This window comes from Corvus hawaiiensis, chromosome 18, assembly GCF_020740725.1.
Source record: "Corvus hawaiiensis isolate bCorHaw1 chromosome 18, bCorHaw1.pri.cur, whole genome shotgun sequence".
NCBI classification, from domain to species: domain Eukaryota; kingdom Metazoa; phylum Chordata; class Aves; order Passeriformes; family Corvidae; genus Corvus; species Corvus hawaiiensis.
In genome coordinates, this window is record NC_063230.1 from 2,331,490 (window position 1) to 2,469,375 (window position 137,886).

Sequence of the window (137,886 nt, forward strand, 5' to 3'; positions counted from 1 at the left end):
TGGTTTAGAACCAAGCAGGACCCACCCTGCACACCAGGGGAGTCCCTGAGTGGTTCCTGGCATGCAGCAGCACCCCAGGGGGAGCAGGAGATGGGTCCCCCTCCTTGCTGTGGAAGCAGAGGGGCTGCAGGGCTCTAACAGAGCTCCTCTGTTGTGGAGGTTACAGAGCCCAGCCCCTCTGAGCCCCTCCCCGTGCTCCCCGTGCTGGGAGAAGCCTGTCACCAGTTTCTCCGGTCCCCCAGCTCGGTGCTGTCCTTGATCCCAGCATTCCCATGGCAGTCAGCCCTGGCACGCAGCAGCACCCCTGGGATGAAGAGCCCCAAGCCTGGGTGATGCCTTTCGCCATCTCCTTGCTGCCTCCCCAGCCTTGTGGCCTTGAAGCCCCTGGAGCTGCTGGAGCTGGACCGTTCCCCAGGGCAGGCTGTGGGTGTTGGCACACCCCGGGCCCGGCTCTGCAGGGCTGGGTGTCGGTGCTGATCGAGCCCCGCGTGTTCCCACTCGGCAGAGCCAGGAAGCAGCGGGCTTTTGCCTAGGAGATGGAGGTTGTGACTTGCTGCTCATGGAATCACAGAATCATTAAATTTGGAAAAGCCCTCTGAGATCCTCAAGTCCAACTATTCCCCAGCACTGCCAAGGCCACCACTGACCCCTGTCCCCAAGTGCCACATCCACAGGGCTGTTAAATCCCTCCAGGGATGGGGACTCCACCACTGCCCTGGGCAGCCCTTTCCTATGCCTGACCACCCTTTCCATGAGGAAACGTTCCCAATGTCCAACCAGACCCTCCCCAGCCCAGCCTGAGGCCGTTCCCTCTCCTCCTGTCCCTGTTCCCTGCGAGCAGAGCCCGACCCCCCCGGCTGCCCCCTCCTGTCAGGGACTTGTGCAGAGCCACAAGGTCCCCCCTGAGCCTCCTTTGCTCCAGGCTGAGCCCCTTTCCCAGCTCCCTCAGCCGCTCCTGGGGCTCCAGCCCCTTCCCAGCTCCGTTCCCTTCCCTGGACATGCTCCAGCCCCTCCAGGTCCCTTGTCAGGAGGGTCCCAGAACTGGACACAGGATTTGAGGCTTGGCCTCAACAGATAGATTAGGACCAAACTCACACACTTTGGTCTCAGTGGCCTAACAGCCCCAAGGACATTTTCCTGTGCCACAGCTGCCCACAGCTCTGTGTCCCTCTACACTCCAGCTCCTGCCACCCAGCTCCAGCCTGGTGCTCTCAGAGCCAGCCCAGCACCTCCAGCCCTCCTGTTTTCCTTATTGGGTCCTTTAGCTCAGAGCTTACACCAACCCCGCTACACTCATCCCTTCAGCAAACTCTGTACTGCAGGGACTCCCTGGTTTCTCTATGCCCTGCTTGGGCCTTTCTGACAGGCTCTGGGGGACAGGGCAGTGCAAACTCCTTCCCACCTGTTCAGGATATGGATGCAGTCATCCCACTGACAGCATGACATGGGAATGAGGGAACAGCAGCCAAAGCTGCAGGCAGGATGTGGTCAGGGATCAGTTGGCCCTGTGGATTCCTCCAGGGCTTGGTGTGGTGCCAGCTCCATGTTCCCAGCAGAGCACAATGCAAGGCTGCAGCCAAAGGATGGTGGCAGGAGGGGACTGTCCCTGCAGTGACAGGTTGGGGTGCTGTTGCCTGCAGCAAGGCTTCATTGTGTGCTTCTGCTCTTTCACCATCATTTTGCAATCACTTTAAATCATCCCCCTCCTTGATGTCCCTTCCCAGGTCCCACGCAGGGGTGGGTGGTAGCAGGAACAGGGAGATTATTTGGGCAAACCAAGCTGGGGTGGATCATGGTTTTCCAAGAGGATTGGCCAGCCAGCTCCCACGCTCTGAGCTGTGCTTCCCTTTGCTGCAGAGGAGTGGGATTCAGCACCTGGAGAGGAATTTGGATGGTGGGTGAAGCCAGCTGGGGCCAGGGAAGTCTCTGGTGTTCAGGTATCTGTCACAAAGCCCTGCTGTTGGAACGCAGCTGGATTCAAACTGTGGGGGACGGTGTGCCCAGGCTCTACCAGGGGCTCCCGGCTCTCCCTTCCCCGCTCAGATCTGCCCCACATACTTTGGATTCTTGGGCACCTCTGGCTCAGGCAGTGATGCAGTCTGGTGGGTTTGGGTGCAGGGAATTGTTTGAGGATGGATCTGAGGTTTTTCTACATCCTGGATGAGGTGGGATTGACGCAGGTTCGGTGATGTTTCACCCAGCTCCCAAACTGACCTGGTTTTCTTCCTGGCTGAAGAGCTGCTGCTGGCCTGGAGCAGTGTGTGGAGCTGCAGGACAAGTCGGGGCTGCTCTGAACGTGTGTCATCACCCCATCTCCTCCTGCAAGATGGGAATGCCTGTAATTACCCAGATCCAGGAGGGAGCAGCAGTGATCCACAGTCTTTCCTACTTTAGAGGAGGTTTGGATGCGACCCATGGCTCCACCCTTTTCCTCCTCTCTCCCTGGATGTCCTAAGGACTTGCTGTCCCTTTGAGCAGGCTGTGCACACTGGGACACAGGGGACTCTGGTGACAGTCGCTGGCCAGTGGATCCCATCTCCATCGTGGCTGTCAGGAATTCCAAGTCTGCATTTCTTGGAGAGCAGTGGCACATTTCAGACAAAGCAATCAGGACACTCCTCAACTTTGGAAATAAAAAGACATTCTTTTCATGATGGATTTCATTGCCAAAATATCTGCAGGGCATGTGGCAGCCTTTCAGGGGGGTCAGGGATCCCTTCTGATGTCCTTGTCAGGAAAGGCAGCAGTTCTCCATGTCTCAAGGGCTGTTCTCTGTGCTATGATGAGCTCTGTGAGGGACATATCCAATGGACAGCACATCCCTTTGTAACCTCAAATCACAGCTCTGCTGTGCTTAAATCCCATGACTCTCAATCAGAGTGCAGCCAGGAAATCACGAATCTTCTGGATTTAGATCCGGTGTGATCCCAGTTGCCAAATTAGAGCCTGAGAAGTTGTTCCTGGGCAGGTCAGTGCTTTCCCTGGAGGCTACGGGACAGCCTGGCCCAGACTTGCAGTTTCAGCTGCTCCTTCGTCCCACAGTGGGCTGGACATGTCCCACCTTGGGGTGGACCCAAACCCAGATTCGCCATCACACTCAATCCCGGTATTGATTCCAATCAGTCCTTTGGCTGAGCCACTCAGGGCAGGAGGGAACCCACATGCAGGTCATGCTCCAGCTAATAAGCCTGGAGGAAAATGACCTGGGGGTGCTGGAGATGGTACCAGATATGCCCAGGTGGGCAGGAAGGCCAAGTGTCCCCTCATTCATCCTCACCAGTGCCAGGCCAGAAAGCCCTGCCCTGGTGGTCCCACTACATCTCCCACCACCAGCCCCTCATTTGCTTTGTGTAGGGAAGCAGCTGGGAATGTGTGAGCAGTGGGCACTGCAGATTAATTCATGGACTTGGACACTCCCTGCACAGAAGTAAAGGTGCTGCTCGGGCCAGGAAAGGCTGGGACCCAGGACAAGGCTGACCGTGAGGGCACGGCCACCCCACCACTGCTCTGTGCCAGCTCCTGCCAGGGACAGAGCTGGCATCACTGTGAGCACGGGCTGGCATTCAGCATTTTGCCATGTTTCCTGCTGTAAACCAAATCCTCCTCTCCCGAGGGCATCCATGTCACTGCCTGGGCAGAGGGCGAGGGCATGGCTACACTGCAGCGTTCAGGGGGCCATCATGTACTTCGCAGACGTCATTAACTCACAGGTAACCAATTAACTCAGCCTGTACAACATCACATCTTCATCAGCTGAGCTTCATTATCACTTTTATGGCCCTGTAAAACCAGTCACGTTAACAGTGCGGCTTAGGGGAACTCTCTTGCGTTCTGATGTTTCAGAACAGCTCCTTCGGGGCTCCTGGACACCCACTGGGCTGACCAGCGACTGGCAGACATGACCTTGGGGGGGTAAAGTTTATTCCTCGGGTTATTTGTCCTGCTCTCAGGAATACAGGGCAGGGGAGCCCTGAGCGAACGAGACGCCTCTTCTCTCTCACCCCCACCCCTCACAGCCCCCCCGGCCGCCATGACAGCCCCTCCCGTAGCAGTCGCCGCCGCGGGACTCCTCATTGGACAGCGGCGCTGCCAATCAAGCGATGGGGCGGGGCCACCGTCACTCGCCAAAAACTGCCGGGAAAGGCCCCGCCCCCTCTGGTCGCCTGGCAACGGGAGGCGCTGACGGCGGGACCGGGATCGGGACCGGAATCGGGACCGGGATCGGGACCGGGATCGGGACCGGGACCGGGACCGGGACCGGGACCGGGATCGGGACCGGGATCGGGATCGGGATCGGGATCGGGGCCGGAATCGGAACTGAGTGCGCTGCAGAGGGTGGAGGTCACCCGGAGCCGGCATCTCCCAGTAGCCGACTCCTGAGACACCCCGTCCCACCCCCGGGATGTCCCAGGGCCGCTGGTCCCATAGGCTCCCCGGATCCTCCCGCACCGGCCCCCGAGCTGCCCGCCCCTCACACGGGGGTCCTCCCCACCGCGAATCACCCCTCAGACGGGGGCCCTGGGTCCTCCCGCTGTCCCAAACCCACACCGAGGGGACCCTTCACTTCCTTTAAACTCCCTGTCGGGCCCCCCGCTACAGCTGTCCCCATCCCCTCCCTCTCTCCTCCTCTTCCCCTGTCCCTGCCAGTCTTGCCAGATCCCCTCTCCCACCTCATCCCTCTGGCCTGGACAGGCCTGGAAGGGTAGAGGTTTCCCATAGAGGTTTCCCACTGGGAGCCCTCCCCTTCCCTCCCAGGTGGCCCCAGGGCTGTCCAAGCCCCTCTCCAGACCCCTCTGGGGACTGCAGAGCTGCAGCTTGTGCTGCTCCACCTCAGCTGCTACTCAGAAGCTGTTGGGAGCTTCCTCCCCACCACCCTTTAAAGCCAGGAATCCATCACCCCCTTCCCATGGGTGTTTGACAGCTACTTTGGGACGGAGACCAACTCTAATCCACAACCCGATGTCCTGACCCCCTGCCCAGACGCAGAGAGAACTCCAGCATAATCTCGAACTCTCATGTTTTCCCAATTTACATTGTTTCTCTGATGCTGTCCCCGTGTTTTCCTTTTAGAGAGAAGGGAGATTACGTGACAGCAGCAGCACAGGGACCTTGATTTTCTTCCAGTCTCGCCTTGTGTAAGAGCTGCTGTGTCTTTTCTAAACCTCAAACCACCCAGCCCACTGGTGTTTAACTGAATCCATGGCAACAGGGATCCAGCTGCATTCCAAGCATCCTCGTGAAGCAAAGAACCTTGGTGAAGGTCATGGCAACTCCAAGGAAGGCAGGGATCCCATTAAGTGTCATGAAGGTGTTAGATCCACGCCAGTTAAAGCCTGATAGCACAGAGACAGAAAGAATCCTAACTGTTTTTGACGAGGCCGTTGTCAAGCTGGAGATCACCAGGTTGATCCCACGGATTATTGGCTCCCTGGAGAGGTTTGCTAGGATGCTGGGACCTGAGATCACAAGCAGCCTTTTGGAGCTTCAGAAGCTTTCAGTGGAAATACAGGACCTGCTCACCAGCCCTGGAGATGAGGAGAGAAGGAGAGCTGTGGAGCAACGCCTGAAATGTTCCCTGAGAAACACCCTGAGGCTCTTCCTGGCCAACCCCTTGCTTTACCATGGACTGAAATACGAAGTTTGGGTGAGACAGTCACCAGCTGATGTGTTTATCAAAGCCTTTAAGGAGTTCCGGGATTTCACACTTGAGAGGCTCCTGACCAGTCCTGATGAAGAGAAGGAAAAGATTCAATTCATGGAAGACACTTCCCTCCGGATTGAGAAAAACACGGAAACTATCTCAGCTCTACAGGCAGAGCTGGAAGCAGCCATCCAGACTCGAGATGAGGAGGTATGATCTTGTGGGAATGTGTTTTCCAACAGTGTTACTGGAGCAAAACTTTGGTAACTAAAAACTGATCCCTTTATTGCAGTTCCCAAAGAGCAAGTTTCAGAAATCCTTTCTAAACCAGATCTTAAACTCAAAATTAATATTTTTCTTGCAAAATATAATGAAAAGGGCTTATTGCATGCTTGATTTTTTAAAAAACTCGAATTTGGCATGTTTTGAACCTGTTGTCACCAGCCACCTTAAACAACATAAGTCCCTGAGTTCCAGAGGAGTGTCAGGACAGGCACAAACTGCTGTGGTGGTATCCTGGCAGGGTGAGAGTGCTAGCTGCTTCATTCCCTGCTGCTGAAAGAATGAAAAGTCATTACAGGGAGGGATTGCTCTGATTAAAATCCATTTTTAATATCTGCTCTGTCTTCACTCTTGCTTAAAATCAACATTTCTGTGACTCCCAACTCTAACAGCTGCCTTGGAGCATTTGTGATTAATCAGTGATTACATGAATTACATGAATCTTTAATTTTATCTGCAGCTGAGGTGCAGATAATTGACTGGGTACTTCCCAGGCACTTTCCCAGCCTGTGGGCTGTGCCAAGCCCAGAGCTCCTGACAACAATCCTTTGTTTTCTGCCTGTGCTTCTCTTTCTCTTCCCTGCAAGAGAAGGTTGGCTGAGAAGGTTTTGTCCTGCACTCACTGCTGGCAGAGCCAAGGGCCTGCTTTCCCCTTTCCCTCTGCTCCTTGGAGTTCTAGGAATCGAGACACTTGAGATTTTTATGTGCAATTTGGCAGCTTGTCCAGGACATGGTGAATAAATCTGTTTCACTGATCCCAGCTGGGGATCTCCCTCCCTGAGCTGTGTCCCCCAGACAGTCACTTGGAGCCCAGCCCTCGAGGGAGCTACAGGGCTGCTCCAGGGAATCTGTTTTGGCTGCGCCTCAGGTGGCAGTGCCAGTGGGGCTCGGCGTGGTTTGTTCACTCTGTGCCTTTACTAACAGGTTTCCAGAGGAGCCAGGGGAACGTTTCCAAAGCTCCTGTGTAAATCTAACTCTTCCCTCAGCTGGCAGTGGCAGGTCCTTGGTGCTACCCGAGCAGGCTCCTGAGGGTTCCTTCTTGGATCTCCTCTGCCTTTACAAGGTTCTTTCTTCTCCTGCCCACCTTATGCCTCAGGAGCAGTTCCCAAAGGTATTCCTCTTGTCTTCTGGTCTAGATTAACAGCAAGGACAAAAAGATTGAAAACCTCAAAAGCAGCATGGAAAATCTGACCAAGGAGTGCAAGGCTGACATCCAGCAGATCACAAAGGAAGGGGAAAAGCAGCAAAAAGAGGATGAGAAAGCCTCCCAGGACATGTGTGCCAGGCTGGAGCAGGATGTTCTGCGCCTGAGAGCACAGTTCAAAGCACTGGTGCTGGAGCATCGAGCCTCAGAGCTGGTTCTCAGGAAGGTAAAGGGGAGGAAAGCTCTGGGACAGGAGGTTTAAGCCTGTTTGCAGAGCTGTCAGCTCTGGCTCCTGGCTGCTGCAAGGAGTTCCTTGGTCCCTGCTCGTTCCTGGCAGGGTGCACATGGTGTTTGTCAGAGCACACCCGCCCTGTCCTCATGCTCTGCTGATTCCAGTGGAAAGCAGCCCTGCAGCGACAGCAGGGACAGAGCCTGTCACAGGTCCTGCTCCTGCTGGCTGCCTTGGCTCTGGGAACACCTTCACGCTGTGCTGTGACACTGGGCAGAGCTCAGGGCAGCAAGGCTGGAGCAGGACAGGTGTGGGATAGTGAGAAACCAGGGATCTGCTGTAGGGGGAGCAGAGCAAACACAATATGGGCCTGGTAGAAAGGCATCTTTTAGAGCTGATTCAGTGTTCAAGGTAGAAAGGGGCTGATGCTGAGGGCTCAGCAGGTCCTGCTCTGCCCAGCTTGGCAGAATAGACAAGCCAAGGAGTCAGGTTGGGCTAAAAGAGGGGGAAATGTGATTTCATAGAATCATCCCAGAATAGTTTGGGTGGGAAGGGACCTTAAAGCCCATCCCATTCCACCCTCCTTCCATGGGCAGGGACACCTTCCACTCTCCCAGGGTGCTCCAAGCCCTGTCAAACCTGACCTGGAACCCTTCCAGGGATCCAGGGGCAGCCACAGCTGCTCTGGGCACCCTGTGCCAGGGCCTCTCCATCCTCCTCCCTCCTCCTATTGGGAACAATTCCTTCCCAATCTCCCATCCATCCCTGCCCTCTGGCAGTGGGAAGCCATTCCCTGTGTCCTGTCCCTCCATCCCTTGTCCCAAGTCCCTCTCCAGCTCTGCTGGAGCCCCTTTAGGCCCTGCAAGGGGCTCTGAGCTCTCCCTGGAGCCTTCTCCTCTCCAGGTGAGCAGCCCCAGCTCTCCCAGCCTGGCTCCAGAGCAGAGGGGCTCCAGCCCTGGGAGCAGCTCCTTGGCCTCTTCTGGACTCCTCCAGCAGCTCCAGGGGCTTCCTGTGCTAGGCCCCAGGGCTGGGGCAGCTCTGCAGGTGGGGCAGAATCCCCCCTCCCCTGCTTCCCAGGGCTTAGGAGATTTCAGGGTTGAGGCATGGCCAGCCCTCAGCCACCAGCACTCCAAAGTCCTTGTCCCCAGGGCTGAGCAGATACAAGAGGAGGAACGGGAGCAGCAGGCCCTGAGCAGAACATGCTGGTGACACAGAGAACTGAGAACTGGAAAAAGGGCACTTTTCTTCTAATTTTGCTCATCCTGGGTACTATCTCCAAACCAGCACAACCTCCCATGGGCAGGAAGCCCATGTGGTGATGGGGCATCCGTCACTCTTGCATTGGGGGGTACAGCATGGAGGGCTGGGCACTGACAAAGCATCAAACCCAAGGCAGAGCTGCGGTACAACCCCCAGAATCTTTGGCAGAGTGGGTGTGTGAGGCAGCTCCTGCTGCAGTTCCTGCCACAGCAGGGCTGCCTGTGGAGAGCTCAGCTCATTCCAGCACTCGGGCAGATGCATTTGCTGACCACAGAGGCCTCCTTTCCTCAGCAAGTACAAGTTGTACTTGTGGTCTAAATAGGTCAGGTGGGACCTCATGATGGCCTGGGAGCCCTTGGGACATCCTGGGGCAGTGCCGCACAGGAAATGGAGCAGGAATGATTCCACAGAGCACACATCCAGAGCTGGAGGTAAACTGCCCCAGGTTATACAGCAGTACAGCCACTGCTAAACTGTTTTACAGCCAGAAATATCTCTTTATTTTAAAAGACACCATCTTCTGAGTACTTTCTGTCCCACATTCATGTTTTGCAGTTCTCTCTTGCTTCAGTTTCAGGCTGGTTGCCTCAATTTGTTGATGACTTGCCACATTCCATCAGACACGTTCATTTCCTCCTGCAGAAAGCAACTTCCCAGTGCTGTTCAGCCCCCCAGTTCCATGCTGTAAACCAAATAAAGCCCTTTGAGAATGTCCCAGGAGAATCCTCAAACCAGGGCAAACCACAAATGTGTCAGCTGAGGGAAGCTTGTCACGGGAGGAGGTGTAATACTCAGATATAAATGATGCTGGGGGTCAAAGCTTCCCTGTTTTCTCACTCAGGATACTTCTTACCAGACCTCAGATGTCTGCAAGGATCTGATCTTGTTTTGTGTTTCAGAAAAAGTGCAAAACAGAGAGGGAAACTGAGAAATGGGTCCAGAAATATGACACAGACATGGCAGAAAAACAGGTATTGGCTTTAAGTGCTTTGCTCTGCCATGAGGCGATTTGCTCAGGTAGATTTCTGTCCAAAGGGACACCTGGCTCTTACCCAGGAGGCCATGGAAATGAGAGGCAGTTCTGCATCCACATGAACTACAGGAAAGGGATCTTCGTCCTGCCTGCATGTCCAGGAGTCCTCTGCTGCTTTGGCTTTAGGAAAAGTTACATCCACTGCTAAATCCCACATTATCTGAGGGCAAATGGGTCACCATGTTCTGCCAGTGATGTCCACCTGATGCCAGGAAACGGGTTTTTCAGTTTTGCTCCAATCCTCAATCCCTGTGGCCCTACCTGGTGTCCAAATCCTGCTCTTGTTCCTGCTGGATCTTTGGGGGATGTGCTGGGTGTTAAGGAACCCAACAGCCTGCACCCAGCTGAGCCGTAACAGGCTGAGGGTCACATCAGCACCCCCAAAACTTGTCTCTGGGAAGGCCCCTGTGGCTTTCCTGTTCTTCTAGTATTTATGGGGTTGGATGAAAGCTGCTGGATTCCTAACAGAGCAAAATGCAGGGAAGGGCCTGAAAGCTGCTGCTAATTGTAAGGAATGATCCCCCTGTCAAATGTTTAAAAATGGGATTATTTTTGTTTCCTTCTCTGTGGAGAAGCAGAAGCCCCATGTTTGGGGCAGAATTTGTCAAGGCAGACCCACCTCCACACTCCTGGTTCCCCAAATCTTCCATTGTGGGAGCATTTTTCAGGGGAGCATCAAGGGACCCAGCACCTCATGAAACTCCCTGGGTACTGGGCATATGCCTTCCTTTTGAATCCCTTTGGAAAGGCTCCAACCAGTTGAGGTTCCATGGCTTTGGGATGGGTTTCAGGACCCTCAGCTGGGAATGTGGGGAGGAGCTGCTACCTGCTGTCCCTGATCCCTGCTGTCCTGCCAGGCCACGTATGAGGAGGTGGAGGCTGTCTACAACGAGGAGAAGGCCCAGCTGGCCCTGCTGATGGAGAAACACGCTCTGCTGCTCCAGGAGTATACTGAGATTGAGGAGGAGCGCAGGATGCTTAAGGAGAAGGCAGAGGAAGCTGCACGGGAAGCTGCCAGGAGGAACGATGCTGCCACCTACATCCAGGCCTTCTGGAAAGGCTACTTGGTGCGGTCCATCTACAAGTCAAAACTGAAGAAGGGCAAGGGCAAGGGCAGGGGCAAGAAATAAAGCCATAAATCTTTTCTCTCCCTGGCAAAACTGCTGTGTCTGAGCTCTTCCAGATAAAAGCATTGAATTTTTAAGGTTGGAAAAGACTTTTAAGATCATCGAGTCAAGCCAGTACCACCATGTTCACCACTAACCCAATTCCTCAAGTGCCACATCCACATGTTTTATGAACGCTTCCAGGGATGGTGACTCTACCACTCCCCCTGGCAGTCTGTCCCAGGGCTTTAGGACCCTTTCCATGAAAAAAGCTTTGTTAATATTTAATATAAACCTCTCTTGGTACAACTTGAGGCCATTTCCCCATATCCTGTCAAGTCCTGCTTATGTGGATTTGACAGCCCACTCCTGACTTTAAGGCCCTTCCTTGCAGCCTCCCTTCCCAGGAGAGAGCAGAGGCCCCTCTCCCCTCAGATATGCCCAAGGAAGGTGTGTTCCCTTCTTGGCAGCCACAAGAAATGCCAGGATCTGTGAGACGTTGAGAAGTTGGTACCCATGTGGATAGTTTGGGGTGTAGTTACATCAAGAAGGACATTTCCTGTCCAGGTAGACTTCAGTTTCCAAACACCAACAGCCTCCAGGGAGATCTTAAAGCCCCTTACAGTGCCTAAAGGGGCTCCAGGAGAGTGGGAGAGGGACTTGGGACAAGGGCCTGGAAAGACAGGACACAGGGGGAATGGCTTCCCACTGCCAGAGGGCAGGGATGGATGGGATAGTGGGAAGAAATTGTTCCCCCTGTGAGGGTGGAGAGGCCCTGGCACAGGGTGCCCAGAGAAGCTGTGGCTGCCCCTGGATCCCTGGAAGGGTTCCAGGCCATGTTGGATGGGGCTTGGAGCACCCTGGGATAGTGGAAGATGTCCCTGCCCATGGCAGCAGGTAGAACTGGGATGGGCTCTCTGAAAAACAGTCTTTGGAGTCCAAAGCACTCTCAGGCTGTTGCAGACCCCATGCAGGACTGGCCCCATAGGCTGCCTCAGTGTCCCTAGTGCTCCTGGCTGAAGGACTCTCCAGGGAGGAATGGCTCACCCAGCTCCAGAGGGGCAGGAGCTCAGCCCAGAGCAGCGCATGGGGTATCCTTCACTCTCGGAGCTGCCTAGCCCGGATCCTGAGGCTTGGAGTGCAGTGCCCTCTCTGGAGAATTCCCAGGGCTGGGGGAGCCCCCTGAGCCCCTGGCTGGGACAGTGTGTGAAGGTGATGGATAAGGATAATGGGATCAGGGGAATCAGAGCGGATCAGGCAGATGAGTGAGACATGATCTATGATGGGGGGGGGGGGTGGGAATGAAGGGGAGAGGATAAAGGGGGAAGAAGGAAGGGCAGAGGGAAAAGGGAAGAGGGAATGGGGAAGGGAAAAAATGCCTGTGAAGAGAAAGGGGAACAAGGAAAGGGAAGAACCCTCAGCAGATACGGGGACATCTGGCCGGGCAGCACCTGCCACAGGCCCACAGGCCTCCACAGTGCCCTGTGGACAGGGTCCACATCAGGCACAAATCCAGGCCCGTGTGCAGGTGGAGGGAGCAGGTGAGCAGGACAGTAGGATGGGGCTTTACTTCCAAGCAGGGCAGGCAGCACCCACGAGGATTTTTTACGGGAAGATTTATATGGAATAATTTTCAATCCTCCCCCTCCCCCCCACCTCCTCAGCCCCCCTGCACGAAATGGCGGCGGGGGGTCAAAATGGCGGGGGAGGGGTGAGGGGAGGCGGAGGGCGGGGGCGGCGCGCGCCCCCCGGCGGCGGGGCGGGAACAGCGCGCGCCGCCCCCGCCCTCACCCCCCCTCCTCTCGCCGTGGCGGTCACGTGGCGGCGGCGCCGCCCCCGGTCGGTGCGGACGGGCCGGGGCCGCCCCGGGAGCGGCGGAGCCTCGGCCGGGCCCCGCGGGGTCTATGGGGAAGGCGGCCGCGCTCTGCGGCGGCGGCACCCGCGGGCTGGTCTCGCTCCTCAGCGCCGTCCCCTGCCTGGCCTGCCACGAGCTGCCGGCCATGAGCGGCGAGCCGGGCGGCCGCGGCGGCGGGGGCCCGGCGGGGGGGCCGCCCGCCGCTCCCCCGGGCTCCGACACCTACAAGGGGTGGCTCTTCAAGTGGACCAACTACCTGAAGGGCTACCAGCGCCGCTGGTTCGTGCTCAGCAATGGGCTGCTCAGCTACTACAGGTACCGGGGCCGGCGGGCCGGGCAGGGGCCGCCGGGAGGGGGGCCGGACTGCGGGGGCAGCGCTGCTGCACATCGAAAATCGCCTCGTATTGCTTAGTTTGGGCTTTTTTTCCGCTTTTAAAGCCAGACTCGGGTTTTGATCCTGCAGAGCCGCGGCGGGGTCCGGTGCGGGGCAGCGGGGCCCCGGGATCGAGCGCCCTGGATCTCCCATCCCTGTGTCTCTCCATCCCTCCCCTCCTGCTGCAGCAGCTGCGGCTGCTACAACTGCCCAAATCGCAACCCTCAGCCAAACAAGCCGAACCCTCCTCCCTTAGCTGTGTAACCTGCTCCTGCTGTTTCCCTGCCAGAGCCTGGGAATCCTTCCCCCAGCAGTGCCAGTGGCTGCGAGCGCTGCGGTGGCGGTGGAAGGATGGCCTGGGATGTGCTGGGAATGTTGGGCTTGGGAAGTCAGCCCAGGCTGGGGGCTGCGTTTCTGGGGGACGAAGGAAGCTCCAGCAGTGATTCCGAGCTGTGCCTGGCTCCCTGCGCTGTCTGACGCGGTGGGTTTGTGCAGACGGGCTGTGGGCTCAGCGAGGAGCGTGTCAGACACCCCGAGGCTGCGAGGCTGAATCCAAAGCAGTGTCAGCTTTGTAGGTTCTCTTGTGCTGCTTGTCTCACTTGAGTGGTGAAAATACAAACGTGGATGTTGGTGTTTTAATGCTCTAGAAGGGTGTCCCTGTGCATGGCAGGGAGGTGGAATGAAAGGAGCTTTAAGGTCCCTTCCCACCCAAACCATTCAGGGATTCTGTGATTTGGATCATGTTTATTCTTGTCACTCGGAACACAAATGCTCTGTCACCCTCCGTGTTGTGGAGCAGATGCTGTCTGCTCCTTGTACTTGTTCCTTGTACTTCAGGACAAGGAAACAATCTTGGATATTAGAGATGGTTGAGCTCCATAAAATAATAAGTCTTTAAAGGGCCAAACCCCCTGAGACAGGAATTCTCTGTAAAGGTTATGCCAAAGCTGTTTTCCTCCCGACATAAAGTTCATCAGCTGATTTCCTCTCAGCTCCAGCTGCTGACACGTAGCCTGAAGCAGATCCCAGAGCTCCAGCTCCATGTCAGGTGTGAATATAAGCTCTTCCAGCTCTAAGAGAGACCAGGAACCTGGGTTCTGGGGTTGAACCACAGCAGGTAACAGTGCAGAAGGTAAATGATGTGTTTATCTACTTGAAGTTGTTGAAAACCCTCAAAGAACTTAAGCCAGATAACCTCCCCTCCCCCCAAAAATGTAGTTGCCTCTCAGTAATTCAGCTAATTTACTGTAATCCTTTCTGGAATGCTTTAACTCTGCTCAAAAAGGCTGTTGGAGTTTAACACCCCACTTGTAACCATGTCAGAATATTACTTTTATGTGTTGATGCCAAGTCTGTCACGAGCAAACAAATGGTTTTCTTCAACAATTATTTTAGATGGGAACAACCAGGTTTATTTTAAGACCATTTGATCTGTTTTAGGCTGAAACAACAAACATAAACACCCAAGGAAATTATTCTGAGCAGCACGTGAAGGAGTTGAAACTTTGTGGAGCTTTCAGGCAGGGCAGACGTTCAGCAACTGCTTGGGAAAAGGGATGCTGGAGGGTTTTGTGCTTCTTTTCATCGCTGGGCTTGATGACAACTGAGTTAATTTGGTTGTGAGTCAGGAGTACAAAAATACAGTGCAGAACACGTGGTGAAGTCTTTCTTAAGTGGAGAAAAACCTCCATGATACTCTTCAAAACCAGCGCTCTGAAATAATGGCTGTGTCAGCTTGAATTGCTCATCTGGGAGACAGTCTGGGGTAAAAACTGGGATTTCTGTTCTGATATCAATTCTAGCTCCATGACAGGAGCCAGGCAGGTGTTGGGCTGCTGCCTGTTCACTGATAAAGAGCATATATCTATATTTGTCTATCTGTCTATATTCTATAGAGGTCTCTGGCATTCTGAGAGTCACGGGTCTTGCTTTCTGCTGGCTCTTTGTGCTCTTCCCAGCTCAGAAGGTCTGTGCCAGAAGTCTCCTTTCCTGCCCTTGCAGGGAAACTGCTGTGTTCTCCTTGTGTTGTCACCTTTGTAACTCTACAGCTCACCTGATTTAGCTGTGGCTGCTCGGGAGTAGCTTTGTAGAAACTTCATTTTGCTTGTCTGCTAAAATCATCTAAACTGGGAAAGCTGCCCCGTGATGCCCAAGCCGCCTCCTTGCGTGGATTGATTTCGTTCCAGGTTGAAGCTTTTTGTTCCATTTGGATTTCCTGCCGCTCACTCTTTAGCTTTAAACCCCAGCCTGTCACGTTGCCTGGGAGGATTTTGGTTTGCAGAGTTGAGCTCCTGAAATCCCGGGTGTCCCCTTGGTGTCCCCGGTTGTGCTGGTGTGTGGGTGGGTGCTGTGCCATCCTTTGGAGCTGTTCTGAGGGGTTTGCTCCAGCAGCCAAGTGCAACGCCTGTTTGCTGCCCAGTTGGTTTCACGGGGACAGTTTGCTGAATTAAAGCTTCTAATTAGAGCGGTTCTCCCAAATGGAGCATTTAAAGCCTCCTGGAGCTTTGCTGCATCGATGAAGACATCAGGTCTTGCTGCCAGGGAAACTTCATGTGCCTTTGCTTTGTATTCCCTGCTCTGAACCTGTGAAAAATAACAACTGCTGAGGAATTCTTGAGGAGTTCCTGTGCACTACCCTCCTGTGGAGTGAGGTGTGTGGGTTTAGGAAGCTCCTAAATCCACAGCAATACGGTTGAACTGTTTTACTTGCCCTTGATTGTTCCTCTTAGGTTGTTTTTGACCAAGTTTTTTGGCTGATTCAGTGATGCTGGCATGGGAAGGCAGTTTGGGGATGCAGGACTAGTCTGCTTGACTTGCTAATGGTCCAAACTCTCTCTCTGAACTCCTCTGGCAGGCTGCCACTCAGATGTATCATTATCTATAATTAGCGGCTCTGTACGGGAGAATTTAATCACCTTGAACAGATAAGTGTTTTCAAGGAGATTAGAGAGGATCTTCAGGTGAGTATTAATTCATCGAAGATCGGTGTTGGCTCATGTGACCATGGATGCTTTGAGAGTGTTTTGTTCTCCCAGCAGCTCCTTGACCTTTCCAGGAGCTCTGGGATGTGTTGGCTCCTCTGTGGGATGGGCTGAAGCTGGGTACAGGTGAATTGGGGGCCTGGAGAGCCTTCAGCAGCGCTTTGTGTGGGCACGGGGTGTAATAATGAAAGCAGTGACAAATGGAGAGGGGAAAACCGTGTCGTGCTGTGTGTGGTGTGGTCATTGTTGGGAAGGGAAACGATTCTCTATCAAGCAGCATTAACTTCCCTCCTAGAGCAGTGACGGATGCCTGGGGCACTTTAGCTGTCTTGTCTGGGTCATCCTGCAGCTCATTTCCCTGGAGAAGCCGTGTTTCCCAGAGCAGCTCTTCACCAGCTCTGTTTATCCAGCAGTTAACTCTTGGTTGGCATCGTAAGGGCTTGAGCACAACCCAGAGAGGTTTTTCTTGTTTCTTGTGCTGAGACTCCACTGAAAGCTGAGGTGGGGAGTTCAGGAAGGAGCTTGAAAACCACTGCTGATGACTGAGATGTGGGGGGATTGAGGGAGCCCAGGGGAGACCTCTGGGAGCCTCTGATCCAAGTGTTCCCCCAGCACTGCCAAGGCCACCACTAATTCATGTCCCCAGTGCCACATCCATGTGGCTTTTAAATGCCTTCAGGGATGGCAACTCCACCATTGCCCTGGGCAGCTGTGCCAGTGCCTGACCACCCTTTTCCATGAAGAAATTTTCCCAGTAGCCAACCTGAACCTTCCCTGACACAACTTGAGGCCGTTCCCTCTCCTTCTATCCCCTGTTCCCTGGGAGCAGAGCTTGACCCTCTCTGGTTACACCCTCCTGTCAGAGAGCTGTGCAGAGCCAGAAGGTCCCTGTTGAGCCCCTCCAGCTCCCTCAGCTGCTCCTCATCATACTTGTGCTCCAGCCCCTGAAATCTCCAAGGTGTGAGATTGCAGAGCCTCTCCAGGCCCCTCTTCCAGTGTTGGATTACCCTTGGAGGGGAAAACTTTTCCTTATGTTTAGCTTGTACGTAATAGAATGAGGCAATACGCTCTCCTGGAATGATTTTTGTGACACCTTGTCCCTCTGCAGACGAGTCCTGAAGTGTTTGTTTGTCACTCTTTGGGTGCTGGAGCGCGCAGGTTTCCAGGGCAGCTCTGCAGCTCCTGGTGACTTTGAGCTACTTGTTTTTAAACAGTGATGAGTAATTGGTGTTCCCAGTCAGCTTGTTTTCCCACGGCACTCTCTGGATCCATATGGTGCTTTGCTGTTGCTCCTTGTTATTTGCCCATTCTGGAGGCAGCTCCTTGCTGTGCTTTGTCCCTGGGGACACGATGCTGGCACAGCTCTGTGGGGACACTGCACGTCCACGTGACACTCGAGGGGTGCCGTGGGGCTGAGTGAGTGATGCTCTTTGGGCTGCTGGTTCCAGGCTGGATTGCTCTGCTCCCAGTTTAGTGCTGTGGAGGAGATCAGGCTCTCTTGACTCCAAACAGCAACTGCTGCTGACTCTGCAGGAGGGTGTGAGACAGGGATCTTGTCCTTAAGGATGTCTGCATCGTGGCTTGGTTATTGGTGCTGGGTCAGGGGTTTTACAGCTGTTGCCTGGTTCTGTTTGCTGATTGCAAAGTGCAACAAGAGCCACAAACCATCTTTCTGCTTTATTTCTATCCCTGTCATCTTCATTTGGCTATATGTGGTTGATGTAATCCTTCACCCCATCCCTGCAAGTGTTCCAGGCCAGGTTGGACGGGGCTTGGAGCAGCCTGGTCTAGTGGAAGGTCTCCCTGTCCATGGCAGAAGGTGGAACCTTTAAGATCCCTTCCCACCCAAACCATTCCATGATTCTATACTGGCCAAATACTTCATCTGATGGAATTGTAGAAGGAATGACTGGTTTGTCTTGTGCAGAACTAAACTTTGATGGGGCAAAGCACTCTGGATCCATGTGGAAGCACAGCAGCCTGTGCTGCTGTCTCGAGGTTGGTCTCGTGGGGATCCCTCAGGTAGCTTGGCTTACACTGCAGTTTTCACTCTTGGAGCAGTTTGCAGAGTGTTTCTGGGCCCATCTGCCTGGGTCCTTACCTGAGTGAGGTGCCTGTCACCCCTTTCTGGTGACCCCTGGTGCAGCTTCTGTTGCTGGGGCATACACTGGTGTTCTGCTTTGCTGTCCTGGGCAAGGGCAGGGAGTCGTGTCCGGTCCTGTGTCTCTCCCACACGGTGCTGGAGCTGCCTCAGCTCTGCCTTTTTCAGCAGAGGTTGGTGTGGACTGGCTCCTGCTCCAGGACATCGACGGCTGTGCTCACTCCTGGAAGACCCTCACCAACCCTTGGTCCGTCTGCTGTCGTGTTCCAGGAGCAGGATGGCTGTCCTTTGCCTCCTGAGGTGACTGGCAGCTCCCCTGCCTGTCTTTTTCCGGGGAAATACGTATTCAGCTCCGACTTGGCTTGCTCCAATTACAGGTTTAAGTTGGTGCTTGTGTATCCTGTCATCCTCTGTACCCACAGTGAGTCACCAGGGAAGAAGCTGATCCCTCTTGTCAGGAGTATTGTGAGGAACCTGCTGTGCTTTTCCATGCAGTATGTCTTGTATCCTGCCTCATTTTCCCCTGAAAAGGAGTTTGCAATCAGTGCAGTGTGCTCTGAACTCAGCTCTGAAGGATGATGACATTCATTATCTGTAGGTTGAGTTATGGTGCAGCAGGTCAGACTATTGAGCTTCTCTGTATTTCGTGCTAGTGTATCAATTGTTGTAGCTGGGTAACTCAGCCCGGTAACTTCAGGTACCTGAAATGTTATCAGTGATATCAGAGCCCTCTGCTCCCTGTAGGTCTGTTCAGCTGATGGCCAACAGCTCAGGTTGTCACCCTGCAATGTGAGTTGTCCTAGCCTGCTGTCAGGAGGGCAGGCAGCATCCTGGAGATTTATCCCTAAATAAGATAGTGCTTCCAAACCTGAACTAATTGGAGGTGTTAAATATCCCTTCAGGTCCTCATTATACCGTTCAATTATTGTAGCAGTTCCTACAGCACTGTGGCAGGGATCTTTCTACACTTTACATCAGCCTTTGTTTGGTTTCGATCAAAAAGCTTGTTTAATAATTAATGACATAATATTCCCCTGTCTGCCGGCTGCGGGCTGGGCAGGCAGAGCTGAAGCTGGAGGAAAACAGAGCTGGATGTGTGTGTGGTGCTGGGGCAGTGGCTGCTGACTCACAGCCGTGTGTGCAGGGCCAGTGCTGAGCCTTGGGCTGCGAACGGATCAACGCTGGAATTAAACATGCAGATGGGAAGCGTGGGACTGCGTGCCAGTGGAGCTCTGTGATGAAAGCAGAACAAATGGGAACAGATCTCCTCTTTGGTCCTCTTCCAGGCACTTGGGATTTGCTTCCCCCTCTGCAAGCCAGGGCTCCTGGCAGGGCTGTTTTGTACCTGGCCTGTGCTGTCTGCAGGTGATGCTGCCCCTCGCTGTGAGACATCGCTGTGGGGTTGGAGCTGCTCACAGGTCACATCGTGACACGGGCGCTGATGGAGCTGTTGCTGTGTCAGCACTGTTGACTGTAGCCAAACCCTTTGTCACCTGTGTTTTCCCTGCCCTTCTTTTCACACCAAACTGTGTTAGTATGCACTTTCCTGGCTTTTTTTTATTTTTATCTAACTCTTCAAGGCTATTTCTGCTTTGAATCACGACCGGATACATGTATGTCCCTGCAGTGACTCAGGGGGAGGTGCTTCACTCCCTAAAAATAGTCTTAATTCTCCAAATCTTTCTGGATGAGAGCACTGTCTGGGCACGCGTGGCTGTTTAAAGCAGCTTCTGCAATGCATGTGGGGGTAAATATGGTGAAGTGGGAGTCAGTGCCTTTCTCTTTTCGTTCTTTAACACAAAGCAGTGATTCTTAATCTGTTATTAATAGCTAAAGCAGGTTTTTTCGAGGAACTTTATAAGAAACAGAGCAGGAATATGTTGTCCTTGGAGCCTGCTGGTTGTGTATTGCTGGTGTGAGCAAGATCCTCTCACTTCAGGCTGGCTGATTGGCACAGACACCCGAGCTCTGTGGCTGGGTGGGCTCTCAGAGGACAGTGACCTCTCCTTCCCGTGGTACAGCCTCAGATGTGACAGCAGAGGCTGGTACTGGTAGCCTGGAAGGGAGCAAAGCTCCTTTGGGGAGTCACTTGGCCTCCTGGTGCTGGTGATGCGTTCAGGTCCATGGCTTTGTTCCCCCAGGGATGCTCCCAGAGACATGGGGCTGTGCGTGCTGTGTTCCAGCCGCGCCGTGTTGCTCTTCCCAGCTGACTTGGTGCTTTGTGCCTGTCACTCAGCCCAGCACAGAATTAGAGTATTTGTCACAGCAGCAAATATCCATGGCAACTAATTCCCCAGCTCTGGAAATCTTCACGATTTTTGAAGTTTCTCTTTTCCTGTGAAATGCACAGGGGTGGTTCCACAAACTTTTTTTTTCAGGTCTTCTGCAACTGTCAGGAGCGGTGGCTCTTCTTGGAAGCGTGTGAAAAATACACCGGTCCTGGTTCGGAAGATGGGGTGAGTTTGGGTGGATTTGGCTGGAGCATGGACATGGGTGACTGGGATGTGCTCATGGCAGTGGGACACAGACATGCCCCTCCTTTCCAGGGCTGTGCAGGAGTGGAGACCACAAGATTAAAGAAGCAGATTTTTGTCTTCAAGATGGGGAGATGCTGTGCAGCAGGTGGGGACAGCAGCTGTACCCACAGCTCGTGAGGAGTCAATGAAGTTGTGTCAGGGGAGGTTTAGGTTGGATCTCAGGAAAAGGTTCTTCCCCCAGAGGGTGCTGGGCACTGCCCAGGCTCCCCAGGGAATGGGCACGGCCCCGAGGCTGCCAGAGCTCCAGGAGCGTTTGGGCAGCGCTGCCAGGGATGCCCAGGCTGGGGTTGTTGGGGTGTCTGGGCAGGGCCAGGAGCTGGGCTGGATGGTCCCTGTGGGTCTCTTCCTGCTCAGGAGATTCTGTGATTCTGTGTTGTTTCAGCCTTTGGTTTGAAGCCCTTTTTGGAGGGCTCTATCTGGGAGTGCTTGGGTGATGCTTGGTGTCAGGGATGTGTTCTCCAGCAGCCCCATCCTTTGTTCTTGGAAGACTGAGACCTTCCATCCTTGCTGTTTCCAAGCACGCACGTTCCTGTGACTGATGCTGGATGCTGTTTATCTGCTGTTTGTTATTCCCAAATTGCCACTGTGATGTTTCCCAGCAGGGCTTGTGGAGCAAAAGGCACTGCAGGTTTATAGTGTGTGGTCAGGTGGAACTATTCCATGGCTTTATTTTATCCCAGCAGAGTTTTCCGTTCCTTGTCAGCTGCGTCTCTGTGGTCTGTGCTGGGGAGAGGCTGCTATGGGCTCCCTGGCTTTGCATCTCTGCTGGGATGGAGTTTTTATAAGCAGGAGGAAGAGAGTGCTCAAACTAAAAGCCGTTTTGTGATGGTACAAAGGTGACAATCATCTTAAAACTGCATAATTTACATTTGGCACACATGGTGCACTATCAGCTCCCACTTGGAATTGTACACAACATGCAGGACCCCCTTTGGAAGCTGGGGTGGTGCTCCAGTTAGCTATATCCTCTCAGGAATTGGTTAGGAGTACATATAATTTGATTGGTTTTTGGTAGCTGTGATAAGATCACAGTTCATTAGTCACAGTATTTGCTGTGTAATGTGGTTATTAACGGGTGAGCACCCTCACAGCCGGGCTGTGGGTGATACCAAGTGGAGCAGAGAGGTCACAGGTCTGGATTTCAGAGGGACCATGACGGGCTGGAGCAACACAGTGATGGGCAGCCCGTGATGTTCAGCAGGGGCAAACACCAGCCCTACCCTGGGGTTGCTGCTGGAAGCAGCTTTGCAGAAGAGCCCTTGGGGACAAGAAGGTGACCAGGAGTCACCAGAGGTCAGTGGTGGCTTTGGCTGCATTAGCAGAAGTGTTAAGAGAAGGGACTGTCCCCTGTGCTCAGCGTTGGGGTGCCCTGTCTGGGCTGTGGGTCTGGTTTGGGGCCCCCCAGGATGAGGCTGGAACAGAGGAGGAGACAGGATAACCCAGGTCCTTAATATCATAGAGCACATGGGAAATCCTGCACAGACACATGGAAATGTGCTGGCTTGGGAGTGAGGACTGAATGCTGGGATAGGGCTCTGGAGAGGTGCAGGGATCTCATGACTATTCCAGCTGTGGACAGGCAGGGTCCTGAGCAACCTGATCTGGATGCAGATGCTCAGAGCAGGAGGCTGGACCTGAGGCCTCCTGAGGTGCCTTCCAGACACATTTCATGGACCATTCTTTGTTTATTTGGTTTTTGACACTTTTAGTAAGTTTGCCTTCAGCTCTCTGGATGCTGATGGGGGTGAGGAAAAGCCATGTCCTGGCAATGGCTTGTCCTGTCAGTGCCAGGGGAGCCCTGGTGATTCCTGTGTCTGAACCCTTCAGGCTGTTTCACAGACCATCCTCCATTTCCATTGCACTCTGAATTGAGGGAGGAACTGCCTGACACTGGGACGGCCTGAGGACTGGCAAGCCAAATTCATGGGATTAAGCTGTGCTTTACTCCTCTATCAGGCTTTTATCTGTTAAAGCTTATTGTAAGTACAGTGTTTTGCTGGAATACTTGGGGAGGCAAAGACCCAGTGGTATTTCTGATCCTTTTAGCAGTGGGATTGGCTTAGGAGCTGATGGACAGGAATTTTCGTATTCTTTTGCCTGTGCAGGCTCTGGGATGTCCCAGCTGGGTGCTGCCCTGGAACTGTTTTCGCAGGAACCTGCATTTCTTTTGTGGGTCAACAGAGAGTATGCGCTGGGTGAGGCATCTGCCTCTCCCTCTCTGTCCCCTTCCTTTTCACCACAAGGAAAGCAGTAAAGGCTTCTGCTTCAAAGTGGAAAAACCTATGGATGCAAGCTCCATGGAAACTTAAATTTGAAAGTTGACTTGTAGAGGTCTAGAAATTTGTGCTTTGTTGCTCTGTAACAAGCCCATTTTTCCCTCCTTACAGCTGCACACATCCAGCCTGGAATTATCACTTTTAAGTACCCTCAGAGGCTGCAGCTCTGTATCCCAGCACGAATAAGGTCTATAATTACTGGATTGGATTGAGTTCTGCTGCACAACTGCAGCCCTAAGGTGCCTTTGCAGTGCAGGAATGAAACCTCTGTCTGCCCATAGCTGATATTCCCTGTTTTTGGAATGTTGCAGGTTAATTTAAGCACAAAGCACATGCCATGAGAATGGGATTGATCCCATCAGGATTTGTACAATTGATTTCCAAGTGCACAACACCTGAACAGGCTTAATGGTTGTGAGAGTCATGTTCTGCCAGCAGTGGAGATGGAGAGATTTAGGGAGGAATCCCTGTGGATGCTGCGGGGAGGCAGTGATGCATTTGTAGGAAGCAGTGGGATCGTGGTGAGGAGCTTCCCTCTGTCACAAGGCTGCTGTGCTGGGCCTGGGGGTGTCACACGGTCAGGCTGGGGGGGAACATAATCATAGAATCATGGAATGGCCTGGGTGGGAAGGGACCTTAAAGCCCATCCAGTGCCACCCCTGCCATGGGCAGGGACATCTTCCACTGTCCCAGGCTGCTCCAAGCCCCAATGTTCAGCCTGGCCTTGGACAATTCCAGGGATCCAGGGGCAGCCACAGCTGCTCTGGGCACCCTGTGCCAGGGCCTGCCCACCCTCCCAGGGAACAATTCCTTCCCAGTATCCCATCTAGCTCTGCCCTCTGGCACTGGGAAGCCATTCCCTGTGTCCTGTCCCTCCATGCCTTGTCCCCAGTCCCTCTCCAGCTCTCCTGGAGCCCCTTTAGGCACTGGGACAGGGGTCTGGAGATCCATGGGGCTCTGAGGTCTTCCAGGAGCCTTCTCCTCTCCAAGCTGAACAATCCTAATTCTTTCAGCCTTAATGTAGTGAGGTTTTAATGTTGGCAACTTGGTCCAAAATGTTTCCATGAAGATTTACAATTTCTGTAGTTTAAGGAAGGAATAATTTGTAAAGTAGCTAAAACACCAATATTAAGTCTGGCATTGCCCTGAAGTGAGGCACAGAGGGAATTAGAGTTTTGTTTGACATTCCAGACATCATCCTTCAAATATTTATGCTGTTTTCCACTGGCTTTGTAAAGGAAATAAGTTAAATATAGTGAGCTCTTTGTCCCATGGAGCATGTACATAAACACCACTGGCAGCATAAGGTGCAGTTTTAATTTCCAAATTCAGAATATACCATTGCCATTATACCATATAATAGACCATTATACCATTAGGTTTAGTCTTGTCTTAATTTACAGATCGGTTTATTTATGGAACTGCTGGTTTGATGTAAACCCAGCAGAGGTGCTTAAAATCCCTGTGTGGGATCAGTGCAGTCCTGTGGTGGCAGTTTGTGGGGGCACATCCTGCTGCTGCACCTTTATCCCTTAAACACAACCTCATGAGAAGCGTTTGTGCCGTGCCAGGTCTCTATAAAAAGAATCTGCTCCCGTGTGCAAGTGTTGGAGTCGGAACAGCTTAGCTTAAGTGAGCCTGGATGCGATATGATCCCGCTCCCTCGCTTGGGAAAAGGGCATCGTGCTGCTTTTCCCTGCTCTGTGCTCCTTCATATCGTGGAATCCTGGAATGTCCTGAGTTGGGAGGGACCCACAAGGATCATCTAAGTCCAGCTCCTGGAGTATGTTCATATGGGAGGATTCCCTACAGCCTGGCTTCTGTCTCCTCTTACAGCATTTTTAAAAATCTCTGATAACATAAAAATAGATACAAAAATGAAAGTTTAAACATGCTTTTCTTCCTGCAGAAGACTAAAGAAATAAAAATAGGTAGAGAAGGTAAGAAAAATGAGTTTTCAAGCAGTTTGGTGGATCTTGGGAAGAAAGGAGGAGGATGGTCACAGCTTTATTTGTCCCCTTCATGAAATCGTGCTCTAGAAACCAGCTGAGCTCTTCCTTCTCTCTTGGGACACTTCCCGTGTCCTCCCTTGCATGCTTTGGGCTCCTTTGGTGGAATCCTTCCAGCTGCTGAACCTGCCAGGGTGAGACCCCCAGGGCTGAGGGTCCTTCTGCTGGAGAGAGGGGCCATGAGTCACTTCTTGGAGTCATTCAAGGAGCACATGAATGCAGAGAGTGGCTTCTAGGCCAAACTTGGCCTTGTATCTGTTTAAATATTTGTATAAACAGGTGCTCTTCACCACATGAGAGTTTAAAACTGGAGAGCAGCATTCATCTCCCTGCTGTTGGCTGGAGAAGATGAAAAGCTTTGGAAAAGCTCTGGAGAGCTGGGTTCCTTGTGGTGCTGGCTGCACTTCTGGTGTTTGTTTGTTGTCTCACACCTCACTGGGAGCGTGGATCACTGCACGGATCCTGCTGGGATGTGTGGTAAATCTCTCTGCTTCTCCTGGTTTCCCTGTTTTCCTGCACTGGCAAAGCACCCAGCCTGTGTGTGGTACCTCTCTGCTTCCTTCCTCGGGTGGGATTTATCCTGATGAGCAGCCAGAACCCTCCATTCTGTCCCAACAGTCTGGTTTTGCAGTTGTTGGAGAGGCAGGGGAAGAGGTGTTCTGTGGAAGGGAGTGTTGGATGCGGCTCCTACGGAAATGAAAGCTGCTGAGGGCTAAAATTAAACCATTCCCAGCACTGTCCCTGTGACGGGAACTGGGAGCTACTGGACACGAGCTCTGGGGGTCGGAGGGTTTTAATGTCCTCTATGAAGGTATTTTGGGACCTCCTGGCACAATGCTGCTGCTTCCCAGGAGCCTGAGCAGCTGAGGGGGTTGTGGAGTTGTCTGGCCAAGCAACGTGTAAAATTGGGGATTTTCTCATGAAAAAACAACAGCTAAAGGGTCTCCAGGAGAGCTGGAGAGGGAGTGCAAGGGCCTGGAGTGACAGGACATGAGGGAATGGCTTAAAGCTGGAAGAGAGTTGATTTAGATTGGATATTAAAAGGAAATGGTTCCCTGTGAGGGTGGGCAGGCCCTGGCACAGGGTGCCCAGAGCAGCTGTGGCTGCCCCTGGATCCCTGGCAGTGCCCAAGGCCAGATTGGACATTGGGGCTTGGAGCAGCCTGGGACAGTGGGAGGTGACCCTGCCCATGGCAGGGGTGGCACTGGATGGGCTTTTAAGATCCCTTCCCACCCAAACCATTCCATGATTCTGTCAATTGCTTATTTGCCTTTGTGCATCCAGCAGGCTGCTTTGGAAGCCCTTTGACTTCCCAGAGTGGCTGCTGGAATGGGAAGGAGTGACTTTGGATAAAGTGCTGATGCTGCTTTTGTGGATGTGAACCTTTCCTGCGTGGAGGAAAGGGGTGGGATGGCAGCTGCGTGTTCCTGGGAGCTGTGAAGGTGTCCTGTGCAGGGGGATTATGGCCAGGCTTGGCTGCAGCCAGGGGAGCACGAAGGGGGTGGGAGTGAAGGGCAGGACTCAGATTGTGCTGAAACAACTCAAATATTTCTGCATTAAAACCTCTGAGCATTTATTGCACCATGCAAGTTGTCTTGCAACACAGTGCACTGAAATAACACTGAGAGTCTGGTCTGAGCATTGGGAAATTGGCTGAAAGCTGCAACTCATCCTTGTCTATGCGTGAGAGCCGTCCCTTGTGAAGGTCAATGACTTTCCCTTCTCTCTTGGCTGTTCCTGGTAACCCACAGTCAATATCCGTAGGGTTTTTGCAGAAAATGTGCAGCCCTGAACCCTGATCCCAGAGCATGTCTTGGATTACAGATTTATGGAATGGTTTTGATTGGAAGGGAATTGAAATAGCATCTTGTCCAACCCTGCCATGGCAGGGACACCTCCCACTGTCCCAGGCTGCTCCAAGCCCCAATGTCCAGCCTGGCCTTGGACACTGCCAGGGATCCAGGGGCAGCCCCAGCTGCTCTGGGCACCCTGTGCCAGGGCCTCCCTCCCAGGGAACAATTCCTTCCCAATATCCCATCCAGCCCTGCCCTCTGGCACTGGGAAGCCGTTCCCCCTTGTGCTGGCACTGAGGCTCAATGCAGAAGGACACTGAGTCTCACAGTGAAGCAGCTGGGATGTGCCAGGCCTGTCCCCACAATGTTGGCCAAGATCACTTGGGCACCTGCAGGATTTGATCCAAGAGCTCCCTCAGTCCCAGTCGTGGCCCAGTAAGTGGTTAACTCTTGAATTCTGTTTTAAATAAAGCTCTTGGCATCTCCAGCAGCTGGAATGCCAGCTGCCAACATTTTTTATTTTATGGGTGGTGGTGTAAGGGATGGGAAAGGTCTTGCACTGTGCCACACTGCCCCTTGGACCTGCTGCTGACAGAACTTGCTGTGCTGCTTGCATTTCCCTCCATTTCCTCAATTCTTATGGAAAACTTGCTCTTCCCAGGATTGCTGACCTCCACACTCCTCAGGAGCGTGTCCTGCAAGGACCATCTGATCGTTTCCTGGGTGGTGGAGGTCAGGGAGGCACCCTGTATGCAGTACTCAAGTTCATGCTCCCTCCTTCTGCTCTCCAGTAGCGATTTCCTGCCCACTGGAATCTGTTCTGGAAGCAGGCAGCTGCCTCCACTGACCACTGCCCCGGGGGGGGGTGACTGCTCCCAGAAGTAGGATTTGCTGATTGTAGAGCTGAGCATGGATTTGTCACGGAATAACGTTCTGGATGGTCTCAGGAGGCTGCAGAAGCTGCTGCTCTTGGCTGGCATTGGCTGTTTGCCTTGTGCAGAGGCAGCTGCGTGTCCTGTTCAGGGAAAAGATGGAACTGGAGGAACCTCTGTCCACATCTGCACTGGACACACACCTGGAACCTGCCTCCACGCAAACCTGTAGGAAAGTGGTTGTTGAACTGAGGATTTCACAGTCAAGGGCTGAGAAGCAAGAGTTCAGATTTTAAATATGAAGTTTTATCTTTCTTCTCGTGCCTTAAAATAGAGGGAAAAAATATATTTATGCAACCATGTGGGCTTTGCATCCGGATATCTATCCTTAGGGAATACTTCATCCAGAAAGAGTTCCTGCATCTAGATATCTATCCCTGAGAAATGCCTCATCCACACAGAGATCCTGGGCTATAATTGAGCATTGTTTGAAAGCTGGCAAGAAGTCAGGAGTGCGATGACTTTAGAGTGATGTTTGAGGTCACGGACTGTAATTCATGTGCTATCTCTGAGGGAAATTTATTGGGTACTGAAAACATTAACATTGACAGTAACTTGCAGAAGAGAGAGATGCTTGCAGCATGGAAAAATTCTTGGAAGTGAGCTGTTCTACCCACCCTCAATCTCGGAAAGATGGGATAAGTCTTGTGCTTGAAGCAAATGCATCCCTAAAGTCTGCAGTCTGGAAAACCAGGATTTTTTAACCAGTCTGAATATTGTAAATGAGATGGGAATCGGTGGTTTAGGAATAAGAATTGAGTTTTAATGTTGACTCTCTGTGCCCTGTGTGCTATTATGTCCTTATGTGGTGGTGAGAAAAGATAAACATGAGTTGACTGTGGCTGATCTTTATGCTGATCATTTAACACAATTCCCAAGGGCTGAAGGACCAGTAAAAACTTGAAAGCAGACGCTGTAATGAGAAAAATGACTGCTTGAGGCTCTCATCTGCTGCAGTGCATTTATTTCTTGTGCAGTAAACAGCATTTGTCAAATGAACCTTGTGTGTGGTCATGCCTTGTTCGTTCTTGCTTAAAAATGAGCCACCGAGCACGTGAGTTAGGCCTGGCCCAGGTCCTGGGTTATCCTGATGGCTGTGGAGGTGATGGGATCTGGACCAGACCTTCCATGACTGGTGTGATATCACTGGTGTGATAAACTCAGCAGCAGCTGAAAGTCTTGGTGAGTTTTTGCCCCAAAACCTTGGTGGGATTTTCCATGTCTGGATCTCTGGCATTTTAGTTTGGAAAGTAAAGAAAACAACAAACTAGGGTGACTGGGGGGCTTCCTCTGGCATTTTTGGAAACTCTATGTGCAGAGCCCGGCTCCCCACAGCTATTCCCAGCTCCATGCGCAGAGCCCGGCTCCCCACAGCCATTCCCAGCTCCATGCCCAGGATCCAGCTCCCACAGCCATTCCCAGCTCCGTGCCCAGCACCCATCTCCCACAGCCGTTCCCAGCTCCGTGCCCAGCACCCATCTCCCACAGCCGTTCCCAGCTCCGTGCCCAGGATCCATCTCCCACAGCCATTCCCAGCTCCGTGCCCAGCACCCATCTCCCACAGCCATTCCCAGCTCCGTGCCCAGGATCCAGCTCCCACAGCCATTCCCAGCTCTGTGCCCAGGATCCATCTCCCACAGCCATTCCCAGCTCCGTGCCCAGGATCCATCTCCCACAGCCATTCCCAGCTCTGTGCCCAGGATCCATCTCCCACAGCCGTTCCCAACTCCGTGCCCAGGATCCATCTCCCACAGCCGTTCCCAGCTCCGTGCCCAGGATCCATCTCCCACAGCCATTCCCAGCTCCGTGCCCAGCACCCATCTCCCACAGCCATTCCCAGCTCCGTGCCCAGGATCCAGCTCCCACAGCCATTCCCAGCTCTGTGCCCAGGATCCATCTCCCACAGCCATTCCCAGCTCCGTGCCCAGGATCCATCTCCCACAGCCATTCCCAGCTCTGTGCCCAGGATCCATCTCCCACAGCCGTTCCCAGCTCCGTGCCCAGGATCCATCTCCCACAGCCGTTCCCAGCTCCGTGCCCAGGATCCATCTCCCACAGCCATTCCCAGCTCTGTGCCCAGGATCCATCTCCCACAGCCATTCCCAGCTCCGTGCCCAGGATCCATCTCCCACAGCCATTCCCAGCTCCATGCCCAGGATCCATCTCCCACAGCCATTCCCAGCTCCGTGCCCAGGATCCATCTCCCACAGCCATTCCCAGCTCTGTGCCCAGGATCCATCTCCCACAGCCATTCCCAGCTCTGTGCCCAGCACCCATCTCCCACAGCCATTCCCAGCTCCGTGCCCAGGATCCAGCTCTCCACAGCCGTTCCCAGCTCCGTGCCCAGCACCCATCTCCCACAGCCATTCCCAGCTCCGTGCCCAGGATCCATCTCCCACAGCCATTCCCAGCTCCGTGCCCAGGATCCAGCTCCCACTGCCGTTCCCAGCTCCGTGCCCAGGATCCATCTCCCACAGCCGTTCCCAGCTCCGTGCCCAGCACCCATCTCCCACAGCCGTTCCCAGCTCTGTGCCCAGGATCCATCTCCCACAGCCATTCCCAGCTCCGTGCCCAGGATCCATCTCCCACAGCCATTCCCAGCTCTGTGCCCAGGATCCATCTCCCACAGCCATTCCCAGCTCTGTGCCCAGCACCCATCTCCCACAGCCATTCCCAGCTCCGTGCCCAGGATCCAGCTCTCCACAGCCGTTCCCAGCTCCGTGCCCAGCACCCATCTCCCACAGCCATTCCCAGCTCCGTGCCCAGGATCCATCTCCCACAGCCATTCCCAGCTCCGTGCCCAGCACCCATCTCCCACAGCCATTCCCAGCTCTGTGCCCAGGATCCATCTCCCACAGCCATTCCCAGCTCTGTGCCCAGCACCCATCTCCCACAGCCGTTCCCAGCTCCGTGCCCAGGATCCATCTCCCACAGCCATTCCCAGCTCCGTGCCCAGGATCCAGCTCCCACAGCCATTCCCAGCTCCGTGCCCAGCACCCATCTCCCACAGCCGTTCCCAGCTCCGTGCCCAGGATCCATCTCCCACAGCCATTCCCAGCTCCGTGCCCAGGATCCAGCTCCCACAGCCATTCCCAGCTCCGTGCCCAGGATCCAGCTCCCACAGCCGTTCCCAGCTCCATGCCCAGGATCCATCTCCCACAGCCGTTCCCAGCTCCGTGCCCAGGATCCATCTCCCACAGCCATTCCCAGCTCCGTGCCCAGGATCCAGCTCCCACAGCCATTCCCAGCTCTGTGCCCAGCACCCATCTCCCACAGCCGTTCCCAGCTCCGTGCCCAGCACCCATCTCCCACAGCCGTTCCCAGCTCCGTGCCCAGGATCCATCTCCCACAGCCATTCCCAGCTCCGTGCCCAGGATCCATCTCCCACAGCCATTCCCAGCTCTGTGCCCAGGATCCATCTCCCACAGCCATTCCCAGCTCCGTGCCCAGCACCCATCTCCCACAGCCGTTCCCAGCTCTGTGCCCAGGATCCATCTCCCACAGCCGTTCCCAGCTCCATGCCCAGGATCCATCTCCCACAGCCATTCCCAGCTCCATGCCCAGGATCCATCTCCCACAGCCATTCCCGGCTCTGTGCCCAGGATCCATCTCCCACAGCCGTTCCCAGCTCCGTGCCCAGGATCCATCTCCCACAGCCATTCCCAGCTCCATGCCCAGGATCCATCTCCCACAGCCATTCCCAGCTCTGTGCCCAGGATCCATCTCCCACAGCCATTCCCAGCTCCGTGCCCAGGATCCATCTCCCACAGCCATTTCCAGCTCTGTGCCCAGAACCCAGCGCAGCAGTGGCTCTGCTGAAGCTGCTGAGCTGGTGGTTTGGTTTCTGGGCTGTGAGGGACACCAGTGTCCCTGTGCTGGCTCAGCTGCCACCAAGGACACGCTCTTAGAGCATTTCCTTCTGGTCACGTACTGAGATACTTTCCCCACGCCGAGTTCCTTTAATTCTGCTCTTGCAGGAAGGGGAGGAGTGAAAGCCCTTTTTGGGGAGCTGCAGGGTGGGAGTGAGGCCGGGGTCGTTCCGTGTCACACCAGCTCAGGGAGCTGCCTGTGCCCTGCAGAGCTGAGGGATGGTGGAGCAGGTGAAGCCCCAAAGCAGTGCCTCCTGGAGCTGCTTGGATGCCCATGTTTGCAGGGCCGATATCCTTATCAGCCAGGGCCACCCCGGCCTCTCCAGAGGTGCAGAGGAGATAGCACGATGTGGTGGGAGGAGTGGGAGTGCTTGCTGGTAATTTTTTTAACATTAGTGTCATGGTTTAGCATAGTTTGGGTTTTTAGTTAAAGAGGGCTCCATCAGCCACGGAAGTGATTCTTTGCAAAGAGGTGCTTACAGCTTCCTCTAGACCCGACAGAACCTATCAACTGGCTAGTTTGAATATTGGCAACTTTTTAAAGCCACTTAAGAAGCTTGACACGCCTCTGTGGTTCACATTTAAGAACGACCAGAGGCCGGGAAAGCTCTTTTGTCTTTCGGCTTTTGGACAGCTAACTGGGGGCCCGCGGTGCGGCCCAGCAGGGCCGGGCTGGGCTCTGCTTGGTGCAGCCTGGCCGGGTCGGCTGTGGTGCGGCTTGGCTGAGATCTCAGCTGCTTCTGCTCGCTGGACACCGGCACAGCCCCTCAGTGCAGGCCGGGCCGGCCGGGAGACAGCCACCCTGGAGCCCCCGCAGCCCTGCTCCGTGCAGGCAGCCCCTGCAGCCCTGCTCCGTGCAGGCAGCCCCCGCAGCCCTGCTCCCTGCAGGCAGCCCCTGCAGCCCTGCTCCCTGCAGGCAGCCCCTGCAGCCCTGCTCCCTGCAGGCAGCCCCCGCAGCCCTGCTCCATGCAGGCAGCCCCCCCAGCCCTGCTCCGTGCAGGCACCCCCTGCAGCCCTGCTCCCTGCAGGCAGCCCCCGCAGCCCTGCTCCCTGCAGGCAGCCCCCGCAGCCCTGCTCCCTGCAGGCACCCCCCGCAGCCCTGCTCCCTGCAGGCAGCCCCCACAGCCCTGCTCCGTGCAGGCAGCCCCCGCAGCCCTGCTCCCTGCAGGCAGCCCCCACAGCCCTGCTCCCTGCAGGCACCCCCCGCAGCCCTGCTCCCTGCAGGCAGCCCCCACAGCCCTGCTCCGTGCAGGCAGCCCCCGCAGCCCTGCTCCCTGCAGGCAGCCCCCACAGCCCTGCTCCCTGCAGGCGGCCCCCACAGCCCTGCTCCCTGCAGGCGGCCCCCGCAGCCCTGCTCCCTGCAGGCACCCCCCGCAGCCCTGCTCCCTGCAGGCACCCCCCGCAGCCCTGCTCCGTGCAGGCAGCCCCCGCAGCCCTGCTCCCTGCAGGCAGCCCCCGCAGCCCTGCTCCGTGCAGGCAGCCCCCACAGCCCTGCTCCCTGCAGGCAGCCCCCACGTCCCTGCTCCCTGCAGGCAGCCCCCACGTCCCTGCTCCATGCAGGCAGCTCCCACGTCCCTGCTCCCTGCAGGCGGCCCCCACAGCCCTGCTCCGTGCAGGCAGCCCCCGCAGCCCTGCTCCCTGCAGGCGGCCCCCACAGCCCTGCTCCCTGCAGGCGGCCCCCACAGCCCTGCTCCATGCAGGCAGCCCCTGCAGCCCTGCTCCCTGCGGGCCAGCCCCCACAGCCCTGCTCCCTGCAGGCAGCCCCCACAGCCCTGCTCCCTGCAGGCAGCCCCTGCAGCCCTGCTCCCTGCAGGCAGCCCCCGCAGCCCTGCTCCCTGCAGGCAGCCCCCGCAGCCCTGCTCCATGCAGGCAGCCCCCACAGCCCTGCTCCATGCAGGCAGCCCCCGCAGCCCTGCTCCATGCAGGCAGCCCCCACAGCCCTGCTCCGTGCAGGCAGCCCCCGCAGCCCTGCTCCCTGCAGGCAGCCCCCACAGCCCTGCTCCGTGCAGGCAGCCCCCGCAGCCCTGCTCCCTGCAGGCAGCCCCCACAGCCCTGCTCCATGCAGGCAGCCCCTGCAGCCCTGCTCCGTGCAGGCACCCCCTGCAGCCCTGCTCCGTGCAGGCAGCCCCCACAGCCCTGCTCCCTGCAGGCAGCCCCGCGGCTCGGCCAGGCCCTCCCAGTGCGGCTGCTGAAATAAAATGCTACACCGAAATAAGCTCCGGCCGCCACCCGGCAGAAATTAGGTGACCAACAGCAAAAGGCAAGTTCCAGCTGTAAGGCCTGGGTGAGATGAACTCTCTTAGTGCTGTAAGATTCTCCAAGACAGATGAAGCCTGCAGACATCAATCCTCTCCTGAGTCAGAGGAGAAGGGAAGGTGAAGAACGTGAAGAAAACACCATGAAGACACCAGAGTCAGTGAAGAAGGAAGAGCTGAAACCCCGAGAGAGGAGAAAGAGGAGATGCTTCAAGCTTAAAAGCTGAAATTCTGTTGTAAAGCTCCGGTGGTGATGGACTGTGATACACCAGAGTACCCGTTGTAATTTCATGAAAGCATGGAGGGTGGAGCGTTCAAACTGCAATTGTGAGCAAAAGTATCTGTGCTGAAACAAGCAAATGTTGAAGTAGCTGTGATTTGATGATAAGCTTGAACAGAGAGAGATAAAAGTGATGAGGACCCTTTTTGCTCCCAGGGGAGAAGGGCCTCTGTTCCTGGAGATGAAGATGCTCCCAGAGATGGGTGAAGAGAACCTTTGCTTCTGAACAGCTCATCCTTACAATGGTACCCCATTAGCTCAAGACTGGACCCTCGAAAGCAGCTGTGGGAAAGCCGTAAGTCGGGGGAAGGGACTCTCACGTGCGAGCGGAGAACCAGCCCGGGCAGCCGTCTTGCTGTGACATTGAAGCCACGAGAGAACTTCTTGTGGAGATGTCTCCATAGCATGAGCAAGAGACTCCTCTCCCTAAGTGAACTGAACAAGGTTATTATAGAGGTGGTAAACTGACTGAAAATCTCAGGGGTTGTCTTTTTACGTTGTCAGTGGGAGAAGGGAGAAAGGGGGGGGAGGAGAAGTGTTCTGAAGGTTTGGTCTGACTTTTTTTCCTTTCTTTTAGGTCTGTTAATAAACTTCTTTCTATTCTTTTAAGTCTTGTGCCTGCTTTGCTTTTTCCTAATTCTTATCTCACAGAAGGAAAATAAGTAAGTAATGGGTATTTTGAACCAAACCACTACACTTAATTGGTGTTTCTGCCCGGTTTACGAACTGAACCTGCTACAATTAGTTGGTTTTTTTTTCTCTCCATAAAAACCCCAACACAAAGTCTCTTTGCCAACCGTATCTGCTGATATCTGCACTATGGCTTAGTTTATCTCTTGGCCACTGCTGAGGTTTCCTGGCAGAAGACCTGCACCATGCACACGAGAGAGGCAGAAATGTGGTATAAAAGCCAATCCTGGAGGTGTGCAGCGGGATGGGCTGATTTTAGGGTATCCTTGTGTTTGGGGTGAGAGTCTTGTCAGTGGGAGCACTGCAGAAACAACATTGAGGAATGAGGGGAAGGGAACTGTGCCTTTTGCTGTGATTCTGATTTTGGCAGGGAAAGCTTTTTGAGGTCTGTGTGCATTTGTGCAGGTTTTACGCAGATTTTTTAGGGAATGAGCCCCTGTACTTGACACCCAGCTCAGATATGTTGTAATTGGGAGGCGCTTGCTCTGCTCCTCAGCCACCCAGCAGCTCTACCTCAATTTTATTTAGGAAAAGAGGTGAGGGGTAGCCTGGGTGTTGTTTTCAGAGCCCCTTCAGCTTGGCAGTGTTGGTTTTCCTGCCCACCCGTGCACTTCACCAGCAGGAAGCGTTCTGATGGAACTCTCTCCCATCGGAGATGCTTCTGACCAGGAGGTGCTGGTGTTGGCAAAACGTGCTCCTGGGATGTTGCATGGAACCTTCCTGGCCGGCAGTGCCAGGCCCTACACTGTGGCTTTGAGGGAGTTTGTCTGACAAATTTGCTGCCCTGAGCTCCTCTGGAAGCTTTTTCCCTCTCTGAAGCACAGAGACAAGGGCTGTTTGTAAATGATCTGGAGCAGAAGGCATCTTCCAGGTTTTCCCTTGTCCCTTCACTGGGGTGAGTATTGCAGCCAAATCAGAGTGGAAAAGCACTGGAGAAAGGAGTGGGAATTCCAGATCGCTGTGCTTACTGCTTGCTTACGGAAGAGCTCTATGGCCAAGTCTTCCTTAAATCCATGCTTGGGTGGTGTTGCTGAGGCTCTTTGGTGTTGGGTCGTAGCGTGGGCAGGGGTTTGTCCCAGAAGTCAGCTTGGGAAGCTGCTGGATAAGTGGTGGGGGAATATTCCCGTGATCTGTGGAGGTGGTGAGTACCCAAGCTGCAGAGATCCGTCAGGCTGGTGAGGATTGCAGCCAGGATTGCATCCCTCTGGCTGGTGAGGATTGCAGCCAGGATTGCAGCCAGGATTGCATCCCTCTGGCTGGTGAGGATTGCAGCCAGGATTGCAGGCTTTTCCTTAACCCTAATCATTCCCAATCTGTGCCCATCCTGACTGCAGCCAGTTGCAGATTAGTTGGCCTTTAAATGGAACTAAATCGTATGTTTTTACAGCAATCTCAGCCCAACACTTGCCATGTGCTTGTTTGGGGTTGGTTTGTGCTTCCTTGGGTTTTGGGGAAGGCAAAAAGAGGAAGGAAAGGGATTATCTGAGCTGTTTGTCACATGGAGCTTGTGGTTTGTGAGAGCCCTGCTGAACCAGCTGTGATGTGCTGAACTCACTGGGAAAACACCTCTGGAGCCATGTGCCTGCTTCCCCTTGGATATTTGAGTTCTGGGATTGAGTTGTCATAAACCCGCTTTTTCCTTGAACCTGGGGAGAGTAATAGCCCCAAGAGGGTTGGTTTCAGTGTTCTGTGCCCTGACTTCAGGCCTGTGAGCTCAAATTCAAGTGCTTTTTGGGATTTCTCACGCCTTAAAGGGATGTAGAGATTTCACTGGCTTTAAACCCCCAATAACTGAACAAAGGACATGGGAAATCTCAGTTTATTGGGAAATGTGCCTTGCAGCACTTGTGCAGGTGGGCTCGTTGTATCTAATAGTTCAAGGATTGAGTGTGGGGTGGGGGTGACAGGGAATTCAAGCACCAGATGTGGGCATGGATGCTCTGGAAGCAGGAGCTGAGCCATGAGGGAGCTGTTGTGCTGCGCGGGTGACGCCGGGAGGGGGTGGTGGCACAACAGCCTTTTGTTGCCAATGAGCAATGGGGAATGCAGATCCTGTCCCTGAGCCCTGTGGGAATGCTGTGAAGCATGGGAGAGCTCAACCCAACCCAGATAGCCTTGGCGAGGGCCATTCCCCCTTGTCCCTCTGGGTCCTGGTCCAAAGCCCCTCTCTGTGTGCTTTATGAAGCTGTTGGGTTTGTGCTGTGGGGAAGTGTGTTGGCTCCTGGCTATGCTTGATTGGGTTTTGGGTGTGATCTGCAGCAGTGCAGGAGCTTGGATTTGTGATTCTGTTGAGATCTGACAGCCAAAGAGTATTTCTGAGCTCCAAATACAGTGTGGTGGAGGAGCTCACTGGGGAAGTCCCTCGATGTGTCCATTTGCCAGCACCAGGGATGAACCTGGGATTGGTGTCCAGCTTCATCCCACATGTGTAGTGACAGTGCTGCTGTGAGGTCTCTGTACCTCACAACCAGACACTCAAAGCCCACCCCAAACAATTTCACTCTCTTCCCTGACAGTTTGTGACTTCCCCTTCTCAAACTCGTCAGATGTTTCTTATTTTCTCCTTGAATCCTTCCTGAGGGAGGAGGAGCTGGGAGCATCCCTGTTGGCTCTGCCCCGTGCTGTGTTGGCCATCCAGCTGAAGTGTGGGACCCACAGGAACCTGTCTGATTGTACAGGGGAGGCTGTTGCTGGATCTACACTCAACCCCCAAACTTGGACAGCAAAACTTCCTTGGAAAACAACTTAAATAACTATGTAAGGGAAGGAAAAAACCCCGAGATTGTGCAGCAACAGCAGGAGATTTTTCTGGAAATGCTGTTTAAATTGGGAAATATTCTCTGGGTAAACAGTGCCCAGGGAGCTGAGTGGTGCCCTGCAAATGGTCTGGTGTGGCTGCTGGTGCCTCCTGCCTGTTCCAGAGCTCCCAGCAGGTCCCTGTTGGAGCACTCGGTGCTGCTTTCCCAAGGGAAGGCTGGGTCAGAGGCTGCTCATGAGCCATTCTGGATCCTTCTGAGCCGTGCTGGCTCCTGGATAACGCTGGGGTGAAGTCCCTGGAGTGTGTGGTTGGACACTGGGGGGTTCAGATGCAGCCTCTGAACCCCTCAGTGCCCAGATTTCACTGGTTGTGATGTAACAGCAGAGTGAAAGCCCAGGTTGAAGGAGACACTGTGATAAGGAGGACAAAACCTCCTGAGTCTTTAGGAGTCTCTCCTGCTCACCTTGTGCTTCTCTGAGCCTGTCCTGGGGAGCTGGCTGAGTGTGAGCTCTGCAGTGACCTACATTTACGCCAGGAGCCAGTGACAGGAGGGGAATTCAGCATGTGGACAGGCTGGGAGAGCTGAGGGTGTTCACCTGGAGAGGAGAAGGCTCCAAGGAGAGCTCAGAGCCCCTTGCAGGGCCTAAAGGGGCTCCAGGAAAGCTGGAGAGGGACTGGGGACAAGGGCATGGAAGGACAGGACCCAGGGAATGGCTTCCCAGTGCCAGAGGGCAGGGCTGGATGGGATATCGGGAAGATACTGTGAGGGTGGGCAGGCCCAGAGCAGCTGTGGCTGCCCCTGGATCCCTGGCAGTGTCCCAGGCCAGGTTGGACACTGGGGCTTGGAGCAGCCTGGGACAGTGGGAGGTGTCCCTGCCCATGGCAGGGGTGGCACTGGATGGGCTTTAAGGTCCCTTCCCAACCCAACCCATTCCATAATTCTGTGATGTAGAATCAGGTGTGCTGGTTTCTGAGGCTGATAGCAGAGCAATGGTTTTGAGATAATCAGGGAAATCTGTAGGACGAGAGCGTGAGTGTATTTCGGGATATAACTCAAACTGTATTTGGATTTCCCTGTGGAGGTGCCTTAGAACAGGGGTGATACTGGAAACTGGCCTTGCCAGCTTCGAAGGGAAGCCTCAGCTCGGTGCTTGTGTAGCTCCCTGCCGGGGTTTAGGTGGATAATCCAGTTTGGAGACCTGTCCCTCACCACCCCAAGTGTTGCTGGCACCCTTGGGAAGCCGGGACAGAAGGCTACAAGGTCCCTCCAGGTGTCACACCCGCCCTGCTGAACGGGGGCAGCTGTTGAGCTGCCAGGATTGCAGGAATGCTCCGGTCCCAGGGCTGCTGGGAGCTGCCTGACCTCCTGTGGCTGCTGAGGCTGGAATTCTGCTGTGCCTGGGACGCAGGTTCAGCCTCGGTTCCCTGCTGGGTTCCTCTGCCTGATCCTGTTGGAGCTGTCAGACAAGAAGTTGGGTTTTAGGAGGGACAAGACTACCCAGAATGGTGTGGAGCCTTGCTGGTGGAAAGGAAACTTGAAGAGAAATTCCGTGGTCATCCCTTGTGCTTGTTAAGTGTTGGGAGCAGAGTGTGAGCTGGGGTTGTTCATTTCTTGCTGCGTCCAGTATTAACTTCCAGCAGAGCCACACGGTTATAATTACAAATTCTGTATAAGCAGCATCTTCCCAGCATCCAGAGCTCAATCTCTGGCTGGTGGGATATCACCAAAACCACAGCTGTGGAGCTGGCAGACAAAAACCATTTTATTATCTCCTTTTTTCACCTTCTTCTCTTTGCTCTGTAGATAAACCTGTCCTGTGACCCCTTACAGGGAGATTTGTTGTTTATATCCAGGGAGATTTGGTACAGTTGTTAAAAATCGGGAGCATCTTTCTCCTGCACAGCCCTGGCATGCTGAGCAGCCTCCTGGAGCTCAAGTGTCCCTTCAGAACTGGGAAGCAGGTCTTTAACTTATAATTTGCTGCTCTTTTATGGCACTGCAGCATGTAGCTGCTCTGTCAGGCTGCAGAATCCAAGTCACTGAAATTCAGACTCCAGGAGTTTTAGACTGAAGCCCTTTTAAGGAACTGATACTGTAAATTGTCTTGTCAAGCTCTCTGTGTTTAGATTTGTGGTGTTAAGGAGCTGAAGCAGCTTTTTCAGTTTTAAAAAAAAGGGAGAAATGCTATAAATAATACTTTAAAAAGAAAATCTTTGAAGATTTTTGCAAAATCTGTCATTGTGAGGGGCTGGGATACAAGAGCTGTGCTGGGCTGGTGGGTAGGGTGGGTGATGGTGATGCCAGAATTTTCACCAGTCTGAAATTTCTATGACTGTGTTGAAATAAAAAAGGAGAATGTATATTCAGAGCAGTAACATCTGCTGGCTTGGACAAAATCCATGTGGGAATTGGGACCTGTGCATCCAGAAGAGGTTCAACAGCTGAAATAGGGTCTTGCTGGCATCGTGGTAAAGGATATCCATGGTTTTAGAGTAAGGAATCTCCTCTCTGATGATCTTAGCACATCCATAACAGCCTTGGTCTTGCCACAAGCCTGATTTTGGGGAGAATCCATGACATCTGTCCATGATTCCTGGCCTGCTCTGTCTGGCGCCAGGTGCCCGGGCTGGACAGTGTTGCCTTGGGCTGATCACTCCAGGCTTCCATGGAGCATGTCCTGTTGCTTTGGGGATCTTGCTGCTGGGAGAAGGGATATATTGATGTTGATATGATGATGTTTGCTGTCCCCTGGCTGGGTGGGTGGGTGCTTTAGTCCTCCCTGTGGTATTTTGGGATATTTTTTCTCTTTGGTGTGTCCTGGCCAGGACTCTCTCCAAGGCTGTCATTCCCCCCCAGCCTCCCATGCACAGCTCTAATTCTGGCTTTCCGAGGGCGAATCCCGGCAGTTTTTGCTCCCTCGCAGAGTTAAAAAATCCCGGAGGCTCAGCTGCCTCCACCTCTGTGTGCTCCATGTCCACGTTTAACCTCTCTCAGCCAGGTGCTGTCCATTACTGCGGGAAGGGGAGAACCGGGAAAACTGTTGGGATCACCTTATGCAAGAGCCGAGTGCGAGCGGTGAATAAGCAGATGCAGCTGGCCGGGAGGGCTCTGAAGGGCACCTCTGCTTCTTTGCCTGTGTTTGGACACGGGAGATTGCAGTTGGCTCCAGGCTGGGTCAGGTGCCTGCCTCGTATGTGGGTGCTGATTGATAGGAATTGATTTCCCATGCAGATTGGCATGGGAAGGGAGCTCGGAGAGCAGCATCCCAGTCGCCTTGGGTGGGAGAACGAGGCTGTTGGAACGTCTGCAGTTGATTTAGTGCAGTCACCTTGGAGACCTTTGCTGTGTGGAGAAGAGACGATGATTTTAGCAGCTCTGTCGAGATGGGAAGGGATCCGTCCTGGGAACACAGCATGTGCTGCAGCGTGAAAGGATGACTTGGGAATGAAAATTGGGACTTGATTCCTTTGAGGCCAACTCACCCCCCCCGCAAAAAGTGTAACCACGCTGTGCACTGGGTCTGAACCACCACCCTGTGGTGCTGAGAGACACGAACTGTAAGTCTTTAGGAGGCACCAGGAGGATTTCATGTCCACATGTTGAGCTTGGATGTGGCTCTGGGATAAATCTGTCCCACAAAGCAGTGTCAGGGTTGAGCAGGTGAGAGATGTCCTTGAGATGTTTGGGGGCTTTGGGGATTTGAGTTCATGGTCAGGCAGAGTGGCTTCCTTCTGTGTAACAAGCAACCTCAGGAAACAGGTTGGCAGTGGGTATCCCTGGATTGCTGCCCATTCTTCCCGGGGAGGGACCATATCTCCATCCCATAATGAACTTGATCACCAACACTGAGAGAGCTCTAGGCTGTGCCTGTAAAACCTCTCTCAACACACCAACAGACTCCTGTGCTGTGATGTTCTTAAGGAATTTGAGTCATGGAGGTTGGAAAAGCCCTCTGAGATCACTGAGGTCAACCATTAACCCAGCACTGCTAAGGCCACCACTGACCCCTGTCCCCAAGTGCCACATCAACACATTTTTTTGAACACTTCCAGGATGGGAACTCCAGCACTGCCCTGGGCAGTCTGTTCCAATGCTTGACCACCCTTTCCATGAAGAAATGTCCCCAACATCCACCCTGCCCCTCCCCAGCCCAGCCTGAGGCTGTTCCCTCTCCTCCTGTCCCTGTTCCCTGCGAGCAGAGCCCGACCCCCCCGGCTGCCCCCTCCTGTCAGGGACTTGTGCAGAGCCACAAGGTCCCCCCTGAGCCTCCTTTGCTCCAGGCTGAGCCCCTTTCCCAGCTCCCTCAGCCGCTCCTGGGGCTCCAGCCCCTTCCCAGCTCCGTTCCCTTCCCTGGACACGCTCCAGCCCCTCCAGGTCTCTCTTGTCAGGAGGGTCCCAGAGCTGCCCCAGCACTGGAGGTGCCCCAGCAGTGCCAGCACAGGGGACGGGCCCTGCCCTGCCCCTGCTGCCACCCCAGGGCTGGGACATGGGAGGTCTAAGCACACTTAGACAAAAAACAATGATGGAAGGGAGAGGGTATAAAGAGCCACAAAATGCTGGATTCTGGAGGTGGGGCAGCTGGGAGAAGGGAGAAAAGCAGCATTGGAAATGAGATGAGAGAAGAGAGCCAGTGGTGTGTAGTTGGTAACTTTGCTTTTAGAGCAGCCAGAAGCAGTGGACGCAGTGGGATGTGAATGTGTAAGGAATGATGGGGTGTTGCTCCTCCAAGGGAACAAGCTCCATCTAAACACCTCAGCCTGGCCTTGTTTCTCCGTTTGAGGACCTTGTTCAGCTTTAGTGACTTGGGCGTGAGTACTGCCAGCTCAGGATGTCTCCACAGGTCTGTGCTGTGCAGGAGGGTGCCTGGGAGGTGTTTTGGGGTCAGGTACAGGGGCACTGACACTTGCTTGTCCCTCTGTTCCCGTGCAGGACACAGGCGGAGATGGCCCACACGTGCCGGGGCACCATCAACCTGTCCACGGCCCACATCGACACCGAGGACTCGTGCAACATCGTGCTGTCCAACGGGGGCAGGACCTACCACCTGAAGGCCAACTCGGAGGTGGAGAGGCAGCGCTGGGTCACGGCCCTGGAGCTGGCCAAGGCCAAGGCCATCCGCATGCGGAACAACCAGTCAGGTACGGGGCACCTGATGTGCAGCCAGAGCCTCCCAGTTCCTCCTGGTCAGCCACTCCTCTGTGCCTGTTAAATGGTGCAGAACCCACCCAGATATGGTTTCATGCAGAGCTGGAAGTTGCTGATGGTCTCCCAGGAACACAAAGGGTTGGACTCAGCCCTGCTGCACCCATTGTCATCTCAGCTGCCTGGGCAGCTCTGAGCAGGTCTTTAAAGCCGTGGGAATGGCTGTAAATTGTGGAGAGCCAGTAACAATGGGCTGATGGTGCTGCTTCTGGAGGGCAGGATGATGTGTCTTTCTCCTGAAGACTTCGTGCTGGGAATGCTGCAAACGCCGTGCTCAGAGGCCTGGGAACACCACATGGGTGGTGTTCCATAGCTTGGGGAGGTTTGGTGGATGAATGACACAGATATTTAGTTGAGCTGTTTCTCTCTGTGTGCGTTGCTCCTTCTGCCCCTTTGTTGTGGTGTTTGTTGGAGTAGTTTTGGGACAGCTACACTTTGTAAAGCTGTCAGAGCCCTGTGCCTGCTCCACAGCTCCTCCCCAGAGTGACATTGTTTCTGCTCTGTAATGGGTCAGTGAGAGGCTTGACAAACAGAATGTTTTAGAAATATTTCAGTAATTCTGTGATTCTGTATTTCAATGTTTATAACTCTTCTGGGATTAACATTGGGTTTTCTTCCACAAGCAAGCACAGCTTCAAGCTGCAGTAAACAAACCTCAGAAATGGAAAAGAGAAGGCTCCAGGGAGACCTTAAAGCCCCTTCCAGTGCCTGAAGGAGCTTCAAGAGAGCTGGAGAGGGACTTGGGACAAGGGCCTGGAGGGACAGGACACAGGGAGTGACTTCCTACTGCCAGAGGGCAGGGCTGGATGGGATATTGGGAAGGAATTGTTCCCTGGGAGGGTGGAGAGGCCCTGGCACAGGGTGCCCAGAGCAGCTGTGGCTGCCCCTGGATCCCTGGCAGTGTCCAAGGCCAGGTTGAGTGGGGCTTGGAGGGGATAGAGAGGTTGAACTGGATGATACTTCAAAGTCCCATCCAACCCAAACCACTCTGTGATTCTAAGTGCTGTGAACTCTCTGTTCCTTAAAATTCCATCTCTGGAATATGCACATACTGACAGGGAGCCCAGCTGAAGGCTGACCTCCCTGTCAGTATGTGCATCTGACCTCCAGCTGACCCAGGAGAAGGTGGAAGTTTCTGGGCATGCTTGTTTAGCCAGGCAGGGTGGGACACTGTGCTGGTCCCGGCTGCAGTGAGCTGGCTATGGGGGCTGTCACGTCCTTCAGCTGGGTGGGTGTGTGGGAAAGGATCTCCTGGAAAGGTGGATGTGAGGAGAAGGATCTCCTGGAGAGGGGGGTGTGTGGGAAAGGATCTCCTGGAGAGGAGGGTGTGTGGAGAAGGATCTCCTGGAGAGGAGGGTGTGTGGAGAAGGATCTCCTGGAGAGGGGGTGTGTGGAGAAGGATCTCCTGGAAAGGGGATGTGTGGAGAAGGATCTCCTGGAGAGGGGATGTGTGGAGAAGGATCTCCTGGAGAGAGGGTGTGTGGAGAAGGATCTCCTGGAAAGGGGATGTGTGGAGAAGGATCTCCTGGAGAGGGAGGTGTGTGGAGAAGGATCTCCTGGAAAGGGGATGTGTGGAGAAGGATCTCCTGGAGAGAGGGTGTGTGGAGAAGGATCTCCTGGAAAGGGGATGTGTGGAGAAGGATCTCCTGGAGAGGGGATGTGTGGAGAAGGATCTCCTGGAGAGAGGGTGTGTGGAGAAGGATCTCCTGGAGAGGGAGGTGTGTGGAGAAGGATCTCCTAGAGAGGGGGTGTGTGGAGAAGGATCTCCTGGAAAGGGGATGTGTGGAGAAGGATCTCCTGGAGAGGGGATGTGTGGCTTTACCTTCCCTTTGGGGCCGTGGGGCTGTGGCAGCGCTGGGTCAGTGTGGAGCGGCTGTGGGGGGCTGTCAGCTACGCTGCCTCCCGAGTCAGGCACAGCTCTTTGGGTTTGTGTCTTCCCATAGAAACAGCAAATGCAGAGCCTGGCTGTCCTGAGGCTGCGGCTGTGCCCAGCTCCCGGCCCTGGCTCCGGCAGGCTCCGGGGTGAGGGCAGTGCTGCCGCCGTGGCTGTGCTGACTCAGCTCTGATCCAGGCCATGGAGCTGATGGGAGAGAAGATCCATGCCACACTCCTGCTTTTCCAGGCTTTCCTGATCTGATCAGAGAGGATAAGACCCTGTAATTGGGTGCTGAATCCTTGTGCTGTGGAGGTATAGCTGAGCACATCAGTGAATTATTTTATGCCTTGATGTTCACCTGGCTGATGGTTTGTCCCAATTAGAGATCTTTAAATTATAGTAAAGGGTGGCTGTGTGTAAGGTTTGGCTGTTTGGCTTGAATCAAAATAGAATTCCTCCAGTTGTGCCCCTGTGAGCACTGGGGTGGATGTTTACAAGTAAAGGGGAGAGGTTCTGGATTTGCTGTAGAAGTCCCCAGCCTTTCGAGTATGCTCATGTGTGGAATTGTTTGAGTTGCCTCCTCGTATCCTGAGTGATCCCCAAAACCTGTGTGTTCCCCAGGCTGCTCTGCGGAGCCCAGGTGGGCTCCAGTGGGTGCAAAGGGTGGTGAGCAGCTGGATGGATTTGTGCCCTCAAGGAGCAGCATCCGTGCCTCTGGGAGGCTGGAAGGTGGGAAGAGGGTTACAGGGGGCAGGTGAGGTGGGCAGAGGAGCAGGTTTATGTCTGATGCTGCCTGTCCTTCTGGGAAAGGACACAAGGAGCATTCTTACGGCCATCTCTGCTCATGGACACTGCCTGCTGCCCTGCCTGCTGCAGTGGCCAGGGCCTCCCCACCCTCACTGGCAGGAGTTTCTTCCCAATCTCCCATCCATCCCTGCCCTCTGGCAGTGGGAAGCCATTCCCTGTGTCCTGTCCCTCCATCCCTTGTCCCAAGTCCCTCTCCAGCTCTTCTGGAGCCCCTTTAGGCCCTGCAAGGGGCTCTGAGCTCTCCCTGGAGCCTTCTCCTCTCCAGGTGAGCACCCCCAGCTCTCCCAGCCTGGCTCCAGAGCAGAGGGGCTCCAGCCCTGGGAGCAGCTCCGTGGTCTCCTCTGGACTCCTCCAGCAGCTCCAGGTGCTTCCTGTGCTGGGCCCCAGGGCTGGGGCAGCTCTGCAGGTGGGGAATCACCTGGGCAGGGCAAAGGGGCAGAATCCCCCCTCCCCTGCTGCCCACGCTGAAGGATCAGCCCAGGGCTTAGGGGCTTTCAGAGCTGGGGCATGGCCACCCCTCAGCCATCAGCCTCAAAGTCCTTGTCCCCAGGGCTGCTCTCAAGGAGTTCTGCTCCCAGTCTGCGCTCATGGCTGGGATTGCCCTGATCTGCATGCAGGACCTGGCATTTGGACTTGTTGAACCTTGTGGGGTTCTCCTGGGCCCTCTCCAGCTTTCCACACCCGTGGATGTTCCCATCCTTCTGTTGTGTCAACTGCACTGCTCAGCCTCGAGTCACCCAGAAACCTGCTGGAGCCTGAGCTGGGATTCTCCATTTGCTGTTTTTGCAGGAATCAGTGATCCCTCCGTGCTGTCAGGGTGTTTGAGATTCGATGGGAAATTTGATGGGTAAAAGGACTGGTAAATGGGGATAACACTGCACATATCTTCACTGCTGGGTCACCATTTTGGGGTGGATGAAAAGGGTCTTTCCCCCAGGAGTTCTCCTGAATTAAACAGCTGTGGAAGTGTTTTTAACTCGGCTGCTGGCTGGAGCTGTGCACCCCCAGGGACCATTTCACAGGACTGCTTTTCAAGTCTGTTTTTAACAGCAAAACCTGTCCCCAAACCAGGTATGGGATGGGAGACTTTGCTGGTCTGTGTGTGAGGGAGCTCTGGTTTCCCCTCTGCCCACTGTGCAGGCAGGAATATTTTGGTAACAAGCTGTGACCTGGGATGTTGGTACTGAGAGATGTGACCTGAGCTCCCTGTCCTCATCCTGCTTCCGAGGGAGAAACCTGCCCGGGGATTCCGGGCGGATTAGTGGCAGAAAGTGAGAGCGGAGCCGAGCTGCTGGTTTAGCTCTCTCCTCAGTTACCACGTGTGCTTAATTCCTCTAAAACACTGCAGAGTGTGGCAGGAGCACAGGACAGTCCCAGATCAGACTCAGCTCAGCCAAACCTGGCATTCCTGTTTTTAGGTGGGATTGCAAAGTGTTGGTAAAGTTGTAGTAAACTCGATTTCTCCTCATCCAGTTCCATCACCTGCTTTTATCAGTGCTGGGTGTGGCCCTGTGCTGTTACCTGGCCTGAAAATCAGATTTCTGTATTCACCCTCTGTATGTGGTGACTGTGGTTGGTGGATTTTCTTTGAACAAATATAAAAATAGATATAAAACTATCCTTTCTTTTTAGAGCAGTATCATGACATCCAGGAATTGTATGAGTGCTGAATAGATGAGGATTGTTTTCTTGGCTCTGTGATAAGGGGATCTTTGGAAAAGTGTGCAAAGGAAGGGTGGAAATCTGTCCCCGGTGTTTTAAGCCCCAGGAAAACTCCCCAAAATGGACTTGGGCTGCTTGCAAAGGGAGTTAGTGACTCCTTTTGGCTCCCTGCTCAGGGATTCCTGGGAGGAGAGGGGGTGAGAGCTGTGTTGTGATTCCAGTGCTCGCCTGGTCAGGGCAGATTGCAGGCTGACAGAAGGTGATTTTGGTGTTCATGGTGCTGAAATCCAGGAGTTCACTGGAGAGGTCAGTGCTGGTGTCTGTGCCAAGAACAACTCACCTGCCAACCACTCTCAGAGGTGTCTGGTTCCTTTGGCTGAGGCTGGAGTCAGTGCAACAGAAAAACTGGGAATTGATAATCAGAGTAGAAAAGAGGGAATGCAGGTTTGCTCCCAGTGCTGCTGTGATCTTTTCCATGGAGATGCCCTGAAAACCCAAACAACTAAACAGGCACAAGATTAACCAGTGAAACAAAACCTTCTCCAACAAGGGAAGGAGCATGATGGAAAGGAAATACTTCATGGGAGAAGGACAGCTGACAGTGCCACATGGTGATGGTCAGTGGTGCAGAAAATGTGCTGCAGCCCCAGGAGCGGCTGAGGGAGCTGGGAAAGGGGCTCAGCCTGGAGCAAAGGAGGCTCAGGGGGGACCTTGTGGCTCTGCACAAGTCCCTGACAGGAGGGGGCAGCCGGGGGGGTCGGGCTCTGCTCGCAGGGAACAGGGACAGGAGGAGAGGGAACGGCCTCAGGCTGGGCTGGGGAGGGCAGGTCGGATGTTGGGAACATTTCTTCATGGGCACGGCTGTCCAGCCCTGGCACAGCTGCCCAGGGCAGTGCTGGAGTCCCCATCCCTGCAGGGATTTAACAGCCACGTGGATGTGGCACTTGGGGACAGGGGTCAGTGGTAGATTGCCAGCCCTGGCAGTGCTGGATTGATGGTTGGACTTGATCTTAAAGGTCTTTTCCAACCTCAGCAATTCTGTGACTGAGTCTAGGAAAAGTTGGGGACAAGTGCTTATAGCAAGAAGAAGGAGGGGATTAACAGGTCATAGGTTTAAATGGAGCAGGAATAATTAATATTTTGTAGAACACCCAATTAAATGGTGGCACTTGCTGCCAGGAGCCAGAAAATCCAGGGAGACTCAACAGATTTGGGCACAGTGTCATCCCTTGGGGTACAAGCTGTAACTGTGTATGCAGTGTGACCTGGGGGCTCCTCAGGCAGCACAGCTCCGAAAGTGAAGGATCAGTGCCCAGAGGAACCACTGCCTGTGCCCTGTCCCAGTATCCTGTTTCCAAAACACCAGCTGCAGTTTGCTTGCTGGGGAAGAGATGGAATTTCCTGGGTGTTTGGGCTGACCTTGTGCTACCATCCCGGGGAGGATTGACTCTGAAATCAACACCCTGTGGTGTGGGTCAGGGATCTGGGATAATGGGGCTTGACTGCTTGGGTTACCTGGTTATTCTTCCTGACTTAATCCGTTATTTTCTTCTTGGAAAACAGAGCAATTGCTTTTGGGGGCTTTCTGTGGACTGCAGGAGGGTGGGAGCTCCAAGCAGGGGAAGGAGGAGGGTTGGTTGTTCTGATCCCTCTGCTGTGGTCCTGGGGTGAGTTCCTGTTGCAGCAGAGTGGAAAGGGAGAATCCAGCTCTGGAGAGGGACACTGGAGCTGTAGGGATCCCACTGTAGGGGTGGGGTGGGCAAGGGGCAGCTCAACCCAGCAGGAGTTCCCCTTCAGCATCCCAGGTCCAGCACTTATGGCAGCATTAAAAAATAGCCATAATTAATTATTCCTCAGCTTTCCCTTTAATCACTCCACTGATAATGTCACTTTTGTTGCTCTGCTCATTTTAGCTGGTTTTTGTCCTTTTTCCAAGGCAGGGGTTTGTTTGCAAAAGCCGTTTTGACTTGGGCCTGTGACACTGCAAAGCATCTGGCACCTTCCCTGTCCCACCCCATGAATTATCCCCTTGTGCTCCGCCCTGGCCTCACAGAAGCTCCTGGCCAGGTGGCCTTGGCTTGTGGCTGTGCTGGGGTTGTGGCAGGACGGGACAATCCGTGTCATTGTTGTCCCAGCTCATGGCTGGCTGTACCAGTCCTGCTATTCCCAGCTCTTTGACAGCAGCATTCCCTTCTCCCCTCCTCCCTGTGAGTCTCCCCGGCACTGTGAGCTGTTTTCCCTGTGCTCGAGGGCTCGTGCCTGGAGGCACCGGCTGCCAGCGCTGTCACCTTGCTCTTCTAATTGTCTTTTTATCCTTGGACTCTGGATTTTCCCAGGCTGTTGTTAACTATGCCAGGAGCTGCTGCCGTGGGAAATAGAATTGACAGTGCTGCTGATGGAGTTGTTTGCTTGGATTTCCCACTCCTGATGATTCCTGTCTCCTCTCAGTGCCTTCTTCACTCTCTTCTGTTCCCTCCTGCAGCTGGCTCCCCAGTTTCCCATTGGATTGGGGTGGGTTGGTCCACCTGCAGCCACCACTTCAGCTCCTCCTGCCACAACCAAGGGGATGCTGGAGGGCAGGAAGGGTTTGCAGAGGGATCTGGACAGGCTGGATCCATGGGAACCTGTGCCAGGGAGAGGGACTGTGAACAAAGGGCCTGGAGTGACGGGTTAGATGGGATACTGGGAAGAAATTCCTTCCTGTAAGTGTGCTGAGGCCCTGGCACAGGGTGCCCAGAGCAGCTGTGGCTGCCCCATGCCTGGAAGTGTCCAGGGCCAGGTTGGACGGGTCTTGGAGCAGCCTGGGACAGTGGGAGGTGTCCCTGCCCATGGCAGGGGGTGGGACTGGATGAGCTTTAAGGTCCCTTTCCACCCCAAACCAGTGTAGGGTTCTCTTATCTACACAGCCTCCAACTGCTCCCTTCTCCTGGCTGCTGCCTGGCGGTGCAAACACGAGGAGGAGGAGGAGAGGAATCTTTAGATTTTTTAATTTCACAAGCCAGGAACCACTTCCCTCCCCTCTCTCCCCCGCCTTGTTTTTTTCTAACCTGTTTTTAATTCCCTTGCTGCTGTTTTCCACTGCACTTGCACGTGGGGATGGAGTAACCCCAGAGCTGTGCTTCCCTCCTCTCTGTGGTGCCTCTCTTCCCGTGATTCCCAGGTACCACACCATGTTCCCTCTTGTTGTTTTGCAGATGTAATCCGTGATAATCATTCCCAGCGAAGGAACCCAGAAAACAGTACTTACATAACAGCACGAATTAAACATTCCAGCAGGAGCTCAGAGCAGCCAGCAGTATTTAGGCCATTCCTGCTGCTCCTGCCTCATCCTCTGGAGTGAGTGAAGGAGCCGTGGCTGGTGTCCATGGTCCAGTGGAAGCTGCCCCTGCCCAGGGCAGGGGTTGGCACAAGATGAGCTTTAAGGTCCCTTCCAACCCAAACCAGTCCATGTTTCTGTGACAGGATGAGGAAGAATGGCTTCCCAGTGCCAGAGGGCAGGGATAAATGGGATGTTGGGAAGGAATTGTTCCCTGGGAGGGTGGGGAGGCCCTGGCACAGGGTGCCCAGAGCAGCTGTAGCTGCCCCTGGATCCCTGGCAGTGTCCAAGGCCAGGTTGGACACTGGGGCTTGGAGCAGCCTGGGACAGTGGGAGGTGTCCCTGCCCATGGCAGGGGTGGGATGGGATGAGCTTTAAAGTCCCTTCCTGCCCATACCATTCTGGGATTCTGTGATTCAGAAGTGGGATGGGAATTGATGTCACAGCTCCTGCTGCTCTCCTGTGCTGCTCTTACCCCTGCCCAAGAGCACAGGCACATCCCCCTGCCTCCCCTGCCCTGTGCCACTGCCCAGGGAATCCTGGTGCTCCTCTCTCCGAGCAGTCCCCCTGTCCTTCCACCCTCTTGGCAGTCTCTTGGAATGCTTTAGGGCTGCTGAAATCCCTCAGCAGGGTTGGTATTTGGCTGTGTGTGGCGAGCCAGGTCCTGTGGTGGTTTCTCCATGGAGCTTCTTGGGCTCCTGTGTTTTCAGCATTCCAGGTGAGGCTGCAGCAATAACGCCCTGGAAATAAATATGGGAACGTGACAGAGCAGAGGAGTGGTGGGGGCGAGGCTCTGGGAAGGGCTGGAGCAGCAGGAGCCGAGCAGGGGTGGGCAGGAGGCTCTGTGCCCACGCCGGAGCTCGGGGAAAACGCTCCTGCAGCAGGAGGGGGGTGGGATGTGCAGCACGAGGATTCTGGGGGAGGTTTAGATTGGATATTGAGGAAAATTCCTTCATGGAAAGGGTGGTCAGGCATTGGAATGTGCTGCCCAGATGGTGGAGTCCCCATCCCTGGGGGGATTTAACAGCTGCGTGGATGTGGCACTTGGGGACGTGGGTGGCCTTGGCAGTGCTGGGGAACAGTTGGACTCGATGATCTCAGCGGGCTTTTCCAACCTGAGTGATTCCATGATTCTCCGAACTCTGCTGGCACACCAGGCCCCTTCTTTCCTCACCAGGGTGACCTGGGACAGCTGTGGTGAAAGAAAAGGCTCTTTTTTGGCTGAGCTGATGCAGAAGGAGTTTGGTGCAGGAATACAGGGAGGAGAAATCTTTCTGGGTCCTTGCTCAGTCCTACCTGGTGCCTGTGGGAGCTGGGAGGGTGAGCAAAACCCGAGGGCTAAAGGATCCTGTTGTAGACATTGGGCTCACTTCTCCCCGTAGCAAGGTGGAGAGCAGATTCTTCTCCAGCAAAAATGGGAGGGAGAGAGATAAATCCCTATGGTGAGGATTGTGCTACTGCTAGAGCTGATAAATAGCAGGGCAAAACTGGTTATAAATTGATAAATGGATAAATACCAGGGCAGAATGGTCTCTGCTGTGCCGTGTTTGTAGGTACCACAAATCCATTCTTGTTTCCTGCAATGCTGTGGACGGTGTTACTGGTTTGTGTTTTTCCCATGCTCATCTCCTGTGTTTCTTTAAATCTCTTTTTTTCCCCCTCATTTCATTATTTATGGCTCTTTCCCCCTGTGCCCTGGGCAAATACTGTGAGTGCGTGGCCTGAGTAAGGGGATTTCCATCATTCCATGTTTTCCAGCTGTTTAGAAATCAGTGTTTCCTTTCTCTAATTCTCAGTGCCTTTTTTTTTTTGTTGCTTCCACATGATCTCCTCCCTTCCACACATCTTTTTGACAAAAGAATTTCCTAAGGTCACTTGGCAAGGCTGCAAAGCCCAAACCAGTGACCCCTGGGCAGCTGTACCTGCATTTCACCTTAACTCAGGGCTAATTATTTCCCTTGGGGAATTGCAAGTGGCACTTTGTGATTTCCAGCCAAAGAGGTTGGAACAGCCTTTGCAGGGTCATAGAATCGTGGAATGGATTGGGGTTGAAGGGACCTTAAAGCTCGTCTTGCCCCAAAGGCAGGGACACCTTTATCCCAAGCAGGCAGAGCATTCCAATTCCCAGTGCCTGGCTGGTGCCCAGCAAGGAAGGACCATCTGCACTGAGTTCATCCCAACTCCAGCTAAAAGTTCCCAAAATGACAAACCCAGTTAATATTAGCAAGTGCAGCAGGGAAGGAACAACAAGGATCATCCTTCCCACTTCTGCACCCACGCAGGAAGGGGGATTTTTAAGATCTCAGGGAATACACAGTGCTTGCCTGGCAGGGACCCAAGAGAGACTCACCCTTGGTGCCAAGGCTTTGAGCAAGAAAACACTTTTATATACTACCAAGTTGTTCTTTTTCACAACAGGCGAAAAAATGTGGTTTCCCTAAGTACCAGTGACACACCAGGTTTAGCTCGGGAAGACTTTCAAAAATATTTGTGCTAAAAATAATATCAAGACTTTCAAGCACTGCTGGTGCTGTCTAAAATGGGAGCATGCATTGTATTTATATGCTGGAAAACCTTATTCCCAAACTTAGATTCCCAGGTTTCTGGAGAAACGACACATGAAAAGGGAGTGGACACACAGATAAGGCAAAACTTTATCCACTGGGAGAACCAAAGGATGAGAGTACCTGAGGGGAGCCTACCAGAAAGATGGAATTTGGATAAGGGCTGGAGGGACAAGGGGGAATGGCTTCCCACTGCCAGAGGGCAGGGCTGGATGGGATTTTGGGCAGGAATTGTTCCCTGGGAGGGTGGGCAGGCCCTGGCACAGGGTGCCCAGAGCAGCTGTGGCTGCCCCTGGATCCCTGGCAGTGTCCAAGGCCAGGCTGGACATTGGGGCTTGGAGCAGCAGTGGGAGGTGTCCCTGCCCTTGGGATGAACAATTCCAGCACAGAGGATTCCCGGGAGGGTGAGAGGGTGTGGTGTCCTCATGGAGATGTGGCTGCAGAAGGGGACAAAGCCCCGCAGCACGTCCTGCTCACCCCGGCTCTTGTGCCCTGAGCTCCCTCTCAGTGCTGGGAACAGACTCTTGTTACTGATTTTTAAGGCCAGTTCCAGCTTTAAGTAGTTTTTAATGCCGTGTTTAGCAACACAACAGGGATTTTCATACAATTGGGAGCACCAAGGGGCAGCTTCCCAGCTCAGGGAATCAGTTCAGTATCTCACTGTTATTGTCAGTCATTTAAATTCCCACAGGCTTTTTTCTTTACCTGGCGCAGAAAAAGGCTGTTGGAGGTAAATCCAGTTTGAGCTCTGGAAACAATAACAGTTCTTGCTAATTAAAAATGAGTCACTGGGTGAAAACTGATCCTTCAATGGGTCTGGCATCTCTAGAGGGTTGGGCTGGGGCAGAGGGGGAGGTGGCAGAGCTGCTGGACACAGAGGAATGAGGGACGAGCAGGAAACCTTGTGGTGTTTGTGTCTCATGAAGCCAAACAGCTCCTGCTCCTGGCCGCAGAAGGGAAAATGGGATTTGGGCTGGTGGTGGGATACCACAGCTCTGTGCAACCCTGGCAGGGCACAGGGAGTCCCTCAGGGTTGCCCCTGCACATAAAGGAATTTGGGTTGGATGTTCATTTGTTACTCGGGGATCAGGGAATTGCTGCGTCTCACAGCTTGAGGGAACAGAGTACCTGTAGAGCCACGGGTGGCTTCTGTCCCCATGGGGTTTCTGACATCCCTCTGGACAAGGTACATGGGATATCTGAGCATGCTGCACTCACAGAATCACAGAATTCTTCGGCTTGGGAAAGCTCTCCAAGATCACCCGAATCCCTCCATTCCCCAGCACTGCCAAGGCTGCCACTAATCCACATCCCCAAGTGCCACATCCACGTGGCTGTTAAATCCCTGCAGGGATGGGGACTCCACCGTGCCCTGGGCAGCTGTGCCAGGGCTGGACAGCCGTGCCCATGAAGAAATGTTCCCAATATCCACCCTGCCCCTCCCCAGCCCAGCCTGAGGCCGTTCCCTCTCCTCCTGTCCCTGTTCCCTGCGAGCAGAGCCCGACCCCCCCGGCTGCCCCCTCCTGTCAGGGACTTGTGCAGAGCCACAAGGTCCCCCCTGAGCCTCCTTTGCTCCAGGCTGAGCCCCTTTCCCAGCTCCCTCAGCCGCTCCTGGGGCTCCAGCCCCTTCCCAGCTCCGTTCCCTGCCCTGGACACGCTCCAGCCCCTCCAGGTCTCTCTTGTCAGGAGGGTCCCAGAGCTGCCCCAGCACTGGAGGTGCCCCAGCAGTGCCAGCACAGGGGACGGGCCCTGCCCTGCTCCTGCTGCCACCCCAGGGCTGGCACAGCCCAGGTGCCCTCGGCCTTCTTGGCCACACCTGGGCACATCGGGGCTCGTGTCCAGCTGCTGTGACCAGCACCCCCAGGGCCTTTCCTGCCGGGCACTTTCCAGCCTTGCTGGTTTGCTCCCAGCTCTCGTCCCAGGCGATGCAGCAGGAGCAGGTTGCCCTCTCCTGGCACGCTGCTTCCATGGATTCCTGGCTGCCCGTGAAGCTCAGTTTGCTGCGAGGTTTCCCAGCTCTTGCGTAAGCCCTGTCCTTGTGGAGAGCCCGGCCTTGAAGGCGCCGAGATTATTTGCTGCCTGTGCTTGACTTTACAACTGGCCTTTAATGGATGTCTTGGAAAAGCGGGATTTGCCAGCCAGACCCTGCTCGGACACTCCAGTGCGGCAGGAGAGTCAGGGCTGCTCCTCCTCTCCCAGCATTCCAGCCCCTTTCCCAGCCCCAGGCAGAGCCCTCAGGCTGCTCACAGCATGTGGGGACCCCCAAATTCCCCCTGCACCGGCACTCCAGGCTGGAAGTGGCTCACCCAGCTGGGCTGTGCTGGCACCTTGTGGTGCCTGTGCTCCTGCAGCGCCTCGGCTCCTCTCAGCGCTGGAATCTGATGCCAGCAGAGGCTCCTTTGGGGCGTTTCCCCCAGCCCACCTGGGAAATTTATAATTCTTGTGGAGTTTTTGGAGTCTTTAAGCTAAAATTGTCACTCTAGGGAGTGAAGATCCACTTGCAGAAGATATAATGCCGCTTTTTTTTCTGCTCAGCTTTTTAATTTATTTGAGGAAAATCTCTGTTGTGTAATAACCGTCGGTGAGGGGTGGGATTCATGGAATGCTGCTCCTGCTGGGAGGTCTGCTGGAGGTCTTGGCCCTGCTGGGCTGAGGACATTTGGTTCCCCTGGGTGGGCTCAGCAGCCTCTGCCGCAGGAGCCCTGTCCCGGGATAAGTGTGAGCAGGGATCCAGCTCCAGCTTCCCCCAGGAGGCCGTGCCGGATGCAAGACACAAACTTAGCGCAGAGCCACTTCTCCGAGGATGGATGCAGCACCAGAGCCTGCCTTTTTCCATGGAAAATGACTTCTCGTGGTGCTGTAATAACATCATGTTGGCAGGGATGCTGCTCCTGGAGATGGATAACCAGGGAGTTTTGACCTCAGTTATTAGATTTGTAGCTTCAACTAAAAATTCAGCTCTTAGGAGTGTTTCCAATTTTAAATGAATCTCCTCAGGGAGCAGCTCTCCCTCTGGCAGTAACTCATGCACGAGGAACTCAAATATTCATTTACAGTTAAAGCTGGGCAAGGGAAGGGAAAACAAGGAGGACTGAAAACATGACAGGATGACAAACACCCAATTTGGGATTTTCCCCCAAATGTGCTGATAGGAGCTTAAAGTGCTGCCAGAACCTCACTGAAGGGTCTGGTGGGTGTTAGATTTAGGAGCACAGTGGCGACAGCGGCACACTGGGTGATCCCTCAGCTCCTGACAGGATGGAGGGAGGAAGAGCTGTGCAGAGCCCTTGGATGCAGACAGCAGCAGCAAGAAGGATCTGGTGGTGTAAAGTGCTGACTCTGACTTGGGAGAGGATGGAGGGACAGAAAAGCTGTTAATCCTTTTTAAACAAGGTCCTGGATGCTGCAGGAGGAGCTTTTCCCGCCATGGAGGTTGGTTTATGAAGAGGAAGTTCAGCTTGGACATCAGGAAAAATTTCTCCATGGAAAGCATTGTTAAACATTGGAAGGGGCTGCCCAGGGAGGTTTGGAGTCCCCATCCCTGGAGTGTCCAGGGAAGGCCTGGATGTGGCACTCAGAGCTCTGGGCTGGTGACAAGGTGAGCATCAGGCACGGCTTGGACTCGATGGCCTTGGAAGGGTTTTCCAGCCTCAGTGATCCTGGGATTGTGTGGTTCTGGGGAGGTTGGTGCTCCCAGTGCTGCCAGGTTCGGAGCTGTGACCCGCAGCCAGCCCGTGAGCACAGCCAGCAGCACCGTTCCCCTCTTCCCAGAAATGGTGCAGGGTGTGCTTGTTCCTGGCAGGATTCCCTGCTGGAGGAGGGATCCAGGGATGGAGCAGGGGTGCTGCCATCCCGGGGCACGCAGTTTCCTGGGTGCTGTGTGGGGAGCATTGGAAGAGATCTCCTTCCTGAACGTAATTCCTGCAGACTGCAGGGAATGATGGGCTCCGTGGAGAGCGTCGGGATCTCTGTCTCTGCCTGTGGGACTGCCTCTGGAGCAGGGTGGTTTTGCTGGTGTTGTGACTCCACAGAACCAGCAATTCCCTTTCCAGTGGGACTGCATCTCCCTGCCTCAGCTCCCAGCTAACCCACCTCTCACCTCTCTTCCCTGTCATTTTAAGGCAGCTCAAGTGGCCTCTCCCTTCCTTCTCTGCCCTGGGGAGCCTGACCCAGAGGAGCATTTTCCTGCTCCCTTTCCGTCCTTGGCATCTTGTCAGTAAGCAGTGCAGAGAAAATGTGCTGGAGGATGAATGTCTGGCTTTAAACAAGGAAAGGAATAAAAAAACCTCAAATTCCCTCCAAGTTCTGCCTCTGCTCTCCAGCCCCTGGCTGCAGGATGGAGCTCCTGGGTGAACCAAGTTCTTCCAGCAGTCTGGGAGCAGAACTCTTGGAGTGTGATGGAAAACTCACATGTGAGCTCTTCCAACTGCCTATTTACACTAGAACAAGGATATTTTGATTATTCCACTGATTTCTGTCTCGAGGGTGAATGGTGTAACTGAAGAATCCCAGATTTCCATAGCACACTGTGGGATTCAGTGTCACCAACGTGGGGCACGTGGGGTTTCTCCCACTGCAGCAGCATTTTTAGGAGGAATACAATAAATGGAGTCAGGAGCAAACTGTAAAGAAAAAGCCAGTTGTTGGGCAGAGCTGCTGAAGAGCCTTCAGGGATCTGTTCCCTTGGAGACAACCTTGGTGGCTGGGCTTGGACCAGGTTGGATTCTGGGCGTCCCTGGGTTGAGATTTGCAGCCTGGAGATGGCAAGAAGGGGCTTGAACTGCTCAGGATGTACAGTGGTGTTTCCTGGTGATATCTGGGGGCTGGAATCCTTCTCAGTCAGGAAGGAAAACCCCGCACTATAACTTGGTTGGGTTTTTTCTTTACTTTTTACTATGTAAATAATTCTTTCTTAGATTCCCTCAGAGCAACAGAGAAGATCCAACGTTCTCTCCCTGCCTGGAGAAGGTTTAAAGTGCTGAATATGTTTCCTTTTGAAAGTCCTAAGAGTTTTCTGACAATGCAGGCATGGGGAGATTGGCTTTTCCTGGGAGGGAGGAGACGAGCAGGAAGGGTTGGAGAAGAGGTCCTGGCACAGGTTGTCCAGGAAGTTTGTGGATTCCCCAGGATCCCTGGCAGTGTCCAAGGCCAGGTTGGATAGGGTTTGGAGCAGCCTGGGACAGTGGAAGGTGTCCCTGCCCCCGGCAGGGGGAGGAACTGGATGGGCTTTAAGGTCCCTTCCCACCCAAACCATTCCATGATTCCGTGATATTTAAGACGTGTTCACTTCACTCCTGTGTAGGTGAATTTATGTGGGTTTTTTTGGGCACCATACTTTAAATAGCAGGAATTCGGGGAGCTGAGGGACACCCACCCCTTTAGAAAAAACCTGAAAGAATCAGATTTTATTAAAAACCCCAAAAGCAGCAGAGGATGAAGATGTGTTGAGTGTTTTCCAATACACTGAAGGTTTTTGCAGAGGGAAGTGGCCACTTCTCCGTTGTGTCTGCAGGGGGCAGAGACAATCCCTGCAGTTGAAGCAGGGAGATCAATTGAGAGTTGGGAATAACTCCCTGCCTACAAAACACACGAATCCCAAAGCAGGAACACCGGGAATCAGCACAGCTGCTTTATTTTGGAATATCTGGGCATTTCTGGAAAGAGTATTTCAAGGCAGTATTAGATTATATACAGTAAATTATTATATTTAATATCTTGTATTTAGTATATTATAAGGTATTTCAGTGCAGGCACAAGTCCCCAGAATTATTTTTAGGTGGTTTTTTCATCATAAGATTTGAAGCAAGGACTTGAAATTGAGCAAGGAATGTCTGTGTGTCACCCTTGACATGCAGCTCTGCCCTGCTGTTCTCAAAAAGGGGCTGGTTTGGGGCTTTTCCACTGGAAACTTGTAAAAGGTGAGATTTCCCAAGTTTCTGTTTTATCTGAGCCCATTTTCCATGTGCTGGGGCAGCGCAGCTGCTGTGAGTGAGGTGCAGGAGAGGGAGGAGGAGGAGGAGGAAGAGGAAGAGGAGGAGGAAGAGAAGGAGGAGGAGGCACTCCCAGCCCTGAGCACGGGGAATGAGAGCTGCGGAGAGGGGAAGGGAAGAAATGAGGATATGGAGCCTGCGGAGAGCATCCCGGGGAAAGGCTGGCCTGGGCTCGGGGCCGTCCGGCGCTGATCCCACACCCCCCGTCCCTGCTTCCCCTCCGGAGCGCTGGATGAGGAAGAGGTGCTGTGGGAAACGCAGTATGTAATTCCCTAAATCCAGCCTGGGAGAGGCAGGAGCAGGGCTGAGCTTTCTGGGTGCAGCGTGTGGGGCCGGGCTCCTTCCGGGTGTGCAGTGGGTTTGGAAGGGTTTGGGAGAGCCCCTGGAGTTGGTCAGACACTCGAACTGATTATAAATGGATAAAGTGATGGGTGTTCCCATATGTGAGGGGTCTCCAGAGGGTCCTGGTGTGGGGCAGCCCTTCCTCCCACCCTGCCCCGTGCTCAGGCTGGATGGGGCTTGGAGCAACCCCATGGGGCTGGAACGAGATGGGATTTAAGATCCCTTCCCACCCAACCCATTCCACAATTCTACCCAGTGCAGGGAACCTCTGAACCAGGGAGAAGTTATTGTAACTGCTCCAAATAAAGCGTTTCCGATCGATTTTAATGGATGAGCTGGAGTTTGAGGTGGTTTGGCCTCACTAATCCTGGCAGGGCTTTGTAACAATCACCTGATGTTTTTATCAGTTGATTTGGGAGGTGGATGTAGCAGAGCTGTAAAGATGCTGGAAAATTAGGGATTATGGATGTTTTCAAGATTAACTGGATAATGATAAAGGAGATGTCAGGCTGGAGAGTGCAGCAGCGGGAGCTGGGAGTGTTGTTGGGAACGCTCAGGAATAGGAAAACAGAATTCTTGAAGTTCTCCAGTTTGGTTTGGCATTTCATCAGACTTGGAAAAGAAGTCGGACTAAACCCAAACTGCAGCCATCCTCTGACCTACCCTTGTTTTCTTTCAGGCAAAATATTTGGCAGGTAGAAGTTGCATTTTTAAATGGCTTTTTAAATTTGATGCAGTTTCTGGAAGGTGAATGGTGTGGTGTTGCTGGGAGATCCGTGATCTGGGAGTGTGTTGTGGGACGCTGTGTGTGCCATGGGGAGATGGATGGTCTCCTCCTGCTTGCCCTCATTCATTGTGTTTATCCCAGCCTTTCCCAGGCCCCTCATCCAGCCCTGGGTGTTCCATACCCTCATTCCTGTTCCCACCTGAGTCACCTCCTGAGTTTCAGTTGCTCAGCAAGAAGTAACATCACGGTTCCAGCATTTCCCGTGGCAAGAAGGGGGAAAGCTCATCCTGATAGAGAGCAGCAGGGCAGGGAGCCTTTCCCAGGCACCTTCTGCCATTCCTGGGACAGGTAACTCTTGCTTTGGAGCAGAATGAGCTCAATCCATGGATAAACCTGCAATTTGTTGGTAAACAGGGAACTTCAGGACTGATTTCCAAATGTTCAGATGAGTGACTGGGGGTGTGACTTCAATATTGGCAGCAGGAGTTTGGGGGCAGCTGGCAGAAAAGATGCAGAGCTGTGGCGGTTTGGGAATATTATCCTGATGGGAGAGGATTTAGTTCTGTTTCCCATGATCCTGCCTTGAGTTCCTGGAGCAGGAGTGGGGCTGAGTTGTGTCTCCTCCATCCCTGCTGATCATAGGCACCCACAGGGGCTGGGATGAGGATATGACACAGAATATAAATGTGTGTGTGTACAGCCCTGGATAGATATTGGCTCTGGTCTCAGTGTCCAAACCCACATCCTGCCTCCAGCAGGTCCTTGGATCTGATAGCAGAGCTGGAAATGCTTGTTTTGAGCTAAATCCCATCAAGACCTCCCCCTCCTCTCCAATTCAAAATCCAATTTCTTGTGGTGGTTGTTTTCCCATTAAAAACTGCTGGTTCTTACCCAAACCATAATAAATATGCGAATAATTTAATAGAATCTGTGTGTGTATGTGCACTGCCAGCATTAGTTTCCCTGTCTTGAATGCACAGTGTAAAGATAGTGTGATCTTCCTGAATTTCTCCTTTTTCCACCCGGAATTCTTGCACAGTCCCTGCCTCTGTACTTAAATGTGTCCACAGAAAGTAGCTCCAACTTAAAAGCTGGAATAGAAACCTTTCCATCTTGTTGTAAAATCCTTGTAATCCATCTGGAGTGGGAAAAAAATGATCAAATGCAAACTGTTAATCCATGTGGGTCCTGGAGATTCCCAATTCCCACTCCGTGCTCTGGATCCCGCTGCACACACGCAGCAGCTCCCAGCTGCAGCTGCTGGGCTCACATTGGATTGGGATTTGTGCCGCATTTTTCCTCTGGAATTACTCATTCCCTCGAGACTGGGAAAATTAAGGCTGGGAAAATCCAATGGTTTCAGAATGGAGGGGCGAGAAAATGGATCTCAGGAGGGCCAGGGCTGGAGGAGCCTCCGTGGGGGTTTGTTACGGAGCTGTTGGGATGCGAAATGTGGCCGAGTGAGTAAAATGGATAATGGACTTTCTGACTAAAAAAAAAAGGAAACTCTGATCTTTATTTTAAGCCAATGTCCTAAAAATAACCTCCAGCAGCATTTAAAGGGACAAGCTTCCAAATCTCCCCCTCCCTCCCCAAAAACCAGCATCCGTTTGGGGTTTGGGGCTGGATATCCAACAGCACCGCTCCGGAGCCGGCCCCATCCGAACCTCCGCGGGACGGGGCTGCAGGTGGCGTTCTCTATCCCGTTTTTTTTTGGCAGGATGAGGCGGTTTTCCGGCAGGGATGGAGTTAAGGGCTGCTCCGTGGTGCATGCTGGTACGAGGCTGGTTTGATGATGGAGCCGTAGTGCCCCGCTAGCAGCATGTGCCGGGGATGGATGATGGGAAATGTGGCACTGGAATAAGGACATTTCCCTGTGCCTTTCTCTCTGCATTCCTGTGGGTTTTGCTCCATCCTAAAGCTCCCAGCCATGTAGGAGGCAGCCTCGGCGAGAGCGATCCCGCGGTGGGGATGAAGGGTAGGGGCTGCTGGGAGACAGGATCCCTCCGCTCCTTCTGCAACGCTGCCTGTCTGAATAAATTCCACAAGGGTTAGTGGCCTTCCCGGCGTTCCGGATGGATCCCCGGGGCTTCCCTGTGTGCTGGGGAGCGATGGAGGGGCTGCTCTAGTGGGGTGTCTGCCCGGGGTGGGGAGGGGGTGCTTGACCCCACACCGAGGAGTATTAGGAATGCACGTGTGGAATCTGCCCTGCAGGCATCACTGCTACAGACCTGCAGGGTTTGGTTGGAGATGGACGAAGTGTGGGGCTCGTCCTGGTTTATCAGGTGTTTAAAAAATCCAGATTGACTCAGATTTACTCAGTTTTAATACAAAAAAAAAAGTTAAATTTGCTGGTGATTTGTTCTGTTCGGGCACCTTTCGTTGCACAGGGTGTGGGTCTGTTTGTCGTGGGTAAATCAGTCCCTATGTTGGTGTCAGGATGTATTTTTTTAGTTGTAAGCCAGATTCCTTTGGAGTTGAGATGGAATGAGAGCGTTGCTGTGTCGGTCCTGTGCTGCTCCCTGCCCACGCCGTGTGAGAGGCAGAGATGTTCTCCAGGAACACTGAGCTGTGATTTAAGGTGTGCACTAAACTGTCCCATCTCTTACTGCTCCCTGCGTTGCTCCAGGTGTTTCCCAGTAGAGCTCAGTGCTGGGTGTGCAGGAGCACTGTCCTTTATGGGGCAAAGGATGCTCTTCCCAAATCTGCACTGCTTTGGGGCAGAAATGCCTGTTTTGGTGTTTTTTCCTGAGTGGGATGAAGCAGCATGGGCTAGGGGTGAGTCTTGCCTTTCAGTTCAATTTTGTGTTGCTCCATGGCAGCACAATTCATGGAAGTGTTCCAGGCCAGGCTGGACGGGGCTTGGAGCAACCTGGGATGGTGGAAGGTATCCCTGCCCATGGCAGGGGTGGAATGGGATGGGCTTTAAGGTCATTCCCAACCCAACCCATTCCATGAGTCATCAGTGGAGGGGCCGAGCAAAATGCGGTGTCCCACAGCGAGGGCTGGTGGTGAGAAATGAGGATTTGCAGGATGTTCTTTGCTTTCCTTCCAGACCAGAGACAGCTCCCCTGATCCTGGGCACTGGCAGCTCATCTCATCCCGTGTTTCATTTCCATCGCTTCGGTGCTCCGAGGGTGGTGCCTGCAGGGAGCTGGGAGCACCGGGTGATTCACACCTGGGCCTTGTGGTGGTCAAATCCAAATGTTGCTTCTTTGATGTCGTTTGGGTTAACGGCAGGACAAGGGGGAATGGCTTCCCTCTGCCAGATGGCAGGGCTGGATGGGATATTGGGAAGGAATTGTTCCCTGGGAGGGTGGGCAGGCCCTGGCACAGGGTGCCCAGAGCAGCTGTGGCTGCCCCTGGATCCCTGGCAGTGTCCAAGGCCAGGCTGGACATTGGGGCTGGGAGCAGCCTGGGACAGTGGAAGGTGTCCCTGCCCATGGCAGGGGTGGCACTGGATGGGCTTTAAGGTCCTTTCCCACCCAACCCATTCCACAATCCCACAGTTCTGTGTCACTCTGCTCCCTCCTGTGGTCCAGCCCTGCTCTCAAGCATCACTTCACAATAAATTATTTTATCTAAATGCAACTTCCTTCCCCCAGAAAAGGGTGAGGAAGAGAGGAATGCAAATAGGTCAAATCAAAACTCAAGCAATTGAGGATTTACAGCTGGCTTCAGATGACCAAAAAAACCAATCTTTTTTATCAAATCCAGATTGTCCCCTTCCCTCTGGTTTCCTTCTCGAGCTGTTTTTCCAGCTGGGTGACGTAAGGACATGCGTGTTCCAGGAGTTCTGCACAGAGCTTTACATAACAAGGCTTCAGTGGAGAACAAAACGCCCCAAACCAGAATTACTCTCATCAAAAGCTGAAACCAGCCTTGTGTGAAAATTCGGGGGAAGGTGAGTGGTGAGCACTGGAGAAATGGGGAGTGGGCTTGGGAACTGCAGGGAAGAACCTGGGGAGATGTTTCCAAGGGTGTCTGAGGTGAGACTGGGGTGTTTCCATGGCTGGGCTGGTCTTTCTCTGCCCCCAAAGCATCTTTTTCCCATTTTATGGTGGTATTTTGGGAAAGCTTTGCAGTGACATGAAAAATTTTTCCCTGTCTGGTTGGGGAACATCCATTTCACACGTGTGGAACAAATTTGACAAACTCAGAGGGTTTGGCCCTGGGACATGACAGACAAATGTTTTTCATGTTTTAACAGCAAACTGAACCCCAAAGCTGGGAAAATGTTGGCTTTTAAAAGCAATTTACTGTAAAAACTGTGCTGTGAAAAGTGTGTCTCTCTGGTAAGCACATTCCCCATTGGAAGTGCAGTATTTTGGATGGGAAAATACATCCCAAGGAGGCTTTGCTTTTCATTTGGAAATCCTCATGCTGGGATTTATTTTTTCCTACCAAAATTTTGTCCTTAAATCCACTTAATCTCCTCCAGAGGAGCTGTCTGAGGTATGTTTAAAATGCTGATGACTTTTTATGAGCAGCCCAGGGAAACGCTGGGCCTGGCTCTGCTCAGCAGGAGATTCCTTGGGAACAGAAGAGCTCAGCCTGGAGGCTTTGGGTGGCTTTAAGAGTTCCTTTTGTGCTTGCAAGATAAAACCAATTATTGAATCTTTGGGTTGAATGAGTCAATATTCCTGAATGATTGGGTTGGAAGAGACCTTAAAGCTCCTGCAGTGCCACCTGGGCAGTGCCACCTTCCACTATCCCAGGGTGCTCCGAGTCCTGTCCAGCCTGGCCTGGAACACTTCCAGAGGTGGGCATGGCACAGCTTGTGCCAGTGCCCTTTTGATTAGCCAGTAACAAAGAAAGGTGAAGCTGGATTTAAGGAGATGTTTTGTTCTGTGTTTGTGTGTTAAGGGGCTGATCCAGTTCATTCAGAGCCGATGGGATCTTGGGTTCATGGACATCAGGCAAATTGAGGAGGAAGGACTGAGGTGCTGAAGTCTTTAGAGACAGAAATGCAGACACCTCACTTGCTGTGCACAGAAAGGTGCGTGGGTAGCTAACAGATAAAGATAATTAGCTTATCATTAGTTAATTATGACAATCTTAAAGCTCTTGCCCAGTAGAAGCAGTGCTGTTCCTGCTTTCAGAGGGCATTTCCATCAGGAATTTGCCTCTCCAGCTCCATGCCGTGTGTTTGGTGCTGGGCCTGGGTTTCTTACCGTGCCCAAATGCAATCTGTCGTTAATATTTGGTGGTGACATGGATGATTGTCCTCAAAGGAGTGTCAGATCCTGGGCTGCACCTGGCCCATGGCTTCAGCACACAGAGGGGACCACGAAATAGATGGAAAAATGCATTTCTCTCCCTATAGACATGGCCCAGCTAGGAACCATCTAAATGAGCATTTAAAGTCTGCTCGGGAGTGATCTGGATTAAATTTCCAGGAGATCCAGGCACATGTGGCTGCTGGAGCGTTGATGATGGACAGGCTGTAGCTGTTCCCAAAGCAGAAGTGTTGGTTCAGCCTTTTTCCAGATTTATTTAGAAATTTCTTGAGGTGGGGAGCTCTTTCCTGAGAGTTTTGACAGGAGGAGGTTCTGAATCCATCGGCTCCATCCTGGCTGTTCTGCTCCTGGGCTAAGAGTCTGGAGTTTGAGCTGGGGCTGTGCCTGGCTGGAGCTGCTGGGGAGCTGGAGGTGTTTTGTTGTGGCTTCAGCAGTTGTGGCTGCTGATTTATTTGTGAAAAGCACTAAAAATCTCTGATCAGGGCTGTTGGATTCACCTTTTTGAAAATAAAGGCTGCGTGCTCCACGTCTGAGTCATGGGTCACACAGGGTGCATTGACATGGGGCTCTGCCTGGTTTCCTTTGCTGTGGATGGTTTTTCCAGGTGAAATAGCAATGCTGGAATGTCCATGGAGATGTTTGGAGCTGTTTCATGCTGTGGAATCCTCGCATTTTAACCAGTGGGAGCTCAGTGTGAGCTGGCATGTCCAGAGCAGAAGTGGAAGGAAACGCTCCCCCCGCAGCTGCCCTTGACCCCCAGGGCTGGTGGAGGTGGATGTGGAGGTGTCTGTGTGCACTGGGCTGTACCAGGGGGGATTCAGGCTGGATTTTAGGGAAAGGTTCTTCCCCCAGAGAGTGCTGGGCACTGCCCAGGCTCCCCAGGGAATGGGCACGGCCCCGAGGCTGCCAGAGCTCCAGGAGCGTTTGGACAGCGCTGCCAGGGATGCCCAGGGTGGGGTTGTTGGGGTGTCTGGTCAGGGCAGGAGCTGGGCTGGATGATCCCTGTGGGTCAGCTCAGGATATTCCAGGATTCTGTTCCATGATTCTGGCTGGGATGAGCTCGTAGGGCAGCAAGTGTGCGATGGGGCCCCCTCTGCCATCAGGGAATGTCGCAGTGCCCAGAGCTGGCCAAGCCCATCCTTCGCAGCAGGGAGCCCTGAACACTCAGCAAAGCAGCAGATCATGTGCTTGAGGGCAGGAAATGTTCATTTGCTTTCCAAATGATGCCCTCTCTGCCCTGTTCCCTTTCATTTTTAGCAATTGTGAAGGTGGATTCCTGCCCACATGCACATGTGGCTTGGCTGGGAGAGGATGCATCCAGAGGATACATCCCGAGGATGTGCAGGTGCCACGGACATGGTTCAGGAACACGGTTTAGGGTTGGGCCTGGCTGTGTTGGAGGTTAATGGTTGGACTCAGTGACCTTAAAGGGCTTTTCCAACCCAAATAATCCTGGGATTCTGTGACGTGGATGCACTGCCTGGGAGCTCCCGGTGCAGGCACAAGGCAGGAGCTGCTTTGCACCTCGGAGCTGATCAGCAGCAATCACTAATAACAGGAGTTTATTAGCTGTATCTTAATTACAAAGCACAGTAATTAGGGAGGAAGTGGCCATCTTGACAGCCTCGTAGTGTAATTAGAGACCAGGAACGCTCTTACAGAATTGGAAGGGAGATGAACTCCCAGCTGCATCAAATGCCTCTGCGAATAGAGGCCCTGGGTGCAGTAGGAGTGGATTTCTTTCTTTCTTTTCCCTCTCTCCCCTGACCTGGCTGCGCTGACAGCCAGCACAGCACTTCCTGGGGAGACTGTGCTGCATGCAGTGCCCTTCTCCCTCTCTGTGCCAAGCTGCTGAGCGATTCCAGGGATGGGTTGGTTGTTCCGAGGAGCTTCTGGCGCTAAGTCATTGACAGGACCGACCAGCTGTGCAGGGAGCAGAGCCTCAGCCTGCCCTGCTCTGTGTCCTGCTGCTGGAGCAGCTGTCCCTGCAGCCAGTGCTGCTGTGCTGGTGCTTCCTGCAGGGATCAAACCTGGATTTACGTGTGCTCCCACAGCAGGAACTCAGCCGGCCCCAGGAGGGGGCTTGGGGCTGTCCTGGCTGTAAAGGAGGTGGGTGCCAGGCATGGGGCCCGTGGGGGATGGTCCATGGCTCAGCACCGGCAGCAGAACAGTGACTGCGTGCTCTGACTTGGGACATGTGACAGTGCCTGGGCCGTGGGGACAGCTCTGTCCCGGAGTGGCACCCATGAAATCACCTGTCCTTGCAGGGGAGGTGACCTGGGGGCGCAGGGGCTGGGAAGCTGCTGGTGGGAAAAGCCCTGATGGCAGGGCTGGACACGAGCCCAGGTGGGCAAGAGGCCGAGGGCACCTGTGCCAGCTCTGGGGTGGCAGCAGGAGCAGGGCAGGGCCCGTCCCCTGTGCTGGCACTGCTGGGGCACCTCCAGTGCTGGGGCAGCTCTGGGACCCTCCTGACAAGAGAGACCTGGAGGGGCTGGAGCGTGTCCAGGGCAGGGAACGGAGCTGGGAAGGGGCTGGAGCCCCAGGAGCGGCTGAGGGAGCTGGGAAAGGGGCTCGGCCTGGAGCAAAGGAGGCTCAGGGGGGACCTTGTGGCTCTGCACAAGTCCCTGACAGGAGGGGGCAGCCGGGGGGGGGTCAGGCTCTGCTCGCAGGGAACAGGGACAGGAGGAGAGGGAACGGCCTCAGGCTGGGCTGGGGAGGGGCAGGTCGGATACTGGGAAAATTCCTTCATGGAAAGGGTGAGCAGGCATTGGAAGGGGCTGCCCAGGGCAGTGCTGGAGTCACATCCCGGGAATGACAGGACATGGCACTCAGTGCTCTGGGCTGGTGACAAGATGGGGATCGGGCACTGGTTGGACTTGCTGGGCTTGGAGGCTTTTGCTGCCTGTGGGTACCGAGGGAGCAGGATTTCAATGCAGAGGGAAAGCAGGTGTAAGCTGGATGCCTTTTTTGGGGCTGCTGCTGCCCTGCTGCTGTCCTCCCTGAGCGTGGGGGGCTGGGAGACTCCAAGGTCCTGCACGTCTCTCTGGTGCCTTTGGCACATCCTGACCTTGGGGATTCAGAGGATGGTGGATAACCGACACCCCGGGTCCTCTTACCCTGGGTAAGCTGAGCCCTGGCAGCTCTGGAGGGTTTCAGTGCCCATCAGGACGTGTCTCCATCTCCGTGTCCGCACTGTGGCTCAGCCTGGATGCTTCTCCAAAGCCTGGGATGAGCTGAGCTTGGGGCCTGGAGGGATGTGCTGAGCCCTGATCCCGAGGCAAGGGACACGTTAGCTGCTGGATTTGGGAGAAGAGGGGCTCAGGTGCCCTCTCTGAGCTGCTCTGGGTGGCACAGCAGCGGTTTGGGATGGGCTGCCCATCCCAGCACACCATCACTGCTCTTGTCCTGGTGCTGCTGGGTTTTGCTGTTCCCGTGTGATCCTGCACAGCCGTGGGTGTGACAGGGCCAGGGCAATCACAGCCCTGTCCCTTCCCTGCCTCCCTCTGCCTCTGCTCCCCTTCCCTGGAATGAGGGCCCTTGTCATCTCCTTCTTGTTAACGGGGTTAGTGAGCAGGGAGAGCTGACAGCAATGGAGGAGTGTCCTTTGCACATCTCCCACTGCTTTCGTGGGCGTGAGGAAGCCTGGGGCAGGATGTGTGTTCCCTGCTGATGGGAGACTTCCAGAAAAAGAAGAAGCTCTTGGTAAAAACCATAAAATAAAACAATCCTGGGCCACATTCAGTGTGGTGAACCCCTGGGAGTGGTCCTGGATACACCAAGGATGACATTCTCCTCAGGGATGGCAGCTCCTGGGAGCTCTCCAAGGCCATCTGCTTCCCAAGTCTCCTTTCCTGAGGGATGTCAGGAGGAGAGGCCAGCCCATCTGTGAGCTCCCCTCCTCGCCTGGTGACATTGGAGATGGACCTGGGGCTGGAAAATGTTTAAGCACCATAAAAAATGGATGTTCAGTGATGCAGGAGGAGACATCCAAGACCTGCGATGGTTTCGGTAGCAGCGTGCCAGGGTTTGCTGTTGTCTGTGGAAGAGCAGGGTGTCACCCCCCAGCTGTGACAGCGCTCCCTTCTGGGAGTTTCTGCTCTGAAAAAAACTCATTTGCTGCAAAATATTTGAATTTTAGTTGTTTCTGCCCTTTCCTGGGGTTGTTCCTGGCTAAGGAAGCTGCTTGTGCCTGGCCCAGTGTCCTGCTCCTGCCTGTCATCCCTTCTGGGACACAGGGACTTCTTGTCCCCAAGCTCGTGGTGCCTTCAGACTGTGGCAGCTGCTCCATTGCAGCGTGGGGGAGTGATGCAAATCTGTAGGAATCACTGGATACTGAAGGGTTCAGTGACTAAACCAACAGAAACCGTGAATTAACAAGTTTTGTACAGTTGCTCACGTGCTTTGGACAGGAGCGAGTGACTGAATCATTTATGATGCCACTTGTGTCCATGGGCTAAATGCTCACTTGGAGATACTCCTGGAGCTGCAGGTGGGGCAAGGGCTCCTTGCTGGGATGTCTTGGATCAGGTGTGGGCTGTGAATTCGGAGGGTACAGAGAAATAAGAGCAGGGCTGGTTTGGTCAAGGGCAAATGGGAGATGTTCAGCTGGGTGTGGATCTTTCAGAGGCTCAGAAAGGGACAGGAGGTCTGTGCCTCTGTCCTGCTGATATGGATCTATGCAGGGATGAGAAATGCTTTGGGAGGGGCTGCTGGAGAGAGTAACTGGATATCCAGGCTGACTGTGCAGGATTTCGGTGTGATGGGGCCTCCTTCAAGGTCACCAGCGCTCCCAGAGTCATGGAATGGCCTGGGTGGGAAGAGACCTTAAAGCCCATCCAGTGCCACCCCTGCCATGGGCAGGGACACCTCCCACTGTCCCAGGCTGCTCCAAGCCCCAATGTCCAGCCTGGCCTTGGGCACTGCCAGGGATCCAGGGGCAGCCACAGCTGCTCTGGGCACCCTGTGCCAGGGCCTGCCCACCTTCCCAGGGAACAATTCCTTCCCATCCAGCCCTGCCCTCTGGCAGAGGGAAGCCATTCCCTGTGTCCTGTCCCTCCATGCCTTGTCCCAAGTCCCTCTCCAGCTCTGCTGGATCCCCTTTGGGCACTGGCAGGAGCCACTGGGATCCCTGGTCACTTCTGGGCTTGCAGAGGAAATGAGGAGCTGAAGGTGATGCTGCAGGCTCTGAGGCTGAGTGCTTGCCTCCTGCCAGTGGGGCCAGTCCTGGCTTTTCCCACAGGCATTCCTGGCCGGGAAGCATTTTCCAGGTGTGACAAGAGGCAGTCACTGTCCCTGGCCCCAGCTCTGCACCCGAGCTGCTCCAGGAGTTCAGCACTTTGTGTGTCGTTGCTGTTCCGAGCTGGTGAATGAAGAAGTTACTATTTTTATCAAGCCGTTATTTTACATTTTTTTTTCTAATTTTCTTTCCTGGCAATGAGCTGTGCTGCTGAGCCCCCAATTATCTGCTAATGAGCCGTTATTTCCCTGTAATCACACCTTCCCCTCCGTGTTTTTGCTCATTGCCATTCACAAGGGGACAGGAGGGACATTTGGCCGTGTCCAGCAGAACTAACTGTGACTCTCCAGTGCTCCCACAAAAGCATCAGCTGGGTTTGTTTCATCTCCTGCGTTCCCTGCCAGCTCTGTGCCTCAGTCTCTGAGATTCCTGTTCACGAGGTTTCAGCGCTGGATCCATACTTCTCCATAGGGCTTCCCAACTTCTTATCCTGTTGGAAATAGGGATCAGAGTATTGTAGTCAAAAGGCAGAGCAAAAAAACAACCACCAAGCCTGCACCTCCTCCAAAAGCCAGCAAAGTGGCATCTTGCAAAGCTCTCTTGGCTCCTCCTGAGAAGAGCTTTGGAAAGACTGGGAAGAAATCCACTGGAAAGACTTGTGGAAGCAGTGCTGATGCCTGCCTGTGTTACAGCCCACATACATATATATATATATATATATATATAAATATATATATAGGTATTTGTAGAATCACAGAATGGTTTTTAGGTTGGAAAAGCCCCCTGAGATCCTCAAGTCCAGCTGTTCCCCCAGTGCTGCCAAGGCCACCACTGACCCCTGTCCCCAAGTGCCACATCCACAGGGCTGTTAAATCCCTGCAGGGATGGGGACTCCAGCACTGCCCTGGGCAGCTGTGCCAGGGCTGGACAGCCGTGCCCATGAGGAAATGTTCCCAACATCCACCCTGCCCCTCCCCAGCCCAGCCTGAGGCCGTTCCCTCTGCTCCTGTCCCTGTTCCCTGCGAGCAGAGCCCGACCCCCCCGGCTGCCCCCTCCTGTCAGGGACTTGTGCAGAGCCACAAGGTCCCCCCTGAGCCTCCTTTGCTCCAGGCTGAGCCCCTTTCCCAGCTCCCTCAGCCACTCCTGGGGCTCCAGCCCCTTCCCAGCTCCGTTCCCTTCCCTGGACACGCTCCAGCCCCTCCAGGTCTGTCCTGCACTGAGGGACACAGGGACACTGCTCTCCACCCCGCAGGGCTCCGTGTGCCGCAGCTGCCCCTCCGTGGCTGCTCCATTTTCCAGCTTTGTTTCCCGAGTATCTCGAGTTGTTCCTTGGGGACTGTCAGAATGTCTCCAGTTGACTTCCTCCCACTTCAGCCCAACCCTGTCCTTCCAGTCATTCTGTCCCTTTGGGATGTGTTTCCCAGCCCCGGTGCCATCAGGGGTGTCCTTTCCTGGTGCACATCCTGGAAGTGCAGGATCCCAAACCAGGGATTTACTGGAAGTTACCTCATGTCTCAAATTTGCCTTCTCTGTTCCTATAACCCTGAATTCATCTGCTCTTTTAGCTCACTTTTAAAAGTTCCTTTGGAATTTGCATGGATTTAGAAGCAGCCATGACCAGTGGCTCCCAGGGCTGCCTGTTGGGTTGGGTCTCTCCACTGATGCCGTGAGGAATCTTGGATTGATCACATTCTGCATTTCATCTCCGTTTCTCCAGTGCGTCCATCCTATTTGGAGTTTAAACCCTGTCTTTTGGTGTGTTTTAAACTCGGTCTGTGACTCTGTAGCCTGAATTTCAGCTTTTTGAGGTTGTTCAGGTGTTTGGGTGTTGGGAACATCCCGTTTGTGCCAGGAAGTGCCTGAGTGCAGTCCAGAGCGAGCGCAGCCTTTGCTGCTCAGGATTATTGACCAGGAGCAGCATCATTCTGTAATCTCAGCAATAAAACCTTCAATAGCCGGGCTGGGAATGCTGCAGTGATGGGAATGGAGATGCTTTGGGCTTTCCCACTGCCCAGTTTTGTATCCTGCTTATTTTCATAGAATCATGGAATGGTTTGGGTGGGAAGGGACCTTAAAGCTCATCCCATCCCACCCCTGCCATGGGCAGGGACACCTTCCACTGTCCCAGGCTGCTCCAAGCCCCCATGTCCAACCTGGCCTTGGATACTGCCAGGGATCCAGGGGCAGCCCCAGCTGCTCTGGGCCTCCCCACCCTCACAGTATCTTCCCAATATCCCATCCAGCCCTGCCCTCTGGCAGTGGGAAGCCATTCCCTGTGTCCTGTCCGTCCATGCCTTGTCCCAAGTCCCTCTCCAGCTCTCCTGGAACCCCTCTGGGCACTGGAAGGGGCTCTGAGCTCTCCCTGGAGCCTTCTCCTCTCCAGGTAAACCCCCCTAGGAGCGGTGGCCTTTGAGCTCTGGGTTTGCTCTGTGGAGCCCCATCACCAGGTGGGCCCCCCCCACCTGCTCCCACTGAATGTGACTTCAGGAAATGTCCCAGCTTGTCGCGAGCAGCCAATTTTCCCTATTTTTAGGCTTCCATTTGCCTGAGCAGCTTTCCCTTTGCATTAGCAGGGAGAGGCAACATCCCTGCCAGGTCGGTGGTAATTGCTGAGCGATCACCCGGATTTGGAATGATTTATGAATGATTATTTTCCCTACTATTTCGATGATTAATTCTCAGTGTAATTCTTTCTAACCACCAAAATTCCGCCTGTTCCTGCATCTGCAGCTGCTATAAACCTCATCCATCTCCCTGGCAGCCGGGCCAGGCTATTAAATATAGATCCCTGCTCCATTTAATATTCATAGCGATTAAAAGTGATGAAAGCAGTTGTGTCTGCCAGAGCCAGGGTGGAAATTACTCTGCTTCAGGAATGATGGGTGAGCTCTGTATCCCAGAGATCCGGATAATTCCTCACAGGAAGGGCTGGGGATTCTGAATCATACCCTTGCTTGGTGTTGGGATAAATAGAGAATCTGGAAAGGAGGTGGGATTGATTTCTGTGCATTTACTGTGAGGAGAAAGAGCTTGGAGTTTGGGCTGGGATGGCTGCAGGATTTGCTGCTGGCTGATCCTCATGGACATCCTCCACTCTGTCTGTGGGAGGAAAAAAGGCTTGTCCCCAATCTGTGGGATGTTTTTCATACTTTTAAATCCAAAAACTCCCAGACAAGTGTGGGAAAAGGCAGGAGAAAGTGTACGAGCGGTGGAACTGGGAATGGAGGCTCAATCCATGCTGTGCTGGTGGTTGGACCACCCGGGCACCTGAAGGCAGCTTGTTCCATGGATTGGGAACACCCAGCTGGGGACTTGGATGCTTCCAAGCTCAGCTCCCCCTGGCAGATGTGCAGGTCCTGCTGCCAGTAGGGAAATCAGCTGCTGAGAGACCCATTGTCACTGCTGCAATCTCTGGTGGCTTTGGGGGACCCCAGGAATGCTGCTTGAATGAAAGTCATCCACATTCCTTCTATCCCGTCAGAGCTTTCCCTGTGGACAGCACTCAGGGATCTCTGCTCTGGCTCGACTTCACTCCTGCAGTATTGATCTGCAATTCCAACCCCCCATGAGCTCATTCCAGCTGCCTCCAGCAGAAAGCTGGGTTTAATTTCCAGCACAGGACCTGCCCTGCCTTTGGGAGGCTCCAGAGGCTCCGATGGACTGGTAGGAAAGCAGCTCAGGCTTGCAGGAGGACTGGGGAGAGATTCAAGGTGATGTAGGAAGGATGAGGACTTGCTGAAAATGAGGATACTTGGGAAGGGAAAGTTTTCCACTCACAGGGAGGAGGAGGAAGGTGAGGGATGGAGGATGAGGAGAGCTGTGCTGGACTTGGAGAGGAAGATAATTCGGGATGAACTGCCTGCCCCAGCCATGGTGTGGGGCTGGGGAGCTGTGGTGCTTTGGGCCGGAGACCCTGCATGCAGTTTGGGAATTTTGGAATAAAAGGTCTAATGCTGAACCCTTCAATCCCTTTGCCTCCTCCTGGTTTGTCCCTGAAAAGGCCCTTCCCAGCTCTGCTCACCCAGAGGCAGCACTGAAACAGCCCAGCCATGAGCAGCAGCTCCCTGGGATTGCTCCCTGATGGTTTTGGGGTGGGAGCTCAGCGTGGCAGCGCCTCCCGTGGGATCCAGGTCCCTGGGATCCCCATGGACTGCAGTGCAAAGCCTGGGCATGTCCCCAATGTGGGGACGCTCCTCTGTTGTGCCTCCAGCCAGCAGCTTTCCCACCAGCTCCGGGGAAATTGCAGGCAATGGGAAACATTTCTCTGAGGGAGGATTTCAGGACGGAAAAAGGGGGTGGAAAGGGAGCTCTGCCTGCGTGGCTGCAGCGGGACGCTGCTCCAGGCACTGAGGTTTGTGTTCTCTGGGGCTGAGGAACAAGTCTGAGGAGGCTTATGGCTGATGGCTGCCGATCCATTTTCCATAGATTAAATTGCATCACAGCTCCAAAAATAATCTGCCCAGCTTACGGTGAGGCTGCCTGTTCCTATAGCAACACGGCGTGCCCCTGCCCTACGAACCAAACCCAGCCCGGATCCCGGAGCCGGTCCCGAGCCCAAACAGAGCACGAGGGGCTTGGCTTGGGGAGCGCTTGGGGAGCACTTGGGTTTGGGGTCAGAGGTGTAAAATATGAGCCTGGAATGTTCCTGGAGAGGGCATTTATGAGAAGCTGCTGTGGTTTGTGTCTCTGGGATTTGAGCCCGTGCTTGCAGATGTTCCCCGAGTGCATCGTGAGGAGAGCGGGAAGCAGCAGCTGCATTTGTGGAGCCTTCCCGGAGTGAGGGGGGAAGGAGGAGGGAAAGGAGGAGGAGGAGGGTGTTATGTGGGTTACTGCAGTGCCTGGGGCCGGCCCTGCTCTGCCACTCTTGTGTCGTGGCACAGGGAAGAGGGATGGGTTTGGAGTTGGGTGGCAATGGCCGCTCATGCTCTGCTCAGCCCAAATCCACCCAGGGTCCCAGAGATGTTGGCACCAAGCCCTGCACAGGGCCGGGGCAAAGCTTGGTTGCAGGACGGAGAGGGGGATGAATTCAAATCATGGATAGTCCCTCTGTGCCACTGGTGAGCACAGGGAAATCTCCAGAGCACCCTGGGAATGCAGGAAGCCTTAGGAGGATGCTGTGGAGGCTGGGCTGCCTCATCCATGGCACAGGAGCTGGAGGAACCTGGCAATTTGTTGTCAAATTTTTCCTGCCAGCCTTTCATGTTTGTTTTCTTGAGGAGCTTTTGTTCCCTGGGGACGAGTGACAGGAATTCCTGCTGAATGTCTGTCTTTCATTCCGAGCACGGCTTGTGCCGAGGAGGAGCAGGGTGAGCTGGGGTGAAGCCCCTGAGCCAGGGATGTGCTGCTTCCCGAGGGCATCCAGGGCCACCTGCATCCCAGCACGGGACTGGGAGCCCCCCTGCCACCCCCTGAGGGTTTGCTGCTTTAGGATCTTAATTCCCTGGGAGCAGATGGCAGAGCTGGAGCACCAGGAGGGATGAGGGTTGGGTGGGAGCCACTGTTGTCCTGCATGGAAAGAGGGGATCTATCACTGAGCCCTTCCCTCTGCAGGGACAGGGTGTGCTGGGGGCTGGAAACCATGGATTAAAGCACTCTTCGTGTCCTTGGAGGATGTTCCCTGTGTGGAGGAGCAGGGAGGCCAGGCCTTCCTGGCTCCTGCAGGGCCTCCAGGCTGTTTGCTGGTCCCAGACATGGTCCCGATCCACTTTGGGCCTGCCCAGCTGGGGGATGTTGGTTTGAGCTTTAATGGGATTTAGGAGCTGCTGGGAGCTGAGGGTCCAAAAGGGGACCAGACTGGGGGAAAGGAGCGAGGGCAGCATCCGGAGACAGGGAGCACAGAGCATCGGAATAGAATCACAGAATCATTAAGGTTGGAAAAGTTCTCTGAGGTCATCGAGTCCAACCATTCCCCAGCACTGCCAGGGCCACCACTGACCCCTGTCCCCCAGTGCCACATCCACGGGGCTGTTAAATCCCTCCGAGGATGGGGATCCACCACCTCCCTGGGCAGCTGTGCCAGGGCTGGAAAGTCCTTTCCATGAAGAAATGTTCCCAATGTCCAACCAGACCCTCCCCAGCCCAGCCTGAGGCCGTTCCCTCTCCTCCTGTCCCTGTTCCCTGCGAGCAGAGCCTGACCCCCCCGGCTGCCCCCTCCTGTCAGGGACTTGTGCAGAGCCACAAGGTCCCCCCTGAGCCTCCTTTGCTCCAGGCTGAGCCCCTTTCCCAGCTCCCTCAGCCGCTCCTGGGGCTCCAGCCCCTTCCCAGCTCCGTTCCCTTCCCTGGACACGCTCCAGCCCCTGAGCATCCTCCCCCTCAGCCAGTCCTCACTTCCCTTGTTCTGGTTCCTTCTCATTCCCTGCATGTTTGGAACCCCGTTCAGAGCCATCACTAAAACTCCTTCTGGGCTGTGCTGGAAAATGTTTCAATTGGATTCTGCTGGGTGTCCCTCACCATCCCCCTGTCTGAGTTGTGTTTCCCCTCTCCCTCTCTTCCCTCTCCTAAATCCTGCCAAGCATTTACGAATCTGTGTTTTTGCAGCTTCCAAGACGTTCTGTGACCCGGAGTGAGTGCAATTAGGAACCTCCATTCAGTTCCTAACCCAGTGCTGTGACCTTGACGGTCCCATTGCACTTTGGCTTCTGCAAATCCCCCGTGGTCCATCCTCAAATGAGGAGCCCTGGATAGACTCTCTCTGTGGGTATTTCCTGACCTTCAGGGTGTTTTCCCAGCCTCAGCAAAGCCAAATCATTTTTCTCCCTGTCTGAGCTGATCCAAAAGCTGGAATAAGGGCAGGATCCCCAGTGCTCTGGTGTTTGGGTGGGCTCCAAGCAAAGACCTCCAGGCAGAGGCTTGCTGCTCTTCCACCTTTCTGGATGAGTGAATCCTTCATCCTCAGCAGTAGGAGAAATATTTCTGCTGCTCTCTGCTGCAGCCCTTGATGATAATCTTCAGCTGTACCTGCAGGAATTGGTGTGTCATGTGCAAAGGTCAGTCAGGGGTTGGACTCGATGGCCTTGGAGGTCTTTTCCAGCCTAAATGATCCTGTGATTCAAAGCAGCTTCCCTGAGACCAGCCCTGATGGGGGAACGAGGGGATGCCAGACCCCAGACCCCCTGTCCTGTGCTGTGTCACAGCATTCCCGTGGCAGTTTGTCCTGGTGGCACCAAAAGCATCTGCAGAGCTGGTGGGGATGGCCTGGTGGGACCAGGGCTCCTCTGCTCGGATCTGGGGCTGCTGCTCCAAAGCTGGTGCAGATCTGAGTGGCTGCTGCTTGCTGGAGGAAACAGAAGGATTCCTGTTCCTGTGGGTTTGGGATTTGGTCAGCTTTCCCTGGAGCTCCCAGGAGAAAGATGGAAGCACCTTCAGAGCTGGTGTCAGTGCTCCACCTTGGGGGATGGATGGCAGTGAGGGGGTTTGGGTGCTCTGCGTGATCACTTCTGCTTTAACCAACTCTGATTTATTTGACTGTAGCTGTGACATTGGATTTCCTTCTTCCCAGGCTTTGATTTGAGGCAATTGCAGCAAGTTACATTGCTTGAGATATTTCTATATAGATCTAGTATTATATAATTAATTATATATATATAAAATATATTATTAATTGGTTCCTGCTCTAGTGGAAGGTGTCCCTGCCCATGGCAAGAGGATGGATTGAGGTGAGCTTTAATGCCTCTTCCAACCCAAACCATTCCATGATTCTATGATTCCAGTTGCCCAGGCAGGAGGAGGAAGGTGGGATCCTGCTGCCCACCCCACCAGCATTCCAACATCCCACAGCAGCAGCTTTGGGACAGCAGGAGCTGCTGAGGGATGCTCAGCTCAGCCAACTCAGCTGGAATGAGCAGCATCCCTGGGCTGACCCAGGTTCCTTCCCCCTTTTCCTGGGCTTTGAGGAGTTTATATAATTCTGCACAGCGATAAAAAATTGGGCCACGCTGTGTTCCTGCCTCAAGCTGAGCACTCGGGCAGGGATTGTTCCCACAGCCTCAATCAATGGGCAGGAAATAATGTCCTGGCAAAGTGCAGAGCCCGTCCCTCTCCGTGCTCTGCCATCCCTGTGTTGGCACTGCCCAGGCTCCCCAGGGAATGGACACGGCCCCGAGGCTGCCAGAGCTCCAGGAGCGTTTGGACAGCGCTGCCAGGGATGCCCAGGGTGGGAATGTTGGGGTGTCTGGGTGATCTTTGTGGGTCCCTCCCAGCTCAGGACATTCTGTGATTGTGTGAAAAATCCCCAGGCCGTGATCCAGGATTGCACCTGGGCAAGGTGATCCAGGCTTTGCTCTGGAAATCTCAGAGCACTGAAAGCCCATGGGAACCAGGACTTTGGGGCAGGATTTTGTGTAAGGCAGGAGGGGGGAAAAATGAGAGGGAGGGGTTTGGGGGTTAAATGCTGCCTGGGGATGGGCAGAGGGAGGCTTCGTCTTGCTTGGCACAATTTTTGCACCACTTGTAAGCTGATTAAATTGTCTTCATGAATTATTTTTGATGTCTGCAAACAGAAAATTGGGAAATTTGGATTGTCCCGTGGATTTTGCCATGTTCAGGCTCCTGTTGGCAATGACAGCGGGGTTGGCTTCTGCTCCTGGGAGCTTTATAAAACATGGGACTTTATTATAAATTGGCTATTAAAGTCCTCGTTAGTGATCAGATCCCAGAGCTGTGGAGAAGGCACTCCTGCCTTCTGGAGTGCAGGCAGCTGGCACAGCCTGGAGAGGCTGCTGGAATGCTGGTGGGAGGAGCACAGATTCTCACCTGGAGAGAGAGATGGTGAAGGAAGCCAGAGACTGCCCTGGAAAGAGCAGCCTGGTGTCCCTCTCCCAGCGAGTGTCCGGGGTGTGGAATGCTCTGTCCTTGGAAGCACCGCCTCAGGACAATATCCAAAGCCCAGGGAACGTGCCCACACTGCTGGAGACCCTTTGCGTGCCCAGCATGGAAGGCACTGTGGGAACACTTGAAACTTTTGTATCACAAAGTGGACTTTGAGGAGGTTTTGGTCATTTTCTGTACTGGTAGAAAAGTGGCTTTGATTTTCTTGCCAGGTCTTCTGGAGTTGGGCTGTGATGTGAGCCCGTGCCATCGCTGTGGTGCCTCTGTGCACCCTCCTGGGATGGAGCCCTTGGAATCCTGCCTGTTCCCAGTCTGCTTTCCCTACCAGCTGCTCTGGACACTCCCCTGGTGCTGTCCCCTGTCCAGGCTCAGCAGCTCCCCAGCCTGTCCGTGGGAGCTGCCCTGCTCCCAACACCTCAGCTGGCAGCTCACCTTCCTTGGGGAGCTCTCAGCTGGCTCCCCCGGCTGCTCTGACTGTCCTTTGTCCTTGGTGGCCGCTTCTTCTCCTGGCTCCAACAGCTGCTCCTCGTGTTTGTCAGAACTCTGAGCTGTGCATGCTCCAGGCTGGGTTGCAGAGGGACCAAATGGTGATGCTGGGAGATGCTGCTCTGGTGCTTCACGAGCCTCTTTGGGGTTTGCTCCGTGCCGCATTTCCCTCGGATTTTGTCCCGTTGTCCCTGGGCAGTGAGGTTGGTGCTGCTGTGGAGGATCAGCCCTGTCCCTGAGCTGTGCCCCCTGTCCCATCACATCCGTTCTGGGTAGGTTCACCACGAGTCCTGGTGTGACACCGAGCTGTGCTCTGCTCCTGCTCCCACTCCGGGTTGATGATCCTGTCACATTTATCCAGATCCTTGCCTTTGGATCCTGGTAATCGAAGGGTTGCTCTTCCTCTGGTTTCCTTACTGTGGATTCAATCTGAGCAGTGTCTGAACACCTCTCTCAGTACCCACAGCATTTCCAGAGCTCCTATCAATGAGCCAGGAATAGCAGCCAAACACCCACCTGCCAGGGAATCACGGGTTTCCTTCTTTCCTCGCAGCCCTGAGAGGGAATGTGCTGCTCCCCCGTTACACCAGAGCCATCCCTGAGCTCCGTGCCTGGATTGTGTGGAGAATGTTCTCACTCCCCCGACTCCCCCAGACCTGGCAGAGAAGCTGCAGGCAGGTTTTGTTGGTGCCCATCTCTCTGAAATCCAGAAATAGGTGATTGATGGAGAGGAGATAAAGGAGCAGCTCCCTGCTCCGCTGCCTCAGAGGGTTTTGGGAGCACCTGCAAAACCCTTGGCTGAACTTTTGAGCCCCTGCCCAGGACCTGCTTCTCTCTCTTTGTATTTGCTTTGGGTGCTGCCATCTCTTGGGACCAATCATCTCCTTCCTGGGGGAGCAGTGGGGTGATCAGAAATGCTGTGTTACCCTCGCTGCGTGGATTTGGGTTCATTTCCTGGTTTTAAGTGTTCTGGAGTTGCAGCAATTTTTGCTGTAGCTGATCGTGGAGTTTTCTGCCCTCTGAAGACATGGTGCTGGTTTTGGGTAGCAGTGTTAACTTTCCTCCGTGTCTCTGTGACCTCTCTCTCGGGTGACACAGTTTACCCTGTCCTGAGCAGAGCTGGCAGAACCCCCAGTGCAGAGGGGATCGACCCCGGTGAGCCTGGGAAGGGCAGGTTTGGTGTGTGGCACCCCCTGTGCCACCCCTCCACCCAGCCCTGAACCAGATCTCAGTCACAGCCACCGGAGCAGCCACTCAGGGCTCTGGGTGCCACCCCCACCACGCTGTGTTCGGAGGGGGGGGGCGGTGGGTGGCCGCGACCCCCAGCCCGGCGCTGAGAGGAGGCGGGAGGTCCCTGGTCCCTGCCCGTGGCGCTGCTGGGCCGGGGGTAACCATGGAAACGCTCTTCTCTCCATCCCTCCCTTCGCAGATGACTCAGGTGACGAGGAGCCCGCCTCGCAGTCAGACAAGAGTGAGCTGCACGGCCCCCTGAAGACCCTGTCGAGTAAGCTGGAGGACCTGAGCACCTGCAATGAGCTGATCGCCAAGCACGGCGCCGCCCTGCAGCGCTCGCTCAGCGAGCTGGAGAACCTGCGCCTGCCGGCCGACAGCGGAGAGAAGATCAAGGCGGTGAACGAGCGCGCCACGCTCTTCCGCATCACCTCCAATGCTATGATCAACGTGAGTGCTGCTTCTCCTCCCCCTCCTCCTCCTCCTCCTCCTCCTCTTCTTCCTCCATCCTCCTGCCCTCCCTGTTCGCTCCCCGTTCCTTGGCGGGTGCCACGGCGAGGGGATGGGAAGTTGGGAAGATGCAGCTGGGAAGAGGGCATGGATATGGACCTCATCAGGACACAGGTCTGCTGCATCCTTCCAGCCTGCTCCGTGTAATGGGTCGTTTCTGGAAAGCTGGGAAATGTGGATGGTGGGAATGCTGAGGGGCTTTCTGCTGCTCCATGGGGGGAATTCTGACTGGCACAGCACTTTAGAGCCCGCTGCCCGCTGCAGGTTGAGACCCACATTCCACATCCCTCACATCCTCAGTGCTTCCATGAAGCTGCTCGTGTTCCACACGGCTGTGGGATTTAACCCCCTCAGGGTCTTGTGCTTGCTCTGCTCTCCCAGCCGGGTTGTTGGAGGTCGGGAAGTGGTGCCGGCACCGCCGCTGCTCCTGCCTTGTGCAGTCTCATGCTGCTTTCTGGTTGTTTTTTGGAGACAGCTCGTGTTTGGAGTGTGGCTCTGCCTCTTTCACAGCGAGGCAGCTCTTCCTGGGGAGCCTGCTTTACCCCAGGGAGCTCTGAGAGAGAGCAAAACTGTGTAAAATATTTAAATGAAATTAAAAAAAATCCAATCCCAAAGCTTTCACGGGGCTGGAATAATGTATGAAAGCAGAGCTCAGGGAATTGTGAATGGAGCAGTGCTGTCCCAGCCCTGAGCAGAAGGAGGTTGGGTGGTGTTTGATGTGGGCTTTAAAAAATAACAATAATTCCCAGCAGGAGCCGGAGGGCACTCTGAGCCCCACGGTCGCAGCATCCTCCCCATTCCCACTCCTTGGATTCTGTAGGGGGGAAAGGGCTTTCTGAGTCTCTCTTTTGTGTTTCAGAGCAATTTGGGGATGCTTGTGCAGTGTTCTCCCCACGGAGAGTTTGTCCCAAGTTTTGAGAATGGGGTTGGCAGCGTGGTGGGAGGTGCCAGCTGACCCTTGATGCTGCCCAGGTTTGCTGTCAGGAGGCAGAACGGCAGTGGGATGTGGGCAGGGAATTGCTGGGGAGAGGATTCTCCAGCAGCCTTTGGGAAGGGATGAGCAGAGCACTATTTGCTGTGTCCAGCCCAGACAGGAGGAGGAGGAGGAGGAAGAGGAGGAGGAGGTTGTGGTTGTTGGACGTGATAAAAGCTTGAGCAAGGCTGTCTGGAGGGTGGGGAAATTCCACAAAAACTGTTGTGCCGGGATAAAACAGCAGGAACATGGCTTGTCCAAAATTCCAAGCAGGTAAGAGGGGCCAGGGGGGTGGCAGGGCAGGTTCTCACGTGGGTGCTGTGGATCTGTTTCTAACAGCAGCCTTTGGTACTTCGGCTCTGGATGAGCATCCTGAGGAGATGCCCGAGGGAAAGGCTGTGCCCTGGAAGGAGCAGGATGGGAGATGCCCAGGGGAAAAGCTGTGCCCTGGAAGGAGCAGGACTGGAAGGGGCAGGATGGGAGATGCCCGGGGAAAAGCTGTGCCCTGGAAGGAGCAGGACTGGAAGGAGCAGGATGGCAGCAGTGTGGCAGCTCCCAGGAGAAGGTTGTGGCTCTCCCAGCTCACCGCTGAGCCCGTTGTTTCGGGAGGAGGTGACAGAGCTGTGGGCAGGGGGACACTTTGAGGGGCTGGGTTAGAAAGGCAGGAGAAGGACAAGCAGTGAGGGGGAGACCAGGAAGGAGGGGACCAGCCCGACCCCATGTCATGGGGACTGGTGGCTCCCAGCCACACTGTCACCTTTTCCAGCATGGATCCCTTTCTGTGTCTTGATTTCTCCTTTTAGATGGGGTGATGCCTTCTGGAGCTGCCAGCAGCCTCTCGTGGGGGGGTGGGGGGAGCTCTGTGCAGTGCAAAGATCCCAAAATCTTGTGTTGAGCACTAAACATCACTCCAGGGAAGCACGTGGAGCTTCCTGGTGAAAATAAACCTTGCTCGTGCCCACCTCCATCCCTGAGCACATCTCCTGTGGGAGCACAAGCTGCTTTTGCCAGGCCAGTTTCCTTGCAGGAGAAATTCAACTCTCCTTGCTGGCCAGACTTTTCCCGGACAGATCCCAGCTGGCAGCGCTGGGCTGGTGCTGGCACGTGGTTGCTCCGTGTCCAGGCTCTGCCCTGGCTGCAGCACCAAACCTCACAGATCCGCTCCATGGAAGTGGATATGGATCCGTGAGGTTTGGTGCTGTGGCTGTGAGCAGAGGGGGTTGGGTGCTCCAGGGAAGGAATGGGTGCTCCTGGAAAGAAGGGCTGGGAGCTCTGAGGAAGGGATGGATGCTCCAGTGAAGGAATGGGTGCTCCAGGGAAGGGAAGGGTGCTCCAGGGAAGGGAAGGGTGCTCCTGGGAAGGAATGGGTTCTCCTGGGAAGAAGAGAAGGGTGCTGCAGGGAAGGGAAGGGTGCTCCTGGGAAGGAACAGGTGCTCCAGGGAAGAAGGGCTGGGAGCTGTGGGGAAGGGATGGATGCTCCAGTGAAGGAGTGGGTGCTCCAGGGAAGGGAAGGGTGCTCCAGGGAAGAAGGGCTGGGAGCTGTGGGGAAGGGATGGATGCTCCAGTGAAGGAGTGGGTGCTCCAGGGAAGGGAAGGGTGCTCCAGGGAAGAAGGGCTGGGAGCTGTGGGGAAGGGATGGATGCTCCAGTGAAGGAGTGGGTGCTCCAGGGAAGGGAAGGGTGCTCCTGGGAAGGAACAGGTGCTCCAGGGAAGAAGGGCTGGGAGCTGTGGGGAAGGGATGGATGCTCCAGTGAAGGAGTGGGTGCTCCAGGGAAGGGAAGGGTGCTCCTGGGAAGAAGGGCTGGGAGCTGTGGGGCTGGCACGTGCAGTGGCCTCTGATCCGATTATGTAAATGGCCCCGGAGCCGCGGGGAGCACAGCAAGCACAGGAAATAAATAAATAGAGATGGAAATGCAAGAGCTTTGCTGCGAAGGTGACCTTCCCTCTGTGCTCTGGGTGCTGCCACGGCCAGAACAGGGTGCTTCCCTCCAGAGGCTGGGAGCATCACCTGGGCAGATGGTGCTGGGAGTGATGGGGAAAGGCGTGGGCAGAGGCAGAGCGGGACGTGCTGGGCTGTTGTGCTCCAGGTGAGGATTTCAGACGTGCAGGGACTGGCTGGTGCAGGGCTTAAATTGAAGCCCAGAGCTCTGTGAGCTTCCTGTTGGCTCTGCTCCCTGTTGGAATGTCACCAGACAGAGTCCAGGCTCACCGGGATGGAGGAGCCCCGTGTCAGCAGGGCTGGGCAGCAGACACACAAAGCCAATCTGCCACGGGGGAGGAGTGGGAGGTGTGTAAAAATAAGAAGCAACAAATCACCGGGATAATGAGAGGCCCAGAGGATCCGGAGCAGTGGCTGAGTTGTGTAGACTCATCCAAGGAGTGGGGAAAGCTCCGTCTCATCGTTCAGCAGGAGACAGCAGGCAGGAGGGATGTGTGGATGCGCTGAGGAAGCCGGTTTGGGCGTCGGGAAGAGCTCACAGGGCTGTGGGTGGTGATGGAAATAGGTTTTTAATGGGAATGGGGATGCTACGGTGGAGCTTTGTGCTTCCTCGAGGAACGGGAGCGTGGGGAGCAGCAGGGCTTGGGCTTGCCTGTGTCATTCCTGGGTTAGTTTGTGTTTTTCCTTGAGGTTTTGGAGGAGCAGGGGTGCAGGAAGGCTCTGCCAGGCCAGGGCAGCCCAGACAAGGAAGGGTGAGAGGAGCAGGGGTGCAGTGCTGGGTGGGAGATGCTGCTCCATCAGGATTTGGTGAGAAGGGACCACCTGGAGCAGGCGGTCCCAGAAACAAAGGACTCAGCTGCCCCTGAGAGGCACTGGTGGCCACCCCAGCCTGTCCTGCAGATGCCAGCACTTGATTTGAGGCAGGCTGATTTCCCACACAGCTTTTCCTTTCCCATGGGAATGAACCCTCCTGGAGCAGCAGCACCTGAGACATCAGCACAGAGCACCCTCCATCCTTCAGATCTTCCAAGGGTGTGAAACACAGAGCTGGAGCCAGAGTGAGGTGGACAACAGCATGTGCTGCCTCTCCTCCAGGAAAGGGCCCACGGGCTGTCGGTTTAAGCCTCTCCAGGACACCCAGCAGCATCCCAGAGGCTGCGTCCCCCAGTCCCAGCAGGATTTCTCCCTGTGGATCCCTCCAGGGCTGTGCTCCGGCTCAGCAGCAGTTTTGGGGTGGCCCTGTGCTACGTGCCAGTGGCTCAAGGAACCACTGGCCTCTCCCTGCAGCCGCACTGGGCTCCTGGCGACTCTGAGTGGCATCTGCCTGGTGGAGTAGGTTTAAGTGGAGCCTCTGGGTGCCTGTGCTGGAATGAGCTGTCTGGGCACAAGATGTGCTTCCCTGGGGCTGCTCCTCTGCCTCCAGCTTCCCCCTGGAGCCCTGAGCCTCCTTCTGCTCCCTGGGAATGCTGCTGTGGTTGATCCATAGTCCCAAAACTGTTTCCATATTAACTCAGATGATGCTGAGCAGCCTCAGGTTGCCCAGCGCAGTGTCCAGCCCGGTGTGTGAGTTCTGGGTTTATCTAGTGGTGGATGATGGATACACCCCATGTGTGTGTGTCTGCTTGGAACACTGCTTAAAGCTGGGATGCAACAGAGCCCCTGCCATCACCTCCCTGGGGTGACCGTGGGGCCGGGGTGATGCTGTTGGTCCATACCTTGGGCACGTCCCTGCGCTGAACTGGTTCCCAGTATAGACAGACATACGGTCTGTCCCTCAGGGTCCCGAAACCCATCATGGCACAGGCAGGATGAGGGACCTGGCATCCTCCATCTGGGCAGCAGGGAGGGACCAGCAGCCTGCTGGGCTACTCCCAGTTCACCCCAGTACAGCCAGTGGGCTGGAGGAGCTCTCCCTGTGCATCCAGGGGTTAATTCCAGCACTGCAACGAGGAAACTCCGTCTTTAACTCCCGGATTTGCTTCCTTAGGGCAGGGATTCCCTCCGTGACCCCAGGCAGCTGCTCTGCTGCCCAAAACCCCAACCAAACCCCACAGGGGGCCAGGGCTTGCCCCCGTGCCCGTGGGAGGGTGATGGCGCAGGAGCTCTCGCTGGCATGTGGCACAGGCTGTGTTAATTATCCGTGCTGCGCTAACGACGCGCACTAATCAGCGCCTTGCAAACCATGTCACCGACCCAGAAAAGCCCCGGCAGTGGGATTAAATCCCTAGCCCAGCCCTAATCCCCCTCGGATGAGAGGGCTGCAACGAGGGCTCCGGGTGCCCTGCGTGTTCCTGCTGTGGATGCGCCGCGCTGACGAGGAAATAACTGGTGGGTGCTTTGCTCTTACTGGGGGAAGGGTGGGAAGCTGACAGTGGCACCCTGGGGTCTGTCCCTGCCTGAGTGGGGCCGGGGGAACAGAAATGGGGAGATGTGGAAGTGATGTAAAGATGAGATGAGGAGCCCGGGCCCTGCTCTCGGAGCTGCTGTGCCTTTCTCGGAGCATCCTGTGATGTTTCTAAAACATAGAGGTGTGAGGGTATCTCTGATCAGATCTGTTCAGACAGGCAGTGCCTTCCTCCCACTCCATCCTCATCATCATTCCCTGAGTGCTTCCAACTGGGTTTTATCAGGTGTGTGGGTGCTCATCCCTCGTGTGTGGCCGTGGGGCCTCCATGCTGGCCAGGGCTTTCAGTGAGTGCTCCTGCTCACCCTGCCTTGGGGGTCTTCACCTTTCCTTCTCCTCTTCTGTCTCCTCCTCCTCCTCCTCGTGTCCACCCTCCACCAGGAAGCTTCAGGCTGTCCCCGGGCTCCCCTCAGAACCTCGTGCGAGAAGAGGGAGGATGAATCTGTCCCCAGCACCCGAGGGTGCTTCTTGCAGCTCTTCCCTCCTGGATTTTTTTGGCTGAGAGGGATGATTACTTCTCCGCTGGGGAGAGTTGGGAGTGTTTGTGCCGTGCTGCTGGGTCAGCAGGGCTGTGTTGGTGGGCTCAGCACGGCCCTGCACCGTCAGCAGTGCCTGGGGTTGAGCAGCAGCTCTGCTGAGCCGGGAGCCAGCCCAGGCAGGCATCACCTCTGCCATTAACCTGTGCCCAGGGATCCTCCTGGGATCCTCCTCCCTGCCTGGAGGCTCGGGCAGGATGGAGCCGTGGGGAGGGCAAATATCAAAGCATTGCTGGGTGAATCCCTTTGGGCTCACAAGGGTTGTGTTTGCCTCTTCCCTGGGCTGCTGCCCCGAGATGCTTCACTGGGGCTCCTTCCTCCAGCTTTTGTCGAAGAAAAAAAGCACTGGACTGGCAGCTCTGCTCTCCTGTGGATTTACCCAGGAAGAAGTTGTGGCACTGGGAGATGAGGGGATTGTCGGGGGCTGCTGCTGCTCCTGCAGCCCCTCTCGTACCGTGGGGAGGCTTGCACGAGGCTGAATCCGAGGGACGATCCGAGGCAGCTTCCTGCACGTCCCGGGGTTCGGAGCTGCCCGCGGGCAGTGCCAGCTGCTCCTGCCGCCGAGCGCTCGGACAGATGCTCCTCCAGCCTGGAATCTGCTCCATCAGGGCATGAGGAAAGCGGCCAGTGAGAGCCTCAGGAAATCTGTCATCCTGGGAGCCATCAGCAGGACAGCTCTCCAGGCACACCAGCGCCGGGGTCGGGGCTCCAGGGGCCTGGAAGTGGAGACTGGCTGCTCTTGTGATGGTGTCCACCTGGGAGGGTCCCCCACTGCTGGGGTGGGTCTGGGGGCTCGGGCAAGTGAAGGACAATGAAGGATGTGCAGCAGCCACCTGGAGGTACCTCCCTGCAGGGAAAGAGCCAGTGCCGGGAGCTTCCCAAGGAGGGGATTTTTGGCACAGGTGGCAGTGGAGAGGCCCCGCTGCTGTGCAGGCAGGTGAGAGCACCAGGACAAGCCTGAGACATGTTCATGGCTGGAGGAGAGCAGGGAAGCCCTGCAGGGACACAGTTCTGGGGTGGCCACTCTGCAGCAGGAGCTCCCAGCACAGTCTCAGCTCCCAGAGGGGTCCCAGCATGTCCTTGGCACCCTCTGGCATGGCCAGTGGAGGCTGCTGGGTGCTGCTCAGTGAGGTTTGGGATGGACGGGTCGGTACTGCCGGCAGCCCGGGGTATCCAGCAAATCCCTTAGTTGTTTTTCCACCAGAAACCAGACCCAAATCCTTCCTGTGGTGCAGCTCCGGGCTGGCATTGCCTTGGTCTGTAACCCGTGGGCAGCGTTGGCTCATTCCTGTTCCCAGAACCACACTGAACACGTCCTCCTCTCCTGCCAAGTGCCGCTGATTCCGGATCAGTCCCTGATTCCTCGTCCATGGAGGCTGCGTGGGGTTGGGATTAGAGCCTCTTAGCACAGCCAGCCCGGTGGATTTGCCACTGTTTCCCACTAATCCCCTCTTCATTGCATGGGGTGGATTCCACGGCGCTGACAGCGGCGCTGCAGGCGGGGTCTGGATGCTGTGCTGGCCCTGCAGCTTTGGGATGAGCTGTGGGATGAGCTCGGCTCTGAGGAACCCTTGGGCAGGGTGGGTCTGGTTGGAACACCGGTGTGTCCATGCTTTTAAGCAGATGGCCCAAAATAACAAGATAGGGTGGAAAAATTCCCAGAGATACAACCAGGAGGCAAGATCTGACCCCAGCACAGTGTGGATGTCTCTGTTTTGGACATACCCATCCTGGACTTCTCCATCTTGGACTTCTCTGTCTTGGGCATCTCCATCGTGGACATCTCTGACTCCCAGGGAATCCATGGTCCCCAGAGAAAAGCAAGCTCATAAAGTGCCACGTGGAATGGGACCGTCAGGGATTTTGGGAGCACCTTGTTCAAGCACTGGGGGTCTGGCTGAGTTGCTGACAGTGGCACCAAGGGGTGGGCTGGAGCCTGCTCCAGTGTCTTCCGACTTCCTGTTGGAGCACTTGGGATCTTTTCCATGTCCGTGCATTTTTGTAGCACCTGTTTTCCCTGGATGCAGAGGGAGTGGGATGATTTTGTGTTGAACTCACAGGGTTTATGCAATGTCACCTTGGTTTCTCAGGGTGTCACGACATGCTGAGGCTCAGCCCAGTTCTCCCCACCAGCCCTGCCCCAGGGAGGAGCAGTTCCTGGTGTTCCTGCATCCTGCTTCAGACAGCCGGGCTGCTGGCTGGGGGTCACTGCAAGGATTTGGGACAGATTTGCTGTTATTTAAGCAGGCTGTGTTGATGTGGTGCTGAGCAGCAGCCTGGCCTCGGGCCCCAGCACGGCTGTGGGTGCCATCGCTGTCGAGCAGATGACCACACTCCAGACCATGTCTCGTTGCCATCTGACTGTGTGTGGGATGATTTGGGATTCAGGTTGGCTCTGTCCTTGTGTTTCCCCTTTGCTTGCTGCTCAGAGTGTTTCTGGGGGGAGGAGGGACAAATTAACCCTCTCTGGGTGCAGTGGCAGATTGTGACTCTGTCTCACTGCTCTGAACCCAAATGGCTTCAGCCCCATCCCTGGAAGTGCTCAAGGCTGGACAGGGCTCAGAGCAACCTAATAGAAGGTGTCCCTGCCCTTGGAGGGGGTGGAACGGGATGAGCTCCAAGGTCCCTTCCCACCCAGCCCGTGGTGCTGTGATTCTCTGGTTTCGTGCTGTGCCTCGCTGTGTTCAGAGCCAAACAGAAGCTCCGCAGTCGCCCTTCCCTCCGGGGGCTGTTTTGCAGCAAGCAGCAGCCAGCTGTGTCCCAGGCTTTTGATGACTCCAGGAAGGAAGGGAGCACTTATCTCCCGGGCACTCGGAACGGCAGAGCTCTGTCCCTGACGGCTCCTGCTCTGTCATTCACCCAAGAAGAGGAGATGATTGAGCGCATCTGGCAGTTGCCTCCTCTCGTGTCGCTTGTGGGCCATGAAGTGGTCCTTGTCCTGTGCTTTGAGGAGCGGGAGGTGTTGGTCCCACGACAGCAGGCACTTCCCTGCTGGATTCTTCCTGCCCAGAGGTTGGGTTTGTGGGGCTGATCCTCCGGGATGCTGGTGCAGGTGGGATTGCAGGAGTGAGTGCATTCCCTCGGCATCCATTGGCGTTGTGCTGGAGACTGGGAATGCTCAGCTGTGCTGGGGCTGCCCCAGAGGTTGTCACCCTGTGGTGACCCCAGGCAGAAATTGTTCCCTGGGAGGGTGGGCAGGCCCTGGGACAGGGTGCCCAGAGCAGCTGTGGCTGCTCCTGGATCCCTGGCAGTGTCCAAGGCCAGGCTGGACATTGGGGCTTGGAGCAGCCTGGGACAGTGGGAGGTGTCCCTGCCCATGGTAGGGGAGGATGAGACAAAATGAGCTTTAAGGTCCGTCCCTTCCAGCCAAACCATTCAGTGATTCTATGAAGTCTGGCAGGCCTTGCTGTGATCATTTACCCTTTCAAGCTAATTAACCTCATCTCTTTGTTCCTTCCATCGGATTTTGACTGTTTGCTCCACTGAGGAAGCACAGATCCCCGCGGGTGTGTGACACCACCACCTTGGCAGGACGTGGTCGACCTCGGGTGATCGTTTTCTGCTGCATGAATAATCCCAGGGCTGCTGACGACGTTCCCATTAGCCAGCAACAAGCTGTGAAATCGGGATATTTGCCGTGACAAATGTGTGAAAGGTGCTAAATGTGCCCTTGGCGAAGCGGCTGCTGGGCACCGGAGGGAGCACAGAGCTGATGGCACCAAGTCTCACCTCCTGCTCCCCAGGAGGATCTCGATGGCGCTTTGCCTCTTCCTCCACGGGAATTTGCAGGAGCCTCGGTGGTATTTTTCCATTTCTTTTGGCCACCTTGGCTGTGGCTCCTTGTCTTGGCTGGGATTTACAGTTCCATTGGCCAGCGCTGGATTAGGACCTGCCACAACTTTTTCCAGCCGCGGAGAGGAGGAGAAACCACCTCTGTCCCTCCTGCCACGTGGTTGCAGGTAACACTGGGGTTCCCTGGGATCTGGGACTGCACATGGATGGAACTTGCTTTTCTCTCTGGTCACTGATGCCCTGTCAGCCTGGCTGCTGCTCTCCAACCCCGTCTGTGCCGGGATGGTGCTGAGGCAGAACAGCCTTCCGGACTTTGGGATTTGATGCAGCTCTGGCCCTGGGGCAAAATCCAGGTCATGTTCTGTCATCTGCTGTCCCTCTGTGAGTGGGAGGCTGCACTTTGGATGCTGTGAAGGATAAACCCAGGCTCCTGATGGGATGAGGAGCACGTGGGGATGGGCACAGCATCCTCTGCCCATTCCTCTTCTCCGCTCTCCAGAGGGGGATCCTGGGAGAGCTTTGAGGAGGGTGGTGCCTCCCGAGGCTGCACCTTCATGGCCTCGACACGTCAGCCCTACAGCTCACTCAGGATTCACTTGGCCTGCGCTTTCATCCTTCAGCCTGGGCTCTGTGCTCTCCTTCGAGTGCGTTCCTCAAGGAGCCTCTTCCCGCTGTCCTGTGTCCCTGTGCCAGCCTCACGTGGATTCGTGGCAGAGTCTTGCTTACACCCCCGAGCAAGTTCAGCTGGAACTAAATTTAGCCACCTCTCCATGAGGATTTTCTAAGCTGGATTTTGAGGTGTTGCTCCTGCTCAGTGGCTGGGATTGTTTGTACCTTGGGAACACCAAAGCAGGGGATTAATGCCGGGAATGAGTGATAAGCTGGGATATTTGTGTCTGAGATCCTCACCCCAGTGTCCTGCAGCCCTTGTTCCACATAGGGATGAGTTTTGGCTCAGGACTGAGCTCAGTTGACAGAGACTGTGAAAAAATATCCCCATATCCCTGTTTGGTGCTGCTCCCCCCTCCATGGAGCATCCCTGAGGAATGGTGCTGTCTGACTGTAGGAAGTGTAAACCCAAATTAATCACTTTAATTTGCTTGGCTGCCACTGGAAATTGAGCTTGGCAGATCCCTCTTGCAGGATATTCTCCCCTCTCCACCCCTGGCATCGCTTCTCTCCCAAGGAGCAAACATCATCCTTGTTTGGGTTGATCCAGATCCTTTGATCCGGGTTTGGATCAAGCCATTGTCTGAATTACAGAGGAAGAGGCAGCAGAGAGGGGCCCTACAGCCTTCAAAATCTAAGGAATAATCCCTGCATGGATCCCAGCCAGCTCCTAAATCCACATGGACACCATTGTGGGATGCAGCCTAGACCGTGCATTGTCCTGACCTGCTCCATGGAAGCTCCACAGCCCATGGTGGGATCTGTGGCCTCGTGAGGACCATCCTGCTTATCTCCCCAAAGCCTCCCCACGCTCTGCAATGCTGACAGCCATTCTCCATCACTTGGATATTTTTTATCTGGCTGTAAATGAAGCCTGTTGGTGCAGATTTCCCTTTGGGATGCAGCATGGAATCCTCTATGAAGCTTTGGGATGGGACATTCTGAGGTGTTACCTGCTGGTTTTTATTAGGATGTTGACTCCCATCAGCTGCTGGAGCAATTTCTCCTCCCAGCTCCCAGCCTTGCCTCCCCGTGGCTCCTCTGTAATTACCTCCTTTCCCCCTAATTCCCTGTTCCACCTTCCAGCCCCTGGTTAATTGCAGTAGGATAATTACAGGTGATCTCGTTTTAAAGCGCTCAGCCCCTGAGCTGGGAGCAGCTGGCACTTCCCACCCTCGCTGCCAAACTGGGCATTCCTGTGCATGCTGCCTGTGGAGCTGGGCCTTTGGAGCAGATAATGAGCTTGGCTGGGATGGGAAGGTCAGGGCCATATCCCATTACTTGCCCTGGTTTCATCCTCTTAGCCCAGTGCATCCGTGGGACACACAGAGCCAGCAGCTGGCCCAGGGCGGTGTCCCTGGAAGGGCCAGGGCAGGGTCCTCGTGGGCTTTGGGTCGTGGGTGGCTCCCAGAAGGATTTTGGGGTGGGGAGAAGCTGAGTTGTTTCCAGAGGAGGAGGTGAAAACACGGCCCTGAGAATGTGAGGTCTGGTCTGGCCCTCTGAGAGCATCGAGTCCAACTATTACCCTGTGCTGCTTGGGCCACCACTGACCCCTGTCCCCCAGTGCCACATCCACAGGGCTGTTAAATCCCTCTGGGGATGGGGATCCACCACCTCCCTGGGCAGCTGTGCCAGGGCTGGAAAGTCCTTTCCACGAAGAAATGTTCCCAACATCCACCCTGCCCCTCCCCAGCCCAGCCTGAGGCCGTTCCCTCTCCTCCTGTCCCTGTTCCCTGCGAGCAGAGCCCGACCCCCCCGGCTGCCCCCTCCTGTCAGGGACTTGTGCAGAGCCACAAGGTCCCCCCTGAGCCTCCTTTGCTCCAGGCTGAGCCCCTTTCCCAGCTCCCTCAGCCGCTCCTGGGGCTCCAGCCCCTTCCCAGCTCCGTTCCCTTCCCTGGACACGCTCCAGCCCCTCCAGGTCTCTCTTGTCAGGAGGGTCCCAAAACTGATCCCGGTTTTGATCTCATATAGGATGGGAGCACAGCCAGGAATTTGGCGGGACAGGACTTGGCTCTCCCTGCCTTCAGTTGGAAAAGCAGCAAAGGGGGGATAGAGGGGGCACACGTAGGGTCTGGTCCTTCCACGTTCCAAGTGTATGTGAAGCAAAACCTTAAAGGAAAAACTTTCCCTGAATGAGTCTCAAATCCTGCTCCTATCCAAAGGAAAGGTTTGATGAAGAACTGATTAATTAGAGCTTTTCTTGGACAAATCCTGGTAAAATCAGAGCAAGTCATGGAAGCTGAAACCCTGAACCTGCTACTTGACCAGGAGTTACCTCGATCCTCAGGTGCCACCTGCAGCCCAAATGCTGAGTAACCTGCCAAGAGCTGGATAGATGATCTGTGGAACCCAAATAGCTGGAAACATGGAAAACAAGCAAGTTCTGGGAATGTTGGAAGTCTGTCAGACATCCAGACTCTGGTTGTAGTACTTTGGAATAGGTTTGAGTTTTTCAGCCAGCCTTTATCCATTGGAATTCCTTGGTATGACAAGGAGCTGCATAAGCACAGTTAATTTCTCTTCGTGTTGCCCGTTGCCAGCTCCTGGAGAATTTCCATAAAAATCCTATTTTCCTACTTTGAAACATAAGAAGTTCAGTGTGTCGCATCTTGCAGAGATTTGGGCTGGGAGGAGCAGCTCTGCCTCCGTGCTCTGCTGCACGTGGCGCTGATGGCAAAGGAAGCAGCGAGGCCACGGGAACTCAGGGTTTCATCCAAGATGGAAAATAACCTAAAAATAGAGCTGTGAGGGCCAGGCTGTCCTGTGAGACCATTGTCTGGGATGAGGCAGTGTGGGACACCGGCCCTGAGCAGATGTCCTGCTCACGGAAATCTCCCGCCGGGAATGCGGCGCAGCCGGGGCTGGGTGATGCCAGTCCTGGGGGGCTTTGGGGGAGGGTTTAGTGCCAAGGGGTTCTCCTGCCAGCGTGGGTTGTGGTGTCCCAGCTGTCCCCTGCCCGGTGGCCCAGATGGGGATGCTGTGTGTACTGCAAGGCTTCACTTGGAGCATCCCTGAGCCCTCCTTCCCTGTGCCCAGCGCACCCGTGGGGTCCCCACGGCTGGGGGGCCCCCTCGGTTCATTGGGGAGGCAATGGGGGGTTCTGGCCATGGTGGATGTGTTGCAGGGGCCTCTGCTTGTCCTGGGCTGTGCAGCTCCGGGGAGGAGCTGGGCATCCTCCCTCTCTGCCTTCTTGGAGCATGGGGATCGCTGGCTCCTGGCTTGAGTAGCTCAGAGAAGCTATGGTTGCCCATCCCTGGAAGTGTCCAAGGCCAGGTTGGACAGGGCTTGGAGCACCCTGGGATAGTGTCCCTGGAAGGTGTCCATGCCCATGGCAAGGGATTGAAACTGGATGATCTTTAGGTCCCTTCCACCCCAAACCATTCCATGATTCTGTGATCCTCTCCTCTCCTCTCCTGTCTGTGTCTGTCACCATGGGGACCACTGTCCCATCCACCTTCTCCTTATTTGCTGGATTTGGGGATGGAGGTGCTGCTTGAGCCAGGGCTTGGCTGAGGGCTGTGAGCGCCCAGCCTGGGCTCCTGAGGACCACAGCGGGATCAGGGATGGGGACAGGGACAGGCTGTGGGCAGGCTCTGGCAGGCCAGGCTGCCATGGACAGTTGTCCGTGTTGCAGCCACATCCTTGGGGGTGGTTCAGCTTTGCAGGGCCGGAGCTGGGCTGTGGGTGTGGGGACTGAGCAAAGCTCCAGGAGCTGGTAAAACCACGCTTCTGGGAGAGGAGCAGGAGGGAGGTGTTGGGGAACCAGCCCCGGGATCGCCGTGCACCACGACACCTCCCAGCTGAGCTGTCCCTTCCTGCCACAGGCCTGCCGCGATTTCCTGGACTTAGCCGAGAGCCACAGCCGGAAATGGCAGCGGCTGCTGCAGCATGAGCGGGAGCAGCGGATCCGGCTGGAGGAGACCATCGAGCAGTTAGCCAAGCAGCACAACAGCTTGGAGCGCGCCTGCCGCGGGGCGCCCGGCCTGGCCTCGGGCACCGCCAGCATCTCCAGCACCGCCAAGGGTGAGTGCCAGGGATTCCTGGGATGGGACAGGGCTGCTTGGGATTCCTGGGATGGGACAGGGCTGTTCCGGGATCCTCAGGATGGGACAGGGCTGCTCTGGGATCCCTGGGATGGGACAGGTCTGTTCTGGGATCCCCTGGATGGGGACAGGGCTGCTCAAGGATCCCTGGTATGGGACAGGGCTGCTCAGGGATCCCCAGGATGGGACAGGGTGGCTTGGAGACACCCAGGATGGGACAGGGCTGCTTGGGGATCCCCGGAATGGGACAGGGCTGTTCTGGGACCAGGATGGGAGAGGGTGGCTTGGGGACACCCAGGATGGGATGGGGCTGCTTGGGGACCCTTGGGATGGGACCTCCAGGATGGATCAGGGTGTTCCACTCAGGGACCCCCAGGATGGGATGGAGCTGCTCGGGGACCCTTGGGATGGGACAGGGCTGCTTGGGGATCCCCAGGATGGGATGGAGCTGCTGAAGAACTTCAGGATGGACCAGGGCATTCAACTCGGGGACCCCCAGGATGGGACAGAGCTGCTCAGGGACTCCTGGGATGTCACAGGGCTGCTCAGGGACCTCTGGGATGGACCAGGGTGTTCCACTTGGGGACCCCTGGGAGGGGACAGGGCTGCTCGGGGACCCCCGGGATGGGACCGGGCTGCTCAGGGACCTCTGGGATGGACCAGGGCATTCTGCCTGGCTGTTCCCAGCGAGCTGCCAGCCATGGGAAGGATGCCCAAGGCAATGCCCTATATCCCCATGGTATTTTTTTAAATGGATCCCATTACACCATAATTATTCCTAATTGTCCTTGCTCAGGGACTTGGATGTCCCCAAGATACAGATGCGAGAGAGGGCTGTGTCCCCAGCTCGCCCCTGCTATTCCAGGCTATTTTGGGAGCTTTAACCCTTACTGGCGGGCACATCTCCGGGTGCTGGAGGGCAGCCACGGCACTGGGAAAAGGCTCAGGGTCCCCTGGCGCTGCTGAGTTGGCTGCGTGGGGGGGTGGCAGTGGAACAGCCAGGGCTCGTTTGCAATACGATCTAACAGCTTTGCAGATTCCTGCCAAATGTCCTTCCCCCAGGGAAGCATTAGTTACAGCCGCAAAAACTGCTCATAGTGCTGGGTCTCACTTTAAAGGAAATACAGACCCGAGGGAGAGAGCAGTGGCTGCTGGAGGGGGGGTGATGGTGGTGCCAGGCACTGCCCTCGTTCCTCTATCGCCTCAAAGGAGGTTTAGTTGGGATATTGGGGAATATTTCGTCATGGAAAGGGTTGTCCAGCCCTGTCCCCATCCCTGGAGGGCTTTAGCAGCCGTGTGGATGTGGTGCTTGGGAACACGGGTCAGTGGTGGCCTGAGCAGTGCTGGGGGAATGGACGGACTTGATGTTCTCAGAGGGCTTTTCCAGCCTAAACAATTCTGAGGTGCAGCTGGGGAGGGCAGGGTGGAAATGGCTGCGGGGACAGGCACAATCCATCCGCTTGAGGTGGTGGAGAGTGTGGGAATGAGGCAGGGAATGGGATTGTCCAGGATGAGGTGGGGGGAGCAGGGAAGCTGCACCGAGACTGCTCGGTCAGCGCCTGTTGGGCAGCCATCGATCCTTCCCCCGCAGCAGAGCAATGTTTGTAAACGCGGGGCTGGGAAACCTCTCCGAGCATCACCTGAAGCACGTGACTTTTTGTTTTCCTGCTTTAATCCAAACCGGATTTCCCGGCGGACGGGGCGGTGCGGGAGTGGAGCCACACCAGACGCGGGTGGGGCGCGGGAGTGACGAGCCCGTGTCACCCTCAGGCAGCCTCGGGGCATTTTCGGGGGTGCTCCCGAGCGTGGCAGGGTGGCCTGGTGTGCCTGGCTTGGGGAGCAGGGCACTTTTAGGAGCTGGAAATCGGTACAGCATCCTCGGGGTGTGGGGTGGGTGGAGAGGAGGGGTCAGGCTGCGACTCGGACACAGTGGGGGCTGTGGGGACAGATCCTGCGCGGTGGGCTCCGGAGGTGACCGGCAGCACGGGGCGTTTCTGTGCCTCTGTGCCAGCAGGGAGTGTGCAGTCTGCCAAAGGAGAGGCCAGTGATGAAGATGAGGAGACGGAGTACTTCGATGCCATGGAGGATGCACCAGCTTTTATCACTGTAACCGCGGACCCCAAGCACCACAGGTACCACCCCCGGCCTGCCTGGGAATGTGGGAAGGGCTGGGAAGAGCCGGTTTTCCTGCAGCAGCCTCTCCCATGAGGTCACTCTGTGGGCACGTCCCCCAAAACTTTCCCAGCCTCTGTCCAGGCGTCCATCCTGTGTGCGGCTGCTCCTGCATTCCTGGAGCAAGGCTGAGGATAGCCCCAGTTGTATTGGAGCAGGTGAGGAAGGGCAGGTGTCAGCCCGTGCTGTGGGAGAGCTGAGTCCTCTGCCCCTCAGCTGATGGGAGCAGGGACTTGGAGGGAAATCCCTCGGGGTGTTGGGCAGAGGCAGGGAGCACCTTGCCTTCACAGAACCATGGAATGGTTTGGGCTTGGAAGGGGCCTTAAAGCTCCTCTCATTCCATCCCCTGCCATGGGCAGGGACACCTCCCACTGTCCCAGGCTGCTCCAAGCCCCAGTGTCCAACCTGGCCTTGGACACTGCCAGGGATCCAGGGGCAGCCACAGCTGCTCTGGGCACCCTGTGCCAGGGCCTGCCCACCCTCCCAGGGAACAATTCCTGCCCAATATCCCATCCAGCCCTGCCCTTTGTCTGCTGTCACCTGCTCTTACTCCTCCGTGGACATCTGGGCTGGAGGAACCTGTGGTCTGACCCATGGTCACATCACTGGGCTTGGTGACAAAAGCAGAATCTCTGTGCCCCCAGGGCTGGGGCTGAGCATCCTGTCCCCTCCTGAGCATCCTTAGAATCCCCTCCTAACACCTGTGCCCAGCCTCTGTCACCCCTTTCCTTTCCCGACAGCCTCCTGGGGTGGTGCAGGGAGCTGCTCTGGTGATGCTGCCCCAGCCCTGGCTGTTCTGTCCCTGCTCTGCCCTTTCCCGTGCTCACCAGCCTCTGTTTCCTTCCCACAGGCGCTCGGGCAGCAACCTGAGCGGGGCCAGCGAGGGCCACCCCGAGGACTGGAACCTGGAGGACAGCGTGAGTTGGCCGGGCAGAGCGGGAGGGATGGTCCTGGTGGGGTGGAACCAGGGCAGAGGGGATGTTGTGAAGGGACCCTCCAGCTGGGTCCAGGTGCTCTGTCGTGGTTCCTCTGTGAGTCACGGGTGGGGGACAGATGTCAGCAGTCATCAGCATCCTAAACATTCTCCTGAGGGAAGCAGGAAGGTGTTGGGGGGCAATTGTACCTCATTTCCCTGGAGAACAGGCTTCCAGCGATGCTCCTCAGGTGTCTTCTGAGCTGTGGCTGCTGTTCCTGGGAGCTGCTGGGTGTGGTTGGGTCCAGCTTAAACCTGAGGTCCTTCTGTTGCTTCCACAGGTCTTTGAGAGCTCAAATCAAAGCAGCTACAATGAGTCCACGGGCAAAGATCTCCTGCCGAGGAAAAGGAGACGGAGTCGCATTCCCGACAAACCCAACTACAGCCTTAACCTCTGGAGCATCATGAAGAACTGCATTGGCAAAGAGCTCTCCAAGATCCCCATGCCCGTGAGTCGCAGTGTCCCTGGCACCAGGGCTGGCACAGGGGGTGGGTTTGGGCAGCTCTTGGCTGTGCACAGGGTTTGGGGTACAGCTCTGCATGGTCCTGCTGGTGCTGTGGTGGCACAGCAGCCCCGAGCAGGGACAGGACATTGTCACCAGGGACTGGATTCTGTGCTGGCAGAGCCCTCATGCTTACCCTGAAATTGTGGAATGGCCTGGGTGGGAAGGGACCTTAAAGCCCATCCAGTGCCACCCCTGCCATGGGCAGGGACACCTCCCACTGTCCCAGGCTGCTCCAAGCCCCAGTGTCCAGCCTGGCCTTGGGCACTGCCAGGGATCCAGGAGCAGCCACAGCTGCTCTGGGCACCCTGTGCCAGGGCCTGCCCACCCTCACAGGGAACAATTCCTTCCCAATATCCCATCCAGCTCTGTCCTCTGGCACTGGGAAGCCATTCCCTGGGTCCTGTCCCTCCATGCCTTGTCCCCAGTCCCTCTGCAGCTCTCCTGGATCCCCTTTAGGCCCTGGAAGGGGCTCCAAGGTTTCCCTGCAGCCTTCTCCTCCCCAGGTGAGCACCTCCAGCTCTCCCAGCCTGGCTCCAGCCCTCGGAGCACCTCCGTGGCCTCCTCTGGACTGGCTCCAGCACATCCTTGCTCCAGGGCCAGCTGGAGCAGAGGGGACATTGCCTGAGTGTCCTCTGCAAATCCAGCTGTTGCAGAGGCATGGAGTTAGCAGGACACTGTGAATCCCTGAGGATTTATGAAGAAGGGACCTTGTTGCTGCTGTTGTTTTCCCCAGGGGCTGGACACTCAGGGCTCAGCCCCACCTGCACCAGCCAGGGCTGGGTTCCACCCCAGGGACTCAGAGAGCCTCATTTTCCTTACAGAGAGCAGCTTTTTGGTGAAGGAGGTGCTGGGGCAAGGATTTAGGGTGCTGCTGGTTCAGCCCTGGGGGCAAAGGCTCCCTGTGGTGGCCAGAAGGGGTTTGCTGGGGGAGCTGTGTGGAACAGCCCCTCACATGGGCTGCACAGAGCCTTATTCGTGGTCCATCCTTGGCTGGATAAAGGGGAAGGAGCACATTCCAGAGGCTGGGATGCTGGATTGGTTGTGTTTTGTCTCTTCAGACAGAGCCAGAGTGAGAGCTCAGAGCTCTGGCTGAGAGTGATGAGCTGTCTCTTCCTTGTGCTGTTTCCAGCCGGGATGCACAGCCCAGCACCATCCAATTCTGCAGCAGCAGCACATCAGGGCGTGATGGGCACAGGAATAAGCTCAGGATGTGAAATTCATACTTTTTCTATCAATCAAATCATCCTGGGAGCTGCTTGAGTCCAAACCTGAGGGCAGTGTGGAAGAGAGGAGGTTTAGATTAAATATAAGAAAATATTGTTCCCTGTGACGGAACAGGGTGAGGCCCTGGCACAGGGTGCCCAGAGCAGCTGTGGCTGCCCCTGGATCCCTGGCAGTGTCCAAGGCCAGGCTGGACACTGGGGCTTGGAGCAGCCTGGGACAGTGGAAGGTGTCCCTGCCCATGGCAGGGGGTGGCACTGGAGGAGATTTAAGGTCCCTCCAACCCAAACCGTTCTGGGATTCTGTGAAATCCTGAAGGATCCCACAGTCCCTATGGAATGAGAAGGAAGGTCCTGCCAGAGATGCACCAGGATCCACCCCACAAGCTCAGCTGCACGTGGGAATTCTTTGGGGGAGATTCCTGATGAATTAAGAGCATTTCTGAGATTTCTCTGAGGTCTTCTGAGGTCCATCCCCTTCCCAGGGATGTGATGCACTGACAAACCTCTCGTGCAAACAGCTCCTTAGTGTTCCTCTGAAGGAACAAACCTGCAGCACTGAAAAGGAGGAAAGCGGTTGTAGGAATTTGGAATTTGGGTCGATTCATCTTCTTCCCCCATGGAAGGGTTTTGCTCCCTGTTGCCTGAGCAGTGCTGGGGATGCAGCTGCTGGTTTTGTTCTCTGCATCTCTCCCAAGAATTATCCCAAGTGATTTGCCCTTTCATGCTGCTCTTTGTCCCCAGCTTTCTCTTTCTGTGATGCTGTAAGATCCCTGCCACTTACAGGCTAAATCCCTGAGTGGAGAATCTAAAAAAAAATCGAAATCCTGGAATCTGGAGTTTGTTTTTTCTACTATGAAGTATTTAACTTGGTTTACAGAAGTGGTTCTCCCATCCTTCAGCCATCTGCTCCTCTTAATATATATTTCTTTGTTTTGAGCTGAAACTAAAAAGGCAGAAGACATTTCCAGGCTCTGCCTTACTTTCAATTATTTTTTAATTACAGTATTTTCAGAGCGAAAAATAAGGGTGCTGTCGTGGGACTGGAGTCCCAGGAGCAGGGAGACCCCAAAATGGGGCTTTTCCAGGTTTTCTGGGCAGCTGGGTCAGTGTGGCACAGGGATGGCTTTCCCAGGAGGCGATGAGGGCAGGCTGGGGAGCAGCACATCCCTGTCCTGTGGCCAGTGGGCTGCTGGCTGAGAGGCAGCAGGGAGCTGATCTCATTGTTGAGGCTCATTTTGGGGTCAGGGTGATAACCTGGCGTGATCCCTGATTGATAACCAGGCTCCCCCACACCCCAGCCCTTGGTGCTGGCTGGCACAGATCAGGGAGCAGAGCACATGTGCCATCCTTGGGCCTTGGTGGTGCCTTTTGGGGATCTCTGCTGCTTTCCTAACCCTGCCTCGTTCCCCTCCAGGTGAACTTCAACGAGCCCCTGTCCATGCTGCAGCGGCTCACGGAGGACCTGGAGTACCACGAGCTGCTGGACAAGGCGGTGAAGTGCGAGAGCTCCACGGAGCAGATGTGCTTTGTGGCCGCCTTCTCCGTGTCCTCCTACTCCACCACTGTCCACCGCACTGCAAAGCCATTCAACCCCCTCCTGGGGGAGACCTTCGAGCTGGATCGCCTGGAGGAGCTGGGATTCCGATCTCTCTGTGAGCAGGTGAGGGCTGCGGCTCCGTGGGAGGAGAGCCAGCATCTCCCTGAGCCTTCCTTGGGCTCTTCTCCCGGCATTGGAGGTGTCCAAGGAAGGACTGGACGTGGCACTCAGTGCTCTGGGCTGAGGACAAGGTGGGGATGGGTCACAGGTTGGACTCGATGAGCTTGGCCCTTCATCCCCAGGTTTGGAGCCGTTGCTGCAGCAGTGCCAGGCTCTGCCACCAGCTCCTCGCAGGACACCCAGGTGTGGGCAAAGCCCTCCCTGGCAGGGGGTGCCCAAACTTGTCGGACACCTGTGGAGCACTGGCTTGAGGCAGGACAGCACCTCCCGTCACCTCCCATCCCATCCCATCCCATCCCATCCCATCCCATCCCATCCCATCCCATCCCATCCCATCCCATCCCATCCCATCCCATCCCACCTCTCCTGGCCGTGCTGCTCCGGGCAGTGATGGGGAACAGGCTGTGTGGGGTCTCCTGGCAGTGTGACCCTGTGCTTGTGACACAAGGAAGGTCCTGCAGTAGATAATCCCCAGAATTCCTGGCTCTGCTGTCCCTCCACACTCCCCAGAGCTGTGTGCCCGATGTCACCCAGCTCTGCACGTCCCCACATGGTCCATCCCAGCCTGGACCATCTGGAGTGAGGTGGGACAATGGCAGCCACAACCTGAGCCCTGGTGCAGCCCCCTGCCTGCTCTGCTCCCAGGAACAGGCTCAGAGGTGGCCTCATCCCTCAGCCACCCCAGCCCTGTGGCTGTCACAGAGCTCAGGCTCACCCACCTCAGCAGTGTCACACCTTCACCTCCCCTTGCCTGGCAGCAGTTCCTGGTCTGTCACCTGGTTTAGCCTGGGCCATTGGAAGTGGATGATTCCTTGCCAGGATCCATCCCTTAGCCAGCAGCCACCCTGACCCTCCTGAGCTGCACTTGGAACTCCTGGGTGGATTTATCAGCCCCATCCCAGCTGTGGTGCCAAGCCCAGGGCTGCCTGTTGGGTACCTCTGGATACCTCAGACCACATTATTCCCAATCCTGCCTGTCCAGTACTGCTGGACACCCCAACTGCATCATTCCCAAACTTTGTCATCCCTGTTCTCACTCTTTCACCCCCCTCTTCACCACACTCCTTCCTCCATCCTTGTTCCCTCCCAAATAAATAACCTGCCTGGAATTACTTTCTCCGGTTGGTCCCAGTTTTCCTCTCTTTGCACCCAAATTTGGTATTTCTGACCAATTCCAGACGCCTTTCCCGCTGCTCTGAATTTTCCGTGGATGCTGCCTGTGCTTCCCAGCCCGCCAACGCGCCCAGCCAAGCAGTGATAATCCAGTGCCTGAAATCCAGTTATCCAAATAGGATTTCCTGCTGCTGCTGACTGGGATTTAATGGCGAGGCCTTGGCCCTGCCCGTGTGTGTAATCCAGAGCCCGGGGCGCTCAGCCTGTATTTACAGCAGGGAAATCATCCCGGAGCTCCGGCTGCGCTGCGGGGCCCAGGGTCGGTGCGTGCCAGGCTGTGCCAGCAGCTGAGACCCTGCCTGAGGGCACATCCCTCTGCCTGAGGGCAGATCCCTCTGCCTGGGATATTCCTGCTCCCACCTTTGTTTTGGGCAGCTTTTCCAGGGCAGGGCGATGTGAGCACCATCCTCTAACAAGTCACTCTCTGGGTTTAGGATGCTGTGGCCGCTTTTCCAGCCCGGGGTGTGGGTGAGGGAAAAGCCAAACTCTTGCTGTGTGTTTTGGACAACTTGTGGGCCTGTGTCCTCTGGGGTTTCCCAGGTGCTGTTCCACTGGGATTACTGGGGTGCCAGCACGTCCATGTTTCTCAGCCAGGATCTCAGGAAAGCAGGGCTGTGTCCCGAGATCACGGAGCAGCAGGATCTCACAGCGATGGTTGCTCAAGTGGAGGTTTTATGGATCATGCTTTGGAATGAGCCTTAGCAAATCCTGGCAGGATCCCAGCGTGTCTCCCCTTGCTACCAGGGCACCGCATGTTGGGTCCCTCCGAGGTTGTGGTGGCCAGGAGCATCCTTAATGCCAAAGCTGATGTGGTGTCCAGGGCCTGGAGCATCCTTAGTGCCGAGCTGGTGTGGAGTTGTCACCTCTCCGAGCACTCAGCGGGGCTCTCCGGTGTCCTCACGGGCTGTGTTTCCTGTCCCCAGGTGAGCCACCACCCCCCGGCAGCTGCCCACCACGTGTACTCCAGGCGAGGGTGGACGTTGTGGCAGGACATCACCATCTCCAGCAAGTTCAGGGGCAAATACCTCTCCATCATGCCACTGGGTAGGTGGTGGGTTCTGGGGTTATTGCCTTGCACTGCTCATGCAAAACCCAAGAGTTAAAGAAACTGGGTCCTTGGGCTTTAGGAATTGCTTGCAGTCACCTGGGGCTCAGAGAATCCCCTGGGCTCCCCTGGGACTCTGGGAATTCCTTGGGCTCACCTGGGGCTCAGTGAATTCCACCCCAGGCAATTTAAGGAGCCCAGATTTGTGCTCCTGATCCAGTGATCCAATGATAACACGTCTGCCCTGGAAGTGGAAATGATGCCAGCTGCAAAGGGAGGCTCCTTTCCTTTGGAAATACCCTGCTTGCCCAGGAATTGATTTCCCCTTCCATGGTGTTTAAAGTAACTTGCTGCCTGTTTTAAGCCTCTCCCTGCCAGCCAAGTGCAATAAACTGCCTCCTTTCAGCATTTTATTTTCCTTCTGCCTGTCCCTGGGCTGAGCAGCATTCCCAGAGTGCTTGAATCAACCAGGAAGCACATTTCTGTCCTGCTTTTAAAATGAGTGTTTTTGGCGGAGGGCAGAGGACCTGGCAGGATTTGTACCTCCCTTCCTGGAGCAGACTAAGGGAGGGATGAATCCAGAGCCAGACCTGGTTGTGGGATTCAGGGAGAGGGCTGGCCCTGAGGATGAGCACAGTGCTGGTGGTGGGCTCTGGGGCACATCTGCCCCTGCTGAGCTCAGATCATTCCTCTCTCCACAGGCGCCATCCACCTGGAGTTCCACTCCAGTGGGAATCACTATGTGTGGAGGAAAGTCACCTCCACTGTGCACAACATCATCGTGGGCAAGCTCTGGATCGACCAGGTGGGTGAGGGGACAGGTCCTGCCTGGCTCTGGGGGGCTGGAGGAGCATTGCCCTCCTAGGGCACACGCTCCTGCCATGATGGGAGGCTGTGCTTCCCTGGCAGGGATGGGAGCTGCTTCCTGGAGCTCCTCATGGCTCCTCCCGAGCCCAGCAGGTGCTGGGGGTGGCTGCTGTGGGGGACAGCCACTGGTGCTGCTGTGCCCGGTGGTGGTTTGTGCCTGCACTCCAACTAACGCCTCCTCTGTCTCTCCCTGCTGTGGTTCTGTGTCTTTTATCCAGTCTGGTGAAATAGAGATTGTTAACCATAAGTCCAAAGATAAATGCCAGCTGAAATTTACCCCCTACAGCTACTTCTCCAGGGATGTCCCCCGCAAGGTGAGTATCCAGCGATGACCCTGCTCCTTCAGGGGTCAGACCTGGCTCTTCCAGGCTCCCAGTTCCGCTGGGATGAGCCCCAGCACGGGGCCCAGGGACTGCTCAGGCACCTCCAACGTGGGTCAGCAGGGAGGGCTGGGTGGCACCTCCGTGTCCCATGGTTTGGCTCTGATGTGCCGGAGCTGCAGCTCTGAGACCTGGGAGGGGTTTGGTGGGTTGGACACCCTGCTGCAAGGCCAGGGATGTCCCAGGAGATACAGCACCACATCCAGCTGGGTACCTGGAGGGGAAGCTGTCCCTCTGGGCATTCCCAAATGCCACCAGAGCCGTGTCCCCCTGCCAGGTGACGGGGGTGGTGAGCGACGCCGATGGCAAAGCCCACTACGTCATGTCTGGCACGTGGGATGAGAAGATGGAGTGCTCCAAGATCGTCCACAGCAGCCACGGCAGCACCAGCACCGAGGGCAAGCAGAAAACTGTCTACCAGACACTGTCCCCAAAGGTCCTGTGGAGGAAGTACCCGCTGCCGTGAGTTCCCTGGGGTGGGATGGAACAGGATTGGGATGGGGATGGGATTGCCGAGGGCCCTGCAGGTTGGGGGGGCTCATGTGGAACTTGTGGGGCAGAGTGGCTTTTTCTGAGGTGGGAGAACGGGTCCCTGGAAGGGGAGGGTTTTGGGGACTCTTATGGGCGGGTTTGGGGCACCTGTGGGGGCTGGGTGGGTTTTTGGGGCAGTGGGCTCTGGCAGGGAGGGCTGTTGGCCGCTTTGCCTTGCTGGTCATCGTGTCCCTGGCCATCATGTCCCACCGGTCACTTTGTCCCTCTGGAGGCCAGTCCTCCCTTGGCCGTGGTGACCACAGCAAGGCTGGGCTCAAATTGGTCTCTGAGCCCTGGGAGCACCAAGAGACAGTCCCTGCTTTGGGGATTTTCTCTTGGGATGGGGACTCCACCACTGCCCTGAGCAGCCTGTTCCAACACCTGCCCACCCTTTCCAGGAAGGAATTTTCCCTAATATCCAATCTAAAACTGCTGTGGTGCGACTTGAGGCCATTTCCTCTCATCCCATCCCCTGTTCCCTTCGAGCAGAGCCCGACCCCCCCGGCTGCCCCCTCCTGTCAGGGACTTGTGCAGAGCCACAAGGTCCCCCCTGAGCCTCCTTTGCTCCAGGCTGAGCCCCTTTCCCAGCTCCCTCAGCCGCTCCTGGGGCTCCAGCCCCTTCCCAGCTCCGTTCCCTGCCCTGGACATGCTCCAGCCCCTCCAGGTCTCTCTTGTCAGGAGGGTCCCAGAGCTGCCCCAGCACTGGAGGTGCCCCAGCAGTGCCAGCACAGGGGACGGGCCCTGCCCTGCCCCTGCTGCCACCCCAGGGCTGCCACAGCAGGGGTGGATCAGTGGGGCTGGGGGGCTGTGCCTGAGGTATCCCCCAGCCCCCATCCTGACCAGGCTCTCTGGATTCAGGGAAAACGCCGAGAACATGTATTTCTTCTCGGAGCTGGCGCTGACGCTGAACGAGCCCGAGGAGCGCGTGGCGCCCACGGACAGCCGGCTGCGCCCCGACCAGCGGCTCATGGAGAGCGGCCGCTGGGACGAGGCCAACGTGGAGAAGCAGAGGCTGGAGGAGAAGCAGAGAGCCGTGCGCCGGCGCAGGGAGGCTGAGGCCGTGGAGGCCCTGGAGGAAGGTGAGGTGCTCTGGGATGGGTTGGGATGGTTCAGGATGGTTCAGGATGCAGGGACTGCGCTGCCCGTGCTGCGGGATGAGCGTGGAGGACAGACCCTGCAAGGGGAGGGCGGCTCTGGGGGGCTCTTGTGGGTGGGTTTGGGGCACCTGTGGGGGCTGGGTGGGTTTTTGGGGCAGTGGGCTCTGGCAGGGAGGGCTGTCGGCCGCTTTGCCTTGCTGGTCATCGTGTCCCTGGCCATCATGTCCCACCGGTCACTTTGTCCCTCTGGAGGCCAGTCCTCCCTTGGCCGTTGTGACCACACCAGGCTTGGGCTCAAATCACCCCCCAGGGCTGGGCTCAAATCAGCCCCCAAGTTCTGGGAGCACCAAGAGACAGTCCTGGCCCTTGGGGCTGCCGTGGGAGCTGTGGGATTGCAGGTGGAGAAGCCCCCCTGACCCCCGTTCTGCCCGGCCAGGGAAGGACTACGAGGGGTACATCCCGCTGTGGTTCGAGCGCAAGGTGGACGCTGTCACCGGGGAGCTGATCTGTGTCTACAAGGGCGGCTACTGGGAGGCCAAGGACAGGCAGGACTGGAGCGTGTGCCCCGACATCTTCTGAGCCCCCCAGTGCTCTGGGGCCACCCCTGGGACACCGGCACAGCCCGAGGGACAGCGAGGACACGCCAGCAGCGTCCCGCCGGGCCGACACAGAGTCAATACATGCAGAGATCCAAACAGGGATTCCAAACCTATTTTTTTATGCACTAATAAATAGCATCTGGTTTTTTTGGGGGGGTTTTTGTTTTTTTTCTTGTTTTGTTTTGGTTTTTGGGTTTTTTGGGGGGTTTTTTTGATTTTTTTTAATGATGGCTTTTCCAGCGACTAATTAGGAACGAGGACACGTGGAGCTGGGTTGGGTTGAGGATGTTCATTGCTGTCAGGAGTTGCTGCCTATATCCTCCAGCGCCTTGGCTCCGGCGGCCGAGACGTCAACTTCCAAAGATGCCCGGGGTGTGGGAATGCCGTGCTTGTGTGAGCTCTTCTCTTTGCCATTTTCTTTGGGGTTTGCTTTTTTTTTTTTTTGAGACCCTATTTCTGTGTGGACTTCATGGAATTATTTTTTTAAAAAACACAAATCCTGCTCCTGGTTCAGGCTTCCTTCAAAGACAGACACGAACAACTCTGCTTGGAAAACTGTCCCCAGGGGCTGCGGCGCTTGATCCCGGAGGCTCTTGGTGGTTCCACAGTGCCCACTCATCCCAGTAACACCAAGTAGGATATTTCAGCTGGTGACTTTGGGGTTTTTGACCCTGTTTTCGTTTTTTTCAAGAGCGTTGGAGCCGCTTCCCCGCAGTTGGATGTGTTCAGGCAAAGGTTGGGCTTGTCTTTATCATGTGGGAGTGGTTTGAGTGAGGTTTTGCTTTGGTTTTCCTGCAACCACATCCAAAGGGGGAGATGGCCTCAGCGAGGCTGGGAATGCTGGGCAGAGGCAGGGAGGAGTTTGTATCCCAGTGGCTCTCCCGACTCCACGTCCCTGCTCCATCTCCCTGCACACGAGGGCTGGATCTCGATGCCGGCTTTTCCATGGGTGTCTCCCTGCTGAGCTGTGCCTGATGCCGGCTGGGAGAGGAGGGAATTGATGCCATGGGGAGAGGAGGGGAGAGATGCCGTGGTGCCGCTGGGATGGAGCCTTGGTCCTGCATCTCCCTGCCCAGTGTCTTCCCCCTTCAGCCAGACAGGCCTGGCACAGTCCCTGGCATGGGGAGTCTGGAGGGTCCCTGCACCCCAGTGCCCATTCCCAGCTCCCATCCCTCTCCTGGCTCCCATCCCTCTCCTGGCTCCCATTCCTCTCCTCCCTCATCCTGGGCTCTCCCTGGAGCAGCTCCAGTTTGTCAGGGCAGGGAACCTCCCGTCCCCCTCTCCCCTCCTGGGTGCCATCACCCTGCCTGGCCCGGGATGCACCAGCAGAAGTGGAGCGAGCACTGTCGGTGATGGGCAAGGACCGGAGCACCGAGGGGAAGCAGGAGGTGGCAGCATCCCAAAGATGGGATCTGCTGGGCCAGGGAGTAGCAGGGACACCTGGAGACCTGCACTGGCCCTGCTGCATCCCATTTTTGCTGTCTCCTTCTCCGGCTCTCCATCAAACCACACTGACCCTGCCTCTGGGGCTGTCACACCCACGTGGAAGTTAATTAGCAATAACGAACCTTGAGGCAACGGTAACTGGAATATCCAGGCTGCACACGGGACACTTACGCAATCAGGTTCCTCATCCATCAGTTTCCTCCTGATCAGCTTCCAGCACTTCCATCCCTGTGACCCCACAGTGTACAGTCCCCACGGCGTCACCGTGGTGCGGGGCAGCCCCTGCTGCTCTCAGTGCACCCTTTAATCTTATTTATTTGCTTCTAATTTATACATATATATATATAAATATATATAAAATTATTTTGCTTAAATTTCTATGGTACACAATAGATGAAAAATGATGAAGACAGAAGGGTCTGTCTGAGTTTTTGCAGCACGAGTACGATTCCCCTTGGCTCGTCCCCGAGCTCAGGTGATGGTGACGGAATGATTCCCATTGCAGGGAAGCAACGTTTTGCTCCAAAGCTTGTTCCTGTGGCATGGAAAAGGTGTTCCAGAGACATTCCCATCTGGAAATGATGTGTTTGGGGTTTGAGGAGCGGCACTAGGGATTCCTGGGAGTGGGATGCTCCAAGCTGCTTCCCAGTGTGCCGAGTGTTGCAGCAGCTGCTCCAGAGTGTTCACTCCTTCCTGGAGCTTTGCCCTGGCTCGGGAAAGCTGATCTTAAATGATCCAGCCTGGGATTCAGCCTGTGGAGAGCTGCCCGTGTCCCGCCCCAGGTGTCCTGCCAGGGAGAGGGAGGATGCTCCACCCTGATCCCTGATGCCGCTGCCTGGGGTTGTGGCAGCACCGAAGTGTCCCGGGGATTTTCCCCACGCGAGGCCCGATGGGGTCTGTAAAATGGGCTGAAATGGAGCTCTTCAGGATGCCTTACTTTCCTTTCTGCTGTGTTAATGCAAGTGTCACCCGGGAGCTGGAGCGGGGAGAAGCTCTGGCACAGGCTGTTCCCAAGCTGGGTGGGGGTGTTCCCGGGCGGAGGAGAGCAGGGAGCGGGATGTTGCTCCCAAAGTGCTGGCACCGAGGGTCCTGCTGGGCTCTGGGGCCCCGAGGGGTCCCCTCTGCTGTGCCCCCATTGCCACATCCGTCTGGGAATCGCCATCACAGACCCTGCACAGCTCCACGGAGCGCGGGGGAGCACGAGGAGCACCCCCAACCCAGAAATCCCCCGGATTTTAGGCTAATGGAAAAAAATCGCTCCATCTTCCAGAGATCATCTTCTCAGCAGCACTTAACCAGAGCACCATCTCCTGGTCCTTCTGTTCCTCCTCGAGGATTTTAATGTCATTCCACTGTAAATGCTGTTGAATGTATTTTCTTTTTGAACAATAATATATTGTGAGTGATCCCTCTTCTCCTACACGGAAATAAAACTTGGATTCGGGAGTTTTAAAAGCCGCGGTGCTGAGGCGGTCGCTGGCTCCCCGGGGCTGCAGGTGGGGGGTTCTGGAGGAGCTCTGGGTGTGAGCGGGGACACGGACAAGGGGTGGGGGGACGGGGAGGGGTCCTGGAAGGTGGTGTGGGAAGGAGAAGATCCAGGGACTGTTGCTCAAAGGAGAAGGTTGCCCAAAGGACAGGGAGGTCCAGGGAAGTGGTGGTTCAGGGAACGAGAAGGATCTGGGGGGGAAGTTGTCAAGGGGAGGAGATGGTCTTGGGAAGGTGTTTGAGGGGCAGGAGGGGAGGTGATCCAGGGGAAGTTGTCCAAGGCAGGAGGTGCAGGGAAGCAGGAGCAGGGAAGGAGATTTATCTTGGAGCAACAGCCTGAAGGAGCACCAGGAAGGGGTTGCCCAGGGAGGGAGAGATGGGCCAGGAGAGGAGATCATCGGGACGGAGATGTCCCCGGGCAGCCTGGCCAAGGGGGAAGATGGTGGCCCAGGGGAGGAGGAACGGGGAATGAGGAGCAGCAGAGGTGGCTCAGGGGAAGCTGCCGAGGCACGGAGATTCCCTGGGGATGGTGGGGAGGAGCTGCCCCAGGGGACGCCGTGTGGGGCAGGAGCTGGCCCGGGGGAGCTGGAGGAGGGTCCGGGCAGGGGCTGCGGAGGCGGGTGGGGAATCCGGGCAGGCCGGGACCGGTCCCTGCGGGATGTTGCCAGGAGACAGGGACACACAGCCCTGCCCGGCCCGCTCCTGCCTCCTCTCTGCCGGCCCCAGGTGAGTGGGGCTGGGGTCGGGACCACGGCACCGGGACCCTCCCTGTGCGCTGGGCTCGGCGGTGGCACTGGGGACCCGCAGCTGCCGGGTGCAGCTCCAGTGCCGATGTCCTGGCTCTAAGGGAAAACACCCCCGTGCCCCATCACCCGCTGGCACCGCAGCTCCGGAGGCGGCTGGGCCGGGCCGGGCCGGGCTGGGCTGGGCTGGGCTGGGCTGGGTCGGTCTCAGCACCTTCACTCAGCCTGGACCAGCACACCTGGGCCAGCACACCTTTGCTCCGGCACGGACTCGTCCCATCCCCTCCAGCTCGCAGAGGTTTGGGAGCCCAGGGTGGTGCCCGCCCTGCCTGGCCCCACTGGAGAACCCCCCTGGGGATTTCTGACCCACCCCAAGGGCTTTGGGACCTTCAGCGCTTCTTTCCTCCTCTCTGCACCTCTGCATCCCAGGGTTTTCAGGATCCTGGAGCTGGACCCTGCTGATGCCGGCAGATCCAGGTGAGGGGTATGGGAAGGGGGGGGGTTCCTTTGCGGGGCTGGGCTGTGGGGGTGCAGATGCAGCACCAGCACCGGGGTGCTCCTGCCTTGTCCCCCCCGGTGAACACAGCTGGCAGTGCCCCATTCCCTGCCCCATTCCCTGCCCTGTTCCCTGCCCCATTCCCTGCTCTGCTCCCTGCAGCGCCCAGGGGTGGCTGTGCTGAGCACTGGTGGCAGCAGGGACGGTGACATCCATCCCGACAGTGTCCTCGCTGGCTCGGGATGGCCGGTGAGTGGGGACGGGGCACTTTGGGGCTTTCTCAGCTCTGCTTTGCCCCCCATCCCCCTCTACCAGCTCTCCTGCAGAGCAAGGCCTGGCTGGGAATGAAGCTGGAGCAGAGGATCAGGGAGCTGGGAAGGGGCTGGAGCCCCAGGGGCGGCTGAGGGAGCTGGGAAAGGGGCTCAGCCTGGAGCAAAGGAGGCTCAGGGGGGACCTTGTGGCTCTGCACAAGTCCCTGACAGGAGGGGGCAGCCGGGGGGGTCGGGCTCTGCTCGCAGGGAACAGGGACAAGGGGAAATGGCCTCAAGCTGTGCTGGGGAGGTTTAGATTGGGTATTAGGGAAAATTCCTTCCTGGAAAGAGCTGCCAGCATCCCTGCCCCATCCTGGATGCTGCCAGCCATCCCTGGCACTGCCCTCACTGCTGAGCTGTGCTGACCCTGGGAGCATCATTAAGGTCAAAACTGAGCCGGGTTTAAAATGAAAATAAAGATGATCTTGTGGCTTTTCCTACTGGAAGCAGGTGAGGATCTTGCAGGAGAGGGTGGGCTGTGCTCAGTGTCTGTGCTTTGGTGTGCTCCGAGTGCTCCCTGATGAGGACAGGAGCTGCCGGCCCCTCCAAGGTGGTTCAGATCCAGCAGGATGGGATGGCTCCTTCCCACCGGGGTGGGCTCATGACTCTGCTGTCCCCTGCAGAGCTGGCAGGACGCCGTGCCGGCTGTGCCCGGGGTGACAGCCCTGTCCCACGGGAAGAGGAGCACTCCTGGGCTCAGCTCCTGGGCTCCCAACCCAGCCCGGGGCACCGGAGCAGCTCCAGCTCCATCTGCACCGAGGACTTTGCTGCCAGCTTTTGGGAGGGAATGGTGGAGCCCCTGCTGTGCCAGGAGGAGCTTGCTGGGGACGTGCCCACGGAGGGAACTCATCCTGGGCAGGAGGAGTCCTTGTTGCCCGCAGGGAGAAGCCCGGACGTGCGGCCACAGCTGGCGATGGAGCCGGGCAGACATTCCTGGCAGGACAGGGCTCCGTCCCGGAGGAGGAGGGAGAGCCTGGAGTCTCTGGGAGCGAGGATATCCCGCCTGAGCCACGCGGGGATGGCCTGGGGGGTCCCCGGGCCAGTCCCCTCTGGGCAGCCAGCTCTGGGCCGCAGGGACTCTCCCCATGGGGACCTGTCGGCCATGGCCTCGCCTGGGCATTCCTGGAGAACTCCAGGGATCTCTGCTGGCAGGAGCAGGGCTGGGACAAGGACAGGCTCTCCTGGCAGCAGTTTTCCCAGGGCCAGCAGTGCCATGCCCAGGGGACATCCCGCCCTGGGCATGAGGCGACAGGAGCCACCAGCTCTCTGGAGACGTGGGGGGAATGTCACCTTCGCTGTGGATGATGTGGACAGGGCAGGAGCAGGCAGCAGCAGCAAGAGTGAGTCTGGGCTGGCCGTGGGGCACTGGGAGGTGCTGGAGGAGGGTGCAGGGCTGGGACAAGCAGGGGAATGGGCACAGCAGGGCCAGGGACACGGTGGCAGGGACCAGCCCCAGTTCCTGTGGGGTTTCTGCGGGTTTGTGGGCTCCCCCCTCCCCCAAATACCGTTTTCCCCGCAGGTGCTGGCACAGCAGTGGGAGCCCCCGGGCGATGGGGGTCACCTGTGTCCCCAGGTGGGGACCAGGAAGTGGGGCTGCCCTGCAAGGTACGACCCTGGGGTGTGGGGCTTGGGGTCTGCCACGGGTACAGCCCCAGCTGGGACAGGAGGCACGGGGGGGGGCAGGGATGGATGCAGGGATGCTCCTGGCTCTGCGTCCTGCTGGGATGTGGAGAGCAGCGGGATGTGGCCAGGACATGCACTGGAAAAGGGATAAATGGGTTTGTGACCCCACTCCTGGATGCCAGGGGGTGGCGGGGCTGCCGGTGCCACTGCGCTGGTCCCTGCGGAGGAGCCAGGAGGGGACAAGAGAGCTGGGATCTGGTGCCAAGCCTCGGACCCAAGGGGACAGAGCCAGGTATGGGGGCCCCAGGGACGGGTCTGGCACTGAGGCTGGAGCAGAGGGTGGCACTGGAAGCCCAAGAGGGAATGGGCACCCCGTGGGCAGAGCTGGGCCGTGGTGTGACCGGGGATGTGGTGACGGTGTCCCTGGCACAGGGCTGGCCTGGCACTGCTGGGACACACCTGGGACACCCATCACCGGTGCCACACGGACCTGCAGAGGATGGTGAGGTGACCTCGAGACGGCCCAAGCAGGGCCAAGCTGGCCTGGCACTGCAGCAGGTGGCAGGGACAGGCCGGGGGGGCTGTGCTGGCACGGCCACGGCTCTGCTGCTCCTGGGTGTGATGGGAGAGCCAGAGCCGGCTGCTGGGAGAGGCAAAGATGTGGGAATGGGAAACGAGGGGGATTTTCCAGTCTTGGCAGGGGCAGGGAGCCTGTGTGGGCCGGGAGAGGCTGGACGAGGAGAAAAGGAAAACAGCGACTCCTCAAGAAGAGAAACTGGAGCTGCTGGAGGTCAGCGCTCTCCCGGTTTTCCAGAGGGGCCAAAATCACAGCGGAGGGGCCGTGGGAAGGAGCACGCACATCCCACCCCTGTCAGCAGCTCAGCCCCTTTTCCAGGCACGCACATCCCATGGGAAACGTTCTGTGCTGCCCAAATTCCCAAAGAGCCAAACTGGATTTATCCACAGGGAGTTTTTATTGAGGGACTGAGGCTTTTAGGAGAAGAATTTCTTGGGAAAACCACCCTTGTGGCTGTAGGCAGACTGGGGTGACTGGTCAGAAGGTCCCTGGAGAGCCCCAGCAGAGGCAGGGAGAGCTGGAATTTTGGGAAGGGCAGGGAAGCAGGCAGGGCTTGATGCTTGGGTGAGAATTCCTGGGCACTCACCCACCAAACCCCAGCTCTTTTCCAATGGGCATCAAAGCTGGGGTGGTGCCACCCCAGCCAGGAGGGAGCTGGGTGTCCTGCCTGGACACCGCCCTTGGGAAGAGCCTTCCAGGCCCTGGAGGGTGGCCCTGGGCAGCGCCAGGGGTGACGCGGCTCTGGTTCTCTCCTGCAGAGGCTGCGGGAGCTGGAGCGGGGCAGCCGCGCCCTCCTGGAGCAGAGGCTGCGGGTGCTGCACCGGCTCCACGGGCTGCTCCAGAGGGACAAGGTGGAGACCCTTCGGCAGCTCCAGGAGGCCCTGGAGCAGGTCAGGGAAGGGAGAGGGGAACGGGGGGGATGCGAGGCAGCCGCCAGGACACAGCCGAGCACCGAGCCGGGGGAGTGGGTCCGCAGGGAGGGGGCTCAGCCGGGGGGGCACAGCAGCCCAGATGTGCCGCTCCTCTGAGGCCGCCCAGAGGTTTTGACCCCCCCTCCAGGAGAGGGGCTGGTGGGGACAGTGGTGTCGGGGGCACGCACTGTGTTCGGGGTGGCTCGGGGGACAGAGGAGGTGCCCCCCGGTGTCTCCGTGCTTGTTCTGCTCCTGCCAAACCTCTGCTCAGCCCTGGGGGCTCCAGAATTCCCCTGGAAGCTCTGCCCTGGCTCCCAAGCTTTCCTAGGAGCGGCTGAGCGGGCTCTGGGGCCTCTGGTGCTGCTCTGATCCTCTCCCTGCTCCTCCAGGATCGCGCTGCCGGGAGCGTCCGCCGGGAGCATCTCCCGAGCCGCCCACGGGAGCCGGCGGGGCCGGGGCGGGCTGGGGGCTCCCCGGCCGTGGGGACCCCCCCGGCGGCCCCGTGGGGACACGGCCGCCGCCCCAGCAGTGCCGTGGGACCGGGCTCTTCGCCGGCAGCCCTCGGGTGGGTCCCAGCGCTCGGGGTTCGGCGGGAGCTGCCCCAGGGGGACTCGGGGGTCCGGCCCGTGCTGCCCCTCCTCCCTCCCGGCTCCTGCAGCCCATCCCTGCTCTCCCCCAGCCGCGCTCTCCACGTCCTGCGGGGGCTCCGGCAGCAGCTCCAGCGGCGCCTCGGGCAGTGGCAGAGCGTGGAGGGAGCCCTGGGAGCCGCGGCACAGAGGAAGGAGGTGATTTGGGCATCGGGGGGAAGGTCTGGGAAGGACTCGGAGTCCATGACAGCATCAGCCCTTGGAGGGTCCCACGCTCCTCATCCTCGGAGCCTCCACTTTGGAGCGCAGGGTGGGCGATGCCAGCCCCTCTCCAGCCCCTGTGTGGGGTCGCGGGGAGCGGGGCCAGCCGCGTTTCTGTCCCCGGGAAGGAGGGCGAGCAGAGGCAGCAGCCAGAGGAGGCTCCAGCTCCAGGAGCCCCGGGGGAGCCCCTGACCCAGGTGAACGCCCCAAGTTCTGCTCCGAGGCTGGGCTGGGGTTCAGGTGGCCGGGTCTCGGGGGGGTGGGAGTCTCAGAGAGCCTCGGGGACCCCCAGATCACCTCCAGAGGCTTCGTGTCCAGCACTGTCCGGTGAAATGTCCATCAGGTTGTGGATGTGTGTCCAGCCACCTGGAGCTGCCCCCTGTGTCCATGGCTGATCTCCAAGCCAAGAGGAGCCAGGGATGTGTGGGCAGGATCCTCCTGGAGCTTCCAAAGCCAGGCTGACCTTTCCCTCCCTCGTGCAGAGACAGAGGGAACATCCCCATCCCGCCTCCTCCCCGTCCCTGAGCTCCAGTCCTGAGGTCCAACAGCACGGCCGGGGCTCCCCGGGACTCCTGCACCACGTCCAGCACCACTTCCAGGAGCTGCAGCTGGAGAAGACACAGAACACAGGGAACCCGACTGTCCTGGGGGGACAACTGGGCACCAGGGGCAGAGAGGAGGGCCAGGCACAGCCCGGGGTGGGAACTCCCCCTCTGCCACAGCCCCGGTGCTGATCCGAGGAAAGGAAAAGGGGCAGAGCTCCAGCACGGAGCACAATTCCTGGTGGGAACAGCCCTGCAGGGGTTGTGACCTCAGGGAGGTCCCACCACCGTCAGCCACAGTGGCACCAGGGCTGTTTGCTGATCCTGACGGGATCAGGCGGGATGGAATCACAGGAACCCTCTCCAGAGCTGCCTGGATCTGGCACAGGGTCCCACATCCCACCCTGCAGCCCCTCCTCTGTTCAGTCTCCCATCTCCCACTCCGGGATAGAGCCAGGGGCAGCTCGGAGGTGACATTTCCTTTTCTGCTCCACCACGAGGACACAGGTTGGGAATTCAGGGAAAATTCCAAGCTGAAAAGGTGGTTAAACACTGGCACAGGCTGCCCAGGGCAGTGGTGGAATCACCATCCCTGGAAGTGTCCAAAAAATGGGTCCATGTAGCACTTTGGGATGGGATTCAGTGGGATTCAGTCAAAGGTTGGACTTGATGGTCTTGGAGGACTTCTCCAACCTTAGTGATTCCATGATTCTGAGTTTTCTCCCCGGGAACTGAGGTCCCAGTCACAGAATTCCAATGAACACAACAAAGCTCCTGCAAACTCCTCCTAAAAAAGCACCACAACGTTGTAACGGATCCCGGAGCTGCCAAGTGCCCTTGGACAAGTGGGATCTGTCCAGGGAGCCAGGCTGGGATCGCTGACCCTGGGACAGGAATTGTTCCGTTTGGATGCTTTAGTTCAATTTGGAAAAGGAGGAAGCCGTTCCTCAGTCTCTGCACTTCTCCTTGGGAAATGCTGGTTTTAATTTGCAGGAGAACATCCAAGGAAAGCTTCTCCTCGTGAAAAGGGGAAAATGGGAGTCTCTGGCAGGATTTTATCGCTGTGCCTCGTTCCAGGGGGAGGGAGGGGATGAGGGTTGAAATATCCGTGTGCTTGCTTTCCAATGAAAATTAAAGTGATTATGTTCTTCTGCAGTGTGGGATCAGGGAAAATCAGGGATCCCTCAGGATGCTCAGCCTGGCTGAAGTTCAGGATTTCTGATTTTCCTTTTAAGCTTCACAACCAGAGCAGTGCCATGAACACATTTCTACGCAGGGCTTTTAATTAAACCCCGGATGTTTGCAAGGCTCCGGGAACGTCTCTGCCAACCTCAGGGTTCCTGCACACATAGGTGACACCAAGGGACACCAGACTGATCCTTCAGCAGAGGATTGGTGGAGAAATGGCTCCCAAATCCCGGCATGGTCACAGCCAGGACTTCATCCCGAGGGATTTTCCGCCTTGTCCGGGTCTCTGTTGTTCCCTCGTGATGTCACAGAACCAGGGAATGCTGGGGGCACCTCTGGGCTGGTGGGGCAGGGACCCAGAGCTGGGGTGCAGGGTCCCAGATAGTGCAGGGACCCAATTTTGGAGTGCAGGGATCCAGTACAGGATCCCAGATAGTGCTGGGAGCCAGTGTTGGGGTGCAGCACCCCAATGGTGGGCACAGGGATGCAGTTTTGGGGTGCAGAGTCCCCTTGTTGGGCTGTAGGGTCCCAGTGTTGGGGTACAGGGTTCCAGGGCTGGGGTGCAGGGTCCCGGATAGGGATGGGTGTCCAATTTTGGGGTGCAGGGACCCAATTTTGGGGTGCAGGGTCCCAGTGCTGGTGCCTGGGTGCAGGTCCCGGATCCTTTGGAGTCCTCCCACTGCCACAAGAACTGGAAATTATTCCCCAGGGAAAAAAACCCAACGGAAATGATGCGATTTAATGGAGGTCTTTTGTTGGGTTTGATTCGGGAGTGGGATGTGTCCTTCCCAACGGGAAGTGAGCCGGGAATGCTCTTGGGATGGAGTTTTACAGCCCTGTGGTGCCATTGGGATTTTGGAATCAATCGAGCGCTTTCCTGGGAGGAACCTCTGAAGGAGCTGCGAGGCAGCACATGGAGCCAGACTTCAAAAAACATCCATGAATTCACCTTCTCCTCCCCGTTTTTCACCTTTTTTCCCATCCTGGGGTGCAGCTGGAATGTGCTCAGCATGGACACCTGCAGCTGCTGCTTTGCTCTGGAGCCATCCAGAGGATCCCGGGCATTGCTTTGCTCCCTGGCCAAGGGAAGTGTTGCTGCTGCTGTTGAAGGGTCTGGAGTGCAGCACTTCTGTCCCCAAACCAGCTGGGAATTCCTCATCCTCTGCTCTGGAGCCAGGCTGGGAGAGCTGGGGGTGCTCACCTGGAGAGGAGAAGGCTCCAGGGAGAGCTCAGAGCCCCTTCCAGGGCCCAAAGGGGCTCCAGGAGAGCTGGAGAGGGACTGGGGACAAGGGATGGAGGGACAGGACCCAGGGAATGGCTTCCCAGTGCCAGAGGTCAGGGCTGGATGGGATATCGGGAAGGGATTGTTCCCTGGGAGGGTGGGCAGGGGCTGGGATGGAATTCCCAGAGCAGCTGTGGCTGCCCCTGGATCCCTGGCAGTGTCCCAGGCCAGGCTGGACACTGGGACTTGGAGCAGCCTCATCAGCCTCAAATGAACATGTACCTTCCTAATTCCCACTTTTCCTGGGCAATCCTGGTTAACCACCTCGATACCTTTGATGGTGATGATGAGCTCCAGCCAAGCCACAGCGAAGGGGCTGGGTTTAGGGAGGGACATTCACCCCCTGCTGGTTAATTCCTATTATTCCGAGGTGATATCAGCCTGGAAAAGATGTTTTTGTTCTCCTGGTTAATTTTGAGTCTCCAGCGCTTAACTAAAGGTGCATTTGCTGTCTTCTTCCTCATTGCAGGAATTCCTGCAGGATGCTGCTCCAGCAGAGCGGGTTTTCCCCATTTTAAGACATTTTGGAACTAAACCCCTCCGGAAGCCACAAGCAGCAGGGAGTATTTTACTCCCAGGGGATGGCTCTGCTTGGAAGGGGATTTTGGTGATCCCACAGCAAAAATTCCCACCCAGCCTGGAGAATTCCACTCTTCCCACTCCTCAGGCTGCCGGGATCATTGCCACTGCTCCATCAGGTGTGTGTTTTGTTGATAAAGCACGATCCCATCATTTCCATGGAATGGCTGGGATCGCTGTTCAGTCCTCGACCATTACTGCTCATTAAGCAGGGCCAATTAATTCTCTTAATTTCGGCGTAATTCAATTTAGTAGATGCATTTTGGACTCACACCGAACAACTCCCGCTGTTATGTGTGGCCCTGGCAGCCAACTGTTGGGGTTTTCCTCTCATTCCCATTCTCCGTGGATGCTCCCACGTGCCCGTGGTGAGAAATTCCCACCTTTCCTGGGAAAACTGGAGTAACAAGGGTTGATAAGGAGGAAATTTGTCATTGGCGGATCCTGGAAGTGTCCAGGGTTGGATGGGGCTTGGAGCAACCTGGGGTGAGTGGAAGGTGTCCCTGCAGGGGTGGAATGGGATGGGATTTAGGGCCTCCCCTCAGGAATGTTCTTTCATCCCTGCTGGAAAGAGAATAAGAGGGAAAAAAACCAAAGGAAAACCACCCACCCAAGCAGGAGCAGAGAAAACCTTTTTCTGCTTGGGTGATGTGAGAAACTGGATGGCAAATGGAATGGAAAAAGGAAATAAAAACCAGAAGGAAACCACTGAAATCACACGGAAAAAGAGATGGAAGAGGATGGGAAAGAAATGGGGAAAAGGAGAAGCGATATTTGCTGGGGGATAAATGATAAGGAAGGAGATAAAACTTCTGCTATCCTGCTGGGATTAGGGATTTTCACAGCCAGGCAGCAGCAGAGCAGGGAAATTGCCCCACTTCCCGATCCCAGAAAGAAGGAATAGGGGGAAAATCCCCTCACTTTGCCACCAGGAAAAAGTAAAGCGAAAAAAAGGTAAAATCTGGTGAAAAAAATGTTTCCCCACTTTACTGAAAAAAGAGAGAAAGTCTGAAGAAAGTGAGGGGGAAAAATTGAAAAATCAATTAAGAAAATAGTGGAAATAAGAAAAAAATGGGAGCTGAAGAGGAAAATTTCCTTTACAGCGACCCCACAACCCCAAAATTACTGAGTGAATTTTTCACCTGCAAACCTGGGGTCAACTGCATCCCACAAAATATAACAGCAGTTGGGATGTGGCCCGGGAGAAGAAGCCCTTGTCACACCCCAAGCCTGGAATACGCTGGGTGTCAGGGTATCCCTGCCCCTCGCCTGTGGTAAAAACAACTCCTGAAAATCATTTACACTCTTCCAACAAAGTTGCTGAAGGAATAAAATATTGGAATATTGAGCTTTGAGGCTTTTCATCGATGGCAACCATTGCTCTCCTTCTCTGGAGCCCCTAAAATCTTTCATGGCCCCCAAACGTTCTGTTCGGCAGCTTTTCACGTGTGGGACCAGGAAGCAGGGCTGGGATTGAGCAGGGCTGGGAGAAATCTGGGAACTGGCAGTGGAAGAGCCCAGGTGGAGTGAGGGGCTGAGAGAGTGGGAGGTGCTGGGAGCCGACAAACGGAGCAGTCTGGGATGTCCTGCTGCCTTTCCCTTCCCAAAGCAGGGCCCTACACAGGGCTTTTAATGGGCTGAGCCACTTCTATCTCCCTTCCATGGAAAGGGATTTAGGATTCTGTAGGACCCTGAGCTATTTTGTGGTGATGGAACTTCCACCTGTGCCTCAGTTTCCACATCCCAAGCCCCCGAGCTGGTTTGCACTGGGAATGTTGGTGCATGGGGCTGGTTCCACACAGGAATGATCAGAGGGGAAAGAGTTTAATTCTGCTCAAGGAGTGATTTTTTCTTTTCTAAGTTATTTATTCCTATTTCTTCCTTATTTTCTTGCTCCTCCTTCTCACCTGGAGAAGAGAAGGCTCCAGAGAGAGCTCAGAGCCCCTTCCAGGGCCCAAAGGGGCTCCAGGAGAGCTGGAGAGGGACTGGGGACAAGGGCTGGAGGGACAGGACCCAGGGAATGGCTTCCCACTGCCAGAGGGCAGGGCTGGATGGGATATTGGGAAGGAATTGTTCCCTGGGAGGGTGGGCAGGCCCTGGCACAGGGTGCCCAGAGCAGCTGGGGCTGCCCCTGGATCCCTGGCAGTGTCCAAGGCCAGGCTGGACATTGGGGCTTGGAGCAGCCTGGGACAGTGGGAGGTGTCCCTGCCCGTGGCAGGGGTGGCACTGGACGAGCTTTGGCCCAACGCATTCCACGAGTCCATGAAATCCTGGAGAATTCCTGATGCTTACCGGACAAAAGTCAGCAAATTGTAGCATCTGCCAAAACTTTTCAAAATGTGGGATACTCACAGAAGGCAGAGCCATCGGGAATTGCAGCCTGAGCACCTTTGGGGGTGTTTGGGAGAATTTGGGGGTGTTTAGGGAGGGCTCCCACCCTAAGGCTCAGGGCAGCACCCTCTGTGTGCTGCTGCTTTGTAGGAGCTGCCAGAAAAAAAATGGTTCATTACTGTATTTATTTTTTTTTGGGAATCCAATTCCCTGCAGGGGCTGCATCCGATGGGTGCTGGAATTACGCAGAGCTCCCGTTTTAATTAGAACCCTGGAAAATCTGGCAATTAGGGAAGGAGTCAGAACAGCTCTGCAGTCCCTGAACGCTGCACTGGAGCTGCAGCCGCAGCCTCAGAGCCCCAAACAAGCCCCAGACAGGCAGCAAATTCCCAGAACAGCATCCTGTGGCTTTTTCCTTCCCATGGCCACACACACGGGATCCATCCTGCCTAAAATTAGTGGGATAAAAGCAAGTCTGGGGTTAAAAGCAAGGCTGGTATTAAAACGGGCGTTTATTCTCCTCACAATTTGTCGAGCGGTGGCACCTCGTGGGAGGCGCTGTGCCCATCCCAAGGGCTACGTGGGAGCTTTTCCTTTTGGATCGTTCCTATTCGGGATGAATCCCGGGGCGGGGAGCGGGGAGCAGCCCCGAGGCAGCTCGGCAGAGATGCCGTGTCCCACTAGATGGCAACTTTGCTCTGCGCAACGCGCTCAGGAAACCGCAAATGTACCAAAAAATCCAGCAGCTCCCGCTTCCCTGGAGACTTGGAGGGGTTTCCTCCTCCCAGAGCAGCGGGATACAGATGCGCAAGGCACAGTGACACCTCTGGATGCAGCTGGATAGCTTTGGATGGACACAGCTGGGTGTGCGGGGAGGGATGGAGCGTTCCCTGCTGGGAGAACGGAGCGTCCACATCGACAGGGAGCTGTGCCCGAAGTGTCCCAGCCTCCCTTCCCTCGGGAAAGCCGCTTTTCCCAAACACTGCCCTTTGGGTTTCTGTCAGCCTGAGCCAGGGGGTCTCTGCAAGGGCGTGGAGTGGAGAAATGGCACATCCCGGGGTTCAGATCCATGGGATCCTTCCCACACTCCATGTCTGAGGCTGAGATCTTGGATCAAACACCCTAAAGCCAATGCTTAGGCCTGGGCTTGTCGTAGAATCATGGAATAGCCTGAGTTGGAAGGACCCACAGGGACCATCCAGCCCAGCTCCCGGCCCTGCCCAGACACCCCAACGACCCCACCCTGGGCATCCCTGGCAGCGCTGTCCAAACGCTCCTGGAGCTCTGGCAGCCTCGGGGCCGTGCCCATTCCCTGGGGAGCCTGGGCAGAGCCCCACTACTGGATATCTGTGACCCCCAGAGGGGGGCTAAGGAACAGTTTTCCCTTTTCCCTCGTGTTTCCATGTTTCTCTGGGCCCAGCTGCAATCACCACCTCATTCACCACCTCCAGCAGAGCAGCTCTGCCTTGCCCTCAGGTGGGTTTGAGCAGAACAGATCTATCCCAGAGCACACCCTCCATCCCAGGGAAGCTCCACATGGATTTTCCCCACACAGCAAAAGCAATGTGAGGAAAAATCTCCTCCATAAACCACGAGATTTCCACGCCCAGCCTCAGGGGGTTTTAGAGCAGGACACATTCCCATCCTTCCTGTTCATCCTGGCTCCTTGTTGGCACCTCTTGGACCACTCCTGCTGGACACAGGCTGCTTTAACCTGGCTCTATCCCACCTGGAGTCAATGCCAGCAGTGGGAAGAGGGAATTGTACCCAACCCTCCATGGTCTTCATCCCTGCAGCACATGGGAGGTGTTTCCCCGAGGCGTTTCCTCCTCCAGAGGCACAGGGCATTGCCAGCTCCTGTGCACCTGGAAAAAGGGAAAAACGGGGCTGGAAAAGTGTTAAACACTCCAGCTGTGAATCCTGATCCTCACTGGCACTCGGGGGCTGCTCGCATGAAGCCTGAGGAGAAACCCGAGGCTGCTGCATCCTCCGGAGCAGGGGGAGGGAAGCACTGAAGAAGCGGTGACACCTTCAGGGATGGTGGCACCCTCAGGGACGGTGACACAGTGACTGGAATGTTGATGCTGGCAGAACTCCCTCCCCAAGGTAGGAAGAGTTTCTAACAGCACGGCCAATCCAGTTCTTGGGGGATACAAATTCCACCAAGCAGCCAAAGCCTCAGTGGAGTGCTCAGAGAGGCTGGGATTGAATTGGAGCTGCGGGAGATGGAGCAGCTCCAAGCTGGGAGGGGCTGGGGGGGATGTGAGCTTAGGACAGGCGCAGGAAGATTTGGGAGTGCAGCTGAGGTTCTTGAAGGAGAAGAAGAGGATGGAGGAGAATATGGAGCTGCCTGGGGGAGAGCAAGGGGATGTGGGGGAAGCTGAAGCTGGAAGGCACTTCCCATGCCTGGAAGTGGCCAAGGCCAGGGGTCATTTGGCCACTTGGCCACTGCTGCCTCCTGCCTCCAGCCTTGCCTGGTGAGCAGCACATGGAGTCATGGAAACATGGAATGGTTTGGGTTCAAAGGGACCCTAAAACTCGTCCAGTGCCACCCCTGCCATGGGCAGGGACATCTCCCACTATTCCAGGCTGCTCCAAGCCCCAATGTCCAACCTGGCCTTGGACACTGCCAGGGATCCAGGGGCAGCCCCAGCTGCTCTGGGCACCCTGTGCCAGGGCCTCCCCACCCTCCCAGGGAACAATTCCTTCCCAAAATCCCATGTAAATCTCTCCTCTTTTACTCTAAAACTTGACCTATTGCTCTCTGCCCATGTACAAATTGCTCCTCCACGAAGATTTGGCTGCTGCTCCCGCGGGATCTGGGTTACCCTGGTTGTTATCCCTGGGAAAAGGAGGACTGGATCAACAGGATTTCAAGTCCTGGATCCTCCATGAGGATCATCCACACCATCCATAGGGCCCTGCACCCCTCCAGTGCCCACTGGAAGTTCAGGCATTGCCTCCCACGGGTATTTCCTTTCCCAAACACACCTGAGCAGGAAGCTGGAATAATCCAAAGTACGGAACGAAGAGGATCAAACTGCAGCAGAGAATCAAGCACAGGTTTCCAGGAAAAAGGAGTTTCCAGGAATCCTCAGTCTGGAAACGTTGATGGGGGACAAGTCAGGAAACGCGGCTCAAAGCGATGTCTCGGTGGATGAAGCTCTAAAACAACCTGACAAAATAAACGGTAACACTCGGGTAGTGCCGGCTGCTTCCCATTCCAGAGCTCCAAAGGAATTCAAGGATGAAATAGCTGAGCTATTAACGGCATTAACTCTGCTGTGAAAGCTCTCACTTAACATTTCCTCACCGTCACAGGGAAGGAAAGCAGCGAGACCTTGATTGGAAAAAACTGCTCCTGAGCAGCTCCAGGAACGGCAGATTATGAAAAGTGATGCTCGAATGAGGCAGAACTGCGCTAAGGAGGGGAATTAGGGAGCATGGGGGACCAGTTCCTGGGAAATTCAACCAGGCTTTTGTCCTGGAGTTTCCGAGGGAAGCAGCGAGGGAGGAGATCGAGTGGTCCAGAGATCCAGTGGGCACAATCCACTTGACTTTCCTAAATATTTTTACCAAGTTCTCTAACCAAAGGACATGTAATAACTTCAAAGACACATTGTCACAGGGGCATGGAGTGACCAGGACAATGGGGATGGATTAAAGTTGAAGGAAGGAAGGTTTAGGTTGAATATTGGGAATAAATTCCTCCCTAGCAGGGTGGGCAGGCCCTGGCACAGGGTGCCCAGAGCAGCTGTGGCTGCCCCTGGATCCCTGGCAGTGTCCAAGGCCAGGTTGGACATTGGGGCTTGGAGCAGCCTGGGACAGTGGGAGGTGTCCCTGCCTATGGCAGGGGTGGCACTGGATGAGTTTTAAGGTCCCTTCCAACCATTCCATGATTCTGAAAAATTCTGAAGTCTGTATGAAATGAGAAGCAAAGTTCTGCCAGAGGTGATCAGGCTAAAGACTGGGAAGCAGAGGAGAGGAGGAGGAGTTCAGCCTCCACAGGGATGTGCTCCACGAGGCCTGACCTTCATAATGTTTGAAAGTCCAAGCTCCAGTGTGAGCCCACAACTGAGATGTGAGCACAGATGAAAACAGAGCCCATGTTTGGACAGAGGGCACAGTTCGGAGCAAGCACCCATGAGAAACAGAGCTGGGGCGGCCTCAGCCTAAGATGAAGATGAGACACCAGGGCCAGGCACACAGAGGAGGACAAAGCCTGGAATGAGAGCTGCTGGACCTGGTTCCATGTGCTGGTTCTTCCCTGATCTCTGCACTCCTCTGGCTCCTGGATCATCCCAAACAGTCCTGCCCCAGTTCTGCCCCCCTGGAGCAGCAATAACCACAGGGTCAGCACTCAGGGAAGCCTTGGAGAGCAGCACCAGCCTGGAGAGATGAGAATTCCTTGGCTCCAGCTGCCTGTGCCTTGGGGACTCCCTTTGGCCTCTCTTTAATAGTTCTCCATCCAAGAATGTCTGGTTTTCCTTCCGTATTGGTCCTCTCACTAAATCCTCTTCCCTGTGCCTCTGGAAGCTGGGAAGAGGACAGGGAAGACTCCCAATTTCCTGCCTGCAGCTGAACCTCAGTGTTGCACCAGGACAGCTCCTTTTCATTCCCTGCCTGTCCCCACCATTCAATTTTCCAATTTTTCTGACCCCTGCAAAGAGCCGTGCTGCCATTTCCCCAGAAATGTCCCTCATAACTCCAGCCCTCGTTCCTGAGTGGGGATTTTTCAGAGCCCATTATGGTCCATTTGGAGTCAGGGCTTGTTTTCCCCGAGTGCATCCATTTCCATTTGTCTGCACTGAATTCCAGCTGCCGTTCTGTCACCCTCTCACTCTTACAGCTCCTCCTGGAACTCTCTGCAGGCAGCCCTTGCCTTTTCCATCTTCAGTGACTCAGCCCTGCAAAGCTGGTCATGATTCCATCCTGTTCCTTCACATTCCACGGAGAAGTGTCCTGCCTTCGGCAGAAATCCCTTCACAATCCACCTCCTTGCACTCCAGGAACCGATCACTCACTCCCATCCTTTGCTTCCTGGTTTTCTTAGACATTTTTAAAGAGTTCTTAGACATTTTTAAAGAGTTTTTAGACTTTTTTTTAGAGTTTTCAGGCTTTTTTTAGCCATTTTGGACATTTGTCTATGAGGACCTTCTCTTATAATCTCAGATCATCTCCAAGGCTTTGGGGAGACCCTGCTCCTGCTCCAGCAGCAGATTCCTGAGCCTGCTGAGGTGCTCAGCATGCCTTGGTGCATCCCTCCCCCAAATTCTTTCCCACTTTTCCCGTGAGCCCACGCAGGATTTCAGCACTCACAGTTTTCCTTGGCAAAGAGCTCAGCAAATCCAGTTCCTGTTGTGTGAAGAAAGAGGTTTCTTGTTTGCTTTGACCTTGACTCCTGCTTGTTTCCCCTTTTTCTTCTGCAGCAAGGGAATCAAAAGACGAGTCCTGGATGTCCTCTCATGATTTTGTTGACTTCTTCCACAGCTTTGTTACAGCAAATCCCCTTTCTCTGCTGGACAATCTCATCCTCCAGTTTTCCTCCTACAAAACCATTCCAGACCCTTGATCAACCCATCCCTCTGTTTTCCTGGCTCTGCTGCATCATGGAATGGGATAGATAAAATCCTAAAAACCATCTTGTTCCATATTTCTGAGGTGAGGAGGTGACAACAGCACACAGAGGGCAGGGAATGGCCCAGCCATGGATTTACACGGCACTGAAAGTGCATTTCCACGGATCAGATCATTTCCTATGGATCAGGTAATTTCCCATGGATCAGATCATTTTCCATGGACCAGATCATCTCCCACGGATCATCACCATTCCCTACAAGGTTTTCCAGGAGCCACCCCCGGCTGTGTTGCCATCTCTGCTGACTGATTTGATATTGGAGATGCTCCCTTACACACGATCTCCCTCCACCCTCAGGGAGTTCTGGACTCCTCTTGTCACCGTGAGTCACCAATATCACTCCTCTCCCGGATCTGCTCCGTGATCCCATCCCTGGGATTTACAGGCTCCTTTTCCCGCTCCCTGCCCAGAGCTGTGCTCTGTCTCCCTCTCCTTGCCTCATAATTTTACAACTTTTGGGCCCCCATTTCTCCTCCCAAACCAATCTGCAGCGTTGCCCACTGGGGCTGCTTTGCTCTCTGCTCCAGAGAGGAGCCGATTTCATTATGAATTCTGGCAGTTTTTAAAGAGGGATGTGAAGCCCTAAATCACATCCCAGTCACAAGAGCAGAGCGACACCCACCAGTTGTGCTCTGGCCCAGGACATCTTTCAGGGGACACTCAAATGCTGCGTTATCTGGTGCCTGACGGGGTTCCACAGCCTCTTTATAACATTTCAGTGATGATTTGCTGCAGAAAATGGTCCCCTCACAGGAGGCTGGAGGAGATTTGTGCCGGGTGCTTGGCTCTGAGGAGGAGCAAGGAGATGCAATCAGGGGTAAAGCTCTAACACCTGATATTGCACGAGATGAAAAGAATATCTGGGCTGTTCGGGCTGAGCTGCCACCCTTTACAGAGTGGATCCAACCTCGGATTCCATCCTCAAGGTGGTTTTTTATTCCCCATTGAGATGGCAACGGCTCCTTTGGGACCTTTGGAATGGAGGTTTCCTTACCGAGTGACCTGTAAAATATTTCACTGAAAGCTCCTCCCAGAGCCAGAGAATTGTTTTTCAGATGTGTTAGCCGTTCCTCGGAGACAGCAGTTCTCCAGGACTCCTTGCTTTTGAGATATTCCAGCACGGAGATAACAAGAGAAGGCACCTTGCCCACGGACATGGAGGTTGGCTAACAGTATCCTGATAATCTCATGCCCTCGGACCAGGATTGCTCCCTGCTGACCCCCTTTGTGTCACCCCTCAGGGGTCAGGAGCACGGCAGGAAGGGAGGGGACTCTTCAGACAATTCATGTCTCAAACTCCTTGTCCATCATGAAGGAATATTTGAAAAAAACTCATGGAACAGAACGTGGCCGCTGTTCAAAGCACTCCTGTAGGAGATAAACCGGTGATATGCACAAAATCCATGCAGGGAACAGAGACCCAAAGAATCCCAAAGGCCCAGAACCCAGGGCTTGCACTTACTGAAATTATTTTTTCTATGGATGCAGCCTCCTGCTTTTCAAAGCCAAGGATGCTCCCACATCGAGCCCTGTGGCTCTGAGCTGCCTTCAGGAGTGTTTGATTTATGGAGCCACGTGTGAAATGCTGTCAGGGAGCCCCTTTAGCTGAGCACACGGAGCCAATCCTTGAGATGTGATCAAAAATTCCTGTTTGAACCTGTGCACTCATCCATTCCCTCATTAATGATTGCAGCAGGCAGAGCCTTGATGCTGGCATCTGGCTGAGGTTTTTGTCCTTGCAGCTCAAGCTTGTGAAGTGTCTGAACTGCTCAGAGCTGCAGTTGGTTCTTGTCTTTGCCCCTCACAAAGTCTCACACAAGGGCAGGTTGGGGTTTGACCACGGCACATCCACAGCAGTTGGTGTTCAAGCTCATCCTGTCCCCTCAGGGTTGGTATTTTGTGGGAATACTCAGAGGAAACTCCTCTGTCTCTGGTCAGTGAGAGCTCTTCTGGCTCCCTTGGACCTCTCCCTTTGACAAAGTCCTGTGTGAGAGCCACAAAATTACGGAAAACTTCTCCCAGTGCTGGATCTTGCTGAACTCTTCACTGGGCTGTTCTACATCAGTGACCGGGGTGCTGAAGGGCCTTCACCCACCAGGGGAGTGAAGGCAGCGCTGTTTCTCACGGAATCATGGAATTACAGAGCTGTTTGAGTTGGAAAAGCCCTCTGAGATCATCAATCCAACCTTCAACCCAGCACCACCGCGCTCACCATTAATCCATGTCCCCAGGCGCCACATCCACAGGGCTGTTAAATCCCTCCAGGGATGGGGACTCCACCGTGCCCTGAGCAGCTGTGCCAGGGCACTTCCAGGGAAGGAATTTTCCCAATATCCACCCTGCCCCTCCCCAGCCCAGCCTGAGGCCGTTCCCTCTCCTCCTGTCCCTGTTCCCTGCGAGCAGAGCCCGACCCCCCCGGCTGCCCCCTCCTGTCAGGGACTTGTGCAGAGCCACAAGGGCCACCCTGAGCCTCCTTTGCTCCAGGCTGAGCCCCTTTCCCAGCTCCCTCAGCCGCTCCTGGGGCTCCAGCCCCTTCCCAGCTCCGTTCCCTTCCCTGGACACGCTCCAGCCCCTCCAGGTCTCTCTTGTCAGGAGGGTCCCAGAGCTGCCCCAGCACTGGAGGTGCCCCAGCAGTGCCAGCACAGGGGACGGGCCCTGCCCTGCTCCTGCTGCCACCCCAGGGCTGGAGCTGTCCCCTTGCAGAGCACAGTGTCGCCAAAGGCAATGTTAGGGACAAGCATAATTTTGCAAGTTAAATTAGGGAGATGCTTCCGATGTTTTTGAAGGCTCTGTAGAACCCCTTCTCTCTTTAACAATGTAAACCCTTGTAGTGACATCTTAATTCCAGCTAATGGGGGAGAGATGGTGGAAAAACACATGGAATTCACCCTCTTTTGGAAAAAATGATCCCTTTGAGAAGTGCAAAACTAGGAAATAATTTGGAAAAAAAAATTTGTATTCAAACACAAAAAACACAACCAGGAACATCTCAGGGTTTCCCCTGGACCTGCCCTGCCTTGCTCCACCTGTGAGGCTCAGCTCTGAAGGACGCTCTGTTTGTGCCCCCTGCCCTGCCAAGGCTGGCAGTGCCCACCCAGTGCCCCTGCACTGCTGGGAGATGCGCTGGATCCCGTGGATCCACACAGTGGGGCTGTTATCCCACCTCATGGAAGGATTCTGCAGGAACCAGAGCTGAGCCTGGCTGGGCCCTTCCTGCAGCTCCATTTTGTGGTGAACACCCCCTGATTTGCAGCTCCTTTTGAACCCCTTGAGGTGTGCAGTGGCTCTGGCTGGTTATCCCACAGAATTCCAGCGTCCTTGCTGCCACTTTGGGTGGAGCCAGGAGCTGAGGTTTTCCTGCTGCTCATCCCTATCCGTGGAGCCTTTTTTTGGGGGGTCTGATTTTGGAAAGTGGCCTCAATAAGGAGCATCTTCCCAGTTCCTTGGGATGATCCCTGGCACTGATTTGGGCTCGGATGTTCCCAGCTCGAGGTATTTGCGTCCTGTTTTCTGGGATGGCACCTGTGCCCTGGCCTCCTCTGGACTTTCCAGCAAGATCTTGCTTCTCCTTGACCGCCCTGCTTGCTCCTCTCTTCCCAGGTTTATGGAATCCCAGCATCATCCTGAGCTGGATCATCCCAGCAGTGCTCTAGCCTGGCATGGCTTTGGGATGCAGCAGCTTTCAGTGAGGCAAGGTGATTCAGGTGCTCAGGTTACTTAAACCTTTCCCTGCCTCTGTCCCTCTGCTCCCTCCCTCCCACTGCCCATCCAGTGCTGGGGACACGCTTCCAGAGGCAATTCCTTCCTGTAGGAGAAATGTCACCAGTCCTGAGTGTTCCCCACCACTCTGTGGCCAGCTGTTTCTTGCCCCCTGGCACAGAGACCTGTGGTGGAACATCCCTGTTTCCCCTGTTTTCCTGCCAAGGGTTAATTCCCCCTTCAGTGCCAGACCAGCAGAAGTTCCCAGGAGCAGCAGCCATGCCATATGCCCAGGATTTAGCTTTATAATCATCCTGGCTTTAGCAGCAAAGCTGGAAAGAGAAGCATTTTTGTGTTTATTAGACATAAGAAGATCTCGGTGGTTAAGAATCCACGGGACTGAAAATGGGAAAAGAAGAAAAAAAGCAACAAACCCTTTGATAAGCCTGAAAGATTTAAGAGCTGGAATCTGCATCTGTGTTGCCCAAAATATCTTGGATAAAGCTGCTGGGATGGGGGAGCCATGGGGGTTGTGCCACCCTACTGGTTCTGCCCAGGAGCACCAATCCCTTCATTCTGCAGGATCACTTTCAAGTGGGAACTAAGCCCAGGCTGTTTGTTTTCATTCAGTGTTTTCTTCCCTAAATGAATCCTGATTTTTCTCAGGGAGAATCCCCGGCAGGTGTCGAGAGCACACAGGAGTGTCTTCCTTCTCCACATTGAGGAAATGAATTTAGTGGTTGAGTTTTATTATTCCCAAACCCACACATCCATAGAAAACAGCACACAGTGGGGTGTCCCCTTCCCCATCCCACCCCAAAACCAGGAATCATGGAATTATGGAATGGTTTGGGGGAAGGGATCTTAAAACCCACCCAGTGCCACCCCTGCCATGGGCAGGGACACCTCCCACTGCAGGGTGCTCCAAGCCCCAATGTCCAGCCTGGCCTTGGACACTGCCAGGGATCCAGGGGCAGCCCCAGCTTCTCTGGGACATCCAGGGATATTCATGCTCCATCAGCCTGAAGTGCTGTTTGCTGTTTCCTGCTGCTGGAAAATCCAGGGATCCTGGAGTGTTTTTATTCCAATGGGTGTCATCGAAACAAAAGGGCTACAAATGAGAATGAACTCATCAAACACTGATGGCATTTTCATGGCTGTGCTTGAGGAATTGTCCCTCTTGGCCATGGAATCCTCCTGCTTGCTCCAGCACGTCCCTGGGTGCTGGCACAAGGTGATCTGGCAGTTTCTGCAAGCAAATATCCAGAAAAAAAATTGGAAAAAACCCACACTCCATTGTAGGCTTTGTGTAAAAAAGTCTTCTAACGTGACCTGGCTCCAGCAATGGCCTCATTTTTCTTTTCCACACTCTCTCCTCTGCTTTGTCTTTGAAACGTTCAGCCGGGCTCAGCTGTGGCCTCAGGCCAAGGTTGGCGCAAGTTTTAGGTGCTCTGGCTGTTTTAATAACCCAAACTGGGTTGAAGTTTAAGGGTAAGGACTCAGTGCTTCCTGGGAATCAGTTCCCTCTGGAACTGGCCACCTGAAAACCAGGAATGCGTGGAATTAAACAGAAATAACCAAACCTTTGGGTTGTTTTTCTGTGTTGTGGTAAAGGAGAAACCAAGAGATAGAAAGTGGCCCTTCAACCTCGTGCCCTTTCACTTTGGAGTTCCACACTTCCAAAGCTCATTTTTCACAAATGGGATTATTTTAAGCCCCCTCCTCCCATTTATTCCTGTTGTCTTGGTTTGAAAGACATATGCCTGCTAAGGAAGGCAGGAAACTTCCTTGGGATGGAAAATATGACCCCCTTCCCTCTGAATTACTGTAATTTTTGAAATGAAGGGGCTTTCAGGCTGTGCCGGTTTGGCCAAATTTAGAAATATATCCTCTGAGAGAAAGCAGGTTACAAACCATCCCTCCCCCACCAGGTTCGGGAAAAAAAACCAAGCCAAGGCCTCTGTAGAAGGTCCTCCCCAAGTATTCTGATGTTGAAACAGTCCAGCAGAGAAAAGGGGAAAAAAACGAAGTCCCAGGAAAACAAAAGTTCAACTCTCTGGAGGAAAAGGAGCTGGCCGAAAAAACTGGCTGAAAGCTGGCTGGAAAGAAAGCAAGCTGGGCGCTTCCCTCCGCTCTTGCTCTCCTGCCCCAGCTGAACACAGAGAGCCGTCTCTATCTGTGTGTGACCTTGAACAAGCTGCAAACTGCTTTGAAGAAGTTTTGCTCAGTTTTTCCTCCCCCCTCTCCGGCTCAGTTTAAAGGCACAGAAAGGCACAGAATTAATTCCTGGGCACAGGGCAGCGATATGGGATACACATCATAAAGTCACCCCAAGACACAGGCGAAGATACGAGAAAAGGAGTAACAGTTCTTTAGCAGCGTGTGCATGTCTGACAAGGTGAACAACAGCAACGGTGACAACAACAAACGTGAGCAGCGAACCCGGGGAAATCTCCGCCCGCCCTTTGGGCCCGTTCCCCTCGCTGCAGCTCCGCTCGCGGCCGCCAGGGGCGCCGGTGGCTCCCGGCCGGGCAGGGCGGCTGCGGCGATTCCCCCGCGCCTGCAGGGGGCGCTGTGGCACGAGCTCTCTCCCTCACGCGGTGATGGCGGCGCAGCCGGCGGGAGGGATGGAGAAAAGGCTTCCTTTGCAAACCCCCAGGGGCAGCCGATCGCGGTGCCCCTCTGGATGGCAAAAGGGGCTGTAGCAGGAAACCTCGGAAGCAGCGGCTGGAACGGCAGGGTGGGCTTTGTCCAGGGTAGCAAGCAAGAGGTAGCAGAAACTCCTCAGCTGTAGTAGGAGCCGCGGGTGTCCGGGCAGGGCAGGGGCTGTGGAGCTACAGTGTAGCAGTGGCAAAAAAACCCCCAGCCGAGGCAGGGCAGGGAAAGGCTCCTTGGGAGGGGGAAGGGGCTCGGGATCCCGGGGTTTTCCAGCAGACGGTGAAAGTCCTTTTTTAGTGAGGTAGGGTGTTGATGAGGTCCCAGTTCAGTGGCTGCTCTCACGAGCAAAGGCTCAGAAGAAGCAGGAGCGGGCTGGGCTCTGGCAGCAGCAGAGAATTCCCCCCCAAACAGCAACTCCACCATCCTCCTCCGAAGCCGAGAGAGCAAGAGAGCGAGGAGCTGCACCCAACCCCTTCCCCTGGCCCAGATCTCTGGATATCTCTGCCCTTCCCAGAGCAACCCCCAGGTAAAAGAGACAGTAGCCAGCTGCACCCTTCCCTTGAGCTGTGGCAACTTCTTTGGTCTCTCTTAAGTACCCAGTCGTTATTGTTCCTTAGCAACAAAATGGGAGAAAATTCCCTAAGAAACAAAAGGAAAAAGAATCCTAACCCCCAATAGCTGTCCTGCCACTGTGCTCTGGGACATGGACCATGGGTGGTGAAAGCACCAGGAAAACGGGAATTATTTTTCCAGGTGATGAGGTTTGATGTCACAAACTGTAGCCCTTCTTAAGAGCACTGAGGAGCATTTACAGCCCTCAGACAATGGTTTTATGGGAAGTCACACATTTATCCTTTGGAAAGCCCTCTGGAGCACATTCCCAGTGGTTTCCAGGAGGACCTGGCTGTGCCATAGGTCCCTGGAGCCACCCAAGCCTTTGGTCACCTGTGCCAGGTGTTTCCCCAGCAGCCCCAGTCCCTCCCAGCACTGAGGGGGTCACACTGGCAATGGGGCCGGCAGCTGACAGAGACAGGCCCTGGACGTGCTGGTTGTATTTCAGGAATATTGAATTAAAATAAACCTTTATTGCGTATTCTATGCCAATATCCAATTAAATTTGGGAACAGGATCTTCCTGTTAAATTTTTCAGCCTTCTCCCTTCAGTTAAGACATAGGAAAGTTTAAAATGTTTATTAAATGTAGCTTCCTTTCTTCCCTTCTTGTCCTCAACAAAGTCATGGGCTTGGAGTTTGAGTTTTCCTGTCTTTCATATTTAAATGGATAAATCTTTTCCCATGGATCCACCCAAGCTGTGTTTTCCCCACTGAGCCAGGTTTTCCACACCATCATCCTGCTTTTCTATCCCTGGGAAGGGCAGTGGGAATCCATGACTTTGGGGTGAAATATCCAACCCTGGACACTTTTCCTGCAGTCCCATCCCTATCCATGCTTGTGCTCTTCCCTGCTGCGCATCCCAGTTGTAACTGGGAGATGCCAACATGCAAAATCCTGGAATTTCATCTCACAGCGAGGCAGTGCCTAGGAAGGGAGGGTTTCGGTGGGAATAATCTGGCTTAAAATCTGTTCCAGTCATGGAATCATGGAATCATTAACGGTGGAAAATACCTTTTGGATCATCAAATCCAACCCACAACCCAGCACCTCCATTAAACCTTGCTCTCCAGTGCCACATCCACACATTTTTGGAACATTCCCAGGGATGGTGACCCCACCACTGCCCTGGGCAGTCTGTTCCAAAGGTTTACAGCCCTTTCCTTGAAGGAATTTTCCCTAATATCCAATCTAAACCTCTCCTGGCACGACTTGAGGCCATTCCCTCTCATCCCATCACTTTTTCCCTGGGACAAATCCCACCAAGGGGGAAAGGCAGGAAAAATGGGAGGGACCTGCTCTGGGTTTTCCTCCCAGTCAGTTGTTACAGCAACCTCCCCTCGTGGTGCTGCCACATCTCCACTGGAAAACACTTCCCATTCTTCCTGCAGCCAGATCCCAGCTGTGCTGGAATCCAGGGAGAGAGGAAGGTGGATGGGGATGGTTCCTCCTGAGCAGGTCTCTGCTGCTGTGACCTTTCCATGCTGCCATCAGTTGTCACCCTGCCTGCTGCCCCTCTCTCTGAGCCTGGGGTGGATCCCGGTGTGGGGAAAATGCTTGGGAAGCACCCCCCACCTACCTGGGATTGCGGGATCTCCTTCCTTCATGCCCGAATCCCACAGTGCCCACACTGAAGGAGGCTCATTCCGGAGTGGAATTCAGTGAAGTTTATTTGGAGCTGGGCATCTGTGTTTTGTTCTACAGCAAAACTCCTGAACCAAAAAATTAATTCTTTCCATATCACATTTATTATCCCCTCCTTTATCTTTACATAAATTCCACGTTATGGTCAAGCTTGGATTCTCCCCACTGACTTCAATGCCTCGCTCTCCATTTATCACTTGGCTTTGCAGGATAAATTTTAAGTGGCATTCCTTCAAAATATTCCAGGGAGTTTCACTGGGGGTGGCTTCTCTCCCATTTTTGGGCCCCTCATTCTTGCTGGGCAGAAGTGACAGAAACAATTTCAATAGTGGGGCTGAGTAAACCTTTCCCAAACCTTTCCTCCCTCTTTTCTGCTTGATTTGATCTACAGTCCTTGGATATCTCTGATCCCCCTCCCTGGAATAGTTTGCTGGGGATGGAATGTCCCCAAGAGGTCATCAAGTTGTGCCAAGTTGCCACAAGTTCCTGGGAGGGTGCTGGGAAAGTCTGAATCCTCCTCAACGATCCCGAGCCCCTGACTTAAATCATCCCATGAACTGTGCAGGTGACACAAACTGGTGCTCAGGGACAAGGAGGTTTTTACAGAAGGTTCAGAATTATGTGAAAAAGGGGCCACGGTGAGCATGGATTTTAACATTGGTAAATGCAGGTAGGGACTTCACCATTTTTAGGGAATGAAGTTTATCCTCGGGAAGGGAGGGCTGTGCCCTGTGGGGAACAAAACCTGGGAGGGGTCTGAGGGTGCTGAGGCCCAAAAAATGTGCAGTGCAGGGACTGCAGAGCTGAGCTGGACTGTAAAAATGCAAGTGCAGGTGGGGATCAGCAATGAAAGGAAAAGGATGGAAAAGGGACAGGGAAAAATAGTGATGGTCTCGTACAGAGGATTTTACAACTATTTTCTTTATTGTTGGCAGCAGATGAGTGCCCTCACCCATGAAGAGAAATGAACTGCTGAAAAGTGGAAGATCATGAAATCACAGAATTAGAGTGGTTTGGGTTGGAAGGGACCTTAAAGCCCATCCCATCCCACCCCTGCCATGGCAGGGACACCTCCCACTGTCCCAGGCTGCTCCAAGTCCCAGTGTCCAACCTGGCCTTGGGCACTGCCAGGGTGTTTCCACTCCCATGGGACTGGTGAGGAGAGGGGCAGGCAGGACTTTGCTGAGAAGGAAGAGAGGAGAGACCACTCCTTCA

At 55.3% G+C, this 137,886-nt stretch overlaps 4 protein-coding genes across 12 annotated transcripts; all 4 read left to right on the forward strand.

Annotated features, from left to right (window-relative positions):
• The first annotated feature begins 4,192 nt into the window (after nt 1–4,192).
• Nucleotides 4,193–10,843, forward strand: IQCD (IQ motif containing D). 2 transcript variants are annotated; one of them, XM_048323309.1, is made up of 5 exons: nt 4,305–4,321; nt 5,071–5,851; nt 7,060–7,293; nt 9,456–9,527; nt 10,447–10,843. In XM_048323309.1, the coding sequence occupies exons 2-5, from the start codon at nt 5,264–5,266 to the stop codon at nt 10,717–10,719; spliced, it is 1,167 nt and encodes a 388-aa protein (XP_048179266.1). In that variant the 5' UTR covers nt 4,305–4,321; nt 5,071–5,263; the 3' UTR covers nt 10,720–10,843. The 2 variants fall into 2 exon arrangements, with proteins under 2 accessions (XP_048179267.1, XP_048179266.1); XM_048323310.1 differs by lacking the exon at nt 9,456–9,527 and having other exon boundaries at nt 4,193–5,851.
• Nucleotides 10,844–12,558: 1,715 nt separating this feature from the next.
• On the forward strand, nt 12,559–110,959 carry OSBP2 (oxysterol binding protein 2). Of its 8 annotated transcripts, none has more exons than XM_048322593.1 (15): nt 12,559–12,865; nt 20,384–20,461; nt 42,335–42,543; nt 81,109–81,359; nt 95,557–95,755; nt 97,787–97,907; nt 98,798–98,864; nt 99,202–99,369; nt 102,064–102,309; nt 104,463–104,583; nt 105,286–105,389; nt 105,670–105,765; nt 106,109–106,293; nt 107,221–107,441; nt 107,896–110,959. In XM_048322593.1, the coding sequence occupies exons 1-15, from the start codon at nt 12,600–12,602 to the stop codon at nt 108,036–108,038; spliced, it is 2,475 nt and encodes an 824-aa protein (XP_048178550.1). In that variant the 5' UTR covers nt 12,559–12,599; the 3' UTR covers nt 108,039–110,959. The 8 variants fall into 8 exon arrangements, with proteins under 8 accessions (XP_048178550.1, XP_048178551.1, XP_048178552.1 ...); XM_048322594.1 differs by having other exon boundaries at nt 97,790–97,907; XM_048322595.1 differs by lacking the exon at nt 20,384–20,461 and having other exon boundaries at nt 12,560–12,865.
• A 1,430-nt stretch (nt 110,960–112,389) lies between these two features.
• On the forward strand, nt 112,390–114,673 carry LOC125335491. Its single transcript, XM_048323161.1, has 4 exons — nt 112,390–112,477; nt 113,163–113,879; nt 114,059–114,144; nt 114,659–114,673. Exons 1-4 carry the CDS (start codon nt 112,471–112,473, stop codon nt 114,671–114,673), a joined length of 825 nt encoding a protein of 274 aa, XP_048179118.1. The 5' UTR covers nt 112,390–112,470.
• Nucleotides 114,356–118,114, forward strand: LOC125335079. The gene is made up of 6 exons (XM_048322340.1): nt 114,356–114,454; nt 114,595–114,952; nt 115,498–115,629; nt 116,040–116,215; nt 116,330–116,435; nt 116,981–118,114. Exons 2-6 carry the CDS (start codon nt 114,821–114,823, stop codon nt 117,230–117,232), a joined length of 798 nt encoding a protein of 265 aa, XP_048178297.1. The 5' UTR covers nt 114,356–114,454; nt 114,595–114,820; the 3' UTR covers nt 117,233–118,114.
• The last annotated feature ends 19,772 nt before the right edge of the window (nt 118,115–137,886 follow it).

Coding starts and splice junctions, on each gene's coding strand:
- IQCD (XM_048323309.1), top strand. CDS start 5,264: ATGGCAACTCCAAGGAAGGCAGGGATCCCATTAAGTGTCATGAAGGTG. Junction 7,294..9,455: donor CAGAGCTGGTTCTCAGGAAG/GTAAAGGGGAGG, acceptor TTTGTGTTTCAG/AAAAAGTGCAAAACAGAGAG. Junction 9,528..10,446: donor CAGACATGGCAGAAAAACAG/GTATTGGCTTTA, acceptor CTGTCCTGCCAG/GCCACGTATGAGGAGGTGGA.
- OSBP2 (XM_048322593.1), top strand. CDS start 12,600: ATGGGGAAGGCGGCCGCGCTCTGCGGCGGCGGCACCCGCGGGCTGGTC. Junction 81,360..95,556: donor CCTCCAATGCTATGATCAAC/GTGAGTGCTGCT, acceptor TTCCTGCCACAG/GCCTGCCGCGATTTCCTGGA. Junction 106,294..107,220: donor TGGAGGAAGTACCCGCTGCC/GTGAGTTCCCTG, acceptor CTCTGGATTCAG/GGAAAACGCCGAGAACATGT.
- LOC125335491 (XM_048323161.1), top strand. Junction 113,880..114,058: donor AGCAGGCAGCAGCAGCAAGA/GTGAGTCTGGGC, acceptor TTTTCCCCGCAG/GTGCTGGCACAGCAGTGGGA.
- LOC125335079 (XM_048322340.1), top strand. CDS start 114,821: ATGTGGGAATGGGAAACGAGGGGGATTTTCCAGTCTTGGCAGGGGCAG. Junction 114,953..115,497: donor AGAAACTGGAGCTGCTGGAG/GTCAGCGCTCTC, acceptor TCTCTCCTGCAG/AGGCTGCGGGAGCTGGAGCG. Junction 116,216..116,329: donor TCTTCGCCGGCAGCCCTCGG/GTGGGTCCCAGC, acceptor GCTCTCCCCCAG/CCGCGCTCTCCACGTCCTGC.